This window comes from Lynx rufus, unplaced genomic scaffold (genome assembly GCF_022079265.1).
Source record: "Lynx rufus isolate CCGP_SWC_20201006 ecotype Redwood Valley unplaced genomic scaffold, mLynRuf1.p SCAF_26, whole genome shotgun sequence".
Lineage (NCBI taxonomy): Eukaryota > Metazoa > Chordata > Mammalia > Carnivora > Felidae > Lynx > Lynx rufus.
This window is the reverse complement of record NW_025814841.1, coordinates 16042635-16186813: the sequence shown is the minus strand read 5'-3', so window position 1 is coordinate 16186813 and position 144179 is coordinate 16042635. Positions and strand designations below refer to the sequence as shown.

Sequence of the window (144179 nt, the reverse complement as noted above, 5' to 3'; positions counted from 1 at the left end):
GGCACTCTATACCTGCCTCTAGTATAGCATTGGTCATGCTGTACTGCACACATGTTCATATCTGTCTTAGCCTATTTGATAGTGAACCCTTCCAGAGGAGACTTCTTTATCTTTACATCTGAGCAGAATCCAGTACCCTGTTTGTTATACAACAGACCATAATACTTATATGTGGTGTTGAACAAATAACCAGAAGAGTAAAGCAAGTACATATTCTATCTTTCTTAATCCTAACTCAGAAATAAGAATAAACATTCAGAAACAAGAAATCAGAAACATTGGGTCTGTTGATTCTTTAGCTTGAAATTTCTGTAGTTTTTACCTTAAGTGAATGGCACAACTTAATTTTAACAATTTAATGTTTTGTTTTTTTTTTCAACGTTTATTTATTTTTTTTGGGACAGAGAGAGACAGAGCATGAACGGGGTAGGGGCAGAGAGAGAGGGAGACACAGAATCGGAAACAGGCTCCAGGCTCTGAGCCATCAGCCCAGAGCCCGACGCGGGGCTCGAACTCACGGACCGCAAGATCATGACCTGGCTGAAGTCGGACGCTTAACCGACTGCGCCACCCAGGCGCCCCAACAATTTAATGTTTTTTAAAGGCTTAAGTCTCTTTAAGAAACAGACTCTTTTTTAATGTTTATTTTATTTATTTATTTTGAAAGAGAGAGCATGAGCAGGGGGAGGGACAAAGAGAGGGAGAAAAAGAATCCCAAGTAGGCTCTGTGCTGATGGCCCATGAAGGGCTCAAACCCAGGAACCACAAGATCATGACCCGAGCTAAAGTCAAGAGTCAGATGCTTAACCGACGAAGCCACCTAGGCGCCCCACGAAACAGACTCTTTTTTTTAATTTTTTTTAAGTTTATTTATTTATTTTAAGAGAGAGAAACAGAGACAGAGAGAGAGTACACAAGCTGGGGAGGGGCAGAGAGAAGGAAAGACAGAATCCCAAGCAGGCTCCATGCTGCCAACATAGAGCCTGATGCAGGGCTCGAACTCACAAACTGTGAGACAATGACCTGAGCCAAGATCAAGAGTCAGACGTTTAACCAACTATGCCACCCAGGCACCCCAAAATGGAGTCTTAACTATAGAGAACAACGGATGGTTACCAGAGGGAAGGTGAGGGGGAGGTGGGTGAAATAAGTGATGGGGATTAAGGAGTGCATTTGTTGTGATGAGCACTGAATATTGTATGAAAGTGTGGAATTCCTATATTATACACCTGAAAGTAATATAACACTGTATATTAACTAACTGGAATATAAATAAAAATTTCGAAAAACTAAAATAAAAAGGCTCATTTTACCAACTGAATAAGTAAATGTATATTTCTTTATATAGTGCACCATAAAGCAACAAATGGAAAATGAAAGACCAGAAGTATCTTTCAAAATGGTGAAGGCCAGTATAGTGACATATGTACTGCCTTACTTTACCCCTCCTCTGCCCTAGCAAGCTGGAAGCAGTCGGACATGGCATTTTTCTTCTCTGAGACTCAGATTCATCATCTGTAAACTGAGCAGAACAGACCCCGGCCTCTTCCGGTCTGATAATCAATGACACTGTAATACCCCATAGAATTGCCAGAAATGCCACCAATGCATAAAAATGAATACAAAAGCTACAGACCAGAGGAACTCACAAAGGGGCATCCTCGACTAAAGCAAACATGACTTCACAGAAGCAAGAAGACTAAGGTACGGTAATTTGAATTATGCCAAGGGATTCTGGCTGAAATGCCAACAAATACATGCAATTATTTTAAGTGTGCACAGGAGAAAAGAGACAAAATGAGATTGCTGAAGCTTTAAAACATCTTAAGGAATGTGAATCTCACAGGGCTCAATCAAATGACACAGAAAGGCAAAAGCATTTAATGGCTTAGAGGCAAGGGTTTAAAAGGGCCTACTTATATCATGACATCTCCCCATTCCTTTTCAATTTGATAAAATAATCACAAAATGTTCCAGTTATGTATAGTCTCCAGACTTGCTTAAAGTAATGCATTTTTTTTTGGGAGCCAAAGCCTGGCTCTTTTTCTTCACTAATATCTATGAAAGTAGTGAGGGAGAGAAGAAAATCAGAGGTAGAGTACCACCTATCAACCTATCAATTACCAATCTGAGGAATTAGTTGCACATCTAAATATTTCTAGGCCAGATGTTCTTAGCCACAGAGGTACATCATTTTGTTTGAGTTTCCCCCCTTCATCTCCCAAATGTCATGCTCTGTGCCCCCCACAGCTGCTGTATTTTGCCACTCTGTTGGTTTCTAAGCTGCTCTGCATGTGACTGGCTGTGATATGAGAAGAGGGAGAACAGATAACAGAGGAAGAGAGCGTCAGAGCAGAGCAAAACAGCTGCCAGAGGAAGGATGTGTCACTGCAAGGTACGTAAAAGCATACACTGGAGACAGAAAACTTTTGGAAGGGACTTCTGCGAAAATGAAGATTAGAAACACGTGGAAGGTCAACAGAGAGGGGAATTGGGCACAAATCTGCAAATCCATTTCCACAAGTTCTGTGTTCTGCTCATCCTTTTAAAAAAAGGTAATTTCATTCCACTTTAGTCAGAAGGGAATGATTACTTAAAAGCATCAAAGCCATGTCAAGGAACAGTTTGCTCTATTTTTTTTTTTTAACGTTTATTTATTTATTTATTTACTTATTTATTTATTTATTTTTAACGTTTATTTATTTTTGAGACAGAGAGAGACAGAGCATGAACAGGGGAGAGGCAGAGAGAGAGGGAGACACAGAATCTGAAACAGGCTGCAGGCTCTGAGCGGTCAGCACAGAGCCCAACGCGGGGCTCGAACCCACGGACCGTGAGATCATGATCTGAGCCGAAGGCGGATGCTTAACCAACCAAGCCACCCAGGCGCTCCCGTTTATTTATTTTTGAGACAGAGAGAGAGAGACAGAGCATGAACGGGGGAGGGTCACAGAGAGACGGAGACACAGAATCTGAAACAGGCTCCAGGCTCTGAGCCATCAGCACAGAGCCCGACGCGGGGCTTGAACCCATGGACTGTGAGATCATGACCTGAGCCGAAGTCGGACGCTTAACCGACCGAGCCACCCAGGCACCCCAGTTTGCTCTATTTTAAAGGACTCCTTTTTTTCAGCCTTAGAGACACTAAATCAACAAATTATAATATATTTAAAGAATACAATTAAAGATTTGATATACTTTTATACATTGTAAAAGAATTCCCACCATTGAGTTGACAAACACATTCATCACCCATTTTGTTTTGCCTTTTTTGTTTGTTTGGGGTTTTTTTGTCCGGGGTTTTTATTTTTGTTACTAAGTTGTATGAGTTCCATATGTTTTAGGCCTTAATCCATTATTGGATGGTTTGTGAATATTTTCTCCCATTCTGTGGGCTACCTTTTCATTTTGTTAATTGTTTCCTCTGCAGAGCAGAAGATTTTAAGTTTGATGTAACCCCTCCTGTTCATTTTGCTTTTGTTGCCTTTTAGTGTCAAATCCAAAAAAAAAAAAAAATTATTTCCAAGATCAATGTCAAGAAACTTACTCCCTATGATTGCTTATAGGAGTTTACAGTTTCAGGTCATATGTTCAGTCTCTGATCCATTTTGAATTGGATGTTTTGTATGGTGTAACATGGGGGTTTATTTTCATTCTTTTCTTTGTAAATATCCACTTCTGCCAACATTTATTGAAGAGATTGCCCTTTCCCCATTGTATTATTTTTGGCTGCTTTGTAAAAAATTAATTTATTTTATGCCTGAGTTTATTTATCAGTCCTCTGTTTTGTTCCATTGATCAATGTGTCTGTTTTATGCCAGTACCACACTGTTTTGATTATTATAACTCTGTGATATAATTTGAAATCAGAGCGTGATGCCTCCAACTTTGTTCTTCTTTCTCAATATTACTTCAGGTTCTTTTGTGATGCCATAAGAATTTCAGGATTGCTTTTAAATTTCTGTTTAAAATGTCATTGGAATTTCATAGAGGTTACATCAAAACTACATCTTTTTATATTGTCTATACATTAAAAAATTATTGTAATAACTGCTATTTTTTAATGCTTCATTTCTTTTCATCTTTATACTGGTGTTATAAGTGATTTACCAACCATTATTACAATAGGAGAATATTCTGAATTTAACTATATATTTACTTTTACCTATGAATTTCATATTTTCATATGTTTTCAATGTTATTAATTAATACCCTTTCATTTAAGCTTAAGAAATGTTCTATAAAATTTCTTATAAGACTGGTCTACTTGTGATGAGCTCCTTCAGATTTTGTTTGTCTGGAAAACTATCTCCCCTTAATTCTGCCAGATGGAATGAATGTTCTTGGTTGGCAATTTTTTTTCAGCACTGTGAATATATCATCTCACTCCTTCCTGGCCTGCAAAATTTCTGCTGAAATATCCACTGATAGTCTTGTAAGGGGTTCCTTTGTATGTAACAAGTTTTTATCTTACTGCTTTGAAATTTTCCTCCTTGTCTTTAATTTTTGACAATGTAATTATAATGTGTCTCAGTGTGGGTCTCCTTAGTTCATCATATTTGGTAATCTTCAGGTTTCTTGGATCTGGATATCTGTTTCTTTCTCCAGGTTAGAGGAATTTTCAGCCATCATTCCTTTGACTAAGCTTTCTCCCCCTTTTCTCTTTTTTTCCCTTCTGCAACCCCTATAATGTGTATATTGTTCTGTTTAATGATGTCTTCCCTTATGTCCCTTAAGCTAACTTCACACTTGTCCTTTCTTATTTTCTCCTCTTCTTAAAAAATTTCATGCCCTATCTTCAGGTTCATTGATCTCTTCTTTCATGTGATCTAGTCTGCTATTGAATGCTTTTATTGAATTTTTCAGTGCAGTTACTATATTGTTCAATTCCATGATTCTTCTTTGGTAATTTTAAAATATTTTATCTCTTGTTGAAAATCTCAGTTTGTTCATGCACTGCTTTCCTAACCTGGATGAACATCTTTAGGACCATTAAATTTAACTTTTTACTGGGTAAATAACTTACCTTGAATTCTTGAAGATCAATTTCTAGAGATTTATCTTGATTTCAACCCTATTTCCCTGTTTCTTCATTTTCCTTGACTCTCTGTGTTGCTTTCTGCACATTAGATTAACCAGTCTTGAAAGAGTGATAGAGTGGTCTCATGTAGGAAATGAACCTAGTTAGCCCCAGCTCTTGGTTGCCACTTAAACTTCTATGATTGTCTAAGTCACAACTTTGTTCTTAGTGGTTGCCAGTGGTTGATGATATGCAAAGACCCATCAGGGTCTCAAAGGATACGATCATAGTCAGGGCCCTAGGTGCAGACTGATTAAAAACCAGACACCCAAGCAGCACCTGGAAAAGTATGTAGTTAAGCCTACTGGGAGAAAGAAACTGAAGACGGCATTTGTGCCTGTACTGAGCCTGAGGATATATAACCACAGGGGATGCTCCTGCATTTGTTTAAAAAGTGTTTCTTTGCTACAATTTTGTGGGACTCATGAATGCAAGCCCAGTTGGCTATCAGAGCCAGGCAATCTGGGACCTATCCCTTCTTTGGCAACTGCAAAAAAAGGGGTGGCACTAGATGTGTACAAGCTCCTGTCAGAGAGATGCTGGTGACCTGATTTTCACTTTGGAATAAGGCAAAAAGAGAAGGTGGGGAAAATAGCCACTAGCTCCTCTGAGTTCAGTGGAGGATCACAGGTAGATGTGAGTTAGAAGACAGACCCTCAGTCATCAGCCTATAGAGTATGTAATCAAACCCCTTCCAGGGAAAGATGGAGATGCGCATTTTTGCCTGATCCCCCTGTACTGAGCCCCAGGGCAGGGAAGGGGGAGGGCGGGAGGGGGGATGGCTAGGGAGGGGCAGTAGCTGTGGCAAGTGCTCATGCAACCATTAAGAACTGCTTCTTTGTTATTGTCCTGTGGATCTTGGAAATTCAAGCCCCATTGGCTTTCAGAATTGGGGATTTGTGGGGGTTTGCCTTAAAAATTGGAGTGCTAGATGAGTGGCTCAAACCTGTCACTCTTCAGGCATAAACTGGCACCTTGGGGGTTCCACACCTATTGTATGTCTCTGTGCTGGGGTGATGTTTATGATTACAGTGTGTCTCAGTCTCCCATTTTGATGTGTATATTTTCTCTTTCACCCAATGTGTAGGAGTCACGCAACTATTTCCTGGATTTCTCTCAAAAGGAATCACTCCTTATGTAGCTGCACATTTGGTGTGTCTGTGAAAGGAAGGAAGTTCATGAGCCTTCTAGGTCACTATCTTGTTCCTTCATAAAGGAAAATTTTAATGTCTTTAATAAAATATATAAAGTTCAATTAATAAAATTAAACTAAATCAAGAGCCAAAATAGCGTATAAATAATGTTCTTTAATTGGTTAAAAGGGCTTTAAAAAGTATTTGGCCCCCTCTGCTTCCTTTGGGACTTTATGCAAGCAAAATTCTTATTCTTAAAAGGTAGCAATACAGAATAAAATGAAAATAGTTGATTGAGATGATGAAGTTATTCATACCTAGTATTTTCAGAGCAAATAAGAATAATAATATTAACAATATAAGCAAAATTTTAAGAGGATGGACACTTTCAGAAAACAAACCTATCTAACCGAATTCTGCCCCTTTTTCTCATTCAACTCCTTCTATGTGTTTTTGAAATATATAATATTGATTTTTTAAAGGTCTTCAGAGACCACTTTATCCAAAATAAATATCAACTTCCTGTAACATATTTGAGATAATGGTTCAAGCAATAGAAGATAATATATATATTTTCAATATATACATTTACCCTGTTTACTACTATATATATTTGCCCGCTCTATATATTAACCCCACTTGGTTAGAATCTCATTTCCCAAGCACATCTAGTGTGTAGTATGCCTGTGTGGGCCATCGTGTCCATGGGGTCTCTGGAGGACCACCTTGTACTTTCTCTCAACTTCAGTCACGAGCCTATTATTTAAGTTCATGGGAACCCTCATTCTATTGTCTCTCTGCTCGACACCCTAGTCCTCAACTAGAGATTAGAATCTTACCCGGAGTTGTCTCTCGCTTGCCTAGCATCCTGATGGCTGCATCCTTCTCCTGTGTCCAAGGTGTTTGCCATGAATAAATCATGAATAATCCTGCCAGACTTTACACCAGAACCTCACCCTGCCAAATACTGCTGCACAGCACCTCCTACCCAATGAGCTCCCTGGCTACATTGGCAGTTTCACGGATGTTGGCCTATACTCTCTGGTATTATACTCTTTTTTTAAATTTTTTTAATGTTTGTTTATTTCTCAAAGATAGAGACAGACAGAGTGTGAGCAGGGGAGGGGCAAAGAGAAGGAGACACAGAATCCGAAGCAGGCTCCAGGCTCTGAGCTATCTATCAGCAGAGTCCGACATGGGGCTCAAACTCACAAACTGTGAGATCGTGACCTGAGGTGAAGTCAGATGCTTAACCAACTGAACCATCGAGGTGTCCCATTGTTGTCTTATACTCTTATAACCAAGTAAATTTCTGAGATTTATCCAATCTTAGCTCTGTCCCTACCTTGACCACTGAAAGCTTCCTCTTATCCGAGATTATCCCCAATAGGAGAGACTTGTACTTTAATTAAAAATTAAATTTATGCTTTCAATGGCCCCTGTCCCACGCTGTTACTCATCTTTCTTCTGGATTCATGATTTCAATTTTCCTCTGAATAAAAGGGAGCTGGTTTATAAAAATGTGCACAAGCATCTCTAGGTGATGGTTGTACAGAGGAAAAGAAGCATTCTGAATCCTGATCCAAATGTTCTTGAGACAATTGGACAGTGAGTTCACTGGGACAATCTCAAGGCCATCCAAGGAACCACTCTAGCTTCTCCCGTGTAAGTGATCCCCAGGTAGAGCAGCTTGCCCAGCCCAGCCCACTAGGGCAATTTATTCATACAGCTGGACTTAGGCTGCACAATCACCTCTCTCTTAAAACTACTGGTTGCTGCCAGTACCTGCTGATGTGACAGATTAGTTCAACCTGGGTTCATACCTAAACTAACCCAACCAACAAAGACTCACTTTCTCTACCACTTCAAGGTTCAGACGAAGCACTCATCATGGGGCATGTAATCTGACTTTTCTCATGGCTGCTCACAGGGGTTGGCTAGCACAATCCATAAGGGCAGAGTAGTTAAATGCCCTGAAGAAAATACATTAATCAATGAGACACAGGAGATGACAAGGAGATTTAAGATAAATTCATTCCCCTTCTTCTTTTTTCAATTCCAGTGGACTTTTCTAAGACACAGTGATTCTAGATAACCTCTCTGGAAATGTCCTATAAGTACACAACTGCCTGTGTTATATATAATGCTTCTAAAGCCTTGCGAATACTGTAAGGAAAGGGTTTTTTTTAATTGTCTTATCTATGTATCTAAGCTCTTAAAACTTTCTTATAGCTAAAACATTAGAACTTATCTGTAGGATTACAGAGAGATAATCCTGCCTTAAGTAGTGTGAAACAAAAACAAACAAAACCAGACAACTGATAATACGCTTGATATTAAAATCTATTTTTTTCCCCATTTCTTTCTCTTTTCTCTTGCTGCCCATGCTAGGCCTTTATTTTATGAGCTCCTGTTTCTTGCATTTAGTAAAAAATAATTCAATTCTAAACAGTGAATTTAGACAGCATTTTTTCTTAGATTAAAAGTCATATACTTTTTTTTTTAAATCTGCTTATTCATAAAAATATATTGGAAACCATTCTGCTGAGCTTCTATTTTCTCTGATGTTTTCGGTCAGTATTCTTTCATCATAAAACAGAAAACTTAGCAAAATTAACTAACATTTAAAAATTTACTGATGTATATTTAAAGCCAATAAACTGCTTTGTTAATAACAAACAATAACAACAACATGAGATGTAATCAGCTCAGGAACACGCTGCCTTGTATCTGCTCTCCTTTCTCCACTGCCTCACTTCCCTTCATTCTTGCTGTCCTGGGATTGCAGGCCCAAATAAAGCATGTGTAAATTTTGCCTCCTGTCTTCTTTCTACGGAACTTGGACTAAGACATAGCATATTAATATCAGTTAATAATCCTGACTCTTGCCTCACCTCCAGAGAAGAGCAGAGTCATATACGGAGGCTGGAGAGGTCTTAGTACTTTTTAGCTTGTGGTTAGAAATCTCTCTGGTAGGGATGGGCAGTTCATTATTACCTCTCCACCATCTGCCTGTCTCTCCCTCTTTCTCTCTCTCTTCCTATCTGCCTTACCCCCCTCTTGGTTCTCTCTCCCTCTCTTTCCCCCCTTTCTCTTTCTCCTGCCCTTCCTTCCTCCCTCCCTCTTTCTCCTGTCCACCCTTCATGTTCTCTCTCCCAACCCAAGAAAGGATCTTACTAGAGTCAGATAAGAGGTGACATGAAGAAACTTTTTAAATTTAACCAATGCATGTGAATGACTGGGGTAAAGAGCTAAATAGGGAATAAGAGGAAATAAAAATATTTTCATTGACATCTAACAAAGAAAATTTAAATTTAAATTCTGGGCGATTTTCAATGAAATTCATTTCAATATTCCTATTAGTTTCAAAAGTGTGGAGAGCATAACTTTGAGGAAAATTTTCCCAAAAAAATGTTCTAAATATGTGTGAGATCTGCCCTAAATTTTGGCATTTGATTTTAAAGCACAAAGTGTTCTTGTGAAGAAGATAAGAAAATAGACCATGACCTTCTTAATAAATGTACTATATATTTTTTAATTCTAGGTTATTCTTTTCCCAGAAATTTAAACTCTCCCTTATCTCTTAATTCAGTATTCATCATGGGCTTAGAAATCCCGTTGACTAATACAAAGAGTGAACTGGGCTTCACATTTATAAGTGGACTGCTTGGTAAATTTATTCTCTTGGGTTTAAAATAACCACTAAGTAGAAAATTGTAGCAGCACTATCAATGCAACAGAAGTAGGCTGATAAATTAAGAATAGAGGAGAAGAATTAATTGCTATTGGACATGAAAGGAGAATTTTAGTTCATAAACATTTGTGCTGTAATCTCCTCTAAACTTTAATTAAACTCTCTTGAGGTTTATAATCTTAAAATACATTTATTTCAAATTTACCCACTTGCCAGAAAGATTTATTCAAGCTGTCAGTGTTCTACTTTAAAGCATTTCATTTTGAAGTGACTGATTCCAATCATCATCCCTCTGATGCGGTAAAGTCTTTTAAAGCCGACTCCGGAAACTTCTGCTTTATAGAAGAAAGAAATAAGAAAAGAAAAGAAAAGAGGAGAGGAGAGGAGAGGAGAGGAGAGGAGAGGAGAGGAGAGGAGAAGAAAGAGGGAGGGAGGGAGGGAGGGAGGGAAGAAAAGGAAGGAAGGGAGGAAGGGAGGGAGGAAGGGAGGAAGGAAGGAAGGAAGGAAGGAAGGAAGGAAGGAAGGAAGGAAGGAAGGAAGGAAGACTCTTCAACTACAGGTGTGAGTGTAAATTGGTACAACCATTTGTATAACAATTAAGCACTGTTTGGGAAAGTTGAATGTGCACATGCTCTACAATCCAGTAAGTCCACTCCTAAAAGGCACAGAACTCTTATGCATGTGCAACTGGTGCCCTTAATAGGAAACTTCACAGCCTCATTGCTCATGGTAACAAAAAAATGGAAAAACTCAAAAATCCATGAAGAATACACAACTTGGAATATATTCAAATCAAGATCATATATAGATAAATGTGTGTCTATATATGATATATATAGATATATACATGTATCAGTGCAAATAACTATAGCCATACATAAATATCTAAGAATGTTAAAAAATTATAATATTGAATGAAAAAAAGGATCGCATTTATAAAATTCAAAAAAGAGACAACATAAATAAATCTACCTGGTAAAAGAGTAAAGAACCATAAAGTAATGATTAGGAAAAAATTTAGGAGAGAGATAAGCTCTATAATAGGAGGGAAAGGAAAATTTTCAAAGAGAAGCACTTAGGGGACTTATACGTCACTAGGTAAGTACCATTTCTTAACCTGGTGGTGGATATGTGAATATTTATTTTATTATCATTATCAAATTGTGTCTATGTGTATTCCCTTACATTTGCATATATATTCTGGAAAAAAAGTTTTAATTATAATAAAAGGTATTGTTAGCAAAATGATGGTATAGGAATTTCTAATTCACACCCCTCCCAGAACCATCAGTTTGAATAACTATCCATGAAGAAAAATACCTTCACAAAAGCTAGTTTCCAAGTGACGGATTACAGCACTTGGGCAAAGCACAGAAATAAGAAAAAAATGTATTGAGGAGGTTAGGAAAGATAGATTCATACTACCCCATCACTTTTCCCCCAACCCAGGCAGCCCAGCACAGAGAGAGACACTTTCCCCATGGGAGAAGGACCCACCCAACACCAGACAAACTCCTATGGTTCTAGACGGCCCCTACCAGACTCCTGTGAACCAGATACACAGCTCACACCAGCACCTGCTGGATTCCAAGCCATGACCTTAGGCTCCCAGAGACTTCCACAAATCCAAGCTCTGGGCACATCCCAGAGCTGGCAGATCCCATGTACCCAAATGGCATTTGTGGCCCCAGGCTCCTAATCAGCCCTTGTAACCCCAGACTGCAGGCAGGTACCTGAGATCCCAAGCTCCCAACTGTGCCCAGCTCCTGGCCTACTACCATGGACTCACACTTTCTCTCCACCCCAGTACCAAGCCAACCCCTAATGACTTTAGGTCCAGACTATCTTCTGTGGATCCAAGCTTCCAGCCTGCCCTAGCACCAGGCCAGCCCACACAGCCCCAGCCTCAAGGCCAGCTCTCACTGACTCAGTCTCCAGGCCCACCCAAGCACCAGACTGGCCCCTATAGAGTCAATCTCCATGTGAGGCCCCAGGTTACGAGCCCATATCTATGACCCCAGGTTATAGGCTTACCCTAGTACCAAGCCAATTTCCATGGTCTCAGACTCTAGTCCAGATCCTCTAGAACCAGGCTCTCAGTCTGTCTGAGTATGAGTTTGGCCCCCATAAACCTAGATGCCAAGCCCACACCAGCAGTCCCCAGCACTTGGTTGACCTCTGTGGACCAGGATCCAGGTCCACCTATGCAGACCCAGGTCCCAGGTGCCTAAAACTAATACAATTCCAATGACTGTCCCTCAAGAAATAAAGATGTATGAACTGTCTGAAAAAGAATTCAGAATAATATTTTTGAAGAAATCCAATGAACTAAAAGGGAACAAGTAGACAACTAATTGAAATCAGGGAAACAATGCATGAACTAAAGGAGAAGCTTAGCAGAAAAATAGATACCATGAGAAAAAACAAACCTAGAATTGAAGAAAATAATGACTGAAGTGAACAATTCAATAGAGAGCTTCAATATCAGACTCAATCAAGCAAGGAAAGAGTCAACTTTAAGACAGGTCATTTGAAGTCATCCAGTCAGAGGATCATAAAGGAAAAAGAATGAAAAAGTGTGAAGAACTCCTACATGAATTATGGAATACCAAGAGATATAACCTCTGCATTATTGGAGTCCAAGAAGAAAGAAATAAAGGGAAAAAAAGAATCTTTAAAGTAATAAAAGAGAACTCTCCAGGGGCGCCTGGGTGGCGCAGTCGGTTAAGCGTCCGACTTCAGCCAGGTCACGATCTCGCGGTCCGGGAGTTCGAGCCCCGCATCAGGCTCTGGGCTGATGGCTCAGAGCCTGGAGCCTGTTTCCGATTCTGTGTCTCCCTCTCTCTCTGCCCCTCCCCCGTTCATGCTCTGTCTCTCTCTGTCCCAAAAATAAATAAATGTTGAAAAAAAAAATTAAAAAAAAAAAAAAAAAGAGAACTCTCCAAATCTGGGGAGATAACTGGATATCTGACTTTATGAAGCTAATAGGCCACACTAAAATTTCAACCCAAAATAATCTTCACCCATACACATTATGATAAAACTGTCTAAAATCAAAGACAATAAGAGAATTTTAAAAGCAGAAAGAGAGGGGCACCTGGATGGCTCAATCAGTTAAGCAACCAACTCTAGATTTTGACTCAGGTCATGATCTTATGGGTCAAGAGTTCAAGGCCCACATCAGCCTCTGTGCTGACAGGGCGGAGGCTGCTTGGGATTCTCTCTCTCCCCCTATCTTTATGCCCCCTCCCACTCATGTGCTCTATCAAAATAAATTTTAAAAAAATAAAAATAAGCATTAAAAATTTTAAAAAGAAAGAAAGAAAAAAATAGTCACATAGAAGGAAACCCCGATAAGGCTATCAGATTTCTCAGTAGAAACCTTGCAGACCAGAAAACTGGCATGATATATTCAAAGTGCTGAAAGAATAATACTGCCAATCAAGAATATTTACTCAGCAAAGTTGTCTTTCAGAAATGAAGAAGAGATAAAGACTCTCCCAAACAAAACTGAGGGAGGTCACTCATTATGTATAGTAATGCCTTATAAGAAATGCTAAAAAAGAGGTTTTAAAGCTAAAATAAAACCAATTAGTAACATAAAAACATATGAAAATATCAAACAAACTAGTACAGGGAATTATATAGTCAAAGTTAGAATACTCTAATACTATATTAAGGCGGTGCGTTAATATCTTAACACCAGTATAAAAGTTAAAAGACAAAAATTTGAAAATAACTATGGTTACAATAACTTGTTAATAAATATACAATATAAAAACAGGTGGATTATAATATCAAAAACAAAATTATGGAGAGAGGAGTAAAAGGAAAGAGTTTTCATATACAAAGTTAAGTTGATAATCAGCTTAAAATAGACGTGTGTGTGTGTGTATGTGTGTGTATAATGTTTTATGTAAGTATTATGGTAAGCACAAAGTGAACCTAGAGTAGACACAAAAGATAAACAGAAGGGAATCAAAGAATACTACTATGGAAAACCATCAATTCACACAGAAAGACAGCAAAAGAAGAAAGGTACAAGGGAACTACAAAAGAAAAACAAAAACACAATTAGTAAGATGGCATTAGTAAGTCCTTACCTATCAATAATTACTTCAAATGTAAATGGATTAAATACTCCAATCAAAATACATGCATACAGTAATTAATAGATTACAAAATAAGATTCAACTATATGCTGCCTATAAGAGACTCGCTTCAGTTTTAAAGACATAAATAGGCTCAAATTAAAGTAATGGAAAAAGATATTCCATGTAAATGGAAACAAAAAGAAGCAGAGATAGCTATTCTTATATTAGACAAATTAAACTTTAACCAAAAAACTGTAACAGTAGAGAGAAGGTCATTATATAAGATAAAGGGGCCAATTAATCAAAATACACAATAATTGTAGAAATATATGTACCCAGGGGTGCCTGGGTGGCTCAGTCGGTTAAGTGACCGACTTTGGCTCAGGTCATGATCTCACAGTTCATGGGTTCAAGCCCCGCATCAGGCTCTGTGCTGACAGCTCAGAGGCTGGAGCCTGCTTCAGATTCTGTGACTCCCTCTCTCTCTCTCTCTCTCTCAATCTCTCTGCCCCTCCCCCACTCACTCTCTGTCTCTCTCTGTCTCTCAAAAAATAAACAAATGTAAAAAAAAAAGAATCAATTACAAGAAAATGAAATATGTGTACTCTTACATAGGAACTCTTTATGTATATTTAAATTGTGTACTTGATGCTACTAGAAAATGAATGTTCACTATAGATTCATTTGTAAAAATTAAAACACCTAACTCTTCATTAATAAAAAAATTGATAAATCATGAAACGAGTTCATACTATTAAATATAATAAAGTCATACCAAGAATGATACAAATTTCTATTAGTGTTTCTAAAACTATGATCCAATGATCATCTTGATCAGAATCACCAGAGTTTTTGGTTAACAGATTACTGAGCCACACGCCAGACCTACTGAATTCATGGGACTTAGAATTTTAATTAGAACCTCAGCTAATTCTTATTTATGAAAGCTTGAAAATAGCTACTATATATTCCAAGAGGGACAGCTGCCTAAATAAAATTGTTAGAAGAAAAAGCAAGATATGGAATAATATATGGAACACAAGCCTGCATTTATAAAGACAAAACTGTAGAGTTGTGTGTATATTTGTGTGTACTTGTGTGTGTAGCTGTGCATATGCTTGTGTATATTAATATGTGTATGCATGAATATAAACAAGTGATATGAAAACGTCCAGAAAGCAATATAGCAAACGTTAATAAGTCAGCACAGAGCCTGATGTGGGGCTCGAACCCACAAACCGTGAGACCATGACCTGAGCTGAAGTCAGATGCTCAACCGACTGAGCCACCCAGGCACCCCTCATTTGATAACTTTAAAAGAAGAAAAGCACGCAACTAAAATATAATTGCAGACCAATGAGAAATGTAGAAGATTAGTGTCTTGCCATGAAGGATAGGACAAACTCCAAAGCAAATAATACCAACTTTTTACCAAATGCATATTAAGCTTTTCTGGTCATCAAAGCGCACCACTCAGATCTCCTATTATTGTCCATTTTTGACCCATGGTACCAACAAACTGTGCTCTGAATCTTCCACTGCACGGCCACCACGAACACCATACCTCCCACAGGCTGTTCCCAGCTAAAGAATCAGTGCCTCCAGGGTCCTAAAGCAGACCCATTTCCATGAAATATGATTTACACAGCCACTTGGGCTTGAAAAGTGACCATAAACCTTGCCAAAACTTTCTCAGGACTTCATTGCCATCTAGGACTCTTCTTACTGAAACTCCCTGTCTTTCATCAACCCTTTATAGGGATTAGACCTGCGGTGTGGTCTGAGAGCTCTCCCACCTCCACTGACTCTTCCCCCAACTTCCATCACAGGGATTTTAGCCCAATAAATAACTTGCAGTCCTAATCTTTCTTTGGTATCTGGTTCTTAGAGAACCCAAATTAACAAACTATCTGAGTCAAAAGCCTGAACTCTTAAGAAGCACATTGTACTACCTGCCAAGTAAAATCTGTAACTTTACAGAGTATTTCCCTACTTTTTAACAGATATCAGCCTGTCAAGTGAACAAACATTTTCCAACACTGTCCCCAAACAAACCCATTACCTCCCCTAGGATGAGGTAATGAACACCACCACTTGACTTTCCAACACCCTGAGTGAAGATTTGCCCAGAACCTCAAGAAGACCAGCCCAATTGACCCTTTCTTCATTCCTTCATTCATTCAGTCAAAATGTATTGAGTACTTACTATATGAGAATTACAGTCCCAGGCCCTGAGTAGGAGGTGCAGACTAGGTCTCTGCTCAAATGTAATTTATAATCTGGAGGAGAAAAAACAGACATAAAAAATAAGCACAAACATATTAAAAATTACAAAAAGTAGGGGCACTTGGGTGGCTCAGTCAGTTGAGCATCTGACTTCGGCTCAGGTCATGATTTTGCAGTCTGTGAGTTCAAGCCCCACATTGGGCTTGCTGTTGTCAGCACAGAGCCCTCTTCAGATCTTCTCTTTTCCTCTCTTTGCCCCTCTCCCATTTGTACTCTCCCCAAAATTAATAAATATTAAAAAAATAATTACAAAAGCCCCATGAAGGAGAAGAAACAGAGTCTCAGGAGAGTATAAAAGAAGCAATTTTAAGATCAGAAGGTGAAAGGCTTTCTAGAGACTATGATGTATAAGCTGAGACAAAGGACGAAAATGAGCCTGTTACATGAAGTTTGGGAAAGCAGTGCCAGCACAGGGAAAGCCCAGGAAGGCCTGCAATGAAGAAGAGCTTTGTGATGGAGACAACACAGGTGAGAGGCTTGAAAATAGTTACCTGTGGTTAGAGAGGTAAGCAAAGGTCAGATCGTTCAGGGCCTTGGGTGCCATGGTAAGGATTTAAGATTTTATAACGTCACTGAAAGGTGTTAAACAGGAGCTGAGGAGGGGGAAAAATAAAAAGAGGCTAAGAAGAATATGGTCCCATTTCAATTCTTAAAAGACGACCTTGTCAGGCTTTTAGAAACTGGCTTAGCAGAGCACACAGCAACAAGAGAAATGAGGTGAGCCACCAAAAGTGAGGACAAAGGTAAAGGTGGAAGGGGTCAAGCAAGACCAGCATATAATGCATAAAAAAATTGTGCAAATTGTCCCACATGTGAGACGTCCCAAGAGATCCAGCATTTGGATACTTGCCATGCATTCAGAAGATGTTAACAACCACTAGTGGAAATAGAGAGCAGTAACCATCCAAGAGAAGACCGCAGCCACAGTTAGTTAAGTAAGGAGAACATTTTTCTTTCCCTCTCTTTCCTTACCACTCGAACGCACTGAGTGCTAGGGCACTAGAGCCTAAAATAGGTAGGAGAAAAGGCATATAGCAGTGGCTCCCAGAATCAGCATCGCCTGGGATCTTATTGAAAATAATTATTCTCAAATCCTTCCACAGACCTACTGAATCAGAAACTCTGGAGTTAGGGCTCATTGATTTGTGTTTTTAACTAGCACCCCAGGTGATTCTGATGCATGCTAACGTTTGAAAACCACCACCGTAGAACTGGGCCGAACACAGAAATCTTAAACTGTACTGGAATGAGCTTTTAATAACTATAAATGATCTGAAAGTTATGGGATCTGCCTGAGATGTTATTAAATGATAGGAAAGGGAGATTGGAAAGAATACAGTTGAAAGTAGTGGCTTGAGAAAAATAAAACTATTCTCATTTTATCCTAATGATTGAAAGTTACATATTTCTTCTTTTAGGTGCATTCACAAGAATTGCATTTAGGATTTTATATTTGCAAATACCTATTACTTGAACAAGAGTGGAATGATATTTTATTTTTAATATGAAATCTGACCATAAGCTAGGCAAATGTCTTCCCACCAACATTGTGTACTCAAAACAGCATGGTCTTCCAAAATGAGAAAGCAGAAGTTACCTAATACTACCCAATTCAGTTCCTCTTCACAACACCCTACACAACATTAAACAGATTTCCTTAAAATAATATAAGCAGTTTACTCTGAAGAGATATGGATTGGTGTGAGAGCATCTGGTCAATTGTTTACATGTGCTATTTCTCTACTTCCGAATTTACTGCTTTAATTGCATCTGCTAATAGTTATTGAGTGCCCAGCATATTCCAGATGCTGCCAGGTGAGAAAATGCCTTAGGTAAATTTGCTTCTAGAATTGTCAACTGAATGTAGTTTCCTTACATTTGTCAAAATGTTTTATCCGTAGTAAATCATGAAGACCTACAAGTCATGAACTGTATACATTTACCCTTTGCATATCAAAGCCAGCACAGATGTAAAAAACAAAACAAAAAAAGAAAAGCAGTCTCCTTGATAAAAATTACAGAAATTATTTAAACAATTACCAAAAAATCTTCTTAGCAATTATTTCTGATATACCTACTATGCATATTTTCTGAGCACAGAGGAGGAAAGACGCTGTCCCATGGCCACTCTGTAACTCTGCCTCAACACTGTTGAACCGGTGACTGCTGTCTTTGTGTGTTTCAGGTATGTTAACAGTGTTCTCTTTATATTAAGAATTAAAAGATACCAGGGGCACCTGGGTGGCTCAGTTGGTTGAGCGTCTGACTTTGTCTCAGGTCATGATCTCACCGTTGATGAGTTCGAGCCCCGCGTCGGGCTCTGTGCTGACACCTCAGAGCCCGGGGCCTGTTTCGGATACTGTGTCTCCCTCTTTCTCTGCCTCTCCCCACTCATGCTCTGTCTCTCTCTGTCTCAAAAGTAAATAAACATTAAAAAAATTAAAAAAAAATAATTAAGAGATACCAAATGCCACGCTAAGCACCTCACTCATAATCTTCACAACAAATCTTCCAGATGGGAATGATTATACCCACTTCACAAATGGAAAAACCAGAGTTCAGAAAGATTAGTAAACCACCAAGGTCATACCAAACGGTATATCTAAGACTATCTTATTCCAGAGACCAGGGTCGTAAAGACTACAGGTTACTGTCTGAAACATCCTTTTGAATGCACAATTTAGAGGAATGAGGACTCATAGGCTACCATTACACCTAAGAGGGTCCACATTATCCCTATCATGAGGCAGAATCAATGCCATTTAAAGAAGCTACTGAGGGGGGAGCATGGGTGGCTCAGTCAGTTGAATGACCAACTCTTGATACTGTGTTATGTCGTGACCTCACAGTCCTGAGATCAAGCCCCAAATCAGGCTCCATGCTCAGTGCAGAGCCTGCTTGGGATTCTCTCCCTCTCTCTCTGTTCCTCTCCAACTCACATGTGCGTGAACTCACACACTCGCTCTTTGAAAATAAATAAACAGGAGTCTGGGAAGATGGCGGCGTAGGAGGACGCTGGGCTCACCGCGCGTCCTGCTGATCACTTAGATTCCACCTACACCTGCCTAAATAACCCAGAAAACCGCCAGAGGATTAGCAGAACAGAGTCACCAGACCCAAGTGCAGACGAGAGGCCCACGGAAGAGGGTAGGAAGGGCGGCGAGGCGGTGCGCGCTCCACGGACTGGCGGGAGGGAGCCGGGGCCGAGGGGCGGCTCGCCGGCCAAGCAGAGCCCCCGAGTCCGGCTTGCAAAAGCGGAGGGGCCTGACGGACTGTGTTCCGACAGCAAGCGCGACTTAGCGTCTGGGAGGTCATAAGTTAACAGCTCTGCTCGGAAAGCGGGAAGGCTGGAGGACAAAGGGAGGGTGGGCTGCGGAGCCCCCGGACGACAGAGCTCAGTTTGGCGGGGAACAAAGGCGCTCGCCAGCACCATCTCCCCCGCCCATCCCCCAGCCAAAATCCCAAAGGGAACCGGCTCCGGCCAGGGAAATTGCTCGCTCCGCGCGAACACCCAACTCTGTGCTTCTGCGGAGCCAAACCTTCGGCAGCGGATCTGACTCCCTCCGGCTGCCACAGGGCCCCTCCTGAAGTGGATCACCCAAGGAGAAGCGAGCTAAGCCTGCCCCCCCTGCCGCCGTGCACCTTGCCTTCCCACCCCAGCTAATACGCCAGATCCCCAGCATCACAAGCCTGGCAGTGTGCAAGTAGCCCAGACGGGCCACGCCACCCCACAGTGAATCCCGCCCCTAGGAGAGGGGAAGAGAAGGCACACACCAGTCTGACTGTGGCCCCAGCGGTGGGCTGGGGGCAGACATCAGGTCGGACTGTGGCCCCGCCCACCAACTCCAGTTATACACCACAGCACAGGGGAAGTGCCCTGCAGGCCCTCACCACACCAGGGACTATCCAAAATGACCAAGCGGAAGAATTCCCCTCAGAAGAATCTCCAGGAAATAACAACAGCTAATGAGCTGATCAAAAAGGATTTAAATAATATAACAGAAAGTGAATTTAGAATAATAGTCATAAAATTAATCGCTGGGCTGGAAAACAGCATACAGGACAGCAGAGAATCTCTTGCTACAGAGATCAAGGGACTAAGGAACAGTCACGAGGAGCTGAAAAACGCTTTAAAGGAAATGCAAAACAAAATGCAAACCACCACGGCTCGGATGGAAGAGGCAGAGGAGAGAATAGGTGAACTAGAAGATAAAGTTATGGAAAAAGAGGAAGCTGAGAAAAAGAGAGATAAAAAAATCCAGAGTATGAGGGGAAAATTAGAGAACTAAGTGATACACTAAAAAGAAATAATATACGCATAATTGGTATCCCAGAGGAGGAAGAGAGAGGGAAAGGTGCTGAAGGGGTACTTGAAGAAATAATAGCTGAGAACTTCCCTGAACTGGGGAAGGAAAAAGGCATTGAAATCCAAGAGGCACAGAGAACTCCCTTCAGACGTAACTTGAATCGATCTTCTGCAAGACATATCATAGTGAAACTGGCAAAATACAAGGATAAAGAGAAAATTCTGAAAGCAGCAAGGGGTAAACGTGCCCTCACATATAAAGGGAGACCTATAAGACTCGTGACTGATCTCTCTTTTGAAACTTGGCAGGCCAGAAAGAATTGGCACGAGATTTTCAGGGTGCTAGACAGCAAAAATATGCAGCCGAGAATCCTTTATCCAGCAAGTCTGTCATTTAGAATAGAAGGAGAGATAAAGGTCTTCCCAAACAAACAAAAACTGAAGGAATTTGTCACCACTAAACCAGCCCTACAAGAGATCCTAAGGGGGACCCTGTGAGACAAAGTACCAGAGACATCACTACAAGCATAAAACATACAGACATCACAATGACTCTAAACCCGTATCTTTCTATAATAACACTGAATGTAAATGGATTAAATGCGCCAACCAAAAGACATAGGGTATCAGAATGGATAAAAAAACAAGACCCATCTATTTGCTGTCTACAAGAGACTCATTTTAGACCTGAGGACACCTTTAGATTCAGAGTGAGGGGATGGAGAACTATTTATCATGCTACTGGAAGCCAGAAGAAAGCTGGAGTAGCCATACTTATATCAGACAAACTAGACTTTAAATTAAAGGCTGTAACAAGAGATGAAGAAGGACATTATATAATAGTTACAGGGTCTATCCATCAGGAAGAGCTAACAATTATAAATGTCTATGCGCCGAATACCGGAGCCCCCAAATATATAAAACAATTACTCATAAACAGAAGCAACCTTATTGATAAGAATGTGGTAATTGCTGGGGACTTTAACACCCCACTTACAGAAATGGATAGATCATCTAGACACACGGTCAATAAAGAAACAAGGGCCCTGAATGACACATTGGATCAGATGGACTTGACAGATATATTTAGAACTCTGCATCCCAAAGCAACAGAATATACTTTCTTCTCGAGTGCACATGGAACATTCTCCAAGATAGATCATATACTGGGTCACAAAACAGCCCTTCATAAGTTTACAAGAATTGAAATTATACCATGCATACTTGCAGACCACAATGCTATGAAGCTTGAAATCAACCACAGGAAAAAGTCTGGAAAACCTCCAAAAGCATGGAGGTTAAAGAACACCCTACTAACGAATGAGTGGGTCAACCAGGCAATTAGAGAAGAAATCAAAAAATATATGGAAACAAACGAAAATGAAAATACAACAATCCAAACGCTTTGGGACGCAGCGAAGGCAGTCCTGAGAGGAAAATACATTGCAATCCAGGCCTATCTCAAGAAACAAGAAAAATCCCAAATACAAAATCTAACAGCACACCTAAAGGAAATAGAAGCAGAACAGCAAAGGCAGCCTAAACCCAGCAGAAGAAGAGAAATAATAAAGATCAGAGCAGAAATAAACAATATAGAATCTAAAAAAACGGTAGAGCAGATCAACGAAACCAAGAGTTGGTTTTTTGAAAAAATAAACAAAATTGACAAACCTCTAGCCAGGCTTCTCAAAAAGAAAAGGGAGATGACCCAAATAGATAAAATCATGAATGAAAATGGAATGATTACAACCAATCCCTCAGAGATACAAACAATTATCAGGGAATACTATGAAAAATTATATGCCAACAAATTGGACAACCTGGAAGAAATGGACAAATTCCTGAACACCCACACTCTTCCAAAACTCAATCAGGAGGAAATAGAAAGCTTGAACAGACCCATAACCGGCGAAGAAATTGAATCAGTTATCAAAAATCTCCCAACAAATAAGAGTCCAGGACCAGATGGCTTCCAAGGGGAGTTCTACCAGACGTTTAAAGCAGAGATAATACCTATCCTTCTCAAGCTATTCCAAGAAATAGAAAGGGAAGGAAAACTTCCAGACTCATTCTATGAAGCCAGTATTACTTTGATTCCTAAACCAGACAGAGACCCAGCAAAAAAAGAGAACTACAGGCCAATATCCCTGATGAATATGGATGCCAAAATTCTCAATAAGATACTAGCAAATCGAATTCAACAGCATATAAAAACAATTATTCACCATGATCAAGTGGGATTCATTCCTGGGATGCAGGGCTGGTTCAACATTCGCAAATCAATCAACGTGATACATCACATTAACAAAAAAAAAAGATAAGAACCATATGATCCTGTCAATCGATGCAGAAAAGGCCTTTGACAAAATCCAGCACCCTTTCTTAATAAAAACCCTTGAGAAAGTCGGGATAGAAGGAACATACTTAAAGATCATAAAAGCCATTTATGAAAAGCCCACAGCTAACATCATCCTCAACGGGGAAAAACTGAGAGCTTTTTCCCTGAGATCAGGAACACGACAGGGATGCCCACTCTCACCGCTGTTGTTTAACATAGTGCTGGAAGTTCTAGCATCAGCAATCAGACAACAAAAGGAAATCAAAGGCATCAAAATTGGCAAAGATGAAGTCAAGCTTTCGCTTTTTGCAGATGACATGATATTATACATGGAAAATCCGATAGACTCCACCAAAAGTCTGCTAGAACTGATACATGAATTCAGCAAAGTTGCAGGATACAAAATCAATGTACAGAAATCAGTTGCATTCTTATACACTAACAATGAAGCCACAGAAAGACAAATAAAGAAACTGATCCCATTCACAATTGCACCAAGAAGCATAAAATACCTAGGAATAAATCTAACCAAAGATGTAAAGGATCTGTATGCTGAAAACTATAGAAAGCTTATGAAGGTAATTGAAGAAGATTTAAAGAAATGGAAAGACATTCCCTGCTCATGGATTGGAAAAATAAATATTGTCAAAATGTCAATACTACCCAAAGCTATCTACACATTCGATGCAATCCCAATCAAAATGGCACCAGCATTCTTCTCGAAACTAGAACAAGCAATCCTAAAATTCATATGGAACCACAAAAGGCCCCGAATAGCCAAAGGAATTTTGAAGAAGACCAAAGCATGAGGCATCACAATCCCAGACTTTAGCCTCTACTACAAAGCTGTCATCATCAAGACAGCATGGTATTGGCACAAAAACAGACACACAGACCAATGGAATAGAATAGAAACCCCAGAACTAGACCCACAAACGTATGGCCAACTCATCTTTGACAAAGCAGGAAAGAACATCCAATGGAAAAAAGACAGCCTCTTTAACAAATGGTGCTGGGAGAACTGGACAGCAACATGCAGAAGGTTGAAACTAGACCACTTTCTCACACCATTTACAAAAATAAACTCAAAATGGATAAAGGACCTAAATGTGAGACAGGAAACCATCAAAACCTTAGAGGAGAAAGCAGGAAAAGACCTCTCTGACCTCAGCCGTAGCAATCTCTTACTCGACACATCCCCAAAGGCAAGGGAATTAAAAGCAAAAGTGAATTACTGGGACCTTAGGAAGATCAAAAGCTTCTGCACAGCAAAGGAAACAACCAACAAAACTAAAAGGCAACCAACGGAATGGGAAAAGATATTTGCTAATGACATATCGGACAAAGGGCTAGTATCTAAAATCTATAAAGAGCTCACCAAACTCCACACCCGAAAAACAAATAACCCAGTGAAGAAATGGGCAGAAAACATGAATAGACACTTCTCTAAAGAAAACATCCAGATGGCCAACAGGCACATGAAAAGATGTTCAGCATCGCTCCTTATCAGGGAAATACAAATCAAAACCACACTCAGGTATCACCTCACGCCAGTCAGAGTGGCCAAAATGAACAAATCAGGAGACTATAGATGCTGGAGAGGATGTGGAGAAACGGGAACCCTCTTGCACTGTTGGTGGGAATGCAAATTGGTGCAGCCGCTCTGGAAAGCAGTGTGGAGGTTCCTCAGAAAATTAAAAATAGACCTACCCTATGACCCAGCAATAGCACTGCTAGGAATTTACCCAAGGGATACAGGAGTACTGATGCATAGGGGCACTTGTACCCCAATGTTCATAGCAGCACTCTCAACAATAGCCAAATTATGGAAAGAGCCTAAATGTCCATCAACTGATGAATGGATAAAGAAATTGTGGTTTATATACACAATGGAATACTACGTGGCAATGAGAAAAAATGAAATATGGCCTTTTGTAGCAACGTGGATGGAACTGGAGAGTGTGATGCTAAGTGAAATAAGCCATACAGAGAAAGACAGATACCATATGGTTTCACTCTTATGTGGATCCTGAGAAACTTAACAGGAACCCATGGGGGAGGGGAAGGAAAAAAAAAAAAAAAAAAAAAGGACGTTAGAGTGGGAGAGAGCCAAAGCATAAGAGACTGTTAAAAACTGAGAACAAACTGAGGGTTGATGGGGGGTGGGAGGGAGGGGAGGGTGGGTGATGGGTATTGAGGAGGGCACCTTTTGGGATGAGCACTGGGTGTTGTATGGAAACCAATTTGTCAATAAACTTCATATATAAAAAAAAAAGAAAATAAATAAACATTTGAAAACATTTAAAGAGCTACTGAGGGTGAGCAGAGAAGTGGCAACTAGCAGACAGTGAAAGCACCACATTTCTTCACTTAGCCACATAAACCTGCAAAGACATCTACCACTGATGGTTTATGATTGCCCAGCCTCTAGCCTGAGGATGGCTGAAAAAGATAAATGACTTATCTTGCTCCCAGGGGCTACTACCACTCTTTTGGTTAGATCAGCTTTTTGCAAAGGTAATTTTTGAAAAATACAGGACTCACAAAATATACCAACAGGGGGGAAAACCAATTCCTAGGTGATCTTAGCAGGTTTAGCAAAGCCACAGAGGCACAGAAATAGGAGAGAATGGAAAAAAACATACTGAAGTCTTAAAAATGCATATAACAGAAACAAACAAGCAAAACCAGTATTTAGGTTTTGTAACCTAAATTCTTAGGAAGATGGATGAATAACAGTGCACTAAAAATAACCCAAATAAGAATCGCAAAACACATCTGCATGATTCCAAGTTCCTGGAGCTACAAAGAAAACAAATGTAATTGGATTGTGTTAAGAAAGCTCTTTCACTTAAATTTACTTTTCAAACAGATGTGTTGCTTCAGACGTGAAGCTATCCTATCCAACCTTCACTCTGCTTCAGCTCCAGCTCCTAGTACGAGTCAAAGGGATTTGGTTCCATCTGTATGTCACAACAATGACATCCAGTGGCTAGTTCACTGAAGTGCATTTTCACAGAAAAATTATACAACCTCTTTTATAAAAGTGATGAAAATTTTGGCACTCAATGTTTTCAGATGCATCTCTAGTATGCACCTTCCTAAGGCATGGAAGGGTAGAGTGAAGAATTGTTCTCTTTAAGCAATTACATTCTGTGTTCATGATGAACACTTGTATGAAACTAGAGAAATTCACTACATAAACTGAGTCTGGAAATAAAGCCATTTCTGGAAGGCAGTTACTGAAGTCATCTTTTAAGTAAAAACATGGAATTCCTAATAACTCACTTTTATACTACCATTTATTAAGGCAGAGGGAAATGTTTGACTAATCATTTCTTTTTTTAGGTTTTTTTTTTTCCTTCAACCCACAGTTTCTACTATATGTGGTTCTGAACTCTAGATTCTACACAGTAGCATAGTGTTTTTCTTTAAGATGAAAAAATAGAAACATTTAGCAAAGTGTTTCAGTTAAAGAATTAGTACAGTTTTCTGGAGAAGACACAATCCCAGGATACAGCGGCACAATGGAAGAATCTACTGTGTGGTTTCTTGCATTGTGCATATTTTTTAGTTGGCAGGTGTACAGATTCAGGAAGAGATTTGACTACACAATGTGTTTTGTTTTTTCATTATTTATTTTGTTTTGTTTTTGTTTTGTTTACTGTGTGAAGAGCTAAAGTTCAGACCTGCAAGAAAGAACCAAGCTTATGCGTCGGCCAAACTGCAATGTGTGTGTGTGTGTGTGTGTGTGTGTGTGTGTGTGTGTGATGTTGTAGAAGGCCATATCACTATCCTGGCCCATTTCTGAAGCATTAGTATAGAAGTAACACTAATCAGATAAGTGTGGTCCCAGTAAAGTGTGTCTCATCTCAGTCATAAGTACATGTAACATAATCATCACTAATGGCATCTTTCCAATGCTAATTAAATCAAGACCTTGCAGAACATCTGATACTGTGAGAAGGGGATGAATAAAGGGAGACTATAAAACACACACACACACACACACACACACACACACACACACACACACAACATCTTGGATGAATGTATACTCCCAATGTTATCTGCCTCTGTGTTCTCTGGCCTTCCGATCCCCCCTTTTTGTTTAGAAGTTGGCGCAAACCTCCCATGCCACATAGGTGAGGAAATATGCTGTCCCTCATCTCCCTTCCCCCTACTCATACTCCAAATGATCTTGTAGGGCTTACGTTTATCTTCCTCACCTCCTGTTATCACATCCCTGTCTCTGCTGAATTCTCTCTGTGTCTGCACCTGCAGCTCTGCTTCACTCTCAATCCAGCTAGACTGAAAAGTAAGTGCCTTAAAAGCAGGAACCCTTTCGAAAAGTCCTGCTCCTTGTCCTACATCAGGACTGGGGGCAGGGTAGTCACAATATCCTCTCATTTTTTTATTCAAGCAAGTCAGCGATGCTTTCATCCGTTCTCTCCTTCCAGACCCTGCCCCTAAGCCCCATCTTGTCATGTCCAAGGGACATAATTATGTCACCAGAATATTCTACCACTTGTATATGGTGTGCTTAGAACACATCTGGATAGAGTGGACTGATCTACCAGAAACTAAGCCTGACCTCTTCAACACAAGAAGCCAAAACACCCTCTGTGTAGTTAGGAAAAGAAAGTGACCCTGGGGCGGATCTGAAGCACCCATTTCTGAAAACAAGCCACCTCATCTCTGCACAACAATCCGAGATCTCAGCATAGGTCAGACCAGGCTTGAGAGCCAGGGGGTCCTTGGGAGGGAAGCCGTGGTGTGCCGGTCAAGTATAACAAGAGGCTCTCTGAGCTTGAAGGCAGATGTTGGCTTTTTAATTTCTATTAATGAGTAAGATGAATAGAGAGGAATGGTGAAACTTAACTCGTTTGATGATGATGGGAGCAACTACTTTGCTAACGAAGAGAATAGTTTTCAAACACTAAAAAATGATTTCGTGTGCTTGTCTCAAGGCAAAGAGGATAGACACAACCTACTTTTCAGTTTAATCCACATTATTAACATTTTCTCCATCATTTAAGTGTAGACCGAAGGTCAGCAAATTGCAGCCTGCAGGTGAAACCCAGCCTGCCAGGCATTTTTGTGAGCAAAGTTTTATTGGAATTTAGCCATGCTCCTTGTTCGAGCATTGCTCATGACTGCTCGTAAGCTACAGTGGCAGCATCAGGCAGTTGGGACAGAAGCCATATGGTCTGCAAAGCCTAAAATATTTACTGTGTGTCTCTTTACAGAAAAAGTTTGCCAACCCATTCCTTACTCTCTCCCTTTCTGGCGCCCTCTTTCCTTGATCTTAGGTATCAGCATCCTCCTCTGGCTTATCAAAGACCCTGCTGCTCCCAGTGACAACCGGCCCCTTCCATTGCTTCTGTGACCTCCTTTTCACCCATGCAATGTTCATTTTCATCTATTTTAACTAAAAATTGAGGAATGGGTTATATAATTATTTTACAGTAAGTTTTGACTGTGTATTAGATGCAATCCTACTTTTAAAAAAGGAGCTTGTAGCTTGTTAAAGAAATCTTACTGAAATAACACCTGAAGAACATCAATATGTTCACAGCACCACCAAACAATGTGCCTGTCTTCTCAGCTTCTATCACAGACTCTCCAAGGAGCAATAATGGAGTAGACAGCAAGCCAGAGCCATCCACACCTCTGGGACCTATTTCTGAAAGGCAGTCACTTTTTATCAATTCTCTGTGAAAAGAGTGAGACTAGGTCTGGCCTTAAGTGCTATTTTAAAATTGTTTTTCATGTTTATTTATTTTTGAGGGAGAGGGAGTCAGAGGGTGAGTGGGGGCGGGGGGCGGTGGCAAGGGGAGAGGGAGACACAGAATCCCAAGCAGGCTCCAGGCTCTGAGCTGTCAGCACAGAGCCCGACGTGGGGCTCGAACTCACAAACTGAGATCATGACCTGAGCCGAAGTCGGACGCTCAACCGACTGAGACACCCAGGCTCCCCCTTAAGTGCTATTTTAAATTAAATTTGGTTCCTGTATCTTTTTTTTAACTTTTTTAAGTTTATTTTTGAGGGACCAACAGAGGGTGAGTGGCGGGGAGGGGCAGAAAGAGAGAGGGAGACACAGAATCTGAGGCAGGCTCCAGGTTCTGAGCTGTCAGCACAGAGCCTGATGCGGGGCTCAAACTCATGAACCACAAGATCATGACCTGAGCTGAAGTTGGCCGCTTAACCAACTGAGCCACCCAGGCACCCCATCTTTACTCCCTTTTCTAAGGTTTTCTCCTACGTCTCTCATTTCTGGGTAAAGATTCTATAGGAATATTCAGATGTTATACCTTCTTTTTTTTTGAGAGAGAGAGAGAGAGAGAGCAAGGGGAAGAAGAAGGGAGAGAATCTTAAGCAGGCTCCCTGTGGATCCCACGGCAAGGCTCAATCTCACGATAGTGAGATCATGTATGACCTGAGTAGAAACCAAGAATTGGACTCAACCTACTGAGCCACCCAGGCACCCTAGATATCATGCCCTTTGTGTTTATATTTTATATGAAGCAAAATTATCAAACCTTTGATAAATGTCTGTCTCTCAAATTTCCATAACTTGATAGCTGCATTTAGAAGTGTAAGTTATATGTCTGCTCTTTCTTATAATTATTTGCATTTTTAAAAGGACCTTGTTTATTTTATATCATTTAAAAAATATAAATAACAAAAAGAAAATTGAAAACCTACCAGTCAGAGATAGTCATCATGAAATGTGAGGGGTATGCCTATAGTCTTCTCTCTACACAGACACACACATGCATACCCATCATTATTTACTATTTTAGACACTGCTGTTTTCACTGAGCTTTTATATAGCGAAGATCTTTCAATATCATTGAACACTCTTCTACAACATCATTTGTATTGGCTATTTAGTGTTTCAATGTATAGCTAGACAATGATGAATTTTCGAAAATAGTTTTATACACAGTATTTCATGTTTAAAAATATTTTAAACACTGCAACAAATGCCTTAGGAACCTATCCAGTAACTATTTCCTTGAGGAAAACCCTTTCTGAGTCAAGGATTAGATATCTTTTGATACCAGTTGACTTTTGATATATATTATTAAATTGCCTTTCCAAAATATGGTATTGTGATAATAGTAACGATCCCTGAAGTGGAATTATGGGTGGTTTAAATTTCCTTTTTTATTACTTATCAATTTTTCCATATTTTCCATAATGAACTAATTGAGATACCCAGGAGCAACTCTCATAATAGACAGACACATAGGTATGTAAACAGATACACCAAATTGTGTATTTATAGGTATAAGCTGGTTTTTAGTTATAAAATATAAAACAAGTTTTAAATGTAAAGTGCCTCTTTCATGGTATTCAGCCATTTAAAAGCAAATGGTCTATGTTGTATATATGCTTAAAAGTGTTAGAATAATAGAACAGAATCTGTGTCTTTAATGTGTCCATTAGTATCTCTCTCTAAAACATAAATGAGATCATTTTCCTTTCTACCAATAAATACAAGAGTATGTTTAATGAGTATACTCTCAAGTGTTTCATGACTTATTTCATTACCAGGAGTAACAACCTACTTCTGCCATCTTCCTAATGACAATTTTCATTATAGAGATAAGGAAAGGCATTACATTTAGAAACTCAGCATCTCAGGTATAACTCCTAGATGAATATTTCCATCAGTTCCTCTTATTTTCCTGTTCAACATTAATCAGCTCTTTCCCTGTAAATATGCTATGTTTCATTTAGAGATAATGTTTAAAGTTAATCAACTGCCTACATTGTTGTTTCACTTTCAGGAACCATTTAGGTATGCATTAGGGAAACACAAATATTAAAGCTGTAAATGTGTTTCTTAATGAATTTACAGTAACATTTCATTAATTTAAAGCCCTTTCATACAAAGAAGTGCAGCAATAGAAAAACCTCTTCATTCTATTAATCTGTGAAAGTGATTGTGCCCAGAAGGAGGTTTTCCGAGCACAGTTTGAGGAGGAAGGTAAGGAAGATCACCTTGAGTGGGCTTCAGATATTTCATTGCAGTTCCTCAACCTACACGGAATGGTTCCAGTTTGCCAGTTCTCAGCAAATATCCAGACCTTTCCTTTCACAGATAATTCAAAGCAGCATAATTGAATTTCCCTACTTACTGGTAGTTTCTGTCCTCAACCTGCCTTTAAACCTGTCTCACCGTTCCTATTTATCAAGTCAGTGTGGTTTGGATGTGACACAATGGACCTCAGAATGATTCTTCAAGGAGTTCTTACAGTAGGAAACTGAAATTCTTAAGAATGGGTTGTAAAGGATCAGCATGCTCCCTGCATTATTCATGCAACAAATATTTGCCAAATCATTACCGAGTGCTAGGCACCAGGCTAAGTAATGCTCCCCCTGTTCCTTGTAGATTGTATTTCCTATATTACTTTGTTTGTTCCAGCATTACTATGATCTTTTAAATGTCCATTTGAATCATCCTTTGAACAAGCTGGCTTCTGAGTTCCTTAATTTGGTTTTTCCAAAGCAGATCCTGAAATAAGGACTTGGCTGTAGGTAATTTTTTAGAGAGGTGATTCCCAGAAGTAATAGTGAGGGAGCAAGAAGGGGTGTATGCTACTGTATTAGTTACCAGAATACACAAGAGCTACTCAATCCTTCTGAGGAACCATGTTAAACTGAACTGCCTTCCAAAGAAGGGAAGCTGGGGCTCCATCAACTCCTGATCCCAACTGGTTTAGATTTGTCGCCAGAAGTATACACTCCTCCACAATTCCAGACTACCCTTCCCTGCACTTAGAGAGCTCTCAAAGGAAACCCCTGAGGCGGAAAAGCAGAGGTGAGATAGGTGCTCAAGGCAGGGAGGCAAAAACAAACAGGAACCGTTTGCCACAACTGCTGATGAAATCCGAGCTAGACCGAGGGGATGTGACCCAGGGCATGAAAATGTCACTGCAACTTCTTCTTTTTCAGTAACCTTGTTCTCTACCCATTTCAGATAGTCACTTGCATAGTCAACCCCTGGCCTTGTAGTTACCTCTTCCCGACTTTCACTTTTAAGAAATCCCTTCCCCAATCATAGCTTTTGTCTTTCAAACTTACTATCTCTAGTACTCTGGTTTAAACAATTCTTACTCCCTTTTACATCCTACCGTCCATTAATCCTACCACCTTTCTACTGGCCACCACCCTCCTTGTGTCCTCACTTCTTTTCACAGTCTAAATACACCGCCCATCTTTATCATCATTCCCTTGTACATATTCTCAACTCTTTTGCCTCTCTTCCACCTTCTCATTCTCTTGTAGCAAAACTTTAATACTGGGTAAGTTCATCTCTCCATCTACTTTGTGCCTGCATCCTGTAGCTGGATGAATCCAGAGAAAACCTGACTGTTCTCATTTGAAAGGGATAGTCATTCTGCAGAAGTAGCCTCTTGATGCTGCCCAACAATCAAACCCTATTTCCCTGGTTCCTTCACACATGCATCCTAGATGGTTGTTTCATTTCTCACTTCTATTCTCACTTCAGTCCTCCAAGTTCCTCTTTATCTTCATTTGCAGTTCATAATCTTGCTTCCTGTACCTCTGAGAAAATAGAAGTAGAAAACAGAAGTAACTTGTTTTGAATTCCCATAAGCTCCATCGCCACATCTATCCATCTCATTGTACATGTGTCCATACACTCTGAATTATTCTATTAATACAAACTGTCTGTACCCCTATCCAAGGCCAATGCTTCAACTCATTCACTAGATCCCATCAACTTTCTCTTGCTCAAGGATATTGCTACTAGAAATATTCCCTCTTTTTCCTATATCATAGATGTTTCTCTCTCTGATGAATCCTTCCCACAAGCATAAAAACATGTTAACATTGCACCATCTTAAGTTATCATCATCATCACCATCATCATCATCATCATCATCATCATCATCATCTTCATTACCTTACTACTTCATTACCTACACTTAGTACCTCATTACCTACACTCCATTACACTCCTTTACTTTACAGCAAAAAGTAAAAAATTAGTTTACAGCAAAACTAATTTGGAGTTGCCTCTTCATTATCTCTGACTACGCCCATTCGTTTTTTGAACCAAACCAATGCAGTCCCAGTCAATATTCTCTTGTTCAAGGCAAAATATGAATTGCCTTCATATTTGACTGCTATATTCAATAAGAAACAGTCATTCCTCATATTTTTTGACACATCAACAGCATTTGACACAGATGATCACTCACTTCTTTGTGAAATACCTTTATCATTTGGCTTCCAAGACATTTCAAATACTCCATTTTCTTTACTGGCTACTCTTTCTGAGTCATTTTTGCTACTTCCTACCCATCTCCCTGGTTTCTAAACATTGTAGTACCCCAGTGCTCAATCTTTGAGCTTCATATATATCATCCATTTTCATAGCCTTAAATTCCATCTATATACACATGAGTTACACATGTATCTCTAACCCAGACCTCTCTTAAAAAATTTTTAATTAGCTATTTTGAGGTAAAACCTACGTTCAATAAAATTATACAATTTATGAGTTTTGACAAATGAATACAGTCACATAACCACCACCAAAAGCAAGATGTGGAACATTTCTTTCATCCAGAATGTTCTCTTCTGCTCTTTTGCAGTAAAAACCTCCCCCCATACCCTGCCTCAGCTTCTGGCAACCACCAGTCTGCTTCCTGTCTTTAGAGTTTTATCTTTTCTAGAACTTCATATCAATGGAATTATCCATTATGTGATATTTTGAGAATGGCCTTTCACTTAACAAAAAATTTTTGATACCCATTCACATTATTACATGAATCATTGGTTCTTTCCTATTTACTGCTATGTAGAATTCCTTGCATGCATGCACAACAATCTGTTTATTCATTCCCACTTGAGGGAAATTTGAGTTCAAGTAAAGCTACCAAAAATTGGCACATGTGGATATTTCATTGTGATTTTATTTTGCATTTCTTTCATAACCAATAATGTTGAACATCATACATAAGCTATCATACATATGATATCATACATATCATACATACATATGTACATTTAGCATTCATACAACTTATTTGTGGAAATGTCTACAAATCTGTCACCCATTTTTGTTGTCATATATTTATCTTATTATTAAGTTGTAAGAGTTCTATTATGGATGCAAGTTCTTCATCAGATCTACGTTTTGCCAATATTTTCTTTCCATCTGTAGCTTGCCTTTTCCTCTTCTTAACAGAGTATGTTGAAGAGCAAAAATTTTACATTTCAATTCATTCTTATTTTACCACCTTTTTTAAAAAAAATGTAAGGTTTATACATTTTGTATCCTAAAATGTATTTGCCTAAACTAAGGTTATAAAGATATTTGCCTATGTTTTCTTCTATAAGTCATATGGTTTTAGCTCATATTTAGGTGTATAATCCACTTGAAGTTAATTTTTTAGAGAATGTGTGCTAAGGGTCAAGGTTCATGTGGTTATCCAGTTGTTCCAACACCATTTATGGCAACAACTATCCTTTCCCCACTGAATTAACTTGAAAACTTTGTTGAAAATAAATTGGCTACACATGTATGTATCTATTTTGGGATTGTCTTTTTATTTCCACTTTCCTATATGTCTATTCTCATGCCAATACCATGGTATTTGATTACTGCAAAACTTCAGAGTAAGACTAGGAATCAGATAATATATACGTTCTCAAATTTTGTTCTTTTTCAAAAATTGTTTTGGCTACTTTAGCACTTTTAATTTGCCTATAGATTCTTGAGTCAATTTATAAATTTTTACCAAATAATAAAAGGTGCTAGGATTGGACAGATTACATTGAATCTATAGATAATGTAGGGACACTTGACATTTTAACAATAATTAGTCTTTCAATCTGTGAACCTGGTATGTGTCCCCATCTTGGAGATTTTCTTTACTTTCTTTCAATAAATTTTATATTTTTAAGTGTATAATTCTTGCACATATTTTATAAAACTTAAATATTTCATATTTTAAAACTATTAAATACTTTAATGCCATTAAAATGTATTATTATATTAAATTCAAATCCCAACTGTTGGTTGTGCATATATAGAAATACATTTAATTTATTGAATATTGACTTTGTATCCTGCTACTTTGCTATTTATATATTAGTTCCAGTAGCTTCTTTTTCTCCCCAGTATCTTCTTTGTAGATTCGCTAATTATTGTTTTCAATGTAGATGATCATGTCATATGCAAATAAAAGCAGCTTCCTTTCCAATTTGTATGTCTTTTGCTTCTTTTTCTTATAATATTGCACTAGCTAGAAATCACAATGAAAATAGAAAAGAAGTGGTGAGAGTGGGCATCCTTGCCTTGTTGCCAGTCTTCAGGAGAAAGTATTCAGTATGATACTAGATGTAAGGATTTTGTAGATGCCCTTTATCAGATTGAAGAAGTCCTCTTCTATTTCCAGTTTGTAGAGTTTTTATCACGACTGGGTGTTGAATTTTGAGGAAAAAAAATGCTTTTACTGAATCTATTGAGGTGGTTATGAATTTTATCTTCTTTATTTTCTGTTAATTGGTGAATTATATTTATTTTTGAATGTTAAACTAAAACTGAATTCCTGAGATGAACTTTCATTGGTCACAATGTATTATCCTGGGGCACCTGGGCAGCTCAGTTGAGTGTCCAACTTCAGCTCAGGTCATGATCTCATGGTTTGTGGGTTCAAGACCTGCATCAGACTCTGTGCTGACAGCTCAGAGCTGGAACCCACTTCAGATTCTGTATCTCCCTCTTTCTCTGCCCCTCCCCTACTTGCATTCTCTCTCTCTTTCTCTCTCTCAAAAAATGAATGAAAATTTTTTAAAATGTATTACCCTATGCAAATTAAAGCCACAATGAAGTATTACCTCATGCCTGTTGAAATGGCCAATATCAAAAAGACAAAAGATAAATTCTGGCATAGATGTGGAGAAAAGGTAATCCTTGTGCACTGTTGGTAGGATTATAAATTGGTACAGCCCTTAAGGAAAACCGTGTGGAGGATCCTTAAAAAATTAAAAACAGAACTACCATTGATTCAGCAATTCCACCTCTGGGAATATAACCAAATAACGAAAACACTAACTTGAAAACATATCTGAACTTCCACGTTCATAGCAGCATTATTTACAATAGCCGAGACATGGTTACCAGAGGCAGGGAGTGGAGGGAAAAGGAATTGAAGGAAAGTAGTCAAAAGGATTAAGCTTCTAGATATAAGATAAATAAGTAGTAGGGATGTACAACATGAGCATTATCATGAATACTATTGTATGATATTTAGGAAACTTGTTAAGAGAGTGAATCCTAAGACTTCTTATCACAAGGAGGAATTTCTTTCCCTTTATTATTTTCTTCTTTCTTTTTTTTATATTGTACCTATATAAAGGTGAAGGTATATAGATATAAAGGTACCTATATCTATTGTGAAGATAGATGTTAGCTGAACCTATTGTGGTAATAATTTCGTAATATATGTACATCAAACCGTCATGTTGTGTGCCTCGAACTTATACAATGATGTAAGTTATTTCTCAGCAAAAGTGGGACAAAAGATGTATTATCTTTTTTTATCTATGGTGGACTATATTTGCTAAAGTTTCACTTAAAGAATTTTTCACTGATGCTCTTGAGTTTACAGTATGTTACTCTAACTACAGTTGAGTTAATCAGCTTCCAAGATGTTCTCCAATGATCTCTGTATTCTAATGTTCAAGCCCTAATATAGTCTACTCCCACACTGAGTAGAGATGACCTGTGTAAACAATAAAACTGACAGTGTGTGATTTCTTAAGCTAGGTAAAAAAGATATTTCAGCTTCCAACTTTTTTTCTTTTTTTTTTTTTTTTTTTTAATCACTCATTGAGGAAGCCAGCTGCCGCCCTGAGGACATTCAATATCCCTAAAGAGAGTTCACACAGAAAGTAACTGAGGACTCTGGCCAAGACCCAGCACCAACTTTCCAGTCATATGAGTGGGCCATCTTGGAAGCAAATTCTCCATTCCCAGTAAAGTGTTCAGATGACAGAAACCCCTTTTAATCTTAACTGCAGCCTCATGAGATATCTTGAGTCAGAGCCAACCAGCTAAGCCCATCCTAAAGCACAAAACTATGTGAGATAACAAATGTTCACTGCTGTTTTAAGTTGCTAAACTTGGGGTAATTTGTTATTCAGGAATAGGTAACTAATACAATGATCTACCTTCAAATGATAAGTCATTTCATGCACATTATGAGGAACTTTCAACCCAATATTTCTATTTCACCATCCTGTCCTTTGAGCTATTTTATCATATACTTTATTTCTACATATATTTTAAACCCAAAAATACATTATTTCTATTTCACTTTAAGCAGTCCGTTATCTTTTTAAAAGACTTAAAAACTCAGAACATAAAGCATTTTATATTTACCATATACTTACCATTTCTAGTACTTTCCATTCCTTAATAAAGATCCAAATTTCCATTGGGTATTTTTCTTCTGCCTGAATAAGTTCCTTCAGCATTTCTTACAATATAGATCTGCTGACACTAATTTTGTTCACATATGTTTGTCTGAGAAGTGTTTATTTCACTTCCCTTTGTGAAAAATCTGAAAGCTGGCTGTAGAATTCTAGATTGACTTTTTTTCTTTTAATACTGAGGATTGCCGGGTGCCTGGGTGGCTCAGTCGGTTAAGGGTCCAACTTCATTTCAGGTCATGATCTCACGGTCTGTGGGTTTCGGGCTCTGTGCTGACAGCTCCGAGCCTGAAGCCTGCTTCTGCTTCTGTTTCTCCTTCTTTTTCTGCCCTTCCCCTACTCACACTCAGTCTCTCTCTCAGAAATAAACATTAAAAATTTTTTTTTTAAATACTGAGGATTGTCTTCTGTGTTGCATAGTTTCTGGCAAAAAGTTCCTGATGTGAATATGTCTTTTTTATTCTGGCTACTATTAGGATCTTCTCTTTATCATTGCTTCCTAAAATTTGATTATAACGTGCCTTGGTGTGGTTTTCTTTATAATTTTCCTCCTTGGAATTTGTTGAGTTTCTTGGATCTGTGCGCTCAGAGTTTTCATCAGATTTGGAAAAAATTTGGCCATTTTCCTTTAAATATTTTCTACCCTCTCCCTACCTTGCTTCTAGGATTTCAATTCTAAATATGCATCATCTCCTGACATTGTACCTCAGGTCATTCATGCTCTGTTCCCTTTTCTTTCAACCCTTTTTCCTCTCTGTACGTCATTTCTATAGTTTCTATTGGTCTGTTCTTTTCTTTTGCAGTTTCTACTCAGTTTATCTAGCCCATTTATTCTTCCTTTTGGGTACCTATTTTTTTTATCTCCTGATGTTTGATTTGGGTCTTTTTCATATTATCCGTTTCTCTTTTCATCACATTCTGTTTCTCCCTACTCTTGTGCTAATATGAAGTAAATTTATAATAACCAATTTTAGTTATTCTATCACCTCTGTAATTTCTAGTTCTATTTATTGACATTTTTCTTGTGATTATAGGTCATGTTTCTGCCTTTGTGAATTTCTAGTAATTTTTACTGAACACTGGACATTGAGACCTTACATAAATAGGTGCCATATTTTGTTGGGTTCCTTTTAATAGTGTTGGGCTTTCTTCTGGCACACAGTTAAGTTGCTTTGAATCAGTCTGACTCTTTTGAGGCTTATTTTTAAACTTCGTGAGGGAGACTCAGAACATCCTTTAGCCTAGTGCTAATTTAGCCTCACTACTACTTAACTACTAAGGTACCCTTCTGAGGATTCTCTCCAATGCCCACACAACACAAGGTCTTTCCTCTCTGACTGGTGAAAATGATCCCACTGAAAATCATCCCAGTCTCATGTGAGCTTTAGGAATTATTTGGCTTATTGCTTTGCAGTGGTCCTTCCCCCTGCCTGGGGTAGTTGCCTCTCTCACATGCATTTATCAGTACTCAGACTAAGGTCAAGAGGCCTCTGAAAATTTCTGAATCAATCTTTCTCTCTCCCTCCTCCTCTCTCTCTGCCTCACTGTTTCTCTTCCTCCCTCCCCCCACCAAAAAAGATTCTAGCCGCCTTAGCCTCTCTGAACTCCTATCTCTATTTCCTCCATTCAGTGAGACCAACAGGCTTTGTTTGAGTTTTCCCTCCCCCCAGTGAAAACTGAAAACTGAAAATTGCTTCCAGATGGCAAGCCAAAATAGGGCAATAAGGTTCACCTTGTTTGTTTTTCCTTCTCTCAGGATCCCCAGTGCCTGTTATCCAATGTTTTGAAAACATCATTTTCCAACTTTCTAGTTCTTAAAGGTAGGAGAATAATTCAGTCCTTGTTAATCTATCATGGTCAGAAGAAGTAGTTTTCTCCTGAAGACTTTATTTAAATATCAAACCACTCGTTGGACACCTCTATTTGTAAATCTAATAGGTATATCAAATTTAACATGTACAAAGTTTAACTCTGATCTCCTGTGCATGCCCCACATCATGTCCCTCTTTCAATATTCCCTGTCTTCAAAAATATATCCAGATTCTTATCCTACCACAACCATCTGATTACACTCTAGTTTGCCATCACTCTTTGCCTAAATTATTATACTAGTACCTGCATGAAGCAGGCTTTCCTGCATAAAAAATATCCTTCCAAATCTCAGTGGCTTCCAACATAATTTACTTCTTGCGCATAAATCTACAAGTCTGCTGTGACTTTCCTGTGCTTGGCTGAGCTTTGCTGGGTTATCTTGTCTTGGCTCTAGGCTGCTGGTCAAGTTCCTATCTGCTCCATGTCTCTCATTCTGGTGCCCAGGCTAAAGGAACACCTGCTACTTGGGCTACACTTTTAACAAAGCACAACAGGGCTGAAGAAAACCAGCTGTGTGTTTTAAAGCCTCATCTCTAGATTGGCATACGGTAACTTTTCACTCACATTTCATTGGCTAAATCAAGTTCAATGAGCAAATCCAGTTTTAGTGGGTGGGTAAAATTTACTCTACCTAATGTAGAGGATAGGAATGTGAATATTTGTTGAATTGGTCTACGGCAGCCTCTTAGTTGATCTTCCTGTTCTTTCTCGGGCCCTTTCCAGTCTGTTCTTAACATAAGATTCAGAGTGATCTTTTTAAAACATTCCAGGTCCCTTCTTTCCTAAAAACCCATCAATAGCTACACATTTCACTCAGAGTCCACACAATGGCCTATAATGCCTTGATCAGTCGAGCACCCAGTCACCTTCTAATTTCATTTTCTACCATTGCCTCCTCACTTTCTCAGTCCCTGTAACATAGGCCTCCTTGCTAACCTGGAACACTCCGCGCATATTCCTTTCTCACATCATCTCACACCTGTTAGGATGGTCATCATCAAAACGACAAGAGATAATAAATGGTGCTAAGAATGTGAAGAAAAGGGAAGCCTTCTACACTGTCGGTGGAAATGTAAATTGGCACAGACATTATGGAAAACAGTAGGGAGGTTCCTCGTAAAATTAAAAACAGAACTGCCACATGATCCAGCAATTCCTCTTCTGGATGTTTATCTGAAGAAAACAAAAACACTGATTCAAAAACATACCTGCACCTTTATGTTCATAGTGGCATTATTTATAATAGCCAAGACATGGGAAAAACCTGTGTCCATCCATAGATGAATGGATAAAGAAGTAGTGATGTGTGTGTATGTGTGTGTGTAAAAATATTATTCAGCCAGAAGAAACAAGGAAATCCTGCCACTTGTAACAACATGGATGAAGCTTGAAGGCATTATGGGGATTTTTTTTGACTTTTTTTTTATAAATTTTTGTTTAATGTTTATTTATTTTTGAGACAGAGAATGAACAGGGGAGGGGCAGAGAGAGAGGGAGACACAGAATCGGAAGCAGGCTCCAGGCTCCAAGCCATCAGCCCAGAGCCCGACGCAGGGCTCGATCTCACGGACCGGACCGTGAGATCGTGACCTGAGTCGAAGTCGGACGCTTAACCGACTGAGCCACCCAGGCGCCCCTAAAGGCATTATGTTAGTGAAGTAAGTCAGGCAGAGAAAGAAAAATACTGTATTATCTCCATTGGAGAAAGGGGAGGGTCAAGGTACAAACTCCCAGTTAAAGGACAAATACTAGGGATGTAATTCATATACAATATGATGTAATTAATATACAATGTATTAATATACAATTGCTGAATGATGTACAGGAAAGTTTTAAGACAGTAAATCCTAAGAATTCTCATTACAAGAAAATTTTTTTCTTTTATTTTTTCCTCTCTCTATTGTATCTATATGAGATGATAGGTGCTAACTAAATTATTACTACAATTATTTCACAATATATGTAGATTGAGCCATCATGCATACACCTTAAATCTATACAGTGATGTACCTCAATTATTTCTCAATAAAACTGGAAAGATAATTTGCCTCTCAGAGCCTTTGTGCTTATATTGCCCTCTATCTAAAACATTATTCCCCCAGATGTCTCACATGCCTCTCATCTTTACTCAAATATAACCCTCTTGGTGAGCCTTCCCAGAATGCCTTATTTATCATTTCAAAGCATTCAATGCTCCCTAGCCATCATTTCTGCATTATTTTTCTCCATAGGACTTATTATACTTTACATTGTTTATTACCTGTCTCTTCCCACTAAAATGTGAACTCCAGGAAGGTAGGTCATTTTTATATGTTTTATTCATTTCTGTATCCTCTGGAATAGTGCTTTATACATAATAGGCACTCAATAAATATTTATGGAATGAATTAACAGTAAGCTAGCATGAGTAACAATGCTCTATTATTATAAATAAATTGTCTTAGTAGGGAGAACCAGTCATTCTACCAGGAAAAGTTTAATGTTCAATCTGCATCTATCCTTTGAATTCAGAGACCACATCTAGACTGATGAAGAAGTTCAGGAATCCCAGGGTAGCATTTTAAAAAATAACAACAGGGGCGCCTGGGTGGCGCAGTCGGTTAAGCGTCCGACTTCAGCCAGGTCACGATCTCACGGTCCGTGAGTTCGAGCCCCGCGTCGGGCTCTGGGCTGATGGCTCAGAGCCTGGAGCCTGTTTCCCATTCTGTGTCTCCCTCTCTCTCTGCCCCTCTCCCGTTCATGCTCTGTCTCTCTCTGTCCCAAAAATAAATAAACATTGAAAAAAAAATTAAAAAAAAAATAAAATAACAACAACAACAGAACTTTAAGGAGTTTTTAATTATAAAGAATATCTTTGAGGAGCTTATTGCAAATTTAAAACTTGTACAAACAGGAATTATACAATCTAGGAACCTCTAGAAAGAGTACACATTAGGGCATTTGATCATTTAGAGGAGGTCAACCCCTATTCATTTTGGGTATATACACATACACACACACACACACACACACACACACACACACACACACATATATTCAATATATATGATAATTCAATATATATGATAAACTGACTTTTCATCAATTTTAATATGCCTCTCTCCTATGCATATGGAATATAAAAGATGCATATTAAAATTGAAGAAAACTCAGTTTTATGGTCTCTGAAGGGAGTCTATAGAAAGTAAACTTTGAGGACCAATGAAATAAGGTATACAAAAAATGCTTTGCAAAGTTTAAAGGAAATTAAGTTTTAAAAATGCAAAATACATTTTTTCATGTTTTTTATGATACAAAAAGTAAGTCAGGGCGTCGGGTTTACCATGGCACCTGTGCTGTCAGGACAGTAAAAGTTTCGGTGCCCACCAAGAGGACACATAGACTACTTTGGCCACCGCCGTAGAGGGCACTGATAGCAATGGAGGCATGGAGAAGGGAAAGGAAGAGAAGAGAGCTAAGGTACATAGTTAATTAGGGATAGAAAAATGCTGCATGTCTCTAAGCTAGTGCTCCTCCAACTTTAGTGGGCAAAGGAACCACCAGTTCTTGCTACAAACCCAGATTCCCCCTCCAGTGACACCAATCATGTTGAGTATGGGCTGGGGTCCAGCAAACTGCATTGAACAGGCACCACAGGCTATTGTGGTGGTGAGGCTGGGGTATCAGGCTTCAGAAAGCACTGCTTTCAGGCTCAATTCACCCTCTCCCATGCTCCTGTTTCCCACCTTCATTTTAGATGTGTTCTTAATAATGGCCAGAAGGTGGCATGCATAACACCTAACTCCAGAAATGTAGAACCAAATATTCTCACATGAATTGAAGAGTTACATCATCCAGAATACACGCCTCTGTTCCCAATGGAGACAACACAAAAAGACAAACGTTTACAAAACTGAGCAGCAGAAAGAAGGTATACACCACAACTACTATCTCCACTTGACCACTAACACCACATGAGATAATACACATTCTGAGAATCTTTTTCATTTTGAAATTGTAGTGTGTAACTCTTGGAGCACCTGGGTGTCTCAGTCAGTTAAGCATCCAACTCTGGGATTTCAGCTCAGGTCATGGTATCACAGTTCTTGAGACTGAGCCCCGCGTAGGGCTCCATACTGACAGCACAGAGCCTGCTTGGGGTTTCTCTTTCTCTCCTCTCTCTCCTCTCTCTCTCTCTCTCTCTCTCTCTCCCTCTCTCTCTGCTCCTCCCCTGCTTGTGCTCTCTCTCTCTCTCTCAAAATAAATAAATAAACATTTTTTTAAAGAAATTGTCATGTGTAAAAGTATTGGCTTACAGATTATTCTGGATTTTTTAAAAAGATGCCTGTTGTTTGATTGGTTGCTTGCTTTGAGCCTAAATGACCATCAACTGACAAATGGATAAAGAAAATGTGGTTTATACATACAATGGAATACTACTTGGCAATGAGAAAGAATGAAATCATGCCATTTGCAGCAACGTGGATGGAACTGGAAGGTATGCTGAGTGAAATAAGTCAGTCAGAGAAAGACAGATATCCTATGTTTTCATTCATATGTGGATCTTGAGGAACCCAAGAGAAGACGATGGGGGAAGGGAAGGGGAAAAAAAAAAGCTGCAAAGAGAGGGGGGGAGGCAAACTATAAGAGACTCTTAAGTACAGAAAACAGTCTGAGGGTTGATGGAGGGGTGAGAGAGAGGGAAAAATGGGTGATGGGCATTGAGGAGGGCACTTGTTGGAATGAGCACTGGGTATTGTATACAAGCGATGAACCACAGGAATCTATCCCCAAAAACCAAGAGCACACTTTACACACTGTATGTTGGCCAATTTGACAATAAATTATATTAAATATATATGTATAAATTATATATGTACATATATGTATAAATATGTGTTTATGTATATATGTATAAATATAATGTATAAAATATATATGTACATATATGTATAGATTTATATGTATACATATATGTATATATGTATAAATTGTATATGTATACATATATGTATATGTGTATATACATATATATAAATTCAATATGTTAAAAAATAAAATTTTAAAAATTTCTTAATTTTAAAAAATTTAAAAAAATTAAAATAAAGGAGCTAGATTTGCTAACAACTATATAAGGCTAAAAAATTAAATAAATAAATAAATAAATCATAAATAAATAAATAATAACATAAAATACTGTAACCTACTCAGTTTTCCCTTTGAAAATGGCAGTAATAAACTCTCAAGGCATTTTATTTCAACAGTTCCCATAATGTAATCTTTACTAGGCTCCTCCCCTCGTAGCAGATAAGCCTCCCAGTTCAAGGCTGTGAAGAAGTGATTTTTCAATCATCAGAGAACTTCCTCCTAAGTCTGCCAAAGACAGAAGGGACAGCATCCTGAGAAGACCAAAATAAAGAGACCATCCCAAATTGTTCTCTTCTTCCCGGTAGTCTCTGGGGATTGGGGTGGTGAGGTGGGGGGGCAGGGGGGGTGATAATGGGTTCTGTGTGCTCTAAAGAGCAAGGCACATACAAGCAGTTACCTGTATCTCATTATATTGTAATTCTCTGTTGTTAGCCCTGAACCTCTGGTAAACATTGTTGGGGGCTCAGCTAGCTGTGGTATATTCCCAAAGGGGTGTGTGTCTTTAGCTAGGCCTGGGTGCGAATGGCGGCAGGCGTCAACATCTTCCCTGAGGGCAAGGGTGGTGCTGGCAATGATGATTAGTGAGATCCTCAAGAGACAGAGGATTTAAGGCCTGGGCACCTGGTCCCATAGTCCCTTCCCCCACAGTTGAATTGTTTAAATCAGGTGAAAGGTTATTTTGTGTGGAACAACAAAAAAAAAAATTACTCTTTAACTAGGTGTCCAAATATTCCAACTTTTGACACAAGCTGCTTTGTAAACGCTGATTGCAGTGACTTTCTTCATAATACATAATTAAAATAAGATGCATCAAAATCTTTTCCTTTTCTTTACAATCCCAAATATGGGCTTTCTTTTGAGAGGAAAACTCTATTTTCCTTGTGGAAAATTAAGGAGTTTCTGTAAGAAATGGGAATGACATACCAGAAGGGATATCCTTAAAGAGGGATTAAAGAGGAAGTTCTTCACAAACCTAGACTGCAAGATGGATTATAATGTAGCCAGTGTTACAATTGCATCATACATCAAAGACTAAATGTATATTCTTTAGCTTGTCAAAACTGAGTGGCAGTAGAGCCAGGGACACAATGGAAGCCAAATGAAACTTGCCAGCATGACTGACTGGTTTGCTTACTTGGAGCCCATTGAAATGTAGACTAAAAATACTTTGTCTTTCCTTCCCAGACTCCTTCCTTCCCCAAAACCCTCCTTCCAATTCTGCCTTCATTTTGTCACTTTCTACTCTTGCTCCTGTCCAATTGTGCCACCGCACCTCTTTGAAACTTACATTTTTGTCTTTAATTTCTTATTCCGACTCATTTCTTGTATGTCTTTCACGCTTTTCCTTTATCCTGATACCCTCTCTTCACTAAGTTTTTTTTTCCTACTTCCATAAAGATTACTCTAAAGCTGTCTAAAACAATAAAGTAAATATTGTCTTACTTATTGTTGGTGTCTTGTGGAAATTACATATGTATCTTTACAAGGACAAGATCTTTAATTATTTGTTTGTGGTAAAATGCATCCAGTGCTATATGCACTAGGTACTCATTGAGAAGATCAGGGAGAGCAATTTTACTTAGACCACATTATCTCCTGAGACCCTTCAAATATTCTATCTTGTGCCACTATACCTATGGTGCATATGGGTTAACAGCATTGGCAGTACCTGGGAGCTTCTTAGATCTGCAGGGTTTCAAGCCCCACCCATTCTTGTTGAATCAGAAGATTCCCAGGTGATTCACACATGGAATAAGGTTCGAGAAGCACTACATTAGAGAACATACAGAAACCTTCGAGGCTTCTTTTCTGCCAGATGATTGTAAATGTCCAGAATTTCATACTTAAATCCTACTAGCTTAGTATAACAGAGCACAGAACTAAAGGCTATCTTGGTGGCTTCAAAGACTTAAAGTCATGTAATACACATGACATTACAATCCAAGACGATGACTCAGACACAAAGGAGAGTAAAGCATGTTAAATGCTTAGTACTATTGCAGTAGGGGATCATGAATAATTGGATGTTGTTCTCAATAAAAGGTATCCGTTTTATAGCCCTGTACAAGTGTGCATAAACAACATACATATCTCCCTAGTCTTTATTTGGATGTCTGACTAGTTAGAGAAGTTAGACATGTATAACCAGTTTAGTCGTAACAATCATGTTCAGAAAACAGTCTCTAGACTTCCACCTAATTCCTCCTCTACATAAGACCTCCCGTGAGCTGGTAGGAGTCCAAATTCTTGTGGTGCCTTTGTGAATCACTTTGCTTGATTCATATATGTATCTTCATGTAATGGCTTTTAATAATAAGGGACATTTGGAGATGAAAAGATTAGAGTAACCGAGCCCATTCCATTGGTAGGTTGCCATTTTTTATAAGGATTTACTTTACTGGTATACCATGTTTTCATTACTGGTTTTTTTGTATTCTTTTTGGCTTAGATTCTGAGTCCTGTATTCATGAAAAATCAAATGAAGTCCTTCAGCTATGCTGCTTTGTAATTAGGAAGCACAATGTGAATGCTTGTTATCATTCTCCAGTCACACACCTGCCTAGTGGGTAAAGGGTAGAATTCAGTCCACAATTTGGTGATCCAGGCTTTATTGTCAAGTAAGTTGACTGAAAAATTATAGTTTTGATTGACTAGAAAACTACTCTGCTCTTTTTCAAATAACTATTCAAAAAATTATTCAAAAATTATGGGAAACACATAGGGTGTTAAAAATGCAGAATTTGCATCAACCTTTAAGAAATTTTGTAAATGGGGGACCTGGGGGCTGAGTCAGTTAAGTGGCTGACATCAGCCCAGGTCATGATCTCACGGTTCATGGATGCAAGCCCACATTGGGCTCCCTGCTGACAGCTCAGAGACTGGAGCCTGCTTCAGATTCTGTGTCTTCCTCTTTCTCTGCCCCTATCCCTCTCATGCTCTGTCTCTCAAAAACAAACAAAAGTTAAAAAAAAATTTTTTTTAAAGAAAAAATCTCATAAAGAACCAATGGCACCTGGGTGGCTCGTTCGGTTAAGCATCTGACTCTTGATTTTGGCTCAGGTCCATAATCTCAGGGTTTGTGAGATTGAGCCCCATGTCAGGATCTGTGGTGACAGCACAGGCCCCTCTTGGGATTCTCTCTCTGCCCCTCCCCTAATTGCACACCCATGCGTGCTCTCTCTCTCTCTCTCTCTCTCTCAAAATAAATAAATAAACATTTTTTTTTTTTAAAGAAATGTTGTGGGGCACCTGAGTGGCTCAGTCGGTTAAGCGTCTGGCTTCGGCTCAGGTCATGATCTCACGGTTTGTGAGTTCGAGCCCCGCGTTGGGCTCTGTGCTGACAGCTCAGAGCCTGGAGTCTGCTTCAGATTCTGTGTCTCCCTCTCTCTCTGCCCCTCCCCCACTCATGCTCTGTCTCTGTGTCTCTCAAAAATAAATAAACATTAAAAAAATTTTCTAAGAAAAATAGAAATTTTGTAAAGAAACAGAAGTATGATTCTCTTTACAAGGAAACATAGGAGCTTCCTTACTCACTAATAATTTGATCCTCTGTGATAGGCATTGGAGAGAGGACCTATAAGGGGTAAGCCAGCACCAAAATTCCAATATATAACTCCTTTCGAATCCAGAGAGGGAAAGAATTGAGGCAACATCTTTTTACCATCGTTCTGTCTTTGAGAGTGAGAAAGGCAATTACAGAACATGAGGTATTAGAGACATGACATGAGGCCTTCTTGGAGAGGTTTAAGACATCTCTACCTCAAAAGAAGAACAATCTAATTCAGGAGATGCCAGGACACCATTCCAAGAGATAAGGACTCTCAATCAGTGCACATTGCAGGAGAGAGAGCTAAAAGGTTCTCAGCAGCCCCACCAAAAGCAGTTTTCCTGCAGGCACAGACCATAAAGGCATGAACTTTAAGGATATTAGTGTTTATTAATCTTGCTATTTCTGGTATCTTATTTGGTAAATAACGCATACTTAACGAATAAGGAAAAGACCCAAGACATTAAGACCTAAGATCACAGTAGATGCAAGTAAATTAAAAAGTTAAAAATTTTTAAAAGATGAAAGTGAAAGAAAATAGTACTGCTTTACAACAAAATAGCAGATGTATTTAGTAAGGATACCTAAAGGGTACGCACATTCATTTGCTTTATCTTGTCCTACTTTATTCTTCCATGTTTATGCCTGGCAAATATTTTAAACAGTTAAATACACATACTATGTATGTTTCATGTTCAGAGAAAAATATATTGATATTGATTGGGTAATTACTGATATTAACGTAAAATGCTACCAATGGCTATCTTGTAGGAGGTAGAAGGAGTGATACTTTGAGAATTGGGGAGGGCTTTGGTTTATTCACATCTGTTGAATTTGTATGTACAAATAAGACTTTTTATTGGAAGGAAACCTCCACTGCCTAGCTTCATGTATTTAAGTAAATACACTATACTAAAATTCCGTGCATCTCTCCCTCTCTGGCAGGCTCCTTCCTAAGTATTATCGGATAGGTGAATTAGAACAAGACACTGAGACAGTTCTCGGGCCCTTTCTCAATCTTTTCAGAGCTGGTCTGTCAACCAGAAGCATGTCTTTATTGTCTCTGCTGCCTGTGGCACCCTGCTTTACACCCATTCCCCCACAAACAGAAGAAAAAAACATACGGGAGAGTAAGGATTTTGCCTGTCTTATTCACCACTGTGTCTCCAGCATCTAGAACACCATTAGCACTCACAGAGTGCACACTAAATAAATACTTTTTTGACTAGGTCAGTAAATTCCTCTACTCTTTACTATGCGGTGAATTTCCTGCCCTGCAAGAGAGGCTGGCAACTGTCCAGCAGTGCTGAAGACAAGCCCACTCACCGAATTCAGAGATGAACTTGAAAAGTCCGCTATGGCTGCACCAAGCCTTGTGTTTGTGTTCGATCCCTTGCTGCTTAGCACAACAGTTGCCATGTGATACCTACCTGCTGACCACTGAGCTCAACTCTTACTTGACTCCAAGTTCAAGAGGAGAGGAAAGATATTGTTTGGTGGGTATACTCAAATCACAATACTTTTATCATGAAAACTTTTGCTTTGAAGTGGACTTAATTAGGGAGCTATAGTACTTTTTAAAAGCAATGTCAACTACACTGTGTGCTTCTACAACTCTCTAACATGCATGAGTAAAGAACCTGTGTCCAATAAGCAAATATACACGTCACTAAATGCACTGTGGAAAGGGGGCCCATGAGGAATGAGAGCACCACCCCTTCTCACTTACCCCTCCAGGCTCTCACAGTATCCGTGGTCCAATAAAACATCCTGACCCTGAGACGGCAGGTGTGAAAGGATACTGGGTTAACAGAAAGGAACACTAAGCTCCACCTAAAAGGCCAACATACTTTTGCTTTTTCTGTGTTTTCACAAAGCCAATGACTCTCCAGCATATTTCAGAGGATCAGAGACCTCCACATGTATCTTTGTAAGGCCACTTGCCCAATCTGGAACTACCCACTAAGGATCAATGGGGCAGAGTTGAGCTTCTCTAGGTTTTTTACAAATGCCTCCTAGACTGGGTTGCAGAAGTCTGGGGTCAGCTGCTGTAAATACATGCTTATCAACTAATAACCAGCTCTACACAATGCCTTGCAAAACTACACCTGCTAAGTGGCCACACATACACATTCTTATTTGTTTAGGTCACTGCTGACCTTGAAGATTGTTCATAGACTTAAAAAGACAGAGAGGGTAGGGCACAGACACTTTTGAGGACGGTTTGGAAGTTTCTTACAAAACTAAACATACGCTTACCATATGATCCAGCAATCGAGCTCCTTGATATTTACCAAAAGGAGCTGAAACGTTTTGTCTACACAAAAATCTGCACATGGATTTTTATAGCAGTTTTACTCACAATTTCCAGCATTTGAAAGCAATCAAGATGTCCTTCAGTAGGTGAATGGATAAAAAAACAAAAAACAAAAACAAAAAACTGCGGTATATCCAGGCAATAGAATATTATTCAGCTAAAAGGAAGTGAACTATAAAGCCATGAAAAGACATGGAGGAAACTGTAATTCATATTATTAAGTAAAAGAAGGTAATCTAAAATTACATATTATATGATTCCAACTGCATTATTTCTGGAAAAGGCAAAACTATGGAGACAGTAAAAGATCAGTGGTTACTATCTATGGTGTGGGGATCATGGGTGGGAGTGAGAAGAACAGACAACTTTTTTGTAATGTTTATTTATATTTGAGAGAGAGAGAGAGAGAGTGCTCAAGCAGGGGAGGGGCAGAGAGAGAGAGAGACAGAGAGAGAGAGAGAGAGAGAGAGAGAGAGAGAGAGAGAGATGGAGACAGAAACTGAAGCAGGCTCCAGGTTCCAAGCTGTCAGCACAGAGCCCTATGTGGGGCTCGAATTCATGAGCCACATAGCACAGAGCAGTGAAACTATTTAGAGCAGTGAAACTATTCTTCAGGATACCATAAACAGTGGATATATGCCATAATATATTTGTCCAAACCTATAGAATGTACACCACCAAGAATGAACTTCAGTGTATGGATTCTGTGTGATTATGTACATTTATCAGTTGTAATGAATGTACCACTCTGGTGAGGGATACTGATAATGGGTGAGATTATGCATGTGTTGGGGCAGAGATATATGGGAAATCTCTGTACCTTTCCCTTAATTTTGCTATGAACCTGAAATTGCTCTAAAAATTAAGTCAAGAAAGGAAGGAAGGAAGGAAGGAAGGAAGGAAGGAAGGAAGGGAGGGAAGGAAGGAAGGAAGGAAGGAAGGAAGGAAGGAAGGAAGGAAGGAAGGAAAAGGAAAGGAAAGGAAAGGAAAGGAAAGGAAAGGAAAGGAAAGGAAAGGAAAGGAAAGAAGGAAGGAAGGAAGGAAAGGAAGGAAGGAAGGAAGGTCATATTCTTCAAGAAAATAATAAGTGAAAGAGAGGTGCATTCCTGTCAGGGAATTATTGGCACTATTTTCCCTTCTACTTAGTGTTCTAAGGCAGCAGGGCCATATATTGCAAAAAACATTCAAACCAACAGAAATGTCAAGACGAGAGAACGGATGTGCTGAAATAGGGCAGGGGTGCTAAATATACCTCCTTCCTTTCCCTGCTGGTTCAAGACACTTCTGTCTTCTCGCCAGATCTTAGCACGCAGGTTGGATGCATACCCTTCCCAAATCTTAAAGCCTAGAAATACATCTTCCAACAAAATCTTAACTTGCGACAAAATAACTACAGTCAAGCAAGTTGGAAGTGGCATAGAATGCATTTCAAGTTGGATATTGGCTGAACATTAAAATCAATAGTTTAAAGGCCCAGAATAATTTTTATCAGTTAAGACTTGGCTATAACTTGAGAGTCATTAACTTATTAAATTCTTAACATTTCAGAGACTATAAAAGCAATACATCCTGGCTATATATTTCAATTAACATTCAGAGCACTTACCACCACATAGGGTCAAAACATTTTTAAGAGATTGATAAAATGCCTATGTTGCCTGCTAGAGCAGAGGAGGAAACAAAGCAAGGGGGGAAAAAAGACAAAAACAAAACTGCAAAACAAAACCAGAACTCCAATCACTTGCTATGCTTCTAGATAACAGACCTCCCTCAAGATTCTTGTAGAATTCTTAGTTGATCTGAGTCCCTTGATATATGGTGCCCCTACAGAAAAGGTTTAAGTGAGACATCTGTTTGTTCTATATATGCCACTGAATGCCTTCCACATATTCTCTCTTGAAACTCAGAGAACAAGTCACAGAGTCTCCCTCAGGGACAAGACTGCCAACTAGGCTAACTTCCTGAGGAGACGTTTATTTTTAACTTGATGGAAACATTGTAAAGGGAGACTTATTTTGTTGTTTTTTATTTGTTTGTTTTGAGGAGACACCTAAGATAGCAAGAAATTGCCTTAGAATTCAAAGTCAAGGCTAGACTTTGTCAGATAGAACAGGAATCTGCCCAGTTCTCTGCTTGCTCGCTGTCTAGCATGGGGAAGTAAGATTAACCCAACACTATTTAGTAAGGCATTGTTCTAAGTGTTTTGCTTGGATTAACCCACCTAACCCTCAAAAACATCTCATGAGATGGGACCCTATAAGATGAAGTAACAGAAAGAATAAGTAACATGCTTAAGATCAGCATCACAGAGGTGACAAAATAAAGAATGGAGATTAAACCCAGGTAGCCCTGTGGCTAGAGACTATACTCTCAACCACTTCATTGGTGGTTTTTAAAATTTTTAAATATAGCCTACTACAAGAAATATTTTTACTATAACCCACAGAAAGTAAGAAATATGTTCTATAATACAAGCCAGTACATGCACATACATATGTGTGTATTAGATATATAAATATATACATATAACCATTCTTTTATGAAAACCATTTTCATATTTTATGAAACCATTCTTACTCTTACTTCATGTGATGCATTGATATTTTCTACTGTATTTTATTTTTTAGAGCTGCTGATCACTCGCCACCAAACCAATTTCAGGATCCATTGCGTGTCATAACCTGAAGTTTGAAAAACAAGGCACTACCTTTTTTTTTTACCACCATAGGAATTTTGTGAGGATTACATAGGCACATGTGTGCAGAACATTTAGCACAAGGCCTAGTACATACTGTATGCTCGACACATGGTAGTAATTTTTATTGAATTTGTAAGCTAGCTGTAATTCTAGGAGGCAGAGACACTGAGGGGAAAACCATGACTGGGCTTCAGTGAGTATCTATCCCTGGCAGTGAGATAGGGAATTTCCCCAGGATTTTTAACTTGCTCTGTAATGGAAGTCCACATTGGCAAGAGAGCTGACTGGTGGCCAACCCTGGGTTTCCTCTTCTCCACTAGAAAGGCTAATTTACATTTTGCTATGCCTTTCTGCTGGAACCTGCAGTAAACCTAAGTCACTGATCTATGTTTACATCCAGCACTATTCTGGATACTAGGGGCTGCACAAAATTGGTCTTCGTAAAGGAGTCTAGCTGAGAAGATGCATTCACTTCCTACTGATGCTTTATAAATTACCACGTAGTGGCTGAAAGCAACACAATTTGATAACCTTCCAGTTCTAGAGGTCAGAAATCTGAACTGGGTCTCACCATGCTGAAAACAAGGTGTTGACAGGGCTATTCGTCTCTGGAGTCTCTAGGGGAGAATCTATTTCCATACATTTTCTAGCTCCTTTTTAGAGGCTATTTATATTCCTTGGCTCCTAGCCCCTGGCCCCCTACACCACCTTAAAGCCTGCAACAGCAGGCTGAAACTTCACATCAAACCACTCTGACTTTGACAATGACTTGTTATCTCCTCTCCTTCTCTGAATCTTCTGCCTTCTTCCACCTTTTAAGGACCCTAGCGATTGATTACATTGGGTCCACCTAAATAATCCAGAATAATCTTTCTATTGCCATGCAAGGTAAACTTCAGAGGTTCTGGAGATTAGGATGTGGACATTTGGAGGAGTAGGAGGGGCAACTACTGCCTCACTTGGGAGACAAACTACCTACAGCAAGATATAACAACAACATAATGACACATGTTTATTGAGCATTTACTAGGCATTGTGCTGAGTGCTTGACTTGTCTTGGCTCATTTCCTTGTAGAGAAACCAAGACTCCAAGAGATAATGCAAATTGACTCAATTCGTACAGATAATGTCAAACTCTGACTGACCTCAAACACCATGCTATTAACCCCTTCCCTACATATAACTAAATATTAAATATGTATATGTTTAGTGGTTAGCAACCTCTCCCCATCATGAACTCTTTTTACTCTTTTCCCCCCCAGGGACCTTATTTTGGAAGATTTTGTATATTAAATGTTTTCTTCATTAATCAAAGACAATTGATGTTACTTGTAACATCTGATAGCTCTGAGCTAATCTCTTTGCCTCTTTTTGGATTTATATAGTTCCAGACAAAATAATGCAACACAGTATTTGTTTAATATGTTTTGGCATCATTTTGGAATACTGAAGATGGGAACTCAAATAACCCTCTTTGTAGATGCCTAGGAGTTCAGAGAAGGAAATCAATGGGGATGAAGAGCTGCCAGGAGAAATGGGGTCTGACTGAAGTCTCCAAGAAGCAGAAATTTCACAGACAGACAACGGAGAATATGAATGATACCTAGGAAATGGGGAAAAGTCCATGTAAAGATGAGATGTAGGCAGCTTGTTAGGGCGAACTGGAAAAAGAGACTAAAGGAGAATGTATAAAGCACCGATGCTTTGAAAGACATGTAAATAAGGAAAAATTTAACCAGGCAGGAAAATGCAGAGGCTGAAAAGCTTCTGAGCAGTAGCAATTCCTGGGCTTAGAGAGGTTAATCAGTTAGAACAAAGAACAAGAAAGAAGGAATTAAGAAACTGGCAATTGTATTTTAATTTACCTTTCAGGAGGGATATTGGATGGCTGGAAGGCATGGAAGGGGGTGGGGACTAAGTTTTCATATATCCCCTTTTGATTCTTCTAAATTTGTATATAATACACAAGTATTAGCTAGCAAAACACACACACACACACACACACACACACACATATGTACACACACATACAGTATGTGTATAATCTATATCTGAAATGTATTGATATGGGTATATAAGAGCATCTTTACAGACTCAAAGTGCCATACAGTAAAACCAGGCTTCTACTCTCAGTACACTTAAGAGCTCAGGATAAACCACTTGTCATTCTGCCCCTCCCCGCCCCTGAGTAAAACTACTTCAGCAATTTTCTCATTGGCTTAAAAAGTTGCTCCTTGTTTTTTTGTTTTTGTTTTTGTTCTTGTTTTTTAGGGTTTTTTTTTGTTTGTTTACCAACCTCATTCTAAGCACTAACTCAAGGTTGGGCTAGTCCCCAGGTATTTTGCATTACTTTTACATGTTTGCCCAACATGCATGAGAACCTACTTCAGAACTGACTCAGAAATCTCACAGGATCATGTCATTTACCCCCACGATCCATGATCAGTAATAGAGTCATAAGGTCTACACATTCTGACCTGCCTCAAAGATAGTGCCTGCCAGCTGGCCTCATGCTCACACCTTAGGCTCCACTTCATCAACAGTGGATTGGCATCAATACTTGTCTATTAAATTACTATGCAATTTAGGGGTACCTGGATGGCTCGCTCAGTCGGTTAAGGGTCCTAGTTCAGCTCAGGTCATGATCTCACGGCTTGTGGGTTTGAGCCCCACATCAGGCTCTGTGCTGACAGCTGAGAGCCTGGAGCCTGCTTTGGATTGTGTCTCCCTCCCTCTCTGCCCCTTCCCTGCTCGCGCTCTTGTCTCTATCTCTCTCAAAAATAAAAATAAACATTAAATAACTAAATAAATTACTATGCAATTGAAAGGAATTTTTTTTATCGCATAGATCAACAGGTACCCTACTGTGATCTTGTTTTAAAGAGCTAATGAAATAACTCCACCACTGTTTTTGTGGGAAGATATCGAACCTTTGCACTTTATGAATAACCCATGCTTTCTTGGAGTATTGGAAGGCTCAATAGTCAAAGCAAGCACCCTATGATGCTGAGGCAGCCAACCTGCCGCATTAGTGCTACAAGCAGTAGCGAAGGCATCTGAAGGCTTTGGAACACTTTAAATGTTTGGGGACTTAGGCAAAGAGTTGCATTAGAAAACAATTCCTTAATCAGGTTGTGACTTAGCTGCATTCAAAGCCATTGTATTAAACTCTTGCTAAGAGCTTAGATATTACACAGGAGATTGTATAAACAAAAGACTTACAGCAGGCATAGGAGAGGTAATAAACCAAAATTGACTGGCACAGCTAGATCCCAAAGCCAGTTGGGTTACTCTCTGCACATTTTACCAACTTCCATCTGTAAGAGTACATGCTTTATTGTGTGAATGAAAGTGTTACATCAATTACCTAATCCCCCTGCCTTATGTTAGTCAGTGCAGAAACCTTTATTGAGGTCCCCACAGGAGAGAAATTTTAGAAACTATGTTAACAGGAAAAGATACAAGGGTGAATAATTGCTAAGGCTCTAAGAACTGTTGTCTCTTCTCTTGGAACTCCTTGAAGGCAGGAAATACTGTGTTTTTCTATATGTGCCTAGCACAGTGCTTGCCTTCAAATGACACTAAACTAGAATAAAGAGAACTATTCTAGAACTAGAATAAAGAAAATCTTAAAGCAGAGGCATGATTCAAAGCTAAAGTAAATGTATCACAATTCAGGAAGCACTTCCACATCTCTTATCTCATTCACTCCTCTCCTAACCCTTATGAATGAGGATAGCAAGTTCAGTAAGGACAGGCAATGTGGATACTAAAATAGAGACTGAGCTTGAAATTGAGCACAATACTATTAACATGTTTTTATATGTGTGATTAAGGTCACACACACATTATACAGAATTAGAGCCCGTGACCATCCACCCATATATATAGATATTACAAACTCATATTATGGAACTCAACTCTTAAAACATTTTATTGTCCCAGAGTATAGTAGAGTACCGATTTGACTCACTATGGTTTTTGCTCCCTTGCATCCTGCAGGCCTATGAGTGGTCCTGAAAGGCATGGTTTTCACTCTTGGACTTTGTAGTCCTCTCTTAATGTACCAAAAAGTTTCTGGGAACAGCTTTTCTCCTATCTATAATACCAAAAAATGGTTCCTTCCTTTGAACTGCACCTTCAGATCACCTCTTGACATGTTTTCCCAATCATTTATACTCCACAAAATAATAGTGATTCAATTTGTCATTCATTACCTATCTAGCAATCTCCATGTTTTAGCTTGAATATTACTGAATCTCCTTATTTCTTTTTTTTTTTAAGTTTTTAAATGTTTATTTATTTTTGAGAGAGAGAGGGAGACAGAGAATGAGCAGGGGAGGGGCAGAGAAAGAGGGAGACACAGAATCCCAAGCAGGCTCCAGGCTCTGAGCTGTCAGCACAGAGTCTGACATGCGGCTCAAACCCACAAACCACGAGATCATGACCTGAGCCGAAGTCAGACGTTTAACTGACTGAGCCACCCAGGCGCCCCTACGTTAAATAACTAACGTAATCTCAGGCATTTAGTTTCAGATGCACCATTTGAGTACTCACTAAGTAGAAATATACACAATGCATTTATTCTATAGAATTCATCAACTAATCACAAAGAAAATACGAAGACAGATGCAGGGCCTCCTGGGTGCCTCAGTCAGTTGAGTATGGGGACTCTTGATTTCAGCTCAGGTCATGATCCCAGGCTCAGTTGAGATCAAGCTGAGCTGCATTGGGCTCCCCACTGGGCATGGAGCCTGCTTAGGATTCTCTCTCTCCCTCTGCCTCTGCCCCTCCCTCACTTGCACTCTTGCTCTCATGCTCTCTCTCAAAAAAGAAATAATAATAAAATAAAATAAAATAAACATGGAAATTTATGATATTTAGCTCTTTTTTATGTTTATGTCCTTGTTTTACTGTAGGTCTAAGATATTTATCAAGGACTTAATTAATAAGAGCTCCCTGATGCAATGAACTTGAATTAGACTATCTCGGTTACTCCCAGCTCTATCACCTTCTACTTGTAATACTTGAGGCCAGGAACTCTACTCTAAGGCTCAGTTTTTCCATCTTTAAGTTGGGAACTATTGAGTAAAACACTTATTACCCCTACCCCTATTCCAGTATTTCCTTCTAGGAGAAGAGTTCTTTCATTGGAATCACATACCTGGCCTCTTGCCACACCATTTATTCCCAGTACTGCTTCCTAGGGGAATAAGAGTATCTTACCTGACTGGTGAGTTTAGGAACATAGATGCTCATCTCCTTTCTTCCTTTTCTCTTTGGAATCTTCCTGCGTTCAGAGAGAATAGATTCTGCCTTACTCCTATGTGTAACACTGCCTAAAAAGAGGACAGGCCTCAGTTTGTTCTTCCTATGATTAAGTGGGTACAAGATTAGCAAACCCACTTGCCCAATATCTCTACATCATGTTCTCCAAATTTAGTAAAAGTAGGCAATTTGGCCTCCATCCCCACTGCTCTTTTACTTGCTTCTCAGTTGGCCTTGAACTTTGAGTAAAGAATATCATTTATTAGCCCCATCATAACTCAATAGGGATAACGGTTAGAATATAAGATTGTCTTAATGATATTGTATTTTATAGAATGTAAGACATTTTTAATGTATAAGTAGGCAGTACTGAAATTTTAATACTTCTTTTATCTATTTATTTCATAGTAAATTTTTAAGATTCATTTATTCATTCAATGAGATGACAGAGTTTTGACTAAATCTGCTGGGAGGAATAAGCTTAAGTCAATATCTAATTATGCTTAAAGTAAAATATCTTCCATCCAATGTTTTCAGCTGTACATGGTTTATTTTCTTAATAGTTAATAAAATTTTAATTTTCTAAGTAGGTGACAGAAAATACTACTGCACTGGGTACAGTCTAGAGTTTAGATAATTATTGAAATACTGGCTGCAAAGATTTTTTTAAAATCTGGTACTTTTTTCATAACTTTACCTCCACCAACTACAAGGATTTTTAAATGTGAACTTATAACTTTGAATAGACAAAAGCCTGAAATGAGCACATCAGATAATTCTGCATGCTTTTAACCAAAGAATTGCAGCCTTTGACTGGCCATAACAACATCTTTCCACAGCTTAAAGTGATAGTAGGTGAGTTATTATCACATTCATTCATTGTCCTAAGCACTGGTAAACAAAACAGACATGGCCGTTGTCTTCACAGAGCTCACATTTGAAACAAGAGCACGACCACATACTATACTTGTGGTGAGCGCAGAATAATGTATAAAGAAGTGGAATCACTATGTTGTACATCCAAAACTAATGTAACATGGTGTGTCAACTATAAGCAAATAAAAAAAATTATTTTAAAGAGCATGGCTACATAGTTTTCAAATCACTTTTCAATTTTTCACAAACCAGGCTTAATAGTCATCTTACAAAGTTGCTAATTCCCACTTAAACTAAAACTGGCTAGGTTCTAAATGCTTCATTTTGAAAAGGGAAACAAATATTTATTGGATACGACCTTATACACATAATCCTGATTTGATTCTTGTAACACCTTTAAGAAAGGTTCATTGAAATCACATGTTGCCAAAGAGGTCTTGCACACTGGTCAATGAGGAAGAAGAATTTTAACTCAAAGCCATCGGATTCCAAAAGCCCTTTTTCCTGCTAAAATGAATCAGTTAATGTCAATTATATCCCAAGTCAGAGTTGTTATTATAACGAGAAAGATTTTTTTTTAATTTTTTTAACTTTTAATGTTTATTTATTTTTGAGAGAGACAGAGACAGAATGCGAGTGAGTTGGGGCAGAGAGAGGGAGCCACAGAATCTGAAGCAGGCTCCAGCCTCCGAGCTGTCAGCCTCGGAGCTGGAACTCACGAGCTACGAGATCATGACCTGAGCCAAAGTCAGATGCTCAACCGACTGAGTCACCCAGGCGCCCCGAGAAAGATTTTTAAAGGATAAAAATGGTGACCATAAAGACTTCAGTCATCAGCTTTGTAGGAAACGATGTAGGGAGCCTATTTATCTCTTGGTGTCCCTTATTATATACCAAAGATCCATTCACATCATCGACACTCAATAAATGTTGGATTAAATTGTTAATACGTAAAAAGAAAAAGCAAATTATACTCAATAGAATTGGTTCCATAAATTCTACGTTATTCCTAACAGTAAGCTATTATTAAAGAGATACACTGACATTTTTGTAATTGTTAGACTGAACTGTTTTAAAAGATATTCTTGCTCACATGTAAAATAACTCTTCATATAATAGTGTGTTGAGCTTTACCAAATCATTCACACTCCATCTCTCAGTAGTCTAGTACCACTTTGTGAGAGCAGTTGAATAGATTCAGGATACAGCAATATAATTTTCTTGATTCAGATCCAGTCTGTGCCACTTAACATCTCTGTACCTCAGTTTCCACATCTTTAAAATGAGAATAACAACGGCATCTAATGCTCACAATGCTATATTAAATGAGTTATTATATATAAATTATTTGGAAAAGTTCCTGACACATAGCAAACATTAAATAAGTGTTCTGTTATGGCTATTGTTCTTGTTTTAGAAATTTGGCACCTGATGTCTACATCCCCATAATCCACAAAGGATTTGAAAGATGAGATTGTGGAGATCATGGCCAAAGTCTCTTCTTCAGGACTTCTGGAGCACCAACACCATAGACAAGACACTAGAGAAGTCACAGGAGTCAGCTCTCTGACTGAAATGCAGATAGTGAGGACTCCTGGCTGGGTATAACTGCTGTATGAACTTATCAAGGTTCTCTGGCCAAAGACCACCACGACCACATCTGCAGTTCTAGAAAGCTGGGTATATTGACTCATTGCAAGGAGAAAGAAATGTGTATCATGGGGAACCATAGGACATCTCAGTAAAAAGATGTTAGGAAAAAACATTATAGAGTTTGGCCTTGTGTTAGGTGATTTGTTGGGGTGGGGGGGCGGTATTCAGGAAAACAGGCATCTTCCCCACCTTGGATGCTGTCTGCAAGTGGGGGCTATTGTCTGATTGAGTATCTCAATAATTCTTATCCATGAGAGGAATGAAGTTGAGCTAAAGTAATTAGTAAAAAAAAAGCAGTGGTCACTCATTATTAACCAGGAAAAGAGGATGTTTACTCTCTTTTGTGGTTTGGACGATGTTCTTATGTTTGTTTAGACATAATCATGAAGTGGTCCTATGTTGGTCTTGCTCCACTGAGTCACAAAGCAGTGTTGTCTGAGGTTGATCTTTAGTGAAAGTGCTTATACTCAACAAGAGAACTTTACAGGTTCACTGTGAGTGCCAGGCCAGCTCCCAGTAATAGGGGCTGCCTTTCTCTTTCTCAAAAGAGAGGAGAATGTTTTGCTTGAAGGGCAGGGCTGGCCAGGAAAAGAACAACTATTACTGTTATTATTTACACGTATTGACAGGTTTGTAGTTTATAAAGTCCTTTTATATTCATTGTATAACTTGAGCCTCTCAGAACAATCCTGGGAGATAAGTAGAACCTGGGCCCCCATGCTGCACAACTCCAGGGGGCCCATTCATAATATATTCCATTGACTGGTACCTCTCCAATGTGAAGTGTCCCCTAGAGTTGTGTCATATGAATACATCTGCCCTATTCCTTTTTGCAATTATGAAAACTGAGTCAGAGAAACTTCTTGAGTGTTCTCTATTTCCCAATAAACCCTAGAGTTCTCTCTGGCAACCTGTTCAGCTGCTGTTATTAGATCCTTGATTCAGTCATAGTTTCCATTTCCTCACAATGTCTTCAGCCTGCTCTGTTACAACCTAGACTACACTGGCTACTAAATAAGAAAAGTTCTGCCTTCTGCCCTCTTCCTCTACAACTTTGTGCCTGCCCAAAACAGGATGCTAGAAAGTTCCAACTTCTTTCACAGTCACTTCCTAGAGGGGGAAAAAAAAAGTGTGTGTGTGTGTGTTGCCTAAAGAGTTAATATATCATAGTATATGTTGCTTACAATATCAGAATGGCAGATGGAAAACATGATTTTGAGTTCTGAAGAAATTTTAAAAAGCAGAATATCCTGTTAAATTCAGGGGCTGAAATTTTTGAATGCAAACTGAACTGCTAAAAACATATCTTTCCACAGTTCTGAAAACCAGACAAGGAAAATGTCAAAGGAAAATGGAATTTCCCATGAAATGTCCATTTATAGTGAATTTTTGTCCAGCATTGTATTTCTGCAGCTGGGAATTTCCCTCTTGCTATTAAAGTTCTCTCCTGAGACATTATATAAAGTGAAACTGAAAATAGAATACTGACATATCAAGCAGTTCTCGGAAAGACTACGGTCTCTGATTCAGATTTGTTGAGGAAATCCTGTCACAGAAACTCGCAAGCCCTGTGACTCTGGGCAATTCATCTAACCTCTCTTTCATTAAGTTACCATGCATGCTTCTCTCCTCTATGACCTGAGAGTACCCTGGACTTCCCTATGAGAACATTTTATTTTCAGGTTTCTGTCCCACTTAGAACACTAGAAGCATCTAGAGGGTAGGGACCATATGTACTTTTTTTACCCTTGTACTTCCAGGACCTAACGTTATGGCACATCAAATATTTGTAAAATGTATTTGTTGCCTTAGGGGAAATGAACTGGAGACCTGGAGAATCAGGAAGGTTTACTTTTCTTTTACATACCTCTTTATAAATTTTGAATATTTTACCATGCCGACTTGGTACACGTATTTATTTTTAATGAAAAATAATATTTACATGAAAAGAAAAAAGGGAGAAAATGTTTCTTGCCAACAAATAGTTGGTAAAGGAATAGTAGCCACTCAGTACTGTTCAGTTGCCTTTCTTGTTTAAGCATGGGATCAAAGTCGGTGATTTTAGGCAAATTATTTTCTCTATATTCTTCTACATAATAAACCATATGTATAATTTGAGGACTAAAATGTAAATTTACGTGGATGTAATTTTTATTTTATTATGAAAAAGTGACAGACCAGCCAGTTCTATCTTAAATCCAGAACATTCCAGTTTGAGGTTAGGTGCAGGAGGACAGTGAGGGGAAAGATGAATTGCATCTTTTGCCTAGTGCTCCAGTCAGCTAATCAGAGCCTTGAAAATATCGTATGACTTTTCCTTCTTTGCCACTGTTCTTTGTGTGTTTGGCTTCTATCAGGGCACCTTATGGAACAAGATAGCTGAGGCATGATATAGCTACTCTTGAGTCTCTTTTCCAAATACTATGAAATAGCACCAAAATCCCTAACTCCACCCACTAGCAATTTGCACTTTTTAGTAACCAATTTTCCCTGCATGGAATACTTCCAAAGATTTTCATCGCTGATCATCTTACTCTGAATGACCACAATAAACCCTTTAGTCTTTCTAAAGGGCTTCTGTTTCTTTAGCCATACATATAAGATCATGCTGATGTCAAAAGATTTGAGTCAGAATTTATACACTAATTGAATATTTTCTGCCAAGTCATGCTTTATATTTTCACTTTTAAAAACATAACGATAAAATAAAATGAAGTCTTAACAACATGATCTGTTTCAGTGAGCAAATAAAACAAGCAATTTTCCCAGGCTATAATCTAAAATGTAAAAGATACTTTCTGTATAGCATGATCTAGAGGTTTGTGGGTTTGAGCCCTGCATTGGACTCTGAGCTGGTAGTGCAGAGCCTGCTCTGGATTTTTCTCTCTCTCCGTCTCTGCCCCTTCTCCACTTCCACACTCTCTCCTCTCCTCTCTCAAAATAAATAAATAAACTTAAAATATTTTCTATATAGTAATTTATCTGGTTAATTAATAAAGAGAGGTCTCTAGTAGTTACCTCTAGATTCTGAACTTGTTTTGTTCTGGTCTACGTTTTTGTTGAATTAAAAACACAGAAGGGAATGAACATAGCATCTACTGAAGATATGCCATATACTAACCATTTTGTATACATTATCATACTTCATATTTAAAAAATGTGTTACAGCAATAATTTCACAAAGGGAGAGAATAAGGCTTAAAGAATTTAAACAGGCTACCCAAAGTTACACAGTTCATAAATAAAGAAGCAGAGATCTGAGTCAGATATGTATAATTCCAAACATCACGTTTCCTGGAAAAGATTGCCAATATGGCAAAGTACACATTTAAGAGAATCATGGAAGGGTAGAAGAACTGACCTACAAAGATATGATAAAACAATATGATTAAACTCAAAAATTGAACATGGGTCTACAAATGAGATATTACTATACACTTATTAGATAGCCAAAATAAAAAAAAATAGAGAAAATACAAAATGCTGGTAAGGATGAAGAAAAATGGAGTCTCTCCTATAGCACTGGTGTGAATGTTAAATGACATAGTCACTTGAAAAGTAGTGTGGCAGTTTCTTTAAAAAAACTCAGAAATAAAAATGTATATCCAAACAAGAACCAGTACGTAATTATTCATAGCAGCTTTATTTGTGATAGCTAAAACCTGGAAAAGTGAAAATGTCCTTCAATAGGTGAATGGTTAAAGAACTTTGGTATACCTGTACCATGGAATACTGTTCAGCAATAAAAAATAATCAACTACTGATACAAGAAAAAGTGGGATGGATCTCAAGGGCATTATGCTTAGTGAACAAAGCCAGTCTCAAAATATCACATATGTATCAATAACATAACATTTGTGAAATGACAAAATTATAGATATGGAAAGCAGATTAGTGGTTACCAGGCTTTAAGGATGGAAGTGTATGGGGAAAGGGAGGCGGGGGTGTGGGGGGTGTGGGAGGGAGATCTTTGTGGTAACAGAATAGTTCTGTACTTTGACTGAGGTGGTGGTACAGGAATCCATGTATGTGATAAAATGACACAAAGCAACATACATACATCGGATGAATGTTGAATTTCTGGGTTTGATATTACATTGTAATTATGTAAGATGTAATCATTGGGGGAAACTGGGTGAAGGATACTGGGACCACTCTGTATCATCTTTGCCACTCCCTATGGATCTATTTTTATCCCAAATAAAAAAAAAGTCTTTAAAAATTGTATCTGTTAGTGTCCTGGGGCTGCCATAACAAAGGACCATAAACTTGGTGGCCCAGACCACAGAAATGTATTGTCTCACAATTCTGGAGGCTAGAAGTCAATATGTTAACAGAGCTGGTTCCTTCTGAGGACTATGAGAAAGAATTTGTTCCAAGACTGTCTTCCTTTGGCATTCCTTGGCTTATATATAGCTTTCTTCCTGTGTCTTCACAATATCTTCACTTTATATATGTCTGTCTGTGTCAAAATTTCCCTGTCTTATAAGGGGCATATTGGATTAGAGCCCATCCTAATGACCTCATCTTAACTGATCAGCTGCAAAGATGCTATTTCCAAATATGGTTACATTCACAGCTACTGGGGGCTAAGACTTCTACATCTTTTGGGGGAATACAATTCAACCCCTAACTGTGTGGTTAAAAGAATCAACTGCACAAATGCAGGAGAGAAAACCTGGCCTAAAGGCAGTTTATATTAAAAAGGAAGCAAAGAAACAAGTTAACAAACAAAAATCTCCAGTTTTAGTTGACCACAGGTCCAACCTAAATTAATAGTTTAATAAGACTGCTTTTAAAAAATAAATATTGTTTTTCATCGGACTAATAGATTCAGATCACAGACAGGCATAGCCACATGCCCCTCTCACCTATGAAACTTCATATGGAATTTTCTAATCTATATGGATTTTGGAGAATACTGATGAAGTGAAGTAGATTCATAGGAAAACCACCATGAGTCTGAAAACCAAACTGAGGTAAATGAGATATATTAAGATGCCAAAAACTAAAGATGACAAAACTGTTTTCCAAGTATTCATTTTTTTAAATCTCTCATATCACCTTAAAAAGTGGTATCCCTGTGGGGCGCCTGGGTAGCTCAGTCAGTTAAGCCACCAACTTCAGCCCAGGTCATGATCTCATGGTTCTTGAATTCAGGTTCTGCATCGGGCTCCTTGCTGACATCTCAGAGCATGGAGCCTGCTTCGGCTTCTGTGTCTCCCTCTCTCTCTGCCCCTCCCCAGCCCGCGCTCTGTTCCCTCTCTCTCTCCCTCTCTCTCTCTCTCTCTCTCTCCCTCTCTCTCAAAAATGAAAACAAACAACAAAAAACATTTAAAAAAAGTGGCATCCCATTTGTGTTTGTTTAATGAATGACAAAACTCAAATTGTCTAGGTAGAAGAATTAGGGTTATTCAATACAGCATAAACAACTAATATGAAGACCAGAACTTCGTAAAACTCAATGTTAGAGAATTTTAATAATAGAAACTTATAACTAACAAAAACATCTTGTTCAAAATGTAGTTTATTCCCTACTGCCAGGAAACGCTCAAAAGAAGCCGGACAACTCTTTCCTAGGTGTTGTTTAGAAAGGAGATTGTACTAGTTCAGTGTCTTCCAACTTTTTTCTTTTTTTAAACTTTTCAGCACTTTCACAGAAAGGTATGTTAACTTAACTTTTTAGGAATTTGTAAAAATCATTTCACTTTTCTCTGCTAAATGATAAAGATGCAAGTTTAGATTGAAAAATGTTTGAGAAAACTATTATCTATATTAACTATACTTATAGGTTGACTTTAATGTTATTTATTAATAATTCTAGTGTGAGAAATGCTTACTTTTTTCCAATTGAGATGAAAATTTTGTTTAACTTAGCTTAATTACCAGAAAAAGCATCATCTTCAACAATTTTAAAATTACATGATTGAGCACAATTAGAATGCTAAATGAGAAACATGATTATGCTCACTAACTGCAAAAACGTGTATTTTTCTGACTTCATAATTACAGACTCCATGTCATTACAGAGTTTATCAGGTTTGTTTTTGAGATTTTTGGGGGGGAAGATATACTAAACGTGCCCTAAATGTCAGATTTCCCATGCAAAACTTACTAGGTGCTTTCAGACTGAAAAAATTAGAAAAAAATTGTATATGAGTTGTTTGAAATTCTTGGATTTAAGTGGTTTATTTTTCAATTTTCCATCTTTTTTCTAATTAAAGAGATATTAGAGATTTAAACTGCTATTTCCTAAAATAGCACTTGCAATATAAATAACCTTAATTCTTAGTTAATGGCAAAACAATTCTTAATGAGATTTTACAGAATTTTGAACAGATGAATTCAACAGACAGATGTGATACTTGTCTTCTCATCTAATTTGCATAATTTTTTTTCACTTAGTTGATGTAATTCAGCATCAGTATTCTTTAAGTTTTCTGTCTTTAGCCAATTAATTATGGAAATTAATTTAACAATATATATGACTAAGAATACATTTTTAAACCGCATAATGGTGAACACTATCATGAAAGCTAAAGGCGTGTGGTCATGACAAATAAATTGAACCCAAATATTTAGAAGTTTTGCAAGAAAAAGAATCTTAGCATTTAAGATTAAGCACTGAACTCCAGCAATCAACAGGCCAACATTGTAGCATCTATCTCAAAAGAAAATGAAAGCCACTGCATGGAGGAACAGCACTCTTACTGTTTGTAGGAAAAAAATTGGTACAACCTCAGTGAAGAGAAATTCAACAGAAACCAAAATTACACATAGGCTTAACTCTTTGGTCCAGCAATTCAGCTTCTAGGAATTACATATGTAGATATTTGTGAATGATATTTGTGAAGATTATTTATTGCAGCATTATTTGTAATGGCAAATATGTGGGAACAATCTGAGTATCCACCAATGGGGAATAAATTATGGTATAGACATTAACCATTAAAAACAAAGGATAAGGAAACATCTTATGTATTTGCATGGAAAGATATCCAAGATAGATTGTTAGGTAAAAAACAAGCAAGGTGAACATAGTGTGAAACTAATTACATAAAGTGAGAGACATAATACATATCCACATATATAGATATTTTATGTTGAAACCTATTAACTTTTTGTTGAAGGATAACGATATACAAAAAAGTGCATGTTAAGTGTAACCCCAAAGAATGTTCATAAAGTGAACACACCCATGTAACTGGCACCTAGAGTCCACGTCCTAGGTCCAGAAACAGAACACTACAACCAACCCAGAAGCCTCATTATGCCCCTTCTAGTCACTACCCTTCTCCCTACGAGAGTAGGAGTAGTGATCAGTATCCTGATTTCTAAAAGCACAGATTAGTTTTATTTTTATACTTAACAGAAATGGACTCATACAATATTCTTCTGTTTTTTTCATCCAACATTATATTTGTGTGATTAACTTGTTGTACATTGTTCAATCTCATTGCTGTTTAGTGTTCCACTGCATTAATATGCCGCAATTTATTTACCCATTCTACTGTTTATGCGTATTTAGGTAATTTCCAGTGTGCGCTGTTATAGATAGCACTTCTATGAACACTAGCATTTGTGTGTCCACATAACTAGAAGAGGAACTGCTGAGTCATAGAATCTGCACAGCTGCAATTTTAACAGAAACTGCTTTACAGTTTGCAAAACTGGTTGTACCACTGACACCCGCACTAGCAGTATACGAGTTCCAACTGCTATAAATCTCCACCCACATTTGGTATATTCTATCTTTTTGATTTTAGCTAGTATTTGTATAGCGGTATCACACTGCGGTTTTAACTTATAGTTCCCTGATGACTAACAGTGTTGAAAGAGCCTCAACTCCCTCATTTGCTATTTGCTTTTAAGATACTCTCTTTTGTGAGCTGTCTGGGTCTTCTGTCCAGTTTTCCATGGGATTATGTTTTATACTTTTAAATGTTGAACCACATGATTACTTTTTAAAATTTTTTTTAATGTTTATTTATTTTTGAGACAGAGGGAGACAGAGTGCGAGTGGGGGAGGGGCAGACAGAGAGGGAGACACAGAGTCCAAAGCAGGCTCCAGGCTCTGAGCTGTCAGCAGAGCCCGACGCAGGGCTCGAACCCACGAACTGTGAGATCATGACCAGAGCCAAAGTCGGACGCTTAACCAACAGGCGCATTCCAGGCGCCCCTATATTACCTATTTTTTAAGCAATGTAACTAAAATATAAATTTTATAGAGTTCTATGCTTCATACTCTCTCCTTCTTGGACATTTGTAAACTACTAGCATTGCAAAAGCTCTGAAGTCTTATTCTTTTCACCATCACTGAACAGTCTGTAGAAATGTTTTTGTATAATTTTTATTTCTCAACAAATTGCTGCCTTTTCACTTGGAGTTTTGTAAGTTCTTTTTCCAATTTTATCACATATTTCATTTATCAAACATCTATAATATAATTTCCCCAAAACTCAAAATTAGATAATCTGTAAGTTCAATTTTTTTAACTAGAGTCTTTCTCTTGGAGTCTGTCATCTCCCGCTCCAACAAAAAATGATTGCTAATTCTGCCACATCCTGGGCTTACCTTCCTTTTCTCTTGATCCTGTTTTCCAGATCCCATGTCTTTCTCTTTGATTTAGTCCCATGTTTTGTTGGAGCACATCCTCCAGTAGCTTTCTTTATTTAAAAAAAAAAAAAAGTCGATGGAAGGAAAGGAAACATTTGTATCCTTGTATATGTGGAAACATTTTTTATTCTGCCTTTATACTTGATAGTTCCGCTGACTATAGAATTGTAGGTTGGAAGTTACTGTCTTTCAGACTTTGAAGAAATTTCACTTCACTGTGTTTTAGCATTAGTGTTATTGCTGAGAAATCTAATGTCATTCTAATCCCCATCACTTTATCCTTGTTTCTTCTTTTTGAAAACTTTTAGAATCTTCTATTTATTCTCAGGGTTTTGAACTTGTTAATAACATGCTTACATGTAGGCTTTTTTTTTTCATTCACTGTGGGTACTTGGTGGCCCTTTCCATTTGGAGACCCCTGTCCTGCCAAAATTTCTTGAATTATTATTTTGATCATGTCCTCCCTTCCTATTTTTTGTTCTTTTTTTTCTGGAATTCTTAGTTTGTTAACTGACTGGAAAAAAAATGAATGAATGAATGAACGGGAAAAGGTTTCTGAGCACTTTTTGTAGAAAAAAGCACAAAGCATCAGACCATATCTTTAAAGCTAAGCATTTTATTTTAAATGACCAAAATTTTAAAAAACGGTGTTTTCAGGGCATGTGGGTGCTTCAGTCTGTTAAGCATCGGACTCTTGTTGATTTCAGCTCAGGTCATGATTTCAAGGTGGTGAGATAGAGCGCTGGGTCCAGGGAGCCTGCTTAGGGTTCTGTCTCTCTCTCCCCCTCTCCCTCTGTCCCTTTCCAGCCTGACCTCTCTCAAGAATCAAAAATAAACAAACAAAAAACAACAACAAAAACACAGTGTTTCATTACAACTTCCCAGTATTGTAGTAACATTGCTACTCTCATCTCAGGCAACACAAAAATACAGGAAACACTGGTTCTCTACAGGCAGAAATCCCCTATTCAAGTCAGGTATTCCTTATTACTGTGGCCTTAGAATTCATTAAAAAAGACTAGTATGGGGGGCGCCTGGGTGGCTCAGTCGGTTGAACGTCCGACTTCGGCTCAGGTCATGATCTCTCGGTCCGTGAGTTCGAGCCCTGCATAGGGTCCTGTGCTGACAGCTCAGAGCCTGGAGCCTGCTTGGGATTCTAGGTCTCCCTCTCTCTCTGCCCCTCCCCCACTCATGCTCTGTCTCTGTCAAAAATACATTAAAAAAATAAAAATAAATGACTAGTATGGGGCCACCTAGGGGCCTCAGTCCGTACAGCATGGGTACTCTTGATTTCTGCTCAGGTCATGATCCCAGGGTCATGCGATTAGGTCCTGAGTGGGCTTCGTGCTGAGGGAGGAGCCTGCTTAGGATTCTCTCTTTCTCTGTCCTCCCCCTCTCCCCCTCCCACCTTCCCGTACTTGCTCTCTCTCCAGAAAAATAAAAATAATAAAAATAAAGAAGTAAAATGCCTAGTATGGACTTGGTATTGTATATAATATTTGCACTCGCACTCTACAAGAGCGTCATCCCAGTAGAAAAGGTGTTTCGTTCTAAGGTAAAAAAAGAAAAGATTGGGGCGCCTGGGTGGCACAGTCGGTTAAGCCTCCGACTTCAGCCAGGTCACGATCTCGCGGTCCGTGAGTTCGAGCCCCGCATCAGGCTCTGGGCTGATGGCTCAGAGCCTGGAGCCTGTTTCCGATTCTGTGTCTCCCTCTCTCTCTGTCCCAAAAGTAAATTAAAAAAAAAAAAAAAAACGTAAAAAAAAAAAAAGAAAAAGAAAAGATTTCTGGTTGCTTTGGGTTGACACTCAACGTTAATTGCGTTCCTTCCAGATGTGTGAGAAGGAAATTGTTGCAGTCTTACCTGGAATCAGAGGGATCGACTCTTCTCCGTTATTTTTCACCCTCTATATAGTTATGGACAGCAAAAGAGAGAAAAGTAGGTCCCTAGCAGAAGAGCACGGAACAGGAGCTCAACCCGCGATTTGTTGACCGAGTTAAACCGTGACAAGCTCTCTCACCCACCTGTCCCTCCTGAGGCACCTGGAAGCAACACTGGAAGTGAGGGTAGGCAGGTGCATTTACACCCCCACGGGGTTCTCCCCACTCACCGAGGGGGCGCTGGGCGGTCACCACCACGCCTCCTCCCCACCCAAAGCGTTTCCTGTGCAGGCGCGGAGCGAGGAACCCACGGCCCTCCGACCCACACCCTGCCGCCTGGGGGTGAGAAGAAAAGCCCGTAGAAACGAGATAGAAGGGGCCAGCCAGATGGCCGAGGCTGGATCCTCTCCTTGCATTCTTTTGGCTTCTATAATCGTTTGCCTCCTGTGTCCACCACCTGGCCGGAGCACCGGTGATAAGGCTCCCTCCCCTTTTTCTCGGGTCTCTCAACCCCCTACCATCCCAGCCATAAAAGGAGGCCGATGCCAAGGTTCAGGGGCTCAGCCTTTGGAGGTGACTCCGCTGGGAGGGCACACGAGTGGCCAACACAGTTTTTTGTTGTTGTTGTTGTTTCTGATTCCCCGAGTGCGCCTCGCTTGTTTGTCTCTTCCCGGGCACCGAGTATTTGCTGCAACATATGGGGTCGGGCCACACCCCCAAGACGCCATCTCAGAGGAGATTCCTCCCCGGTTTGAGAGCCCACAGACCCACCGGACGGCAGGCTACTGAAAGGAACTTTTTGCCCTCAGAGAAAACTTTTCCAAACCTGGGAGCTGGGGGGGGGGGGGGAAGAAGACAAATAGCCTCTCCGGCTCCCTTCCCCGCCCCAACCCCCCGCCCGCGCCCCTGCGGGTGTCGCCCAGAGCGGCGGGGATCCCGGGGCCCGGGGGGGGCCCCCACCCCGCCTCAGTGTCCGCCGCTGACGTCGCCCGAGAAGTTCGGGGAGGGAGGAGCTCGGACCGGCGGGCTCGGGCGGCTGGCGCGCCTAGGAGGGCCAGGTCGGGCGAGGAAGCTCCTCCTCGACGCGTCGCCGCAGCCCAAGTTGACCCCGGCCCCCGGGAAAGTCCGCTCCGGCTCCAAAAAGCAGCGGCTGGCGTGGGCCGCGCGGGCGATGGGCTGCCTCGTGACCTAGTCCCCGGCGGCTGGGAGGGCCCGGCCGCTCCAGCTCGGGCACGGGGGGCGGGTCCCGGCGCCCGAGCGCGGCCGAGGAGCCCCGGAAGCCTCCGAAGCGGCGGGCACACCCAGAGCCGGCCGGCGGCCCCAGCGCCCGCGCCGTGCGCGACCATGAGCCGGGAGGCCATCTGCAGCGCCCTGCCCACCATTCCCTACCACAAGCTCGCCGACCTGCGCTACCTGAGCCGCGGCGCGTCGGGCACCGTGTCGTCCGCCCGCCACGCAGACTGGCGCGTCCAGGTGGCCGTGAAGCACCTGCACATCCACACCCCGGTGCTCGACAGGTAGGGCGCCCGCGCGCAGCCCCGAACCCCGGGCTCTGGAGCCCACACGGCGGTGACACTTGGGGTCGGCCCCACCCCTTCGTCGCCTCTGGGCAGTCCTTCGAGGCTTGGGGCCCGCGTGGTGGGGAGAACTGTGCTGTGTGGAGGAGCTGCAGCCGTCGCATTCCTCTGCTGCTCACCTCTTCCCTCCACCGCCCTCTCCTCCTTCCCTCTTACTCTGGGCTTCGTCCCTCCCCACACCAAAGTCTGTTCGGCGTGGGTTTGCTCTTGTTCTTGTTTTGTTTGCGGTTTACTACGTGTGGTCGTGAAAGTTTAGATACCAAACTCGACTTGGCTTAGTTTCTCTTCTGACTCGGGCAGGGAGGCCTGTCCCCAGGGGGTGTGGATTATTTGGCTAACAGTAAACCGAATCAGAAGACTATTACATGGCCAGAAATTTTGAATGCCTCTCATATCCTGGAACCATTTACATGCACTGTCTAGGTTTCAGAGGGGAAGGCTGGCATTAGTTTCTATTAACAGGAAAACATTTCAACCCTATACCATTGACCTGTGAGCGAAGGGACTGGTCAGTAGGGTCTAGTCGTTAGTCTTGTGTACTTTCCCTTCCAGTAGGGATATAACTGAGTCCCGCAATCAGTGAGTTAACATCCATGATTGCAACATTCGCCTCACCTCCCGTGTATCTAATGTCAGAATTCATCATGCTAGATGCCTCATTGGTCCGAAGTTGTTAGTATCCAGTGTCAGATAAATTCCTCAGTTTCAGCTCTGCCAAAGTTACCGTACTTTCATCTGCCTGTGGCTTTTCTTTGCTGTGTTGCTATCAGGCTTGGATGGGCCACTCTCACAGTAGATTCGAGACTGTTCCCGCCTTTTGTATATCCTAAACCAGGTCTAGTGATTAATAAGATGTGGTGTCTGTTTCACCGGGGCCTTGAGTTCTGTGGGGCAAGTGCTGGGCACACGTGGGTACGTACATGTAGTCGACTTTGAAGAGTGGTGGTTGGTTAGAAGGGGTGAATCGAGTTTAGAATCAGCCATGTAGATTACGGATATCTGGCCCTAGTGGACCCTTATGGTATTTTAAAGCAAAGTGATCTTCCCATCTTGGATGCAGCTGCTCAGGATTTTCGTTTATCCAAATTTTGTGCTATTTGAGAGCAAAGGAATGAAGAGGGGGGTTCCCTTTCTATTCTTTTTAACAATTTTCATAACCTAAAATTCTTCAGTAGGAAATTCTGTTGTCAAAGAAGCCATAAGGACCAGTTAAACCCTCTGGCATTACTGCATCACGTTCTTTCTCACACTTGTTGCCTATGATGTTAACATTAGCAGTATTTATGTAATCTGAGCATAGGGCTGGGCTACGCAGTTGACTCACAGGGTGTCCATTTCCTCACTTACAAAGTGGGAATAATAAATACATGTACTTCTTGAGCTCTGGCGTGGAAAATGTTTGCATTGTTCTCTGAGACCACCTGGAAGAAAAAAGTTTATTTGCAGTTACGTGTTCTCATTTTAATGATCGGTGACGAGTCATTCTCCCAAGCCTGACTTCTGCTCAGTGAGTGGGCCTTCCCAACAATCTCCTAACTCCGTATGTGTAGATGAGTCTGATTGGTTGTTCAAACATCCTGTGTGGATCACGTAACTGTTTTGTGATTCAAATTTTGATCTGGGTAATATTGGTGATGTACCTATAAAAGCTGTATTTTTATTTTACATTTTTGTGTTTTTTTTTTAAATAAAAACCTACTTTTGACCTTTTTTCTGTTTTGCCATTCACTCAATCTTCCTGAAATCTGACTTCAAAAACTTGATTCTTTCTTTTCTCTGATCAAACACCAGAATGGAAAGAACACAGGCTTTGGAGTCCTACAGTTGTGATTCAAATCTGACTCCAACTCTGCCACTTAATGTTGGCCTATTAGAAAATTATTTATCTGAGCCTCAGTGCCCTCATATGTAAGGTGGTGATATAAAACCAGGTTTAGAGGGTTGGTCTTTAGATGATAGTCCATAAACAGTGGCTGACACATAATAGGATGACAGAAGGAAGAATGCCTGATACTCTTAATGGGAGAATGAACAAGTGTATTAAGTATCACTGAGACTTCCCCAGCATGCTCGTGCTCCTTCGCGCGCATGTGCTCTGTCTCTCTGTCTCTGTCTCTCTCTCTCGCTCTCTCTCGCTCTCTCTCGCTCTCTCTTGCTCTCTCTCGCTCTCTCTCTCTCGCTGTCTCTCTCTCTCTCTCTCGTTTTTTTTCAATGTATCCAAAAATCTTTAAGTCCATCCTCTGTCTCACTGCAAGAGTGCTGAACAATATGTTGTTCTTGTTGATCTACATCTCTTGAGGCAAACACAGAACTGTTTAACTTTAGGGAAGATAAGTTTAATTAGGATAAGCTTCATAAACTGATGTAACTGGTTGCCTTACGGTTGGGGTCTTAAGAAGGGGGCTGAAGGAGTTGGAGGCTGAAGAACAGGGAAAAGTAAAAAAAGTTTTTTACTTTATGATAACTTGTAACTCTTGAATTTTAAAATATGTAAGTATATTACCAAAGTTTTGCTTTATTTTGCTTTTTGTTTTTAAAGCAAGCCTTGTAGTCTGGTCTGGAATGTCTGTTGTTTTCTTATTTCAACAGCCATTCATCCAGGGCTTGGGTGGTTTAAGCACTAACTAATCATCATTGCTTACTTAATAAGCTTCTCCTGGAGATGTTTTTATTATTGCTGCTACCAACATACATCCATCCAGGGTAAAAACGGTGACATCTCCAATTCCTTTGCCTTTTTTTTTTCTTTCTTCTTCTTTTTTTTTTTTTTTTAAATATATCCACCGTAGTCACCACAGCCTGGGCATTCTATTCAGCTAGTGTTTTTCTTCCCATTTTCACTGTGACCTGTATAGTTTCAAACTCTCATTGCTTCACATCTTCATTAGTATTATAATAATCTAATATTATAGAATATTAGAATATTCTGCCCCTTTGTGCTGATCCCACATCTTTTCGCCAACTTAATCATCCTAAAAGTTTGTTCTGCTCATGCCGTTACCCTGCTGGAAAACCTGCAGTCATAATTTGGTGACTACCAAATAAAGTGTAAACACCCTCACCTGGCTTTAGGCTCTGAGATGAGGCTGTAGCCTACCCTATTCACCTTCATTCCTTTTACATGCTCTGTTACATATCCTGATTCATATGAAACAATTTGCCATTTTCCAAACACAATCTTCACTGCAACTCCCTTGAATACGTTTGATACATATCTATTACATATCTACCAGGTGCCAGGCCCTGTTTCAGGTCCTGGGGACACACAGGTGAAAAAAAAAGTCCCTCCCCTCTTGGAGACCACATCCATCTTGACTGCCCATTTACCCGTAGTTGATAGTCTATCCATCCTTAAAGTACAGTTGAAATCCCTCTCTAAAGACTGACAACTCCTCTAGCCCTCAGTTTACTCTTTTTCCAAGTTTCCTATACTTATTTATTTGCTTACTTACTTATTTGTTTTTGGCAGCACTTACCACATTCTACCTTATATTTCAAGTATCTATTCTCTTTCTTTTATATGCTTTCCTTTTTTTAAGTTTATTGAGGAATAATTGACAAATGTAGTTATATATAAAGTATACAACATGATTTGATGAACATATACATAACATATACATATTACCAAGATCAACATAATTAACATATTCAAAGAAGACCTACAAATGGCCAATAGGTATATGTGAAAAGGTATTCAACATCACTAATCATCAGGGAAATGCAAACCAAAACCACAATGAGTATTTGTTTTTCTTAAAAGATTTCTGGGCAGCTTGAGGACACAGACCATGTTTATCTTTATATTCTCCATAATGCTGAGCATAGTCCTTTATTCATAATAAATGTTCAATACTTATTTATTTGCTTTGTGAATGAATAGGCAAATCAACCTGAGATCCAGAGTTACCCAGGGATCTGTTACAAGCATTTACTTGTTCTAAGTGTTCTTTTCCTGAATTCCATTGTATAATTTCTAAGTATTTTTGACCTTTATGCAACTATTATCATCTAGTCGTTTAAATCTACATCTAGTCATTTAAATTATGTTGTTTGAATATCTGAAAAAAATTTACATGGTATGCAACCATAAAATTTAATATAATACTGTAATACAACGTAAACTTTAATTCAAACAGCAATCATGCTAATATAGACATTATAAACTTACTAAAATATTGTGTCCTTTCCCTTTCCCAGGAAAGTATAATAATAACCTGTGTATAGCACGTTTTTTCTGTCAGTGGCTTAGACAAGTTATTCTGATTTGTAAACAGACCTGTGAAATATATAGGACAGGTGTTATCCCTTCTTTAAATATAAAGAAACAAAGGGACAGAGAAGTTGCATAATTTACATGAGGTCAATTAATGAAAAAAAATCTAGGCTTAATTAATACTATAGATCTGATTATTGTGTATTTTTCATTACCATGAAATAATTATGCATTTTCTTTCTTTAGCGAAAGAAATGATGTTTTAAGAGAAGCTGAAATTTTACACAAAGCTAGATTTAGTTACATTCTTCCAATTTTGGGAATTTGCAATGAGCCTGAATTTTTGGGAATAGTTACGGAATACATGCCAAATGGATCATTAAATGAACTCCTACATAGGGTAAGTATTGTGTATTTTCAGTAGCTATAATTCTGTTATTTAAGTGATCTAGTGTTTTGCCTTTACATATGATCAGATTATTTAGAGATATATAGATGAATCAAAGTAAGAATAATGGAAAACAATTACAGTAGTAAAGTTACACAATTTATGTCTTCTTTTGTTTTGTTAAAAATACCATAGAGTCAGGTCATGCATTCTACGGAACCTAGATCATTTTGCTTAGGTTACTGACTTTGAGGTTTAAACTGAATTCCAGTATCCACATGTGTATATATAGAGAAAGGAGTAGGAAAGAGAAGAGATAAACACTGCACACTATATAATACCCTGTTAGGTAAGCCAGATTTTATTTTATGTTAAAAACAATTTAAGATTCAGATTAAGTATTAATAATACCAGCCCATTAAGTTCTGAATAGGCCAAATAAATCTGTCTCTGAGTACCAAATATATTAGTTTTTCCAATAATAGACAATGGCATGTGCCATTTACCTTTCTATCAAGGTACCAGTTACTCAGGCTTTGATTGCAAATCCCATCAGTGAGCCAACTAGACGGGCAAATCCTACCAGTAAGCAAATTTGGATCCTTAATCTCAAACTATGTGTATTCATCTATTATTGTTTGCTTGATCTTATATTATTAATATTATCTGCGTAAAGCCTGCTTAACATTGTCTCTTTCTCCCTCTGGCCCTCTCCCCCACTGGCACCCCCTCTCTCTCTCTAAGGGGAAAAAATATATATATATACATATATATGCATGTGTATATACATATACGTATGTATATGTGCGTATATGTGTATGTATGTGTATATATATATATATATATATATATATATATATATATATTCTGATATTTTCTTCCCACACCCCAGTACCCATTAGATACTCTGGTACCCAAATTTGGAGCCCATTAGAAATTATAGAGCCTCCTTCAGTGGACTGCCAACTCCTAGAAGGAATCAGAACATATAGAGTGAGTGCTCTTCTATTTCCATCTCCATGATCAAAACCCTCCATATGATACCGTTCTGCACAGAGGCCTCGTTACTCCTTTGAACTACATAATTTTCAGAAAAAAATGACCTTTTATGGATTAAAAGATTCAGTTACTCACCAAGGTGGGGGTCTGTGTATACCAAAGGAAGTAATGTTTTATGTCTCTTTTGGTTTCCTGTGTTGTATTATTAGGGTGGGATTTACCTTGAAAGTATTCTTCCTGCAACCTCAAAAAAGATTGTTGAAAAAAATCAAAGTGCAATGTAAAACCGAGTATTTTGAGCCTGTCAATGAGTGGATTAACATGTGATGTCTAGTCAATGAGCTATAAGCTTACCCATTTGTAGAAAAAATTCTCAAGAACAGATTTGAGCTTTTAGTAAAAGCATACTTGTTCATGTCATTTAAAATGTATTCAGTAGCTTGGTGCCTGATGATTCATTGTCAGATCTTCCCAAATTACCAAATTTTTCTGGGTTTATTCATTTTCCTTGGAAGCTTTTGCCTAACTTTTATGTTCTAACTTTTATGTTCTAACTTTTATGTTCTAAAGTTCAGATTAATATCATTTGTAAGTACAAGGAAATATAAAAGATTCTATTTTAAATATGTCTGTATTATATATGCTTAGAAATGGAGATGATCTTTGTCTCTTTCACAAAAGCAAAATGTCCAAAGGCTAATTTTTCGTTAGAATACAAAAATTATATAAGAAGCATGAGATATTAATGTATAGTAAATATAATATGGTCCTAATTTTAGTTGATGTAATGATAATTATAATAAAGTATGATTTCATAACAATAGGAAAGTTAATATATAAATGTTGTATTAATGGTTTGTTAGGTACTAGAAGCAAATTTTGTTTGTGTTTGTGTGGGTACATGTAGGTTACTTGATGTAAACCATAGAATGAAGAGATAGGTGTGAGTATATGTGTTCAGGTATTACACAGAAAAAAATTGAAACTGTGTTAAATGAAGAAAGAAGAGCCTATACCAAGTAGTTATATTACTGACATAAACCAAAAGGAAATATCAGTATTATAAAGCCATTATTTTCTCTAAAAACTGAGGGAAATAAGATACAAGAATGTTAAATAATAATTGATAGCATGATACTATGAAATAAAAATGAGTATATGTTTTGACCTGAGTTTATGCTGTATTTTCACACGGAATATTTAATTTTCTAAGTGGAAATGTAATGAATGTGGTCACTTATTTTGGTTTTATTTTCATATATATGAAGAAAATGGAATATCCTGTTGTTGCTTGGCCACTGAGATTTCGCATTCTGCATGAAATTGCACTGGGTGTAAACTACCTGCACAATATGAATCCTCCTCTACTTCATCATGACTTGAAGACTCAAAATATCTTATTGGATAATGAATTTCATGTTAAGGTAATTTGGAAAAAAGTTTATCTGCATCCTTGAGTTTAATAGTGTTGAAGACTGTTTAGGATTTTTTTCATCCTACCTAGCCGATTTAATACCTCACTTTTCCATAGCCTGCAGTTCTTTTCTTCAGTGCCCCTTCTTCCTGTTGCAGTGGCTTAGTTCTTTCTAGACTCCAGAGGTAGATAGAATTATGGTACGAAATACAAAGTCATTATGTCCTTAATTGAAATTGTCATGTAAACCTTTTTTTTTTTTTTTTTGGTTTTGAAGTTCTTACAGATTCATGTATGTAGTTCTGTGTCACTTTATCACATGTGTGACCGCCATAACAATCAATATACAGCACTGTTCTGTCACCACAAAGCTATCATTCCTGCTACCCCTTTATATTCATACTCACCCTCTTCTACTGTCCCTAACCACGGACAACCACTAATCTGTTTTCCATCTCTATGATTTTGTCATTTTGAGAATGCTGTATAAATGCAATCATGCAGTATGTGATATGTTGAGATTGGCTTTGTTTACTTAGCATAACACATTTGAGATCCATCCAAGTTGTTGCTTATACCAGTAATTGGTTCTTTTTTATTGATGAATGGTATTTCATAGTAGGGGTATACCAAAGTTGTTCAACCATTTACCTATTGAAAGATACTTGCATTGTTTCCAGTCATTGGAAATTACAATAAAACTCCTATGAACAATCCTGTGCAACTTTTTGAATGAACATAAGTTTTCATTCTTCTAGATAAATGCCCAAGAATGCAACGGCTGGGGGGTTTGTTTAGTTTTTTAGGAAACTACCAAACTGTTTTCCAGAATGACCATACATCCTACCAGCAATGTATGATTGACTCAGCTTTTCCACATTCTCACCAGCATTTGGTATTGTCACAGTTTTTTATTTTAGCATTGTAATAGGTATACCGTGATAACTTATCATAGTTTTAATTTGCACTTTTCTGATGGTTAGTGATATTGAACACTTTCTCATTTGCTTATTTTCTCTCTATCCTTTTCAGTGAAATGTCTCTTCATGTCTTAAGCCGTTTTCTATTTGAATTTTTTGGCTTTTTACTATCGGGTTCTGAGAGTTCTTTAGACTTCTTAGAGAGAAGTCCTTCATCAGATATGTAGTTTGAAAATATTTTCTCCCAGTTGATTGTTTGTTCTTTTCATCCTTTGAACAGGGTCTTTCTCAAAGGAAGTTTTAATTTTGATGAAGTCCAGTTTATCAATTTTTCCCCTTTATGACAATGCTTTTCTGTCATATCTAAGTAGCCTTCATCAAGCCATAGGTATTGAAGGTTTTCTTCTATGTTACCTTCTAAAAGTTTTAGAGTTTTATGCTTTATATTTAAATCTAGGATCTAGTTTGAATTTTTTGTATAAAGCATGAGATTTAGGTGCCTAAAGGCATCACATGTAGTGATTCCATAGTTTACATCTAACTGATGACAGCAAATAAAAAGTAGTTGCTAAGTAGCTAATACGAAATGTAACTTGCTTTGTTTTTATGTTATTTTGCTACACCTCTTACAATAATATATATAATTGAAGATCATTGTAAATATCAAAAAATGTTCAAAGAAAAAAGTAACAGGGAAATTGGAACCATAGAAAAATTAATACAAAAAGTGTGAGAAAAGTTAAAGGAAAAACTAAACCTCTGTTAAAGGCACTTCCTCTCCCTAGAATAAAATGGGAGCAGAAAGGAAACAGAAGCTAGGTGCTGCCTCAGTACTACTTAAAAAAAAAAAGAAACTAATCTGTTACAACAGTTATAAAACCATGCGGGTAGAAGTGCCTTAATGGTCAGCTAGTCCCCTGAATCCTCACTGCGATAGTCCCTTGTCTCCCAAGGGCAAATATCCTATAACAGGGAGTTTTAATATCCATCCTTAAATGACTGTGACATTTTCTTATATGATCTATCAAAACACCTTCCGTTTGTTTCCGTCCATTGGTCCTAGTTTTACTCTTTGTGATAACCTGAGTAAGTCCAATTCTACTTCCGCGTGACAGCCCTTTCAATGTTTGAAGATGACTCTAATCCCCCGCCCCTCACATACACTTGTGTTTTGTTCTCCCTTCTAAACATCCTTAGTTCTTCCAACCAATTTCCTTATTACATGGATTTTAATCACAGGTGCTGTCTAGATGCTTCTGTGCATAAATCTCAATTTTTATCCTCACAAAGAAAATACTCCTGATGTGACCTGATGAATGTACTTTTGGATGGAAGTGTCATTTCCCAGGTCCCTAAATAGCATTAACAACAAGTCCTGAGAGGTTCTTTTTTTTCAGGCTTAAGCCATGTCACATACTTTGCAGAATACTTTTGAACATCATCACATTTTGTCTTGTTAGATTTGATTGATTACTTCAGCCTCTTAAGATCTATTTCAGTTTTACTTTTCTAGTCCAGGCGTTTTAATTTTATTTCCCAGATTGGTGTTACCCTCAGATTTAATTAGCTAGTTTTTGTGTCTTTAATGATTATATATTAACCAGTACACAACTCAGATCAGAGCTGCACAACATACTGCTAGGACTCACGTTCTAGGTCACTATCAATCTATAATTAGCACTTTTGGAGAATAATCATTAATTTTGTTTGCAATACTTCTAAGAGAGCTGTTATACAGCCCATATTTCTCCATTTTGTCCTTGAGAATATTATCAGAGTCCTTAGTGGACTGCTTTCCCAGGTATCCTCCTGGCTTATTCCCTCACTTTCTTCACAGTGGCTTTCCCTGACAACTCACTCAATTTCTCTATGTCTTTGTACCTTGATTTATGCTCCTTCATATTATTTTCACCACCTGTCATAATATTTTTGTTAATGTATTTATTGACTGTCTCCCCCAATTAGAATAGAAACTCCATTAAGACTGAAATTTAGGGGTGCCTGGATGGCTCAGTCGGTTGAGCGTCCGACTTTGGCTCAGGTCACGATCTCATGGTCCGCGAGTTCGAGCCCCGCATCGGGCTCTGGGCTGATGGCTCGGAGCCTGGAGCCTGCTTCCGATTCTGTGTCTCCCTCTCTCTCTGCTCCTCCCCCTTTCATGCTGTGTCTCTCTCTGTCTCAAAAATAAATAAATGTTAAAAAAAAAAGACTGAAATTTAGTCTATTTATTAACTGTCACCTGCTCAGTACATGCCATATTGAAGTATTAACTACGTATTTGTTGAATAAACAAACGAATGAATTCTAGATCTGCTCTATATACCAGATAGGCCTGATAACTTAATAGTCAAACATGTTACTTTGAATAACAAAGTGTTTTGTAATATACAACTGTTTTAACATTTATGCTTTGACAGTCGTACTACTGTCAAAAAAGGTAATGAAATTGGTCATTGTTTTATTCAGTAAATATTTATGGAGCAACAGTAGTATGGCAAACATTGTGCCAAGCACTTGGGATATATCAGATTAGATTTGAAATTGACCACCAGTCAATATAATTTGTTTTTCATGACTTCTTGCTGGCTCTTCCATTAATTACTCATAACATACCCCTGTTATTAAATTTTCTAAATTTTTTTAAGCAAGGAGTAAGCACAGTCTCTACCAGTATGTAGATTTGCAAAATCAACATTTTCTTTCCTTTTTATTTTTTTATTTTTTTTTAAATTTTATTTTTTATTTTTTAAAATTTATATCCAAATTAGTTAGCATATAGTGAAACAATGATTTCAGGAGTAGATTCCTTAATGCCCCTTACCCATTTAGCCCATCCCGCATCCCACAATCCCTCCAACAACCCTCACTTTGTTCTCCATATTTATGAGTCTCTTCTGTTTTGTCCCCCTCCCTGTTTTTATATTATTTTTGTTTCCCCTCCCTTGTGTTCATCCGTTTTGTCTCTTAAAGTCCTCATATGAGTGAAGTCCTATGATTTTTGTCTTTCTCTTACTAATTTCACTTAGCATAATACCTTCCAGTTCCATCCACGGCATTGCAAATGGCAGGATTTCATTCTTTTTGATTGCTGAGTATTTCTTTCCTTTTTAAAAGTCAGAATGACATTTATTTTTCTTATATACTATCCATTCTGTCCCACAAAGAGCACTAATAGCACCATGGAGGTATTTGCAAGGACAGTACAACCTTGGTTTGTGAGTAACTTGTCCTGCGAGTGTTCCACAAGATGAGCTAACATTTCTAATAAATTTTAACTTGATAAATGAGGAGTGTCTTGCAATATGATTAATACATTACATTGAACGTCGCATGATCACAGCTTAGCCAATGGTTCTTGAAATTTGCTTTGATATACAAGTGCTTTGGGTTATAAGCATGTTTCCAGAATGAATTATGCTTGCAAACCAAAGTTTTACTATTCTCAATAACCTGAAATATATATATAATAATCTGAGATTTGCCCTTCTTGACCTTTTCAACATCCTTGAACTTGAGTTTCTTCATCTCAGTCTGGAAACTAAATAGAGAAAACAGAAGCAAAGTACTAGGTAGTGATTCCTACTTTCTTTTCACTGATCAATAGGGTATCCTTTCTTGGTCTTTCTTTGATATGAATAGAATTTAAAATAGTTTGACTTTGTTTAGTTTTGTAATTTTTATTAATTTTAGTACAGAGAGCTGTGACCTTTCTAATACTATTCTTATAAATTAGTAGCATTCTTTTACATGTATCCTATATGTCTCTATTTTTTACTTTATAAATGTCCCTTAAAAGTCACAGTACGGGGGTGCCTGGGTGTGTCAGTTGGTTGAGCATCTGACCCTTGGTTTTGGCTCAGGTCACAAACCCAGGGTGGTGGGATCAAGTCCCACATCAAGCTTTGTGCTGAGAATGGAGCCTCTTGATATTCTGTCTCTCTCTTTCCCTCACTCCCTCCCTCTCTCTGCCCCTCTCCACCCCTCTCCCCTGCTGGCTCACTCTCATGCTCGTGCGCACGCGCTGTCTCTCTCTCTCTCTCTCTCTCTCTCTCTCTCTCTCTCTCTCCCCCCCCCCTTTTCCCTCTCCCTCTCAAATAAAAAAAAAATTCAAAGTTCATCACTGACTCATAAAAAAGTAAGTTATTTAACCTACCTATCATCTTGGAAAGGCATTTAAATGAAGTACGTATCTTTAAAAATACTCAATAAAATTAAATGGATGTTTACAGCTCGCTACCATTTTCTGAAGTAAGTTTTTTCACTGGAATGCTGGCCAGAAGCATAATAGCTGAAAGAAAAATATTTACTACTGATTTAGATCAACTGAGACTTTTCTACTTTAAAAAGAATACATTAAGTTTGGTTATCTGTCAGGTGCTCATTAGTGTATTGTATATACAAATGAACCAGTGATAGGCTTCTTTGAAATGAAAATATTTATATGTACCATACTTGCTTTCTCTGCTATTCTGTCAGTCTTATGTAGAAAACAGAATACTTCAGGATTAATCTTCAAAACATTTTGCTGCTGCTGATTTTATAGTTTTATAGATAATGGATAGTATATGTAAATGAAAGTAGCTATTCTAGTAGGGTGGTAGGATTGTGGATGATTTTTATAGTAGTGTGTTTTAATTTCCTCTAATTTTTAAAATAATCTTCTTATTTAAAAAGAAAGCCTTTAGCTTTGAAATGCATGTTAAAATCTTGCATAGTATTGGAAAGTTCTTATTCTCTGTCTTCATGGCTGAATGATTGATTTATTAAGACCTTCAAGAAATCATTCCTTCCCTCACATTGTTCACTTTTTTCCTGTTGAAGATCCAGATTTATTGCATCATGCCTTTTGTAATGGTATTGTTTGTAATAGAGAAAGGAGAGAAGTATAGCTCCACGTGAAAACCAAACTAAATCAGCTCAGAGAGAGAATTCTGATTTAGGTTTTTAGGTCAGGTTTGAAAAGAGGAAGATGAAGATCTTAGGTGAAAAAGCGCATAAGGAGGCAAGCTCAGGAATACATTTTCTGTAACGCTGTGTTCAAACCAACATTTATCCCAGGAGTTTGCAAATTATGGTTCACGTATAAGGTGAGACAACATCTCAGATTTTTTTTTAGAATTTTTCACTTGTGGCACAAAAATAAACTCTACTTATAGTAATGCTTATTACTCTAGCAAATGTGCAACTGGAGTGCTGTTTTTGCTCTTAGAAGGTAGCTGGGAAGAGCAGATTGTATCGAATAAGAGCAACCTATATACAAAACACTAATATTAACACATACGGATCACTTATTGTGTGCCAGATATTGTTCTGAGGGCTTTGCTTAGAATAAGGCATTTAATTTTCTCAAACCTGTGATATAGTGTTGTTATCCCCACTGCACATGTGTGCAGATGGGTCATCTGAGGCAGAGAAATTTAAAAACTTGCTCGAGTTCACACATAGTTAATTAAGTGGTAGTATTGGAATCTAAATCTAAATAACCTAGGCTCCAGAACCCGTGTTCTTAGCCACATGGTATATTACCTTTCAGTCAATCCAGCGTAGCTCTTCATGTATTGGCACCATATTTTCTCTGGGTCTTTTCTACTTTTTTTTTTCCTTAGACTTACCCTTTTATTTTAATAATGTATGGAAAAATTCATATAGCCTACCCCCTCCCTTTTTAGAGTGGAGCCATAATTTTTTTTAATAACAAATTTAAACACTGAACAAATTGTTTCTTCTATTAAAACTAGTAAAAATGGAAGAGTTAAGTAATTGAAACACAAATGATGTACTGGATAGAGCTCATTTCCCTCTGTTGATCCTAAATTATGCAGTGTGAAGGTCTAAGTAATTCAAATTAAATGTTTTTAGAGTCCTATACCCTTTTGTCCATAAAATACTATTTCTGTTATTATATTTTGTCTTCCATTTTCTTTTTAATTTTTTTTTAACTTTTCTTCATCTTTGAGAGACAGAGAGAGACAGCATGAGCAGGGAAGGGGCAGAGAGAGGGAGACACAGAATCCGAAGCAGGCTTCAGGCTCTGAGCTGTCAGCACAGAGCCTGATGTGGGGCTCGAACTCACAAACTGAGATCATGACCTGAGCCGAAGTCGGATGCTCAACCGACTGAGCCACCTAGGTGCCCCTTTTGTCTTCCATTTAAAAAAAAAAAAAATAAGGAACCTTTTAAATAGAGAGTTATAAGGTGTTGTAGAATACCTGCATAAAATTTACTAGTGAAGCAAAACTTTAAAGGATATATCAGAAGCACAGAATGTCACCCATAATTCTTCAAGCAGTCCTTGTCATGGACGTAAATATGCTTTATATGCTAAATAGACTCTTGCCAACAGATGTGACTCTTTTAGCAGTAAGCATAAATCATATAATAATGACCTATACTATATTGAAATTTTACTTCCCAATTGAAGCTTACTATTTTTAGGGCATTATAAATAAGAACATATAAATCTGAGTTGCAAACAATACCCAGTGGCAATCATATTAGATACCAGTAGTTTAGCGGTTCTTTGGGGTGTGGGTGAATTTTGAAAGCACATGCTATAAAACTACTTGTCTTAAAAAGTAGTGTTTGGTGTATATGCTCATTCAGAATTTAAGGCACAAAATATTCCTGCTTAATTTTTCAAAACTCATTCTCCATTTTAAAATCTGTGATATTATGCTGAACTTCAAGTCAGTATCTATTGCTTCTAGAGTTATTGGGCTCAGCACTCTAGAATTAATAAACTGAGAGAATATATAGAAAGAAAATATTAATATAGAACATTTCCTCTAGTCTCATATCTCAATACAGTGAATGTAGACAAAGAGAGTCAATTCTTGTTTTTTTTTTTTTTAAGAAAAAAATTTTAAATTCAGTTATTTACTCTTTTCCCTTACAGATTGCAGATTTTGGTTTATCAAAATGGCGTATGATGTCCCTCTCACAATCACGAAGTAGTAAATCTTCACCAGAAGGAGGGACAATTATCTATATGCCACCTGAGAACTATGAACCTGGACAAAAATCAAGGGCCAGTGTCAAGCATGATATATATAGGTATAATTTGTTACTTTTGCTCAGAGTTAACTTTGTATAAAAATAAGATTAATCAGAATTTCAAAGCTACATTTTAAAATGTGATTTTTACTCTTCTCTCATAAGTGTGGCAAAAATAGAGACCACAGTGATTAATATTTTTCAAATAAAAGATTCCTTGCTTTAAGCTACTTTTACATCCTTGAAAAAAATTTAAGGCACATTTTTTGTCCTGTGAATTTATAATATAGTACTCAAAGGTTTTTGTTTTTTTTTTAATCATATCTGACATTGATGGAGGAGGGAAGGAAACAGTGTGGTCAACACTTAACACTACAAAAGGAGATAGTATTTAGACCAAAAAAAGTCAATAGAGTAGGGCTACATAAAACCATCTTTTTTATTGCTGTTTATTTTGTGTGAATAATAGAATCATGTAATTAGAGGTCTTTAAAGAATCATCCACAACAAATTATCCTTTCCTATAACTTCAAATTTTTATTATAGTAATTTGCTAATTTTTCAAATTGGATTAATTCCCTTTCAAAACAAACCTGTATATAAATATTCATGGTCTTGGTTGTATTGGTAGTTCTTTATACACTATTTCACTACCTTGTCCCTTTCAAAAATGATCTCTCCGTAGTCAGCTTTTAAAATCAGTGCTATTTTAGTTTATTATGCATAGTTAGTTTATAATGTATTGTATGTATATTTTTATCTTTAACAGCTATGCAGTTATCACATGGGAAGTCTTATCCAGAAAACAGCCTTTTGAAGGTACGTGTACTTTTTTTATTTTTTATTTTTTTTAATTTTTTTTTTAACGTTTATTTATTTTTGAGACAGAGCATGAACGGGAGAGGGTCAGAGAGAGGGAGACACAGAATCTGAAGCAGGCTCCAGGCTCTGAGCTGTCAGCCCAGAGCCCGACGTGGGGCTCGAACTCATGGACCGTGAGATCATGACCTGAGCCGAAGTCGGCCGCTTAACTGACTGAGCCACCCAGGCGCCCCTGTACTTTTTTTAAATCTTTAAAAAAAAAATTTTTTTTTAATGTTTGTTTTTGAGAGAGAGAGAGACAGGGAGACAGGGTGTGAGTGGGGAAGGGGCAGAGAGAAGGAGACACAGAACTCGAAGCAGGCTCCAGGCTTTGAGCTGTCAGCCCAGAGCCTAACATGGGGCTTGAACTCATGAACTGCAAGATCATGACCTGAGCCAAAGTCAGATGCTTAACTGACTGAGCTACCCAGGTTCCCCTCACTTCGTTGTTCTGGATGACATCATGTTGCTAGGCCACATTCAGAACTATCTAAATAAAGCCCATCTTATTTTGAATCTGCCTACCATTCATTTTGTGGAAACATACTATAAAAACATAATAGTTTATCAATTCTGAATCCACTGTATATTGGAAACTCTACTGGATTAAGGGTCAGAAAAAGGTAGATTATAATTCTTGTTCTGATAGTAATTAGCTCTGTGATCACGCCACTAAATCTCGAGTCCTCTTTTTTTTTCATTTGCAAAATGAAATTTTTGAATATTTATTTTTGATTCAGTCCAGTTCTAAAATTCTTTATTTGAAAATTTAATTCATGCTTCTTCTGTAATAACCAGCAATCATTAAAGAATAATTTCAAAGTTTTCTGATAATATTGTCCATTTCTTTATTCTGATTCTTCCATTCTGTTCGTAAGGGTCAGTTTGATGTGTAACAACCTCAGAATCTCAGTAGCTTACTAAATAAACGTATATTTCTCATTCACGTATGATGTGAGTGGCCATCCTTGGCTATACTAGGTTCTACTCAGTTCTACTTGTGCTCTGCTGTATTCACATTCCATTGGCCAAATCAGATACATGACCAAGCTTAAAATTAATGAGGTGAGGTGAAGCTATAAACTCCACCACAGGAGGCAGACAAATCTCAATGACTGGAATATATATTTGTACATATATATTTCTTTAACAGAAGGGGGGGATAATGCATTATTCCCAACAGTTTAAGTTTCCCTCATATTTAAGTAATCTATTAGATCATAATATATTTCTAATAAATGAAATATATTTGTTTTGACAGAAGTCACCAATCCTTTGCAGATCATGTATAGTGTGTCACAAGGACATCGACCTGACACTAATGAAGAAAATTTACCATTGGATATACCTCATCGAGCACTCATGATCTCTCTAATAGAAAGTGGATGGGCACAAAATCCAGATGAAAGACCATCTTTCCTAAGTGAGTGTACAGTTTTAATTTGGACATTTGGAATTAGAAAAATAGTGACTATACTATGAATAAAATATTCCTTCAAAAATTACACAAGTTAGATGGCAAACTTAAAGGTTTTTTTTTTTTAATTCAGGTGCTGTTTTTATTTTATGAGATTAGAGAGATAAGAAGAAGCTGTTGGGCTACCACCAAAAGGTTATAAATCTACTCCAAGTACAATAGAATAGCATTAATATGTGTGTTGTATGGAAATGACATGATCTAATTTAAGTTTTGAAGAGAGCACTCTTGTTGCTGTTGGAAAATTGACTGAAGAAGGGCAGGAGTGGATGCAAAGAGACCAGCTAAGAGACTGTCAAGAGTTTACTAATTAAGGTGGTAATCCTAGATAGAAAAATTAGATAGATAGAATTAAGATTTATTTCAGAGGTAGAATGGATCATCATCTAAATGTAAACATAGAAAATTTTTATGACCTTATGGTGAGCAAAGAACTCTCTATATGACATCAAAAACAAGATACGTGAAAAAAAGGATAGTTGGACTTGGAAAAAATTGAAAATTTTTGCACTTCAAGAGATGTGATTAAGATAAAGTGAAAAATAAGCCACAGACTAGGCTTTTAACTATAAAAGCAATGAAATATATTTAATTAAAACATATTTTAAACATATAATTAAAATATATTTAATTATAGTTCAAAGAAACATCTTTTAACTATAAAAGCAATGAAATATATTTTTTACTCACAATTTGTGTTCACTGCTTATCATTACTATATTTAAAAAATCAAAAGTTGCTTGTAATGGATTCACATTTATTTCCCAGAGCTATCTGGGAGGGTCTATATCTCCCTTGTCCCCAGTGCCACTTCCAAATACTCATTTCTTTTCCATTCTCTAAAACTTCTAGCTCCTATGAAGATCATACCATTAGGCAATACTTACTTTTCTATAGACTTCCTGGTTTTTCTTTATTGTTCTTTGAAGACTTTGACTTTTGGCTTAATGATTTCTCTACCCTGCATTGATCAGTACTTAAAGGAGCCCTCTGCAGATCACAGAGCTGTCTCTCTGTGTTACCTCTCCCCTCTCTGGTACTGTCCTCTGAACTCTATCTGCCTTGGTCTACCCAGACTCTCAGCCCCCTCTCCTCAATTAACTTCCCACTCAGTTGAGAAGTGAGGTCCCACCTTACTTTCCCTATGAGCTGCAGCTGGAAACTCTCTCTAGGCAGCAAGCCTGGGCAGTCCTAGGGCTCACCTTATTTGTTTCCCACCTCAGAGATCTCTGTCCTTTGTTGCCCAGTATCTAGTGTATTGAAAACCACTGTTTCGTGTATTTTGTTTGGGTTTTTTTTGGTCATTTTAGGGCAGGACGGTAAATCCTACCCTATTGCTCCAGAAGTGGAAGTTATTGGTTTCTCTTTAAATTAGTGGCCAAAACTACACACTAAATACTACTTAGCAATTCTATTATGCTTCTCAAATACATCTCTAGTATTCCATTCTCAGAGATCAACTGTTCTTAAGGTGTGGTACAAGGACCCCTGGGGTGGTTGGTTCCTGAGACTTTGACAAGGATTCACAAAATCAAAACTGTTTTCAGAATAAGAAATAGTAATATATTAATTTCCCTTTTTATTCTCATTCTCTCATGAGTACACGGTGGATTTTTTCAGAGGCTAAATCAGGTATGATGGTTTCACTGCTCCAGCAATTAATGTAATGTGTTCTCATACACTCCGATGTTTTAAAATTTTCTCAGTTATAATTTCTAATATAGTAAGTATCAATAGATATGACCCACATATACAAAAACTGGGATACTCAATAATTTTAAAGAGTCCTGAGACCTAAAAGTTTGAGATTTGATGTCTTAATCAGTGATTATATTGTATTACTGTCGGAGGCACACAAGTCCCATTTTTTTATGTTTCCAAAGTGAAGATGAAATTCCATTTCAATCCCCAAAAAAGCAAAGTATAGGGAGAATATTTTCTAACTTCTATGTGTCCCTCAGCAGTCTTCCTCAGACTTTATCTTATTTGTTAATTTTGGAGAAAAACTGAGCATGCTTACCTGGTCCCTTCTCAGTTTTTTTTCCTTCTTTTAGAAGTCAGCCTATCTAAAGGATACATACATTTTCTGCTCCCCCATGTGGAAGTAGATGTAGACTCTGGCTGAGTAAAGCTGTGAATTCTTTCCAAGCCCTTTGGCTACAGATCTAAAGGTAATTTCCCTATTAATCTTTATTGGTCATAAAGGTGATACTTTAATCATCATTTATCATTTTTTTTGTGGCTTTTCTTGGTAGATTCTGAGCTTAGGAAAAGAAGACAGGGTTAATACCTTAGCCTCCCTTCTTTTAATTTTTTTTTTTTTTATTTTAGAGAGAGAGAGAGAGTGCAAGTGGAGAGAGGGGCTAGGGGGAGAGAATCTTAAACAGGCTCCACAGTCAGCATGGAGCCCTATGCAGGGTTCCATCCCACGACCCTGGGATCACGACCTGAGCTGAAATCAAGAGTGGGACGCTCAATCAACTGAGCTAACCAGGTGCCCCATAGCATCCCTTCTTAAACCTCCTTCGTCCCATGCTCCATCTTCCCTTTAACAGATCACCTGTTCTCACACTGTACTAAGAAATAGAAACCATAAGAGAGTACTACCTCACAGTTCCACTACCGTATCCACAAACTTCAAACTTCGTTGTACTTGTATCCATCTTTCCTGCCTTGTCTCTTTTCCAGTGGAAAAAAGTGTCCATATATATACTTAACACAAATGTAAACGTATCACTTGTGCTCTGGATACAGTTCCCAAGCCCTCTTCAGCTTCTCGTCCTTATATTCTGTCTCTGTTCTTGAGTGTCCATCTCAGCCTATCTAGTGGGTCATTCAGCTGTCATATAGATATATCCCATTATTATCTCCTATCTTTATACAGGAAAAAAAATCTTAACCCCATATTGTCTTTCAGTGTCACCTCATTTTTCTGCCCCCATTGAAATCTAAACACCTTGTAGGAATTACCCGTACTTGTTTTCCCTGCTTCTTTCCATCTAATTCAGTTTTTGACAAACTTACATCAGTCTTCTGTTTTCATATCTCCACGAAAGCTACACTGTTGGAGTTACCAAGGATGGTAATGTTAGAAAATCCTGCTTATCTTACTTGGCTTCTCACCAGATTAGACATTCCCTCCTTGAAACTTTCTTTCTGGTGGCTTCAAGACAGAAGAAGCTACACTCTCAGCATCCTCTCTTTCTCAGTCTCTCTCACTTCCTCTACTCAATTTCTAACTGTTGGAATGCTTCAGAGCTCTAACGTGGATCCTTTACTACCTATTTACTATCTATACTCTCCCCCTATACTCTCCCCCTAGGTGATCCAGTCCAGACCAAAGCTTTATATACCATCCGTTAGTGATGCTCAGTTTTATATCCAGAGCCCTGGCCTCTCCCTTTGGCAACAAGTTTATATGTTGTTGTTGTTGTTGTTGTTGTTGTTGTTGTTGTAGTGATTATGATTGTTTCTATTTCTTGGCTATTATGAATAATGCTGCTGTGGCTGCTCATATGCAAGTCTTTGTGTGAACATGTTTTCATTTCTCTTATATTGGTACCTATGAGTTGAGTTGCTGAGTTGCATGGTAAATTCATCTTTCATTTTTCAGAAACTCCCAAATGTTTTCCAAAATGGTTGCATCATGTTATATTCCCATTTTTGAATTGGTTTATTTGCCTTATTATTGTCAGAGCTCTTTATATATTCTAGGTATAAGTCTTAGCCAGATCCATGATATGCAAAAAATATTCTCCCAGTCTGGGGCTTGTCTTTTCATTTTTCTTAATAGCAGCTTTTTGAAGTGCAAAAGTTTTCAGTTTTTTTGAAGTGCATTTACAATTCTTTATGGACCCTGTTTTTAATGTCATATCTAAAAATTATTTACCTAACCAAAGGTCATGAAGATTTTCTCCTGTATTTACATTTAAGTGCACAATACGGTTCAAGTTAATTCTATGTATGGCATGAGGTAAGAGTCTAAATTATTTATCTTTTTTCATGTGAATATCCAGCTGTCCTAGCACCACTTGTTGAAAAGATGATCCTTTTCCCATTGAATTGCCTCAGCAACTTGGTCAAAAAGCAATTGACCGTAACTATAAAGGTTTATTTTTAGACTCTCAAGTGTATTCCATGATCTATATTTCTATCTCTATGCATACGTAAAGGCTCTTAACAGAGTTGAGTGTCATCAGTTTGGGGAAAAATTGACCTAGGGCCTGATCAGGTAAATATTAGCATTTATATTTTTCAATTTAATGATTATATCTGAACTCAAATAGTTTTTTTTTTTTCTCATGTAGAATGTTTAATAGAACTTGAACCAGTTCTGAGGACATTTGAAGAGATAACTTTTCTTGAAGCTGTTATTCAACTAAAGAAAACAAAGGTAAATTGCTAAATGAAATAATGGAAATTGAACTTTAAATAATCATATATAATTCATGGAGATTTTCAGCTTAGTTAAATTCCATTTTTATGTATCTACTTTTCACAAATACAGGCTACAGTATTAGGGCGATAGAGTTTACCAGAGACTATGAATACTGTTTTCTCTGTCACCAAAGGGCTTTTCCATTTCATTCAAATGGCCAATTCTAGATTTCAGAGACATTTCTAGAACTCCCATATATCAAATGTAAATTTAAAATGTGTAATGAATACCAGTTATGTACAATGAATGCCCTAAGTCACTAGAGTTTTTTTAACCTGTATTTCTTCCTTAATGTTGTAATATATACAGAGTAAAGAAATCTGGGTTCTTTCACTTCTTTTTATTCAATGTTCTTGGGCTTTTTTTAGATTTATAAAAAGTTAAGCTATAGAATTGTATTAATTGAGACTAAAATGTGTATTTGTTATTGCTTTATTTTGGTTTGTTTTCCCACTCAAACACTCCATGTTACATAAATCAAAGTAACCGTTGCTAAGAATTACTTAGAACAATTGTCTTATTGACTCATTCTGGCTTTTGTAGATCAGAACAATTGAAGGGCCCTATTACTGAAACGTTTTCTTAATATTATAGATTTGAGGGATGCCTGGGTGGCTCAGTTGATTGAGTATCCAACTCTTGATTTCATCTCAGGTCATGATCTCATGGCTCATGGGTTCGAGCCCCACATTGGGCTCTGTGCTAATGCGTGGAGCCTGCTTGAGATTCTCTGTCTCCCTCTCTCTCTCTCTCAAAAATAAATAAACATTTTTTAAAATTTATCAAAATGTATTAAAAAGTAACCATACAGTACTTTAGGGACAAAGTAAGCATAGTTGAGCTCAGCAAGTGCTGAGTTTCATTAAATTGCATTTGAGATATAATAATAAAAATAATAAGCTATTAACCAAAGTCTTAAGTTGTGAACAAGCATAGTCTACAATTTATGTATCACTACATGACCTTGATTGCTTCTTGCAATTTGCTGTATCTTTGACATAACCTTGGTTTAAAAGGGAAATGTGTGAAGAAAACGACTACCTTTAGCCAAACTGAAAATTGAAGATAGCAGTATCAGTGCCTCTTTTTAAGGCACTAAAGAACTGTGTTTTAATTCTTTTGATAGCTTTTCACTGACCTTCCTACTTCTCAGTAGGTACAATCTTTTTTAGCACATTCCAGTGTCTCCACTTCTTAGTAGCTACAGACTTCTGTAATACTTATTTTTGCTTTATCTTTTCAGTTCTCTTTGTCTCCTTCCAGCTTTTTCTTCTTCTGCCAAGCAAAGGTGAATAGAGAGAGGAATTGGTTCTCTTGGTTGTAAAGTGGAAGAGAACCATATCAGTTTTTTTTTCTTGTCCCCAAACTACTTAAATACTATGACCTATATTCAAAATGGTTAATTTTGGGGTGTGGCTCAGTCAGTTAAGTGTCCAACTCTTGGTTTCAGCTCAGGTCTGGATCTCTGTTTGTGAGTTTGAGCCCTACGTCCAGCTCTGCATGGTAGCATGAAGCCTGCTTGGGATATATTCATATTCATTCTCTCTCTCTCTCTCTCTCTCTCTCTCTCTCTCTCTCTGCCCCGCCCCCACTCACACTGTCTCTGTCTTTCTCTAAACAAATAAATTTTTAAAAATTAAATAAACCTTAAATTTTAGAAGAAATTTTGTTTTTTTTAAATAAAATAGTTTAAAGTACATATTTTCAAATACCTGAATACCCTTTGATGATAGCATTGCTAAATTACTAAAAAAGCATTACTTTCTTTGGCGTTTTTAAATAGCTATATTGTTTTCACTCAAAATTTTTTTAAAAAGAAATTCTGTATCAATTCTGTGAAATTAGTAGGGAAAGAATATCATTTCTATTTGATGAATGAGGTAACTGAGGTATAGGAAAGTTACATAATACCCTACGCAGCTAGTTAATGGCAGGGCCAACAATAGAATACAAATTTAATAAGATTTTTCATCAAGAAACTTCTGAAAACAAAGACCACCAGTTAAGGTGACTCGTTTGAGGTTCCTACATTTTTTTCATTTCTTTGAACCAGGTCCCGTAATTTATGTTTTCACAGATAGCCTTTCTTATAAATTAAATAATAACAACTGAACCAAAAGGAGTTTCTCCTTAATATTCCATTTCATTTCCTTCTAGGGATTGATTTACTAGTTCATAAATAACTTGAATTATCATAACTGATTAGTTATGAAAAATAATGTTACTAATTCAAGGATATTGCATTATCAAAAATGTTTCAGTAAATTTAAAATCACAGAAAAGCCTTGTATAACAGAGACAGACCCAAAGAATAACTCTAAAAGTTCACATAAAAATGTATTTAACAAATGTTCATTGGACTACTTTGTGCAAATGCTATGGTAGGTAGATTATAAATACAGATGAATAGTTGCTTTTCTTCTAAAATTCCTTACCCGGTAATGGAGAAGACCGTAATAAGTATGAATAATGGAGGGTTGGGAGCAGTTGGCATTATGTTGGTTTGGAGAAAAAAAAAAGCATACTGATAGGTTTGTTTTTTAAATCACTCACTAGTGATGGCAGTTAATCCAAGATTGCTTTATAGAGATGGGAATAAATCACTAAATGAGTTTAATAGAGAGGTATAGCATGTATGTAACTCATCTGCTTAATAGCTAGTAGCATTTATTGAAGGCTAACTAAGTAATCTTAGGGCTTTTTTGTTTATAATCCTCCTTACAGTATTCCTGAAAAGTAGGTATTCTTATCTCCAGTTTGCAGATAAGTAAACTGAAATTAAGTCTCACACCTAAAATCCAATGGTTAGGTATCCTGAGATTCTAAACCAGACCTGATTGGCTACATAGCCCCCATCATTCCATTAGTACCCTCTGCATCCTTTACTTACTCCAGCCCTCAGTTTCTTATCTGTAAAATAATACTGTACTTACAAGCACAGTGCTTAAAATATAGTAAATGCTTAAGAATTATGGATAGATACATACACATACATAAATTGAAATTTATTAAGTACCTAGTTTGTATCAGACACTTTATATTCATTCCCTCACTTAATCTCTAAAACGATCCTGCATGTAGGTATTAGTCAATCTTTAAAGATAAATGTGCTCAAGGTAACCAATTAATATGAGGCAGGATTCAAAGTTTGTTTCTCTATAAAGTTATTACTCCTATACTACACTGTCTCTACATTTAGATCATATATCCTCAAATGATGTAACTTTACTTTCCATTTGTTCTGTATAAACATAAATTATGTTAAGTAGATTGTATTTTATTCATAAAGCTTCCTAATCACTTCCAACTAAAGTACACGTATGCATTCATTCCAGTTACAGAGTACTTTGAGCACTATTCACTTATGCGACAAGAAGGAAATGGCGTCATCTCTGAACATACCTGTAACTCATGAGCCACAAGAGGTAAAATTATGTCGATAAACTCAAAATGTGAGAAGAATATGAAAAATCATTAAGTCTTGGGGTGCCTGGGTGGCTCAGTCGGTTAAGCCTCTGACTTTGGCTCAGGTCATGATCTCACGGTTCATGGGTGTGAGCCCTGCGTTGGGCTCTGTGCTGACAGCTCAGAGCCTGGAGCCTGCTTCACATTCTGGATCTCCCTTTCCCTCTGCCCCTCCCATGCTCACACTCTATCTCTCTCTCTCAAAAATAAACATTTAAGAAATTTTTAAATTAAAAAACAAATCATTAGCCTTAATTCCTTCCTTAATATGTGGGAAGCTAAAGCTAGGGAGATTTTAGGATTTATTAGGTAGCCCATGGCAATCTCCGGTTTGAAATCCAGTGCTCCTAATTCTCATGCCATGTTCATCTCATTGAATCATACATCGTCCTTGCTTTTCTGTTTGCCGTTAACTTTTGTCCTGTCATTGTTTTATCCAATGAGCAGTATTCCTGTGTGGTATATAGACAAATCATTGATTATAGTTTTACCATTATATTTATCCAAATGTAAACTATCCAATGTACACCCTTATCCTTACCTCCTACAGTGATTACTGGAAGGAAAATGCCATTTGCATGACCATCTAAAAGGAAAGATTTCTTCAGTAGCATTCATTCATATTTCAAGTTAATAATTTCTCCTAAGAATATATAAAGCTTATTATTTTATATATGTGTTTCTTTAATTTTGTAAGGTATAAATTGTAATAGTTTTGTTCTTTTTTATAGTAAACCAAAAGCAACAACTATTTAGAAATTAAAACCGTATAACTTTTAAAATGATTTTCTATTAATCTAAATCATTTATCCTCTGTTTACTTTAGGAATCGTGTGGATCCTCTCAGCTCCATAAAACTAGTGGTTCTACTGGAGCCTCAAAGTCCCTGTCAGCGTCTCAAGACAGTGATTTTTTACCTAGTATGTAAACTTTTCAATCAGTATTGCTGGCAAGGTTTCCTTTTTTTTTTTTTTAAGATCGTATCATTGGTAAGCAGTGATGGTTTATATGGAACATGTCTTTCATTTGCAGTCGTGACTCGTTTTTTTTTAAGTGTCAGAATCTAAAGATGCGAAAATAGTACTGGGATGTTCTACAAATACATTAAAATATTGAAGGCATTGTGTTAGACTCTAAAAAACATATCTTCTAAGGGAAGAGTAATATTTCTAAATAACCGTAGTAAAGAGATAGAAAGTGATATGGATGTAGAGCTATGGTAATACACTGGAAAAGTAACAGTTTTTACAAAGTATTTCACAACAACCTTGTGAGGGAGATATTCCTCATTTTACAGATTTTTAAGATCAAGACTTCCTGGATCACATAGTTAGTAGCTGGCAAACCCAAGACTCGAAGCCAGGTCTTTTGATAAATATTTTCATGTCACTCCACTACACCATGTTGTCATCATGAAGAAATTGTTTCTGACTGAAGGTTGGACCTATAGTTATAAAGATGGGCCTTCCAGGCAAAAGGAACAACATAGAGGCACAGAAGCAAGAAAACACAAAGAACAGTGAGTAGTTGGGTTTAGCTGGTGAAGAGGATATGAATTAATAAAGATAAAAGATCAGTAGGGTAGAATCATACCATCACAATTTCTAACACTAGGCTAAGCTATTTGGGCTTTTTCTCTTGGGTGGGAAGCAACTATTGCAAATTTTTGAGCAAGGGTGTGACTTGATAAAAAACTTTTTGCTCTAGGAAGACTCATCCTGTCTAGAATATGTGGAATATTTTGGAAGGAAAAGGAGAATGGAAGTGGGGAAACCAATCAGTTAGACTTTTGGCCTGTTACTGCAGTACACGAGAGATTATGAGACCTCAGAGTAGAAGAAGGAAGAAAGAGTGAAAGGGATGTTATGGAGAACACACTGAGGGGCTTTATAGCTCTTCACTTGTGGGAAGAAAGAATTTATAGATCTCCACTTGTAGGAAGGAAGACAAAAGAACTGAACAAGTTATCAAGCCTGGTGACTGGGAGAACATTGGTCTATTAACAGAAATAGTTGAAACGGATTTTAGAGTTAGATGTATAATTAAGTTTTTAGTGTTTTGTTTTTAATTTGAGGTGTTTAGCAGCACACATGAGGGTGATGTCCAGTGGGCTGTTGAAAATTTAAGACTAAGGCTCAACGAAGACAGAAAATTTAATTACATAGATTTGGGAAGAGAGGTGACAGTTGAGGCCCTGAGATTGAATAGGATTACCAGAGAAGGGTGTAGAAAAACACACATCATAAATAGATTTAGAGGACACATTTAACATGCTGAAGGAGAAAGAAGACACAGAAGAAGAAATGTGGGATTATGTGAAGAAGTAAAATTCCATAATTTATAATTTACATAAACACAAAAGTATGGTAAAAAACTTTCATAAACCCTTTTTGTTCTAAAATGTATTTACTTGTGGATTAGATTTATGAACCAGCTTTAATTCCAGTGAAAATGTAAAGACATTGAATACTATACTCTGTATGATCCAGATGTTGATATTTTAGCTAATAAGAGTAGCTAAGGACTCTTCTGCCCCTAACGAAGATACTGTGTTTTGTAGGAAAAACTCAAGACTTCTCTACGCTGTATCACTATCCAGTAAATCACAGTTGTGATAGTCACATTTCTGTAGCTCAAAAGGTGACCTGTTGTGATCACAGGACCGCCCCATGCTCTTTAGCAGTAATAAATCCACTCTCAGCTGAGGGAAATTCAGGTAAGTATACAACACTTTGTAAATGATGCCGTTTACTTCACAGCTATATGTTCAGTAGATTTGCCATACAGGAAGTTTTGTCTTTATTTCTTCAACATGATAAATACGTACCTTCTTAAGAAAGAAAGCACTTCCAATCCTGGCAGCTGTGAGTGCTGACATGTAATAATAGGCCCACATGGTATTCCATGAACACCTATCTAGTGAGGGACTGCCAGGAGGAGGTGTGACTTAATATGTTACTAAAGGTAGAGTTATTTTTGTTTTTTTTTTAAAAATATGCCGGTGTCTTTTATATTAAATATATAGATAGTTATAGAAATAATAGATATAGATATCTGCAACAGAGTGGGGCTTGCTCCTATGGATCTATAGCATATAAAAAGGCTTTTTCTGGGAAGGGAACTGAAGGGAAAAGAAGAGAGAACCCAAATATCTGTATGTTTCCTGAAAATTAACAGCATCCCCCAAAGTACTTGTATTTCATATTAGCCTAATCACGGTAAAATTGGGTTTTATTCCTTACTGTTTCTTTTTTCATCCAATTTTTTTCATAGCTGTCTATCTGTCCTCAACTCATTTGTCATCCCTTGCTCTCCTACAGAGCGATTACAGCCTGGCATAGCCCAACAGTGGATCCAGAGCAAAAGGGAAGATATTGTGAGCCAGATGACAGAAGCCTGCCTTAACCAGTCGCTGGATGCTCTTCTGTCCAGGGACTTGATCATGAAGGAGGACTATGAACTCATTAGTACCAAACCTACAAGAACCTCAAAAGTCAGACAGTTACTGGACACCACTGACATTCAAGGAGAAGAATTTGCCAGGGTTATAGTACAAAAGTTGAAAGATAACAAGCAAATGGGTCTTCAGCCTTACCCGGAAATACTTGTGGTTTCTCTATCACAATCTTTAAATTTATGTCAAAATAAAAGCTTGTAAGTGACTCTCTTTCAAGAAGAAAAGTTATTCTATGAGAGTATTTTATATTTCTGTTGCCTTTATCGTATTGTTTTTACAAAATCCACATGAGTATTAGAAGCTTTAATGGAGTTTCTTCCTCAGGTAAATATCAGTCTTCTCCTGTGACATTACAGTTTTGTTTTTTTTTTTAATTAATATAGTAGAAAGTTTGCATTTTGCTAGATAGTTCGATTTGTGTCTTTGGTTAATTGAAATTAGTTTTCAAATATAATGTCATTCTTGTACATAACAATGTCTTAAGGTATCATGCATTTCTCATGGAAGCCATTTTCATATTCACTTTCTTTTGGATTATTTATTACTTGTCTCAGATAAAGTTTGGCTTTTTGAAATGTAACCTTTAAATTAGAGATAGTACAGCATTTCTCATGTGTAGTCCCAGGTTCATATCCTCTCCAAAAAAGTTGTTCATTAAACTTTATTATCCAGATTACATTTTTAAATCTTAATCATTGGAATCTCTTTAAAAAAATATTTCAAAGGTAAAATACAAAATACATGAAGAAAAAATGTATCTTTCAACATGTTTCCACCCTCATTTCTAACCACAACCAGCAACCAAGGTAACCAAAGTTAACAACATAATGTGTATCCTTCTTTACCCTTCTTCCTACTCCTATGTAAAGTATATGCTCATTTGGGAAAGGGTCTTTCATTAGTATTATCATTTTAATACGTTATACGGCACTAATTTTTGCACTTAATAGTACATCATGTGTAGCCTTCCAGATCATACATAAATCTAACTCATCCTTTTTAATTGCTGCATAATATCAAGGCTGCATCTTTATCTTACTAATCTGTTCACCAGATTTAGCCAAAACAATAAAGATAGAGCATGAGTTATTTTTATGTTTAACAGCTTATGTCACTAAATGAAAACTTACAAGGAATAATCTCTCTTCTGAAAATGTTTATTACCAATGTCAGCAAAAAGTGTGATGCAGGATAAATTCAAAAGTACAGACTTTCAAGAGGTATCAGACCCACAGTATTATAAAAAAAAGTAAGAGTCAAAAATGATCAGAAGGTCCTCATAGGGCTATGTGCCATCAATGCAGAGCCCACTTCAGATCCTCTGTCCGTCCCCCTCTCTCTCTGCCCCTCCCTTCTTCCCTCTCTTTCCCTGTTAACATCTTTTTTAAATGACCAGAAGGTATTGGGGCAATTAAATATTTTATTAAGATTATACAATGAGTGTTTTAATCTCCATTTGGAGCTTGACACTAACTGGTGGTGCCTCATTACTGTATCTCTGAGAAATATGGAAATTACTAGGGAAAGATGGAAACCAATTAAGTATATGAGTTATCTATTCTATCTCCTATTTTTAAATGTTAGGATAAGGATTTAATTTGGGAAATAAGTTGAGAAAATGAGATTGTTTTAGGTAGTACATAGATATAGCACCAAATAACATTTGAGTCATATGGTACAGAAGTTCTTTCAGTTCTTCCTTGAGCCTTCTAATTAAGTAAAGGAGAATGTCACAGTTGTGCTGTCATGTTTTAATCCCCCTTGTTAAGAAAAAGAATAGGCTTCAGTCTCAGAACTTCAGAAACAGTATTTAGCAAGAATTTTACAGTTTTTTTAAAAATTGTATTTTATTTGAAAATGATCCACATGTCACAAGTGGTACTAATTGTGTATGTATAATATATAAAGTTTCATTTTATAATCAAGGCAATCCAAAATACTGAATTATAGGTAGAATGTGAGTGTACCAGCTATCATTGAAGCATAGTAGAAGGATGATAGTAAGATTCAGTCACTTAAGGAAGGTACCTAATAATCTATAATTATCTCTTTTTTAACTAGATAGTACTAGATAATCTGAAAGTGGCATTCCTTGCAGTGTATTTTTTTTTGTAGTTTGGTTTTTGTTTTTTTTAATGTTTATTTATTTTTGAGAGAGACGTTCCTTTGTACTTTTTTTAAATTTTTTATTTTTTAAAGTTTACATCCAAATTAGCATATAGTGCAACAATGATTTCAGGAGTAGATTCCTTAATGCCCCTTACCCATTTAGCCCGTCCCCCCTCCCACAACCCCTCCAGTAATCCTCAGTTTGTTCTCCACGTTTATGAGTCTCTTCTGTTTTGTCCCCTTCCCTGTTTTTATATTATTTTTGTTTCCCTTATGTTCATCTGTTTTAAAACAGTCTTACCCACAAATGTAGTCCACAGAACAGCTGCATTCACATCACCTGGAACTTGTGAGAAAGGCAAATTCATGGCCCTTCTCTCAGACCTGAACTAATCTCAGGTAGTAAGGTTCAGAAATCTATGTCAATAAACCATCCAGACCATTATGTGTGTGCTAAAGTTCAAGACCCTTTGTTTTTAGGAAACAAAATAGAACTATGCATAAGATAATTTCCCTTTAGTTCACAGATCAGTTTTCCTTGTGTCTGCCACACTTGTCTTCAGCAGGTGTAGTCTCAGAACTGAGGTGTGATTAGGAAATTTAACTTTTGGGTTTTTTTGCATCCACTTGAATTCCCAAAACAATATTAGACATGTTTTGCATGTTGGAAAGATTGCTTAAATATGATAATCAGATCAGTTGATTGAATCTATCACTCAGCTCTTTAAAGAAGTACTTTAGAAGGGATCAGACACTTGAATTACGACAGCAGAAGAGCAGAGCTGATGTGGGGAAAGCCAAGAAGCAAGACTGGATGCGTTGAAAGTTATACTAGAGAAACCGGCATCACGGTGAAAAGACCGGGGCGTGGCAGCAGAGGTACCCAGCAGCGGCAGCTGGTTTCTATCTCCCTTCTGTTGGTAATCCTCTGTTCACCCTCCCCCACCCCAACTCAATTTCCTAATTTATGATGAAAAACTATGACCAATTGGAAGAACAGGAGAATCAGTAATCTTTCATGTGTAGCCATCCTCAAAACCTCTCACTGGTTTCAGAAATGCGTTTTTTCTCTATACTCTCATCTCTCAAGCCCAGTTCCCAAACAACCTCCTGCTTTTCCTCCCCTTCCCTGGACTTTTTTTCTTTTCAAAGTCACACACCCAGATTGCTTTTAGAAACAAAATTCTTTTATTTGATCTGTCCCTTCTCAACCTTTTCCTGGAAAATTATGCTGCCTTTAATCTTGTTACCAATTTCACTCTTAATCTTTTAAAATTTGATGTCCTAGAATTAATGAATGTCTAGGTTGAAAGGAATAATTATGCAAGGTTATGCCTCAAATTCCTCAAATAAAGACTTTAGATAGATAAGTATCTCATGATCAAAAACTTGTATTGATGAGGGGGGAAACATTTACCTATTCAGGCAATATGCTTCATCTCCAGACAGGTCACTTCTTTCCTACAGTGATTTAAAAATCTATTTCCCTATTGTTTGTATCTATTGGTCATGGTTCCAAACATTGGGATAGTATGTAGAGTACATCTATTCCCTTACCCATATGGCAACTCTTTATATATTTCCAGGTAACTTCTGTTCCTGATGGCTTTTTTTGTACTTTAAAATAATCCCTTCCTTCAATGGCTATTTAAGAGGTATGATCTGTATTTCTTTTAACATATGGTACCCACAACTGCATCTGTTACTTCTAATCCATTTAGGTCTTACCAGCACAGTTGGGATATCTCCTCCCTTGTAACTAATATATTAAAAGCCCATTTTTTAACACTCACATGATGCTGAGTTGATATTTAACTATGAGCTAAAAATCCTCTGTCTTTTGTAACTATGCTGTTTTGCCGCCTTCTTTTCTGTACTCAAAGTTGAGTTGGGTTTGGGGCCCATATATAAGGCTATGCCTTTATCCCTCTTCATTTTTCTAAATTCATTCCTAGTTCCACCCACTCAGTATAGTTTTGATTCCTAAATCTGGAATCCCCCAGCTTGTCATCCACAAATTTGACAAAGTTGCTGTTTGTAATTTCCTCCAAGTTACTAATTAAAATGTTGAATGGTACTGGGCCAAGGAAAAGTCTGCAGAATGCCACAGGCTTCCTCCCTTAACTTGACAAAGCTCAACTAATCATCACTATTTAGGTACAACTATGCACCTACTCACTAATGAATATAATGGAAATATTCTTAAAGTGTTACACATTATCATAAAAGACTATGTAATCTACACGTTTAACCAAAATAGTATCTATTTCCAGGTCAGTTTTTAGAGCATTGGCTTATTTTTTCATCTAAAATGTGTTTCAATGTAAGCATACTTTTGTTGGGTGTTTGGGGGATGAGTACATTAAATATTAAAAAGGAACTTGTCTCCTGTCCTTACATAGAAACAACGTGGTATTGTTCAGGCTCTGCTTACGAAATCTAGGTGCAAGGCACTGTGCCCACCAAAATCTCATGATTTAAGTAGACCAGCTGTATAAAGAATCCCCAAATTCAACATCTGAAGAAAATAAAAATTAAAGACTAACGAGAAGACAACCTTAAAATAGGTATAAGTAATACCCTTAGAGAGATTTGAGTGGGAATATCTTTAAAAGTAGAAGTTGCTATGACGTAGACACAAAGTGAAATCTAGAAAAATTTCAAGCTATGATCTTCAAAATAGTAACCCAGCAACTGTTTCTTCTTGAAAAACGTCCCACTTCTCACTCCCACTTCTCATTCCTAGGGAGTTTGTTGTGGTAGAAAACGGAGAGCTCTGAGAGATTTCCCCTAGGGAAGAGGAGGAGTCTGCAGGTGAAGATGAGAATGAGTGAGGCCAGTGTTATTGGAGGTGGTGACTGAGGACAAGGGAGCTGTGAGCTGAAGCCAAAGTAGTAGGCAGAGGCCAGAATCACACAGGACTTTGGGGAAGGGTTTGGGTGTCATGATATGTGTAATGGAAGCCACTAGATAAATTCAAGCAGAGAAATGATATGACGTCTTGTGGTTGACTCGTTTGAAGATTACTAAAGATGACTGGAGAGGGGCTAGAGCAGGGAGAGCCATTTAAGAGACTGTTCAGTAGATGATGTCTTGACTACAGTGGATAGAAATGGCCTGATTTCAAAATTGAACTGCTGGAATTTAATATTTTTTTTAAATTACTGTAAAGAAATGCCCTGTCATTCAATGCCAGACCACCTTTCTGAAATAGAAATGTATCATGTCACACCTGTTTAATCTTCAAGGGTCCCCCAAACATCCACAGGAGAGAGACCAATCTCCTGATGGCAAGAAACCATTTAAGTTAGCAGCTATGTAGCTTTTCAGGCTCCGCTTCTAGCATCACCCTCTCTATGCCCTAAACTTCAACTACACCAGACTACTTTTTTGTTTGCGTTTTTGTTTTGTCATTGCCTTGCGTGTGCTGTGAACTTTACCTGGAATACCACTTACTCTTCCTCTCATGCACCCCATGGACACTGAGTCATCATTCCCAACCATAAGGACACTGTCGTAAAATCCCAGACAGGTTAGTTGCTGCTTCCTTCATGAGCTCATTGCAGCCCAAGTGATTTTTTCATTGAGTTCTGACTTTTTGCAGCAGACTGAGAGCCCTGAGGGCAAGGACTAGGCTTTGTTATTTGTGTTCCTAGAACTATGCCTCCTGAGTTCTTTAACTGCTTTTCGAAATGAATAAATGAATGGGTGGATCATGCTGAAAATTGACTCATAGTGTATTCCCTCAGTGACACCATTTCAAAACTTTCTCCTGGATATCCTTCAACCATTCTTTACGTTATTATGGTTTGAGTCAAAAGTTGTTTTTGTCATTCTCTTGTGTCATCTCATGAATAGCATCATTTTTTTTTTCTTTTCACCAACCCACAGGAATGTTCCAGCACAAAATGGCTGGTCATTTTTCTTTGTGCTGTGGTAAACATGTCACACCCAGTAATGGAGAACCAGCAGAAGACAAGCAAGACAAGGACCAAGAAGAAAAAGTCCAAATTAAGCATAATATTGTACTAACTGGCATCTGTCTCATAGTGGGATATATGAGGCTCGGGCACACTTGTATCGCCCACAGAGGTGCTTAGGCTTTTCCTGAATGTTTGAGCTATTACTAGACTTTTTTCGCTGTTTGGGGCTTCATATTATGGAAAGCTCCACCCAGTAGTCAAGGACAAGCTATGCATACATCTTGGAAGCATTTTGTGGATTTACTGTCTTCATCTGACTTTTGTCATCTTTACTCATTGAGCCAATAGGATAGACAGGCCATAAAGACAATCACATTTATGAAATTTGTTATCACACCTCTTTGGACAAATTGTGAGTCGCTTATGAGGAAGGGAAATGGATCGTGACTGCCTGCATATGTGAGTATATTACTTTTCCCTTCAGACTCATAAAATCTTACTCTAATCAGGGAGACTTCATAGGCTATTTTAAAGCCCTGCCAACCTAATATTTCAAATTTAGCTGACGACTAGTCTATTTGTGGAAAATAGTCATTTGTATTTCTGATAATACTAGATTTTTTAACTTGGGGCCTTCATCTCCCTGAAAGTTACATTCATTTATTTCATATTGATTTTACAAATTTTATGAAAAATAACTGGTAACTCCAGGTTCATCACCCACTAACAGTTCATAAACCTGGACTGATAGTTTAATTCTGTTCCCTTCTATTCAGTTATGAACCTTCTACACATTAGAAACTGTGGGGACATAGAAATAGGGTCTTCCACAATTAGCATACATATCCTAGTGAGAGCATAAGACATATAAAAAACAGCATAAGCGAAAATGACATTCCATCAGAAAAGTATAAACAAGTGCTGTAAAATTTCAAAAGTGAGGGAGATCACATTTGCACTGGGGGTCAGGAGAAGTTTCTTAAAGGAGGTCACTATCAAGATAGACTTTGCAACACTGGATTTTGGCAAACACAAGGGCATGTACAGTAGAGGATGCCATACTGTAGAAAACAGCCAAGCTAAGGTCTGAGGACAGGCAAACAAGAGAGGTCTTCTGTGGGAATGTCCTCCCCAAGGGGTGCAACAGGTGAACTCCACTTTTCCCACATATGCAGAAGAGAAGCCTGGTGAGATGCAGGGAGGCGCTGTGACCAAGTTCTACTTCAGGATCATTTTCCGAACTCATCAAGCCACTTTCACCATGGGTTGTAGACAGATAGGAAAATAAAAGTAGATAAAGTTTGAAAACTACCGTGTAAACGGAAAGTGTAGGATTTTTGTTTTTTTAAACAATGGACTTTTATCCTGTGGAGCGTCCTTCCTGAACCCTGATTCTTGTGAGGGCCCATGCCTCAGATGTGAGCAGCACGTTGTATTTCACTCACTACATTCATTCTTTCTATAGGAACCATAGCATTTACTCACTGCATGAGTGTGAAGTAGGAAAGCTGAGTGAAGGATATCTTCATGTATGCGAAGATCTTGATGTCCATCTTAATTATATTGATGAATGGCTATTTTGTTTTTAAAGGTAAGACCAAAAGCTGGGCATATGTAATTAAACAAACAAAAAACACCTATGAAGTAGTTAAACGAATACAAACTACTGTATTACATGAATATTAACCTACAATATAGTTCTCAGAGACTAAGCTAGACTGTTGAGGAGGCTCCAAGTTACGTTATGCAGTTTCACATGTAGCCACTATGAAATGTTCCAGCCCTGAGAAAAGTAAATTTATCTAGCTTTTCAGTTCTCGATAGCTTTTCATCATAATTATCTCATTTAATCATCAAAGCCAACCTGTGTTACCTGATGGCCATTTTAGGAAATCCAAATATTGTTTATTCACAAAAGACATCTTAATAGTTTTGTTTTTCTTTTTTTAATTTTGACTACAGGGTCTGAATTTGGGATAGGCAAAATCAAAAATATTGTTAAGAAGACCAAATATAAGTCATAAATACTTAAGAATAGGAAATATTCACAGGCAACATTGTCAAAATACACAGCAACAAACAACAATGGTTGTTAGAAACAATATTTTTAGAAATAATTTTTTTAAAGTAAGGAATCTTTGACAACATGATTTGAGAGAATGTCAAAAAGCACTAACAGTTGTGTGGGATCAAAAGGAATTTTTACTATTTCAGGCATAAAATAACTTAGTCATTTTACAGAAAAGAAAAAAAGACTCAAGTTCTGATTGTAATCCTTTATCCTTTTGTTCATTCATATAAAAATTTGCAGTAAAAGATTTAACAATGCACTTTTATATGTTTGTATTTAGCTATATCCAGGTATATAAATATATGAATAATTGATACATATAAATCTTTAAAATATTAACTTATTAATATACCAAATAAAATAATGTATATATTTTTTCCTATGTATATAAGTATGTATTTTTCAAAATGGTAATTATATGTATGCCATAATAAAGTTACCATTTTGAAAAACTATAATAATTTTCTTAATAAGCAAACATAAATATATATTTTAAAGCAACCTAGGAATAAATAAGGTGAGTTTTTTCCCATTTTATGGATCAGGAAGTGAGAATTGGGAAGATGAAGTGATTTCCCAAGGTTACCCAGGGAAGACACTCATGAAACCTCTCATTTGACAAATGCTGACTCTGGCCCAGGCATAGTGCTAAGCTTTAGCTAATCAAAGATCAATAGGCACATCCCTGTCCTTGAGGAGCCACATCCCATCTTGAGTGCAAGTCTTCAAAATCTTAGATATGTAGGAAAATTTTTTAAATGCTCTAACAGACTATGGAAAATGTACTCTAATATCAAGTCAGGAAACTTAGATTCCAATTTAACTCTAGCAGCACAGAGCCACTTGAGAAAAGTACTGAAATATACCAGCTTGCAATTTTCAGAGCCATTAAACGAGTGGCTCTCAGGTGAAATTCCTAGAGACCTGCCAGTACCAAAAATTCAGTGAACATTAAGAATTGCTACTTACAGGTCTAAAGTCAACATTCACATCATTGTGTGATGAACATACCTTTTCTTATGAGCTTGCTATTTTTGTAAAGTACCTACTTTTTAAAAACCTGGTAATAGCATTTGTTTTATTTACTACTAATGTACTTGTAAGCCATGCATATTAGCGCCATCCAAAGAAGCTCCAATACCTCAAAGTAAGTCAAAACCTTCACAAAATTATTTTTCAACAAGCATATATTTGAATGCTTAGGAAAAAAAATGAAAAAGAAGCATTCTTGCCTTTAAAGAGATCAGCCTCGGTATAAAAGCAGAAAACCAAAACCAAAGAATTATCCAAAATGTACAAAGCATGGAGCCTGATGCGGGGCTTGATCTCACAGCCCTGAGATCATGACCTGAGCCAAAATCAAGGTTGGAGGCTCAACTGACTGAGCCACTCAGGCGCCCCTCAACATACTTTTTAAAGGATATGACCGCGCTCATATAGGTAGCACTGCATTGGACAAGTGAACTTTATTATTTTATTCACGTAGGTATATATGTGTGTATTTTATTATGTTTGTGTGTCAGACCCCTGATACAGAGCTCACAAGGCTAAAATCTAGGTGTAGGCAAAGCTGCATTCCTTTTTAGACTCTAGGAATGAATCCATTTCCTGGCTCATATAGGTTATTGCCAGAATTCTGTTCCTTGCAGTTGTAAGTCTGAGGTCCCCATTTTATGCCATTGTCTTCTGAGAGTTGTTCCCAGCTTCTAAGGGCTGCCTACACTTCTTGGCTCATGGCCCACTTCCATGTTCAAAGCCAACAAGGACAAGGAGAACCTCTCTGTAAATTTCAGCCTCTCCTGCCCCTCTTCCAAATGATACAAGGTGATCTCTTCAGGTCTGACTGGCACCCTTAATTCCATCTGTAACCTTAATTTCCTTTTGCCACCTATGCAGCATATTCACAGGCATGACACTGGGTTTAGACTGAGGGGGACAAAATCTTTCTTCCACACTGTTAATGCCTCAGCATATCTTCCTTTGTCACCTAGCAAAAGTTTAAGGGAAGATATTTTCTCTGATGGGAAGCTATAAATATGCTTGTAGGAAAGTGAATATAATTGACTTTTTCAAAACAGATCATACCAGTTTATTTATTTCAGGATGACAGTTTCTTTTCTTTTTTTTTTTTACATTATATAACTTTATTTATTTTTATATTTTTAATATGAAATTTATTGTCAAATTGGTTTCTATATAACACCCAGTGCTCATCCCAACAGGTGCCCTCCTCAATACCCATCACCCAACCTCCCGGCCCTCCCACCCCCCATCAACCCTCAGTTTGTTCTCAGTTTTGTTTTGTTTTGTTTTTTCAATATATGAAATTTATTGTCAAATTGGTTTCCATACAACACCCAGTGCTCATCAGGATGACAGTTTCTTAATGGATTAAAGAGAAAGTGAGAGAAAGAGAAAAGATGTCTTGGATAAAGTGCTCTAAACTGTGAGGAGAGTCATCACCTTTGCCCACAGGAAAATCTTCCATTTGGATGCAATGCTTATATTCTTGGGTTCTTTTCAAATGTTCAAACAGTAAAATGTCCTTTTGTTTTTCTTCTTTGGACTCTACCAGTGTCTGTTTCTGTATCCATGCCCGTTGTGACTGTCCTTTATTTGCTGACCAATGTGGCTTACAATGTCATCTTACATATGCCTTCTTTCCCGAAGCTGTTGCTATGGTAAGTTTGAAATGATCCACTGCTCCTTGCCTCCATTGAGAATTTTTTCATAAGAGGAAAATATGGGCAATTTGCACCTCTCTGTGCTAGATTGGTTGTTGGGAAAAAATGAGGAAAATAATAACATGGGAGCACTGTGAGAGTTAAATGAGCTAATACATGCATGTCTTACCACAAAGTGTGGCACAGGAATAAAGGTTCACTTTCTTCTATTGTTGTTGTTGCACTAACTCCAGATCAGGATGAGACACGCATTAATGTCACAATTATCCACTAAGGACCACATTATGCATACCAGGCAGCATCAGGAGGGGTGGTTCTGTTTACCTGTGGAGACTTAGAATGGACCCACAAAAACAGGCATAGGATTTCCTCATCAAATCTGCTTACAGCCAAGGTAGTCACCAGAGTTGAAATGGGAATTTTCCAGCCATGTTTACATTACTGTATTGGTGACCTGCGTGGTTTTCAAAGGGCCTGAGTTAAATTATCTACTTTCCTGCCCAAAGACTAAGACTGCATTTATAACAAATTCATATGAGGCGATTGGTTGATAAAACTTGTGTGAGGAATTGATTGTGTCCACAATATCCTAATATACAGTCTTGTTTAGCTATTTTTCTTTTCTAACCTTTTATTTCCACCTTTGGAAAAACTCCAGATTATATACCCCTAGATCTGATTCCCAAACTGCCACATTTTTATAGATATTCTAATTTCCTATGAAATCAAGAAAAAAAGAAGGAGGAAAAATATTGGGAGGCTTCACATGAGAGTAGTGTTGGCCTAGTATGAACTTTTAATTCAGTGTTAGGTAGTTGAGGGGAACTCAACATAGAGACATATTTGCAAATATGTGTGATATAGGTATTACTTATCTTTTACATGTTAATTGACTGACTTACAGTTCATTGATACTTCTCGACGCAAACCATAGGGATCATCAGTCTCTTAATTAGTATTGAGTCCATTTCATTCCAAATTTCTGTATCCTGAGGTTAGTGCTAAAAAATAAACTAGATTCCCAATACTGAGTTTTCTTTTCACTAATAACTTTCTTTTCTTATTCCCTCTCTGCCCCCAGACATTTGGTAATAAGGTCAAAAGCCATGTTCAGGGACTAATTCCTATTACAGTGGCCATGGCTTGTGTCAGTGAACTGAACTCAATCAGTCATTACAGCATCCAGGTAAGAAAATCAAATGTGCTGTAGGTTATTTGTGTTTTCAAAGCTCAGCTAAGGGAAATCAATCACTGCTTATGTTTAATGTCACTAATGAACAACAGCCAAGCATTTTGATCACCTCTTGGTCTTGCTTTTACCATCAACCTATTTCAGGGATTTCAAATGCTAAACTAGAGATTCTGTTTGGTCATGTTTGTCTTTTTCACCAGTCAGTGCATAAATGTGGCCCATTTTAAATAGACTCTAAAAAAGAGTCAATCTTTTCCGGGATGTGGGAAAGCAGGGTTTGCATGAAAACTGTTTAGTAACATCACATACTGCAAATAGTTGTTTGTCAGGGATAATTGTAAAGCAAAGTACAAATGTGGAAATGTGCTGAGTGCATGAATCCAAAGGGAGAAGAGCCAACTGATGAACACAGCAAAACAGGCTGTGAAAAATCAATGCTAATACACACCCGCTCACCTAGTGTACTTAAAATCAGATCCCTTGGTTGGCCACCTTAGCCCTACAGCTGGCTAGCGTCATGATGGGCCATCAGAAAACTGCTCAACAAAGTAATTGTGAAGAGAGGAGAGATTACAGTATAGGTGTGCTGGAAGGAGATTTGGGGAAAATGTTTCTAGTTTGGGACACGGGGTGTAGTAAAGACGGAGCAGTTCCCACCACCCTCTGGGTCTCAGCTATTTTTATTGAAATGATAATAACAAATCAGTTTCGCTAATCTTGTTTCATTTGTTTTAACAAACCTGCGAAATTGTTGCTAATGATAGTATCATTATGAGTTGAGTAAACCAGCTCATTCAATGTGGCCTAATGGATTTATCCAAGGTCATATCAGTAAACAGCAGAGCTTGGGACTCACATCTTCTGACTCCAGTCCCTACGGCTTTTCCACCTTACCATGCCTCCCGTTGCTATTAATGGCTGAGTTCTGCTTCCATCCAGGGAAAGACAGGATTTGGCTCCCATTTTCATTTTCTCTCGGTTGTGTTATTTAGTGGTTGCACAAAACCTCAGTGGCAGCACTTAGTCCTATCTGCTCTTTTCTCATCCTTTTCCTTACTCGTAAGAAGCAACTAAACAAAATGAGAAGTACAAGGGGATTTCCAGTTCTACTATCTGGTTCCTGTGTGGCCTTTGATTTTTCTGGAGTAATCAGAAAAAAAAAAAAAATACCTCATTATGTGTGCCATCTGAATTTCTTTCTTTTTCTTGCCCTAAATATTTACAATAGAAATGCCAATTGCTATGTTTGCAGAGCATCTAACTGATGGCAGCCAAAGCCTCTCATTCTTCACACCCAGTTTTCAGGCTCCTTTATGTGGGCCCAAAGGAAGGGCACCTTCCCTTTGGTTTAAGCATGATCCCTGTGGAATGATTCACACCGGTCCCTGCTCTTCTCTCCAAAGTAAGTGAATCCAATGTACATCTTACAGAAACTGTTATTGTCAAGAATTCCTCACTTGTCCCACTCATTTTCTATATACATTTACTGGAGAATATTCAGCTCTCCACCCAGCTATAAAATAAGGAATGCAAGGGCCTATGTCTTGCCGAGTCCCGAGGGAGAACAGCATCTTAAAGCGTCTTATTCTATGAGGGAACTAAGACCCTGGGCCAAAGACTGAGCAGGGGTAAACAAGATGTAGATTCTAAAGATAGGAAGGCTCCCAGGAAGAGTAAGTAATGCTTTCGCTGAGTTGTCATGAATTGGAAATTTCCCTGTAGTCAGGGAAACAGGAAAAAAAGGGATAGTCAAAAAAGAGAGATTATATTGGAGAAGATATTGAACATAAAACGGATAATTTGTACTTAGTTGTTCAGTGTTTCCTATGTGCTAGATACTAGATGTCATCGCCAGATGGGTAAGTGATTGACCTGGGACAAGACATACAGCAGCCAGATGATCTTTTAGCACATCATTTCATTCTCCTATTCGATAACCTCCAAAGGGAGGTTCTCCTTACAAACAAAGTAAAAATCCAAATTCCTTAGCATGACCCACAGTGCCCAATATGATCAGCCTTGAGAATTTCTTCAAGCTCATCTCCTGCCATATCGACTACACTCCAGTCCCTCTGGCTTTCTTTCTATTTTACAGGACAAACCTTTGCTGCTCCTGGGCATTTGCATTTATTGTTTCCTGGCCCCCTTATCCCTCAGCTTTCAGGTCTTAGTTCAAAGTCTTTGAGAAGTCTTTCATTAGCACTCGAAGATAGAAGCCATCTATCCCCAACCCACCACATGACTATCTTTGTCCAATCTCCCTATCTTACATATAACCTCATAGTACTGATTAAACCAAAAATGACTATTTGCTTTGTATTATCTGCTTTCTCCAACAATACTGTAAGCTCTGTGGAAACAAAGATCTTAATCTGTCTCTTAGACACTGCTCTGTTCTCAGTATCTAGAGAACTTGGCAATCATCTGTTGGATAAAAGAATGAATCACTGTCATGAGGATGAGTAAGCTGATGAGTGTTCATAATCAGGAGAAAGGAGATTATTTTAAAGAGATTTTCTGGGTAGGGTTTTCTAGAGTAGAAAACTTAAAGGCTGAGTTGATAAGACATAAATAATAATCCATGAGGAACTGTGTTATAAAAGGTTCTTAAGAAAGGATCTTAATATAGCAAGCATTACTGTATTCATTGTGAATATATTCATTGTGAAATCCTGGAAATATAAACCAATGAACTCAAATATCATCCATATAACACTAGAAATACATTCATTACGTTGGTAGAGCATGGTAGCCATGATGAATCTTCTGGTGGAAGACATCTTTCAACTCTCATCATTCCTTCTGCTACTGGTTCTATGCCAGGCTCTCCATTATAGTATTAATGAATGTAAGGAAAACACAGTCTGAAAGACCAAGGCCAATCAGAATGAGCAACATATACACTATCTGGAAATGTCTTACTACATTTCTTGATAATTTTTTAACTAGTATAACGCATTATTTATATAGTTTCTTTTTACATTTATTATTATTATTTTTTTTAACGTTTATTTGCTTTTGAGAAGCAAAGAGAGGCCATCAACAGGGTAGGGGCAGAGAGAGACGGACACAGAATCTGAAGTAGGCTCCAGACTCTGAGCTGTCAGCACAGAACCCTATGCAGGCCTCGAACCCACAAACCATGAGATCATGACCTGAGCCGAGGTCAGATGCTTAACCGACTGAGTCACCCAGGCGCCCTATTTCTTGTTAAAATTTTTAAATAAAATAACCTATGAGAAGCATAGACAACTTTTGAAGACACCGTTCTTTACTCAACATGGATATAGCTAGGAATTTATTCTAAAGATAAAATTTAACAGAAATGAAAGCATATGTGTGACAATGTCAACTATATCTTTATTTGCAAGAGCAAAAACAAACCAGAGAAAATATCGATCAACTTGGTGGGGAATTATCTGAATAATAAAAATAATAGCCATATAAATGATAGAAATACTTACATGACAAAATATTTAAGTGAAAATAACATAATATAAGATAGCATTAGTAGTATGATATGTTGGGTCAAACACAGATTTTTGAATATGACATCCATATTTATACATCCAAATTACATGTAGTTACTTATGACCCATATGACTTGGGTATCTCCATTAACCTTACTAAGCTACTGTTTTTTCATTTATAAACTAAGAAATACCAGGGCACCTGGGTGTCTCAGCGGGTTAAGTGTCTGACTTCAGCTCAGGTCATGATCTCATAGTTCATGGGTTCGAGCTCCATGTTGGGCTCTTTGCTGACAGCTCAGAACCTGAATCCTGCTTCAGAATGTGTCTCCCTCTCTCTCTCCCTTCCCCTGCTCATGCTCTGTCTCACTCTGTCTCTCAAAAATGAATAAATGTTAAAAAAAAAAATTTTAATAAATAAATAAAGAAATACCAATAGAGCAATTCTATTTCACAGGGACAATTTTTTGTTAACTAAAATTCATTTATAAAAATTTTATTGAACTGCCTCATTAAAAATATTCATGTGAAAGCCATGGACTCTGAGAAATTGTGAAATATACATTACATTGTAGACTTAACTTTTATATCTCAACACCAAAATAATTAACAGAACCTGCGACTGTGTTATGGGGTGCTTTGCAAGCCTAACTATTCAAACTTCCTGGTGAATAATACATAAAAATTAAGAACTAAGACTAAGCAATATGAAATAAAGTACTAATAACATAGCAAAGTTATGGCTTTCATTTGTTTTCTTGAATTGTTTTCTCATTTACTGTCATAAGCCATTTCTTCTTCAGAAGAGCATATAACGAAGCCTCATTCAGGTATAATTAAGAGATGTTGACCTGTTAATAGAGATGAAAGAAGGAGATAATAAATCACAGAGAAGAGGAAAAGAAAGCAAAAACAGTGAAAGAACATTGCTAAAGAGCACAGATGCAATGGGTTGGAGCAATAAATCTGGGTATAATTTTCACAGATGGCTGTGATTCCCAACAGTGGTATAGGATATCTATGAACAGCATTTAATTTTACTTGGTAGTTTCATTTCAATTCAGCAATTCTAAATCTATAAAATTTACAAAAGTTGAGATAATATGGCGTGCTGTGTCTGGCTCATGATTTACACTGAAGGCTGTGACACAAAATACATTACCGCACTTACACTGTCCCTGCGTTTTAGGGGTAAGGCTGTGGCAATATCATATTTAACTACAAAAACTAGCTAGCTTATTGGTTTCTATAACATTAGCAGCACTTGACGAATATTATAAATACCAGCAGCCATTTTTATCACCTCTTTTGTAAGTTTATTGGGAGATTTATACTCTTACCTAAAGATGTTTTTGTTTATAATTGGTATTACGAATTTGAAATATTGCAGTAATATATCCCAAACTATTTCAATCCAGATAAGAGGTTAATATGCTTTTTAAATGTAAGGCACAGATGAAATGATTTTAGCTTCCCATTCTCTTCATGCTTTTCATGACCAAATGAAGTTTGGGCTAAAGATTTCAGTATTAGGGGGTTACCATAGGCAGTCAAGAGTCATGTATTCACGTGACTCAATTTTCCTGGGTTTAGGGTCATCTTAAATGTCCCATCAGTTCTGAATTTGTCACTGTGTTAGCAAAACTAAAATACCTCTTGACCCACTGTTTTTGTTTCTACCATGAGGTGAAGTAGAACAGGGGAGACAATATGGAAGCAGTTGTAGGCACTCTACATGGGGAAAATAGAGCTGGTGCAGCAGAGCAAGTGCTCAAGAGAATAAACTAACTGGTAGTTCCTAGTTTACGTACTCTTTTATTTTTGTTTCCTTTTATCCTAGCTAAGACTCTTCTTTCCTGTAGTTTATTGCTTGTGTACCCTCTCTATGAGATACAGTCAACTCCTTAATTGGAATTGGAATTTATCTGGAATTCCTGCATATTTCTTAAGAGTATATTTATCAGCAAAAATGACCTTCAAATTTACAAAGACTATGGTAAGAAAACAAACTCAACTTTGTTTCCATTGCACTCTGTGACTTGCAATGCCAACCATGTAAATGGAATAAAAGCTTGTATGTGTAAAATGCAAGGACTTCCCTCTTTCACCCCACTCCAAAACACACTCACACCTACGTATCTGTGAGCATTTAGTGGTGTCTGGCACAAGCCAGGCACTTAACAAATATGACTCTCCCTTTCCTTTGTATAGAACTGTATACATCACCAAAAATTGGCTTGGCGAATTAATAGCTAAAGCAAAAAGCAGCGAGATAACTCAACTGTTAGAAATGTGAGCTTTGGTATCAAAACTGGTTTTGAATTCTGATTTCACTGTGTAGCAGTTCTCTGTCCTTAGGAAAACTACTCAAACTCTGATTCTCAGTTTCTTCAAACACAATACCACTAGGCCACAGGATGGTTGCTAAAAGTAATAAGCTATTGCATACAAAGCGCTTAACACAGTACCTAGCACATAGTATGTTCTCAATTATAAAACCAAAACATTTTAAATTAAAAAAAATAGTGCATACTTACTAATCATTACAGAAATGGAAAACAGAATCCCAATGACACATTAGGATGGCCACTATATAAAAAAAAATAGAAAATAACAAGTTTTGGCAAATATGTGGAACCTAGTAGGGAAGGTTCTCAAAAAACTAAATGTTAGAATTGCCATATGATCCAGCAATCCCACCTCTGGGTATATATCTAAAAGAACTTAAAGCAGGATCCCCCAAAAATATTTATACACCCATCTTCATTGCAGCATTATTCACAATAGCCAAGAGGTGGAAGGAGCCAAATGTCCAGTGATAGATGAATAAAGAAAATGTAGTAAATATAAATAATCAAATACTATTCATCCTTTAGAAATTAGGAAATTCTATTACATGCCACAACATGGATGAACCTTGAGGACACCACGCTAAGTGAAATAAGCCAGTCACAAATATGAGATGTCTAGGATGCTCAAAATTATGGAAACAGAAAGTAGGAGGGTAGTTGCCAGGGACTGGGGTGGAAGGAGAGTAAAATGAGGAGTTATTCAATGGATATAGGGTGTCAGCTTTGGGAGAGAAGACCTCTAGAGATCTGTTACAATGTAAATATAGTAAAGGTACTATACACTTGAGAATGCTTAAGAATTTTACATCATGTATTTTTGCAATTAATTGTTTTAAAAAATAGGGTCCCTAAAAAAAAGAGCATGTCTGTAAGGATGTGCTTTCCAGTGCTCCTCCAGTGCCAGAATAGAAAATGGGAAGGAGAAAGGAGAAACATAGTTGAAGAAAGAAAAGAATGACTTTCAGTGCTATATATATGTTTGTGGGGTTCCTTCAGATTAGAGGGAGAGGAAAGGATATGTAACACTAGAAAAGGCTGATCGGAAGCAGCCTTTTCCCCTCAGTTTTGGGAATACTCAAAAGAGGACAGTGGAAATAACCCATCGTGAGTAAGCAAGTGTCTATCAGTGTATTTGTATAAATGCTTTGCCTCAGAATTGGAAATGAGAAGTGTTGTGAGGAAGGACACACAACTTTGAAAAGGAGGGAAGGAAGCAAGCATTGCAGAAAAAGCCTGTAGTGTGGTGTAAGGATGAGGAGTGTGAATCTTCTTTCCACCACTTGCTTCTCCTCCCTGGGAATGACCTTATTCATTACTAGAAATGGGGATGATCATTTTTTCTAAGAAGTATTGTGAGAGTTAACTCAGGATATTGTGCCTGAAACATTCTTTTTTTTTCTTTTTCTTTTTTTTTTTTGGTATCCCATGAAACAATATACATTTTGCTTGTGTTTATTACAGGTAATCAAACTCTGGTTAACAACCAGAACAGGGAGGGGCACCTGGGTGGCTTATTAGGTTAAGCATCCTGTTTCATCTCAGGTCAGTTAAGCGTCGGACTTCCGCTCAGGTCATGATCTCACGGTTGGTAGGTTTGAGCCCTGTGTTTGGCTCTGTGCTGACAGCTTAGAGCCTTGAACCTGCTTCGGATTCTTTGTCTTCCTCTTCTCTCTGTCTCTCCCCCCACTCTCTGTCTGTCTGTCTCTCTGTCTCTCTCTCAAAAATAAATAAACATTAACAAACAGAACAGGGAAAAGCAATAAGTAATTCCACATGCCTATTCACAGGGCTAATCATTTATTATTTTTATATCTCCTATTAGTCTTGTTTATAGATGTCAATACTGATTTAGTAGGGGCGTGTGGGATAATTCTTATATTCAAACTGAAAATGTGACAGCTGGCTCCTGTGCATTGCAAGCTCTTATTAAAACAAGGATGCATGCCTAATTTTAAGACTATACACTAATGATCTTAGAAAGTTCACTAACAGAAAATTACTAAGTAGCATTACAATCATAAAGTAAACAAGTTAACGAAAGTAAAGCTCTACACTAAAGTAGTTATCGCTTATTTAGAAGCTCAGTTTCATGTCACAGTGCGCGGGGTATTTTTGCCAATGTTGCCTGAATATAAACAATAATAACATTGTCCCACTGGTTTCCACTTCACTGATCTATTCTTGATTTGTGTCAACTGTGAACCTTTCCACATAGGTACCTCTTTGAACTTGTTCTCAACATATCCTGTTTCTGTGCAAACAGTAGGAAGAGAAAAACTTGCATGTGTATGTGAGAAGAAAGAGAAAGATGAGGAAATAAAAGGCTATCAGGAAAAGTAGACATTTCTATGAAAATCTCCAGCACATTTTTTAAAAAACATTCTAAACAATCTTCCTGAAACATCCAACCTGAGTGTTAGCTGTTATGCAACAGATTCTTTAAGATGAGGAACTTGAGGGGCACCTGGGTGGCTCAGTCAGTTGTGCATCCGACTTCAGCTTAGGTCATGATCTCATGGTTCATGGGTTCAAGCCCCAGGTCAGGCTCTGTGCTGACAGCTCAGAGCCTGGAGCCTGCTTCGGATTATATGTCTCCCTCTCTCTTGGCCCTCCCCTGCTCGCGCTCTGTCTCTCTCTCTCAAAAGTAAATAAACTTTAAAAAAAAGATGAGTAACTTGAACATTTAAACAGAAACAAATGACATATGCTTTGTCACATTTCCTTCTCTAAGTAAACCGAGGCTATGTCATGGTCTTCAGTTAGGTTCCACATCCAAGGTATTCTGGTTTAGAGGAATGAGCGCTAGAATTAGAGTCTGAATTCTAGGCCTATCTTTGTCCAGTGATGTGACCATGGGCACTTTAACCTTAATTCACTGGCTTTACTCTTGAAAGTTGCCTAAAATTTCTACCATTAAAGATTAGGAAATACTGCATTTTACAAGAATTCATAAGTCTGAATTTATCCTCTAGAAATAAAAAAAAAAAAGCCTGCTTTGGACTCTCATATGAAGACATCATATGAGATGATGCCTTGGCTTGTCCAAGTGGATCAGGAAGACAGAGAAAGCCCCACTGGGAGGTGTGGAAACAACAGATACAGTTGATTGAGGCTGAGTGTCTCTATGAAAGGAGAAATATGGTGGGTTATCCTGTGTCCTTATGCTCACCTCTTTTACTCCAGGCCATGGCTGACTGAGATCTGGAAGTGACATAGACTAAAGAGACGTTGTTAAACGATGGCAGGAGAACAGTTGCTCAAAGGTGTCACCAGGAAGCAAGGAGAGAGACATTTCCCTGGTACTTTTCAGTGATGTTCAGGAGTGAGGATTATATCTGAGATTACATTAGAAAAAGAGAAGGTCGGGAGGAGCCGAGATGGTGGAACAGAATGGAATTGTATTTTTTGCATCTTGGATCCATGAAATACAGCCAGATCAACACTAAACCTTCCTGCTCACCTAGAAAACTGATCTGAGGATTAACACAACAATCTGCACAACATGAACCAAAGAACTCAGCAGGTACATGACATGGAGAGGTGAACTGGGGGAAAGAGAAGCTCTGCAGGGCAGGGAGCTGTTTTTGCTTGTGGACAGAGGATGGAGGGGGGGAGAATACAGGAAAAACACCCCCTCAAAAGCAGCTGGAGAGAAAGTGGTAGAGTAGAAACAGGCACAGGGACTGAACTAAAAAGGGAGAAAGGAGAAAGGAGAGGGTTTAAATTCCATTAAGACACTATAAACGGGGGAGCACAGAGTCTGAAACAGCGCAGCTCGAACCTGGTGGTGCTCTGGTGAGAAGGGTGAATCCTCAGGAGCAAAGTGAGGTCCGGAGGTCTTTGGGCCACACAGGGAGAGCCAGTTCCCCTGCTGGGAGGACACCTGGTAGAGGCTGTGTGGCTCTCCCACAGGAAAAGGCCCCAGTGGACCCGGGAAAACAACCACATTCACTGGTGCTGGAACAAAGTCCTGAAGGGTGAAACCTAGTGCCAGATGTGTATTATGATTTTCCATAATCCCTGAAACACTGCTGCTACATGATCGCTTGAACTTTTTCTGGGGTTGACTGGAACCCAGCCGCAGTCTCTGGGCATCAGCAGCAGCACAGTCCTGCGAACATTCCTGGGTGCAGCCAGCACCCAGGCATTGCTCGGTGAGACCCTCCGGCAGAGGGGCAGAACGGGTCAAAGCCACAGTCCCTCAGAAGTAAGGGGTCGGGAAAAACAGCCGCATCTGAGATAAAACTCAGGAGGGAGATGCTGCCTGGGGCTGGATCACAGACAGTGTGAAAGCAGGAAGTGGATGGAAGCCAGAGACAAAGGACAGGTGCGTGATTGATAATTGGGGAAAACAGAGCTCCGATACTAGAGACTGGGTAGCTGGGTGACACCATTTTCACCACTCCCACGCATGCGCATATGCACATACGAGCGCCACAACAATCCACCCCAGTAAGCTAAGCAGTGCCATCTAGTGGAGAATGGAGCCATTACACTAAGCCCCGCCCAACTGGACCAACTTCGCTCTTCAGGAACACAAGTCTCTGCCTGCTGAGTTTACGGACTATAAAGTACTTCATAGTTTGACTTCTAGGGGAAAACAAAGTAATTTCAATCATATTTCAGTCTGTTCGCTGGTCCATCTATTCAATTTTCTTTTTTTTTTCTCTTTTCCGTTTTTCTTTTTCTTGAATACAGAAAGAAAATATTTATTTTTATTTTCAACTTTTATTAAAATATTTTAAAATTTCTTTCAACTATATTTTTTTACTTTTTTGTAAATTTTTCAAATTCTATTTGACTTCAATAATTTCAGTGTACTTGTACTCATTTTTTCAAATTTTCAAACGGTTTCCTTTCCCCCCCCCATTTTCTCTAATCTATCAAGCCCCTTTCAACATCCAGACCAAAACACACCTAAGATCTAACATCATTTATTTGATTTGTGTGTGTGTGTATGTTTTTTTAAATTTTTAAATTTTTTTGGGGCGCCTGGGTGGCGCAGTCGGTTAAGCGTCCGACTTCAGCCAGGTCACGATCTCGCGGTCCGTGAGTTCGAGCCCCGCGTCGGGCTCTGGGCTGATGGCTCAGAGCCTGGAGCCTGTTTCCGATTCTGTGTCTCCCTCTCTCTCTGCCCCTCCCCCGTTCATACTCTGTCTCTCTCTGTCCCAAAAATAAATAAAAACGTTGAAAAAAAAAAAAAAAAAAAAAAAAAATTTTTAAATTTTTTTAAATTTTAATTGTTTTAAATTTTTTTACCTCATTAATTCCTTTTCTTCCTTCAAAATGACAAAACGAGGGACGCCTGGGTGGCTCAGTCAGTTGAGTGTCTGACTTCAGCTCAGGTCATGATCTCACAGTTCGTGGGTTCAAGCCCCGCATCGGGCTCTGCGCTGATAGCTCAGAGCCCGGAGCCTGCTTCCAATTCTGTGTCTCCCTCTCTCTCTGCCCCTCCCCCACTCACACTCTGTGTCTCTCTCCAAAAATAAATAAACATTAAAAATTTTTTTTTAAAAATGACAAAAAGAAGGAATTCAACCCGAAAGAAAGAGTAGGAAGAAACAACAGCCAGGAACTTAACCAACACAGATACAAGTAAGATGTCTGAACCAGATTTAGAATCACGATAATAGAACACTAGCTGGAGTCAGAAATAGATTAGAATCCCTCTCTGTAGAGAAAAAAGAAGTAAAAGCTAGGCCGGATGAAATTTTAAATTGCTATAACTGAGCTGCAATTTCGAATGGATGCCACAGTGGCAAAGATGGATGAGACACAGCAGCAAATCAGTGATATAGAGGACAAATTTATGGAGAAAAAGGAAGCAGAAAAAAAGAGGGAGACTAAGGCAAAAGAGTACGATTTAAGAATTAGAGAAATCAGTGACTCATTAAAAAGGAACAACATCAGATTCATAGGGGTCCCAGAAGATGAAGAGAGAGCAAAAGGGGTAGAAGTGTTACATGAACAAATCATAGCAGAAAACTTTCCTAACCTGGGGAAAGACACAGACATCAAAATCCAGGAAGTAGAAGGGACTCCCATAAAAATTCAACAAACATCGACCATCAACAAGGCATATCATAGTCAAATTCACAAAATACTCAGGCAAGGAGAGAATCATGAAAGCAGCAAGGGAAAAAAAGTCCTTAACCTACAAGGGAAGACAGATCAGGTTTCAGCAGACCTATCCACAGAAACTTGACAGGCCAGAAAGGAGTGGCAGGATGTATTCAATGTGCTGAATTAGAAAAATATGCAGCCAAGAATTCTTTATCCAGCAAGGCTGTCATTCAAAATAGAAGGAGAGATTAAAAGTTTCCCAAACAAACAAAAATTAAAGGAGTTCATAACCACTAAGCCAGCTCTGTAAGAAATTTTAAGGGGGACGCTCTGAGGGGAGAAAAGAATACATACATACATACATACATACATACATACATACATAAGTACCAAAAGCAACAAAGACTAGAAAGGACCAGAGAACACCACCAGAAACTCCAACTCTACAAGCAACATAATGGCAATAAATTTATATCTTTCAGTACTCACTCTAAATGTCAATGGACTAAATGCTCCTATCAAAAGACAAAGGGTAACAGAATGGATAAGAAAACAAGATCCATCTATATGCTGTTTACAAGAGACCCACTTTAGACCTAAAGACACCTTCAGGTTGAAAGTAAGAGGATGGAGAACCATCTATCATGCTAATTGTCGACAAAAGAAAGCTGGAGTAGCCATACTTACATCAGACAATCTAGACTTTAAAATAAAGACTGTAACAATGGATGAAGAAGAGCATTATGTCATAATTAAGGGGTTTATCCACCAAGAAGACCTAACAATTGTAAACATTTATGCTCCAAATGTGGAGCAAAAAAATATATAAATCAATGAATCACAAACATAAAGAAACTCATTAATAATAATACCATAATAGAAGGGACTTCCACACCCCCACTTACAACAATGGACAGATCATCTAAGCAGAAAATCAACAAGGAAAGAGTGGCTTTGAATGACATGCTGGACCAGATGGACTTCACAGATATATTCAGAACATTTCAACCTAAAGCAGCGGAATATACATTCTTCTTCAGTGCGCATGAAACATTCTCCAGAATAGACCACATACTGGGACACAAATCAGCCCTCAACAAGTACAAAAAGATCAAGATCATACCATACGTATTTTCAGACCACAACGCTATGAAACTTGAAATCAACCACATGAAAAAATTTAGAAAGGTAACAAATACTTGGAGACTAAAGAACATCCTACTAAAGAATGAATGGGCTAACCAAGAAGCTAAAGAGGAAATTAAAAAGTACACGGATGCCAATGAAAATGAAAACACCACAGCCCAAAACCTCTGGGACACAGCAAAGGCATTCATAAGAGGGAAGTATATAGGAATCTAGGCCTTCCTAAAGAAGGAAGAAAGGTCTCAGATACACAACCTAACCTTACACCTCAAAGAGCTGGAAAAAGAGCATCAAATAAAACCCAAAACCAGCAGAAAACAGGAAATAATAAAGATTAGAGCAGAAATTAATGCTATTGAAACCAAAAACAAAACAAAACAAAACAAACAAACAAAAAAAAAAACAGGAGAACAGATCAATGAAACCAGAAGCTGGTTCTTTGAAAGAATTAACAAAATAGATAAACCACTAGTCAGTTTGATCAAAAAGAAAAAGGAAAGGACCCAAATAAATAAAATCAAGAGTGAAGAGAAGAGATCACAACCAACACAGCAAAAATGAAAACAATAATAAGAGAATATTATGAGCAATTATACACCAATAAAATGGGTATTCTGGAAGAAATGGGAAAAATTCCCAGAAATATATAAATTACCAAAACTGAAACAGAAAGAAATAGAAATTTTTAACAGACTCATAACCAGTAAAAAATTGAATTAGTAATCAAAAATCTCCCAAAAATCAAGAGTCCAGGGCCAGATGGCTCTCCAGGGGAATTCTACCAAACATTTAAGAAGAGTTAACACCTATTCTCTTGAAGCTATTCCAAAAAAATAGAAATGGAAGGAAAACTTCCAAACTCTTTCTATGAAGCCAGCATTACCATGAGTCCAAAACCAGACAAAGACCCCACTAAAAAGGAGAAATATAGACAATTTCTCTGATGAACATGGATGCAAAAATCCTCAGCAAGACATTAGCTAACCAGATCCAACAATACATTAAAAAAATTATTCATCACAACCAAGTGGCATTTATACCTGGGATGCAGGCCTGGTTCAATATCTACAAAAAAATCAATATGATTCATCACATCAATAAAAGAAAATACAAGAACCACATGATCCTCTCAATAGATGCAGAGAAAGCATTTCACAAAATACAGCATCCTTTCTTGATAAAAACCCTTAAGAAAGTAGGGATAGAAGGATCATACCTCAAGAGCATAAAAGCCATATACGAAAGACCCAATGCTAATATCATTCTCAATGGGGAAAACCTGAGAGCTTTCCCCTAAGGTCAGAAACAAGACAGGGATGTCCACTCTTGCCACTGTTATTCAACATAGCTTGGAGGTCTTAGCCTCAGCAATCAGACAACACAAAGAAATAAAAGACATCCAAATCAGCCAGGAGGAGGTCAGACTTTCACTCTTTGCAGATGACGTGATACTCTATATAGAATACCCAAAAGATTCCACCAAAAAACTGCTAGAACTTATGAATTCAGCAAAGTTGCAGGATATAAAATCAATGCACAGAAATCGGTTGCATTCATATACACCAACAATGAAGCAACAGAAAGAGAAATCAAGGAATTGATCCAATTTACAACTGAACCAAAACCCATAAAACACCTAGGAATAAATCTAACCAAAAAGGTGAAAAATCTATAGACTGAAAATTATAGAAAGCTTATGAAAGAAATTGAAGAAGACACACACAAAAAAGGAAAAATATTCCATGCTTCCTGATTGGAAGAACAAATATTGTTAAAATGTCAATACTACCCAAAGCAATCTACATATTCAATGTAATCCCTATCAAAATAACACCAACATTCTTCACAGAGCTAGAACAAACAATCCTAAAATTTGTATGGAACCAGAAAAGACCCTGAATAGGCAAAGCAATCTTGAAAAAGAAAACCAAAGCAGGAGGCATCACATTCCCGAACTTCAAGCTTTATTACAAAGTTGTAATCATCAAGACAGTATGGTACTGGCACAGAAACAGACACTCAGATCAGTGGAAGTGAATAGAGAACCCGGAAATGGGCCCACAAACGTATAGCCAACTAATCTTTAACAAAGCAGAAAAGAACATCCAGTGGAATAAAGACACTCTTTTCAGCAAGTGGTGGTGGGAAAACTGGACAGCAACATGCAGAAAAATGAACCTGGACCACTTTCTGACACCATACACAAAAATAAACTCAAAATGGATGAAAGACCTAAACGTAAGACAGGAAACGATCAGAATCCTCGAGGAGAAAGCAGGCAAAACCTCTTTGATCTTGGCCACAGCAACTTCTTACTTAACACATCTCCAGAGGCAAGGGAAACAAAAGCAAAAATGAACTACTGGGACCTCATCAGAATAAAAAGCTTCTGCACAGCGAAGGAAACAATCAGCAAAACTAAAAGGCAACTGAGAGAATGGGAGAAGATATTTGCAAATGACATATCTGCTAAAGGGTTAGTGTCCAAAATCTATAAAGAACTTATCAAACTCAACACCCAGAAAAACCCAAATAATCCAGGGAAGAAATGGGCAAAAGACATGAATAGACACTTCTCCAAACAAGACATCCAGATGGTTAACCAACACATGAAAAAAATGCTCAACATCACTCATCATCAGGGAAATATAAATCAAAACCACAATGAGATACTACATCACACCTGTCAGAACAGCTAACATTAACAACTCAGGCAACAACAGATGTTGGCAAGGATGCGGAGAAAAAGGATCTCTTTTGCATTATTAGCGGGAATGCAAGCTGGTGCAGCCACTCTGGAAAACAGTACAGAGGTTCCTCAAAAAATTAAAAATAGAACTACCCTATGACCCGGTAACTGCACTACTAGGTATTTATCCAAGGGATACAGGAGTGTTGTTTCAAAGGCACACATGCACCCCAATGTTTATAGCAGCACTATCAACAATAGCCAAAGTATGGAAAGAACCCAAATGTCCATCGATAGATAAATGGATAAAGAAGATGTGGTATACACGTATACACACACACACCACACCACACACACACACACACACACACACACACACACACACACACACACACAATGGAGTATTACTCGGCAATCAAAAAGAATGAAATCTTGCCATTTGCAACTACATGGATGGAACTAGAGGATATTATGCTAAGCGAATTTAGTCAGAGAAAGACATATCATATGACTTCACTCATATGAGGACTTTAAGACACAGAACAGATGAACACAAAGGAAGGGAAGCAAAAATAATATAAAAACAGGGAGGGAAACAAAACATAAGAGACTCTTAAATCTGGGGAAAAAACAGAGGGTTACTGGAGAGGTTGTGGGAAGGGGGATGGGCTAAATGGTAAGGGGCATTAAGGAATCTCCCCCTGAAATCTTTGTATGCTATATGCCAACTAACTTGGATGTAAATTTAAAAAATTAAATTAAAAAGAAAAAAAAGGTCAAATATGGAAGCATGGAAAACATAAAAATTATGTTTTTATTCAAGTAACACGTGCACATTGTGGAAAAGTCAAAAGGTGTAGATAGTCACAAAATAAGCTCGCTACCAATAAGCACAAAAATAAGTACTGTTGACATTTTCCTGCATATCATTCTAGGCTTCTTATGTATAATCTATACATAAATATATGCCTTTTAAAAATAGGCAGAATCAAAAGTGCCATCAAATTTTAGGGTTAGTATAAATTGCATTCTGTTGACAAGAGGTTTTTTTTCACCATGTACAGCAGTGCCCTTTAAATTTGGGAACTTCTGTATCATTCAGATGTGTACTTTAGCAGTTGTAAGAAGTATCAGATTCTACTCTCTGTGGGCTGCCTGTGCTAGACAAGCCTTAAATTGTGATTTTAAAAAATTTTTATTTTAATCTATTTTATTTTGAGAGAGACAGAGAGAGAGAGAGAGAGAACATGAGCAGGGGAGGGGCAAAGAGAGAGAGAGAGAAAGAGAGAGGGAGAATTCCAAGCAGCCTTCATGCTATCAGCACAGATCCCGATGCAGGCCTCAATCCCATGACTGTGAGATCATGACCTGAGCTGAAATCAAGAGTTGGATGCTTAACTGACTGAGTCACCCAAGCGCCCCTTAAATTATGATTTTTAAAATCAAGGTTATGTAATTTCTTGTAAATCATTGTGAAAGGGTCAAGAACTCAGGACAGCCATTCCTCTCATTTCCATTTAAAATCTATTATTTTCATGTTAGTAGAATTATTAAGTTGTTACCAAGCAAAACTATATTTAAAACAAAATTTTAAACTATGTATAGGTATATGTTCATATGCACCTATGTACGTAACATATTTAATCCTGGTTAAAAATAAAAGTTTATATGTATTTAATCCTGGTTAGAGATAAAACTTTAAAATGCTGTGAGTTTTTTCTTAGTGAGGTGTAATTGACATCTAACATTATACTAGTTCAGGTATACAGCACAATGATTCAATATTTGTATACACTGAAATAATAATGAGAAGGATGTATAAATGCTCTCAAAAAAATGGGCTCCCTGTCTTGGCACAAATGTTCTCTTTTCTATGAGGCTTCACCCATCTTTTTTAATTTTACCAGACCTCCTCTCTTTGCCAAAATAGTAATCTCCTTTACCCTCTTCCCTGCTGTTTCTCCACAGCAAATACCACTGGACAGCATACAACATAATTACTCCCTTGTGTCCGCTGCCTCCCTCTCCTCACTGCAGAGTAAGTCTCTTTCAGTTTTGTCCATTGATGTGTCTCAAGTACCTAGAACAGTGTGTGGCCCATAATAAATACTCAAAAATATTTGCTGAATTAATGGAAGTGGGAAAGGAAAGGATGTACTACCAGGGATTGATGCAGGTTTTGTGAGACCTCACACTTGTAAAATTGGGGAGGGTTCTCTTTAAGAAAAAATTTTTTTTAATATCTTATTTCCGCAAATTTTACAAAAACATATTATGACTATGTGAACACATCTGTAGCCTGTAAACTTAACTTGAAAGTTAAGTTTATTAGTTCCATGGTAATAAAAACTAGAATTTTGAGGATTACCCATTTCATGCTTTAGATATTGATAGATTTAGATTTAGAGATTTTTGTCAAATGATAGTAACAATATTGCTCTGTGAAAGAAACAAGTTACAAATGGGGTGTATACTATGACACCATTTGGTACGAAATGAATGGAAGAATATAGAAAGTATATCTGTGGGTGATGGGATTACAGGTGTGATTTCTTCCATTTGCTTGTCTATATTTTCTAAATTAAATAAATGAATATGGATTACTTTCATCATGAGGAAAAAAGTTATTATTTTTCATTATAAAAGCAGATTCAATGATAATTAGAGGGGTGTGTTCTAATTCCTTTTAAAGTATTGATGTAGGGTTCCCTAAATTATTTATGCTACTTCTCCTCTTCCTGATGAAAACATAACATACCTTTTTTAAAGAACTGGTCAAGATCTGAGAACGCTTCTTGGCCATAGCTATAACCACTACCTGCCCAACCCCACCCCCCAACTGACACACATCTTTGTTCCTGTCCCCCATCCCCACAATCACTCTAAAAAGTTAAGCACACTACCTAAGTGGCCCATGAAAGGTACACAATAAAATTCATTTCCAATGAAATTTAAAGAGTTAATATATATATGGATATTAGAACTGCCCTTTATATCAATAACAGCATGGACATACAGACTTGGCAGGGAGATAATGGTCTACTCTTTGCACACATTCAGGTAGTTCTTAGCATTTCCAATGAGAGTTCCTAATTTTATTTACAAATGGTTATTATTATTCTGAATTGTATTAACTAATTTGATGTAGCCAAAAATGTTTTTGAATGCAATTAGAAATAGGTTTAAGCAGATTTTATTTTTAATTTATTTTTTCAAGTTTATTTATTTATTTTGAGAGAGATGTGAGTGGGGAAGTGGCAGAGAGAGAGGAAGAGACAGAATCTCAAGCAGGCTCCATACTCAGCATAGAACCCAACAAGGGACTCATCCCACGACCCTGGGATCATGACCTGAGCCGAATTCAAGAGTTAGTCGCTTAACTGACTGAGCCCCCCAGGTGCCCTATTTTTACCGGATTTTAAATGGATTAGTAAAAGCACTAGGACATTTCTGCCATTTGTTAAGAAGCCAGTTTTATTTTCAAATTGTGAGGAGCTATCTCAGCACATTTTTAACCTACCACGCTTCTGGTTCCTTTTCCTTTCTTTCCAATTCCAACTTTCACTGGGAATAACCTAAAAGTAAACTGTTTTGCACATGGCAAAAATAATGTTCTGAGTTAAGTTCCATAAAAAAAAAAAATCATTTTGGACGCTGCAAGCTTTTGCCTTTTCAAAAGGATTCAAGTTCTAATGGACAAAAGGGAGTAGAACTAGCAAAGGAGACTGAGAAGGACTAGAAAGATAAGAGGAAACTCAAGAGAACATTGGACTAATTAATCCAAAGAAAGAGTTTCAAAGAGAGGAAGAAGGGGTTATAAAACAGAGCCAGGGAAAGAGAGTACTTACTGCATATTCCCAACACCTTCCTCTGTGCCTGAAAATAGCCAGTTCTTGCTGGCTAGTAACTTCCTTCTTCCTTTCAAAGAATTGTTATGAGAGGCACCGGGGTAGCCCAGTCTGACTTGGCTCAGGTCATGATCTCAGGGCTTTTGAGTTTGAGCCCCGCATTGGGCTCTGTGCTGACAGCTCAGAGCCTGGAGCTGCTTAGGATTCTGTGTCTCCCTCTTGCTCTCTGCCCCTGCCCCACTCGTGCTCTTTCTCTCACTCTCTCCAAAATAAATAAACGTTAAAAAACAAACAAAGAATTGTTATGAGAATAGCAAAGAAACTGAAGTACAAAACGCAAACATGAAGGAGCTCTGCAATCAGTAAAATGCCGTGTACGTGACTAGTCAGGTGAATAGTCTGCTGGTCTAGATGATTCAGACATGTCCCCTTTATGGGAAAGAGCTATTGCAACACAGGTCAGAGGTGATGGATGGAATCTAGTGCCTCAGCAGGGGAGCTGTTACATAGGAGATATTCGACCAGCAAGGTCTTCAGAATTTGCTGTTCATGCCGCCTGTATTTCAGCACCAACAGTTCACTATTTATTCTCTGATCTTTAGTTTCTCCTCTACCTTAATGCCCCTGAGCTACTAACATTGTGCATGGAGTTCTTTCAAACACTCAGACTTTAAAAGGACAGGTACATGGGGCCCCTGGGTGTCGGTTGGGCAGCCGACTTTGCCTCAGGTCATGATCTCGCGGTCCGGTCCGTGAGTTTGAGCCCTGCGTCAGGCTCTGTGCTGACAGCTCAGAGCCTGGAGCCTGCTTTGGATTCTGTTTCTCCCCCCCTCCCCCCACTCATCCTCTGTCTCACTCTTTCAAAAATAAATAAATGTTAAAAAAATAAAAAAAATAAAAAAAAGGACAGGTACAGAAAACAGTAGTGGTATAAAATCCAAAGCAAATTTAGAGTTGTGGCCAGCCCTCTATGAATAATGACAGGAATGCTGAAGCTTTAAATGAGGTTAGACTTGAGGGAAAAAAAAAAGAAAGAAAAAGGCCAGAGATAATAAAGACAAAAGTGGTTCCTTATCCTTATTGATGAGGTCCTGTTTAACACTTAAAAAAAAAAAGTAGAATACATAACTTCCATCTGACTTTCTTCTTTCCTATCAAGAAAAAGATAATCAATGAAAAGTTCCCAACACTTGAAAAGATAAACCAAACACATTTAACAAGGAGCTGAAGTCCATTTGATAGGTGAAGAATGATACGATCATTTAGCTATTTTCAGTGTTCAAGTGAAATACTTTCCGGAGCACTGAAAGGAGTGAGTTGTCAGTGTCAGCAAAGGACTACTGTCAGTAATCTTTGAAAATTGCAAAGAATGGTTGAGATGCAAGAGAACGGGATACAGAGATGCCCTAATTTAAGAACAGAGAAAAAAATACTCTCTTCTTAGAGAGAATTGCCCCATATGTGGGGCAAGGTTGCTGTGATCCCTGTTAGAACTTTCTAACCCTAGGTTATCACAGAAGGCGGGGCGGGGGGGGGGGGCAGTGGTGGCTTCCCACCAAAGCTGGCTGACTAAACACACACATTTACCTCTCTTCCCAAATCCCAAAGGAATGTCAGAAGAGTAGCATTAAAGCAAAATAAATCTAAACAAGTTTTAGAAAATTCAGAAGGGGGTTACTAATAGTCAACCTGAACAGTGAGAAATTTCTGGAATATACAGATGCTGAAATGAAACAGAGCTAGTAACCCACAAATCCAGACCATGAAAGAAAACTTTAAAAATATGAGTTTTCCCTTAAAGACCTGAATGTGAGACCTGAAATCATAAAAATCCTAAAACAGAGCACAAGCAGTAATTTCTGACATTGACCATAGCAACATTTTTCTAGACATGTCTCCAGGGGCAAGGGAACTAAAAGCAAAAATGAATTATTGGGACTACAGCAAAATAAAAAACTTCTGCACAGCAAAGGAAACAATCAACAAAACTAAAAGGCAACCTACTGAAAGAAAGAAGATATTTACAAATGATATATCTGATAAAGGGTTAGTATCCAAAATCTATAAAGAGCTCAAAACCCAAATATGTTTATAATTCAAACCCAAAAAACAAGTAATTCGATTAAAAAATGGGCAGAAGACATGAACAAACCTTCAAAGAGATATACAGGTGACCAAAAGACACATGAAAAGACGCTCAACATCACTCACTATCAGGGAAATGTATATCAAAACTGCAATGTGATATCACCTCACACCTGTCAGAATGGCTAAAATCAAAAACAGAAGAAAACAAGTGTTGACAAGGATATAGAGAAAAAGGAACACTCATGCACTCTTGGTGGGAATGCAAATTGGTGCTGTCACTGTGGAACACTCTGGAGGTTCCTCAAAAAGTTAAAAATAGAACTACCCTAAGATCCAGTAATCACACTGCTCAGTTATTTACTCAAAAATTACAAGAACACCAGTTCAGAGGGAGACATGCACACCTACGTTTATTGCAACATTATTTACAATAGCCAGAACACGGAAGCAGCCCAAGTGTCTGTCAATAGATGAATGGATACAGAGGAAGTGGTACATATATACAATACTATATACTATTTGGCAGTAAAGAAGATTGAAATCTTGCCATTTGCAAAAACATGGATGGAGCTGGAGAGCATAATGCTAAGCAAAATAAGTCAGAATAAGATACATACTATACGATTTTACTCGTATGTGGAATTTAAGAAACAAAACAAATGAGCAAAAGGGAAAAAAAGGGGAGAGAGACAAAGAAACAGACTCTTAACTCTAGAGAACAAATGGATGGATACCAGAGTGGGGCGGGGTGGGTGACATCAGTGATGGGGCTAGAAAAGCACACTTACCATGATGGGCACTGAGTAATTTATAGAATTGTTGAGTCATTATTTTGTACATCCGAAACTAATATGACACCATATGTTAACTATACTGGAAATAAAATTAAAACCTTAATTTAAAAAATACAAGTTTTCCCAGCAGAATTCTGCAAAGGCCTTGCCATCAAAATAGGCAGAAGCCGGCTGGAGGAAGTGAGCCGTGGCCAGGAGGGAAGCTAACTTGTGAAGCCAAGCTGGTCCCTGTGCTGTCTAACACTGATGCTGACACATGGCCCAGGCTGCGTACGGTCACTTTTCAGGTAAGATTCTCTCAAAAAAGGATCTCACGATTCTCTCTGGTGCAGAGAATTAGGACCTTGTCACAGGCAAAGGAGAGCCGCATGTCCTCAACATAGACCATACTCACATCTTAAAGGAAAGCCCACCACCACTGGAGTCAGAGCTGATTTAATCTAAACGTGAGCTTCTAGGGATGCCTAGCTGGCTCAGTTGAGAGCCTGACTTCAGCTTGGGTCATGATCTCACTGTGGGTTTGTGGGTTCGAGCCACTGTGCTTGGAGCTTGCTTGGGATTCTGTGTCTCCTTCTCTCTTTGCCCCTCCCCTGCTCATGCACTCGCCCTCTCTCTCTCGCTCTCTCTCAAAAATAAACATTAAAAATAAATTAAAAATAAAACAAATAAACTTGAGCTTCTAGCCAAGCAAACAAGAATTCTTACTGTCTCCAGCCACCAATAATGTTCAAATTAAGATCTCACTTACAAATATGGCCAAACAACCAAGAATAATCAAACAACAAGGAAGCTGGCAAGGAAAGCACTGAACCCAATAAGCAGAAATAACCCCTGAGAAAACACAATATAGGCCAGAGAATAAAATGCTAAAATAGTCATGTTTGATATTTTCAGAAAGATTCTAGAGAGTTCTGAGTCTATAATAAAAGGAAGTACAGAGAGCTACTAAACATTTAGGAAGGTGCTTAAGATTATCCAAACATTCAAAATAAGAAAATGAGGAGAAAAAGGGGAAGCAGTGATCACTCTGAGGCAGCATGACCTTATGAACACAAGTGCTGGCTCAATTTCTTCATTTCCTTCTTTGCGAGGTCATCAGACTGGTAGATCAGGGAATGCCAGGGGCATGGGGTGTCTGTCTGGAATCTAGCAGGCCATTAAATTGTTTCATGATAGGGGCACGTGGGTGGCTCAGTCGGTTGAGCGTCCGACTTCAGCTCAGGTCATGATCTCTCGGTCTCTGAGTTCGAGCCCCACGTCAGGCTCTGGGCTGATGGCTCAGAGCCTGGAGCCTGCCTCCGATTCTCTGTCTCCCTCTCTCTCTGCCCCTCCCCCGCTCATGTGTGCGCTCTCTCTCTCTCTCTCTCTCTGTGTCAAAAATAAATAAACATTAAAAAAAATTAATTGTTTCATGATACAATACCCTGACAACAAATTATGTCCTACCAGTGACTGATAAAACAAGCTGATAGAACTTTATAACACCTATTTTTTTTTATTTTTTTATGTTTATTTATTTTTGAGAGAGAGTCAGAGACAGAACACAAGCGAGGGAGGGGCAGAGAGAGAGGAAGACAGAATCCAAAGCAGGCTCCAGGCTCTGAGCTGTCAGCACAGGCGCAACGCGGGGCTCAAACCCACACACCGTGAGATCATGACCTGAGCCGAAGTCAGACGCTTAACCGACCAAGCTACTCAAGGCACCACTCACCTATTTTTTAAATCTCTCATTGATCTGTATTTTTCTCCAGATAGTAAACTTCTTAAGATAAGAAGGGTGGCTCAGTCAGGTGCCAACTTCAGCTCAGGTCATGATCTCACATTTCATGGTTCAAGTCCCATGTCAGGCTCTGTGCTGACAGCTGGGAGCATGGAACCTGCTTTGGATTCTGTCTCCCTCTCTCTCTGCCCCTTCCCACTCACATTCTGTCTCTCTCTCTCTCTCTCTCTCTCTCTCTCTTTCTCTCTCAAAAATAAATAAACATTAAAAAAAAAGAAACCATTTTTCTTTATTACATTCAGCCTATCTCCATTGTCGAAGAGATATTTACCAAATGACAGATTATCAATAAATATTTATTGATTGATAATTAAATTTAATATTAATTATCACAAAGCCTCAGCTTAAAAGTATGTATGAGGAGAAAGGGGAAGAGCTAGTTTCTCCGTTCATTTGGAAACAAAGTAGGGCTTTTAGCTGATTGCTTACTTAATGTCAACATTGTGGCATGGCTGACAAGAGAAGCATAAATAAAAGGCTACAGTAATGAACAAATAGTGAGGAACAGAAGAGTTGTGGCAGATTGTAGTTTGCAAAGATGACCACAACAATATCTCTCTCACCCCACGTGTATTTACAATGTGACTTTGACTTTTGACACTGCATCCATTGAATGCTACGGATTATGTTCCCTCCCCTTGAAACTTAGCGTGTTCGTTACTATGGCAGAAGTGCCACCACAGGACTTTCTGGGCTTAGTCTTAAAAGACAATATAGCTTCTGGGGCACCTGGATGGCTCAGTTGGTTGAACCTCCAACTTTGGCTCAGGTCACGATCTCATGGTCCATGAGTTCGAGCCCCACGTCAGGCTCTGTGCTGACAGCTCAAAGCCTGAAACCTGTTTCAGATTCTGTGTCTCTGTCTCTCTCTGCCTCTCCCCTGCTTGTGTTCTGTCTCCTCTCTCAAAAATAAATAAACATTTTAAAAAATTTAAAGACAATACAGCTTCTGCTTCGTTCTCTTGGGACATTTGCTCATAAAACCCGAGAGCTGGACAGCTCCAGCAGAGGTCTGAACTGCCAGACATGAGTGAATAAGCTTTCAGATGATTCTAGCCTTAGGCATCAAGTCATTTCAGCCTTCCTATCTTCCCAGCTGAGGTCTCATATTGTAAAGAAGAGAAAAGCCATCTGTTTAAGAAAAACTCAATTTTCCTCCTTCTTTGTAGGGTAAACCCAGTTCTTTCTTATGATGTTTCTTTTCTGTATCTCTCTTCTAACACAGAGAATGCTTCTCTTCTGGGTCACCAAATACATGTAGGTTTTTCCTCATGCCAAGCAATTATCTGTGACTGGATGTGTTCACCAACCTGGAAGGTCCCTGAACATCCCACTATTGGGATTTTGTGGAGGTTTCCTCATGTAGGCATGATCAATTATAAATTCCATTTCTAGACCCTTTCCCTTCTTGGGAGGTGGAGGATAGGGCTGAAAATTCCAAGCTTTTAATAATGGCTTGGACTTTCTTGTGACCAGCCCCTATTCAGGAGCCCACCCAGAACCACCTCATTAGAGCAAGAAATGCTACTTATGTTCTTATCACTTAGGGATTTACAACATTTTAGAAGTTCTGTCAGGGACTGGGGCAAAGACAACCATAAGAATAAGAGATACTCCTAGTATTGTTATTACAAAAGAAATTATAAGGGCTTTAGGAGCTCTTTCTCTCTCTCTCTCTCTGTGTGTGTGTGTGTGTGTATATACATACATACACACATGTGTGTGTGTCCTCATTGTTCCGTTCTTAGTTCCCTTGGTTTTAACTTCTGATGATGTCCAGAATTCTATCTTCAGCTCTGGTCTCTATCTTGAGCTCCAGACTTATATATTTGAATAGTTACCTGCTCTCTTCAATTGGATATCCCATAGGCACCCCAAACTGCTAGTGACTGGTGCTAATACCTACACATCCAATCCAGAACCAGCAACCTAGAAATCAATTGGAGATTTCTCTCTCACTCCTCACCTCCCACCACTGAACAACCCCTGCCTCCACAGCAGGAGAGGCCACTGAGCCTGCCTCCTGTTATCTGAATCAATCCCTTTTTCTCCAATTCATCACCATTCCCTGGTTCATGTCATCATCACTGCCTCCTTGGGTTCCTTGATCTTCCTTCCTGCCACCACATGACCTCAAATTTATACTAGGCGATGCTGTTATGTTGTTTCATAATATACAAATATGATTATGTTACCATCTTGCTGCAAATCCTTCACTTCCGAATAAAGCCAAAGATTCTAATCATTGCCAAATAAATGGTGGGGAGGTACAGAACAACATACACAGTATGATGTCACTTCTATATCTCTATCCTTGTACTCATATGTTTATGTACATAGAGAAAGATACTGGATGTTCAGTGAAATGTCATAGTTGTAATCTCAGAGTGAGAGAGAGTAGTGCAGGGGGTTTTTAGTTTCTTCTTTGTACTTTTATGAATTGTTATCATATATATATATATATGATATATGATATCTTTTTTTTTATATGAAGTTTATTGACAAATTGGTTTCCATACAACACCCAGTGCTCATCCCAAAAGGTGCCCTCCTCAATACCCATCACCCACCCGCCCCTCCCTCCCACCCCTCATCAACCCTCAGTTTGTTCTCAGTTTTTAACAGTCTCTTATGCTTTGGCTCTCTCCCACTCTAACGTCCTTTTTTTTTTTTTTTTTTTTTCCCTTCCCCTCCCCCATGGGTTCCTGTTAAGTTTCTCAGGATCCACATAAGAGTGAAACCATATGGTATCTGTCTTTCTCTGTATGGCTTATTTCACTTAGCGTCACACTCTCCAGTTCCATCCACGTTGCTACAAAAGGCCATATTTCATTTTTTCTCATTGCCACGTAGTATTCCATTGTGTATATAAACCACAATTTCTTTATCCATTCATCAGTTGATGGACATTTAGGCTCTTTCCATAATTTGGCTATTGTTGAGAGTGCTGCTATGAACATTGGGGTACAAGTGCCCCTATGCATCAGTACTCCTGTATCCCTTGGGTAGATTCCTAGCAGTGCTATTGCTGGGTCATAGGGTAGGTCTATTTTTAATTTTCTGAGGAACCTCCACACTGCTTTCCAGAGCGGCTGCACCAATTTGCATTCCCACCAACAGTGCAAGAGGGTTCCCGTTTCTCCACATCCTCTCCAGCATCTATAGTCTCCTGATTTGTTCATTTTGGCCACTCTGACTGGCGTGAGGTGATACCTGAGTGTGGTTTTGATTTGTATTTCCCTGATAAGGAGTGACGCTGAACATCTTTTCATGTGCCTGTTGGCCATCTGGATGTCTTCTTTAGAGAAGTGTCTATTCATGTTTTCTGCCCATTTCTTCACTGGGTTATTTGTCTTTCGGGTGTGGAGTTTGGTGAGCTCTTTATAGATTTTAGATACTAGCCCTTTGTCCGATATGTCATTTGCAAATATCTTTTCCCATTCTGTTGGTTGCCTTTTAGTTTTGTTGGTTGTTTCCTTTGCTGTGCAGAAGCTTTTTATCTTCATAAGGTCCCAGTAGTTCACTTTTGCTTTTAATTCCCTTGCCTTTGGGGATGTGTCGAGTAAGAGATTGCTACGGCTGAGGTCAGAGAGGTCTTTTCCTGCTTTCTCCTCTAAGGTTCTGATGGTTTCCTGTCTCACATTTAGGTCCTTTATCCATTTTGAGTTTATTTTTGTAAATGGTGTGAGAAAGTGGTCTAGTTTCAACCTTCTGCATGTTGCTGTCCAGTTCTCCCAGCACCATTTGTAAAAGAGGCTGTCTTTTTTCCATTGGATGTTCTTTCCTGCTTTGTCAAAGATGAGTTGGCCATATGTTTGTGGGTCTAGTTCTGGGGTTTCTATTCTATTCCATTGGTCTGTGTGTCTGTTTTTGTGCCAATACCATGCTGTCTTGATGATGACAGCTTTGTAGTAGAGGCTGAAGTCTGGGATTGTGATGCCTCCTGCTTTGGTCTTCTTCTTCAAAATTCCTTTGGCTATTCGGGGCCTTTTGTGGTTCCATATGAATTTTAGGATTGCTTGTTCTAGTTTCGAGAAGAATGCTGGTGCAATTTTGATTGGGATTGCATTGAATGTGTAGATAGCTTTGGGTAGTATTGACATTTTGACAATATTTATTCTTCCAATCCATGAGCAGGATCATATGGTTCTTCTCTTTTTTTTTGTTAATGTGATGTATCACGTTGATTGATTTGCGAATGTTGAACCAGCCCTGCATCCCAGGAATGAATCCCACTTGATCATGGTGAATAATTGTTTTTATATGCTGTTGAATTCGATTTGCTAGTATCTTATTGAGAATTTTTGCATCCATATTCATCAGGGATATTGGCCTGTAGTTCTCTTTTTTTACTGGGTCTCTGTCTGGTTTAGGAATCAAAGTAATACTGGCTTCATAGAATGAGTCTGGAAGTTTTCCTTCCCTTTCTATTTCTTGGAATAGCTTGAGAAGGATAGGTATTATCTCTGCTTTAAACGTCTGTTGAACTCCCCTGGGAAGCCATCTGGTCCTGGACTCTTATTTGTTGGGAGATTTTTGATAACCGATTCAATTTCTTCGCTGGTTATGGGTCTGTTCAAGCTTTCTATTTCCTCCTGATTGAGTTTTGGAAGAGTGTGGGTGTTCAGGAATTTGTCCATTTCTTCCAGGTTGTCCAATTTGTTGGCATATAATTTTTCATAGTATTCCCTGATAATTGTTTGTATCTCTGAGGGATTGGTTGTAATCATTCCATTTTCATTCATGATTTTATCTATTTGGGTCATCTCCCTTTTCTTTTTGAGAAGCCTGGCTAGAGGTTTGTCAATTTTGTTTATTTTTTCAAAAAACCAACTCTTGGTTTCGTTGATCTGCTCTACCGTTTTTTTAGATTCTATATTGTTTATTTCTGCTCTGATCTTTATTATTTCTCTTCTTCTGCTGGGTTTAGGCTGCCTTTGCTGTTCTGCTTCTATTTCCTTTAGGTGTGCTGTTAGATTTTGTATTTGGGATTTTTCTTGTTTCTTGAGATAGGCCTGGATTGCAATGTATTTTCCTCTCAGGACTGCCTTCGCTGCGTCCCAAAGCGTTTGGATTGTTGTATTTTCATTTTCGTTTGTTTCCATATATTTTTTGATTTCTTCTCTAATTGCCTGGTTGACCCACTCATTCGTTAGTAGGGTGTTCTTTAACCTCCATGCTTTTGGAGGTTTTCCAGACTTTTTCCTGTGGTTGATTTCAAGCTTCATAGCATTGTGGTCTGAAAGTATGCATGGTATAATTTCAATTCTTGTAAACTTATGAAGGGCTGTTTTGTGACCCAGTATATGATCTATCTTGGAGAATGTTCCATGTGCACTCGAGAAGAAAGTATATTCTGTTCCTTTGGGATGCAGAGTTCTAAATATATCTGTCAAGTCCATCTGATCCAGTGTCTCATTCAGGGCCCTTGTTTCTTTATTGACCGTGTGTCTAGATGATCTATCCATTTCTGTAAGTGGGGTGTTAAAGTCCCCAGCAATTACCACATTCTTATCAATAAGGTTGCTTCTGTTTATGAGTAATTGTTTTATATATTTGGGGGCTCTGGTATTCGGCGCCTAGACATTTATAATTGTTAGCTCTTCCTGATGGATAGACCCTGTAACTATTATATAATGTCCTTCTTCATCTCTTGTTACAGCCTTTAATTTAAAGTCTAGTTTGTCTGATATAAGTATGGCTACTCCAGCTTTCTTCTGGCTTCCAGTAGCATGATAAATAGTTCTCCATCCCCTCACTCTGAATCTAAAGGTGTCCTCAGGTCTAAAATGAGTCTCTTGTAGACAGCAAATAGATGGGTCTTGTTTTTTTTATCCATTCTGATACCCTATGTCTTTTGGTTGGCGCATTTAATCCATTTACATTCAGTGTTATTATAGAAAGATACGGGTTTAGAGTCATTGTGATGTCTGTATGTTTTATGCTTGTAGTGATGTCTCTGGTACTTTGTCTCCCAGGGTCCCCCTTAGGATCTCTTGTAGGGCTGGTTTAGTGGTGACAAATTCCTTCAGTTTTTGTTTGTTTGGGAAGACCTTTATCTCTCCTTCTATTCTAAATGACAGACTTGCTGGATAAAGGATTCTTGGCTGCATATTTTTGCTGTCTAGCACCCTGAAAATCTCGTGCCAATTCTTTCTGGCCTGCCAAGTTTCAAAAGAGAGATCAGTCACGAGTCTTATAGGTCTCCCTTTATATGTGAGGGCACGTTTACCCCTTGCTGCTTTCAGAATTTTCTCTTTATCCTTGTATTTTGCCAGTTTCACTATGATATGTCGTGCAGAAGATCGATTCAAGTTACGTCTGAAGGGAGTTCTCTGTGCCTCTTGGATTTCAATGCCTTTTTCCTTCCCCAGTTCAGGGAAGTTCTCAGCTATTATTTCTTCAAGTACCCCTTCAGCACCTTTCCCTCTCTCTTCCTCCTCTGGGATACCAATTATGCGTATATTATTTCTTTTTAGTGTATCACTTAGTTCTCTAATTTC

General features: G+C 38.2%; 1 protein-coding gene and 1 long non-coding RNA gene across 3 annotated transcripts; both read left to right on the top strand.

Moving 5' to 3' along the window:
- The first annotated feature begins 72156 nt into the window (after positions 1 to 72156).
- RIPK2 (receptor interacting serine/threonine kinase 2) lies at positions 72157 to 102146 on the top strand. 2 transcript variants are annotated; one of them, XM_047088944.1, is made up of 11 exons: positions 72157 to 72783; positions 77303 to 77456; positions 79712 to 79867; positions 87673 to 87830; positions 88540 to 88589; positions 89893 to 90054; positions 94416 to 94501; positions 97882 to 97971; positions 98838 to 98931; positions 100572 to 100727; positions 101332 to 102146. In XM_047088944.1, the coding sequence occupies exons 1-11, from the start codon at positions 72611 to 72613 to the stop codon at positions 101667 to 101669; spliced, it is 1617 nt and encodes a 538-aa protein (XP_046944900.1). In that variant the 5' UTR covers positions 72157 to 72610; the 3' UTR covers positions 101670 to 102146. The 2 variants fall into 2 exon arrangements, with proteins under 2 accessions (XP_046944900.1, XP_046944901.1); XM_047088945.1 differs by lacking the exon at positions 72157 to 72783 and adding an exon at positions 78337 to 78437 and having other exon boundaries at positions 77422 to 77456.
- A 6222-nt stretch (positions 102147 to 108368) lies between these two features.
- On the top strand, positions 108369 to 116392 carry LOC124519069 (uncharacterized). Its single transcript, XR_006963981.1, has 4 exons — positions 108369 to 109091; positions 112147 to 112252; positions 113337 to 113441; positions 114700 to 116392. It is a non-coding gene; the product is annotated as an uncharacterized LOC124519069 (long non-coding RNA).
- The last annotated feature ends 27787 nt before the right edge of the window (positions 116393 to 144179 follow it).

Bases quoted from the DNA above. Each gene is read 5' to 3' on its own strand.
- RIPK2 (XM_047088944.1), top strand. From the start codon at position 72,611: ATGAGCCGGGAGGCCATCTGCAGCGCCCTGCCCACCATTCCCTACCAC. The intron at 90,055-94,415 runs GTGAGTGTACAG...TTTCTCATGTAG, and splicing joins TGAAAGACCATCTTTCCTAA to AATGTTTAATAGAACTTGAA. The intron at 94,502-97,881 runs GTAAATTGCTAA...CATTCATTCCAG, and splicing joins TTCAACTAAAGAAAACAAAG to TTACAGAGTACTTTGAGCAC.